The sequence below is a fragment of the Catharus ustulatus genome, chromosome 1 (genome assembly GCF_009819885.2).
Source record: "Catharus ustulatus isolate bCatUst1 chromosome 1, bCatUst1.pri.v2, whole genome shotgun sequence".
Lineage (NCBI taxonomy): Eukaryota > Metazoa > Chordata > Aves > Passeriformes > Turdidae > Catharus > Catharus ustulatus.
In genome coordinates, this window is record NC_046221.1 from 104,038,138 (window position 1) to 104,182,316 (window position 144,179).

Consider the following 144,179-nt stretch of genomic DNA (forward strand, 5'->3'; position numbering starts at 1 on the left):
TATATTTCTTGTATACAGTAATTTCACGAATACAAGCCGCACCAATTTGACCAAAATTTTGGTGGAAACCCGGAAGTGCGGCTAATATTCCGGGGCGGCTAATACATTAACAAAATTCTAAAAGCTGCCAACACGGAAGTGAGAGCCCGCGGCAGCCCCAAGCCAAGCTGGAGCCCGGCCGGCCCCGGCTGAGGTGGGAAAGCCTGGCAGAGGCGGGGCCAGCAGTGTGGGGGCGGGCGGCAGAGCCTGAGCCAGCAGGGCGGGGCAGGGGGGCGGCAGAGCCGGGACAGTAGGGCGGGGGAGCCCGGGAGAACTGGGGCTAGCAGTGCAGGGGAGCATGGCAGAAGCAGGAAGGCCGGCGGGTGGGGCTGCCTGGCAGCGGGGGAAGCCCAGCAGAATCGGGGCCAGCAGCGTGGGGGAGCCCGGCGGTGCGGGGGCCTGCAGTGCCGGCCAGGGCGAGGAAACGCGGCGGCGGTGCAGATGGGAGGGGGCGGCCGGCGAGCCTGCCAGCGGCGGCAACGGCTGACCCGCCGGCAGGGCGAGTACGTGAACGCAGCGGCGACGCGGCCGGCATGCCTGCCAGCGGCGGCAGTGGCTGGCACGACGGCAGGGCTAGGGAACGCGGCGCGGCGCGGCCGCCGAGCCGGGCGGCGGCAGCCCGCCGGCAGGGCTAGGGAACGCGGCGCGGCCAGCGAGCCGGGCGGCGGCGGCGGCAGGCCGCCGGCAGGGCTAGGGAACGCGGCGCGGCCGCCGAGCCAGGCGGCGGCAGCCCGCCGGCAGGGCTAGGGAATGCGGCGCGGCCAGCGAGCCGGGCGGTGGCGGCGGCAGGCCGCCGGCAGGGCTAGGGAACGCGGCGCGGCCGCCAAGCCGGGCGGCGGTAGCCCGCCGGCAGGGCTAGGGAACGCGGCGCGGCCAGCGAGCCGGGCGGCGGCGGCGGCAGGCCGCCGGCAGGGCTAGGGAACGCGGCGCGGCCGGCGAGCCGGGCGGCGGCGGCGGCAGGCTGCCGGCAGGGCTAGGGAACGCGACGCGGCCGGCGAGCCGGGCGGCGGCAGGCCGCCGGCAGGGCTAGGGAACGCGGCGCGGCCAGCGCGCCGGACGGCGGCGGTGGCAGGCTGCCGGCAGGGCTAGGGAACGCGACGCGGCCGGCGAGCCGGGCGGCGGCAGGCCGCCGGCAGGGCTAGGGAACGCGGCGCGGCCAGCGCGCCGGACGGCGGCGGTGGCAGGCCACCGGCGGGGCTAGGGAACGCGGCGCGGCCGCCGAGCCGGGCGGCGGCAGCCCGCCGGCAGGGCTAGGGAACGCGGCGCGGCCGCCGAGCCGGGCGGCGGCAGCCCGCCGGCAGGGCTAGGGAACGTGGCGCGGCCAGCGCGCCGGGCGGCGGCGGCGGCAGGCCACCGGCAGGGCTAGGGAACGCGACGCAGCCGCCGAGCCGGGCGGCGGTGGCGGCAGGCCGCCGGCAGGGCTAGGGAACGCGGTGCGGCGCGGCCGCCGAGCCGGGCGGCAGCAGGCCGCCGGCAGGGCTAGGGAACGCGGCAGCGGGGCGGTGCTGACGGGAGAGGGGGGCCAGCGAGCCCGGCGGCAGCGGCAGCACCACCCGGCCAGCCCCGCCGAGCCGTGGCGCTGATCTGGGCTACCCGGCCCCGTCGGCAACCATGAGCGGGCCGAGCCTTCCTGGCCCCGCCCCGAGCCAGTAAAGCCCGCTATGCTGCGATCCTGTTACTAATTGGCCAATTTGTGAAAGCTGCGCACGGATTCTCGCGACGAACGAAAGTGCGGCTAATATTCGGGGTGCGGCTTATCTATTGACAAAGACAGCAACATTGTCGAGGCACCGGAAGTGCGGCTTATAATCCGTGCGGCTTGTATTCGTGAAACTACTGTATATGAAAATCTTATGGCTTTAAGACAACAGAGTATCATAATTTATGTCTCTGTTCTGTAATGCTGTACACAGTAGACAGGATTTACAGCAAATCTTGGAACTGATCATGCACATAGAAAGCCAAATATAACTGTTACTGCTCTCTGAACATCACCAAATATGTAGCCAAAGATCTGCCTCTAGAAATGCAGCTGTTAGTCATTAATATATTGTTCTCTCTACCTGTTCTAGCGATATAGAGAAATAATTCATAACAACACAAGTTCTGTACTGCATGCAAGTATTTTCACAGAGGCAATTTTTGAAGCATGCGGCGAGTCATACCCCTCCCCATTTCCTACTTCATCATAGGTGGAAACATATCGTTTTAATTTTATAATTTATTCGTAATATTAAAAAAACCCAAATCTCTTCTGGTTTAGGCCTGTTACCCAGTTCCACACAGATTTTCTTAACAGTGTTTTTCATTTTATTTGCACGGGGATAGACAATCTTCAAACAACTTCCAAAAGGGAGAAATTGATTATTTCAGCATTCATCAAAGAGATGTGATTCAAAGATGCTCTTTGGGATTCTTTCAGTAGAAGAGTCTGCCAGGGAGATGTCACAGTATCAGCTAGGACTGGTGGTGTTGTAGTTAGTGTTGGCAGCACCCAGTTATATCCACTGCGATGAAAATCACAAAGGGAATGTGGAAGTTATTTTTACCACCCCTGCTGAGCTCAAGTTTGAGGTTCCCTGCTTTAGAAGCAATTTGTTTTCTCCCCGACTTGATTATCCTTCGAGTACCTGAAAGGAATTTACAGGAAAGATGGGGCAAGACTATTCACAATGGCATGTAGTAACAGTACAAGAGGAAATGGATTTAAATTGAAAGAGATTAGATTTAGATTAGATATTAGGAAAAAATTCTTTATTATGACACCGGTGAGAAACTGGAATGGTTTGCCCAGGGAAATTATGGATACCATCCCTGGATGTTTTTAAGACTGGACTGGATGGACTTTTGAGTGAACTGGTCTAATTGAAGGTCCCCCTGCCCAGAACAGGGATGTTGAAACCGGATAACATTCAAGGTCCCTTCCAACTCAAACCATTGTGCAATTCTATGTGTCCCAATATCTGACTCAATAACTCCAGTGAGAAGGCTTGGAGTGCACAAGAATCTGGGAGGAGACATGACCGAGAGAGCTGGTATGAGATGACCAATGGGAAATACCTTGCTCTCCAATGTGCACAACAGTAAAACCTGTGACAAAAGGAAGAGAAAAGGAGGAATGTTCATGGCCATAGTGTTTATCTTCTCAAGTAATCATTACGCATGATGCAGCCCTGCTTTCTTTGAAGTGCTGATATCTGCCTGCCAATAACAAGCAATGAATTAATTCCTTGCTTCACTTTTCTTGTGTGTGAAGTTTTTGTTTTACCTATTATAATACCTTTATATCAACCCACAAGTTTTTGATTTTTGCTCTTCTGACTCTCTCTCTCTCACCCCACTGAAGAGGAAATGACCCAGCAGCTGGGTAGGCTTAGTAGCTGGTTAAAATCAGTCCACATGTGAGGGCTTTTATTTATTTCTTTTTAATTCATTTGCAGAAGATACTAAATAAAATTTTAATTAATTAGTTTTTTTCTTTCCAATTTCGAGTAATGAAAATACCTTCTAATACTGCACTGCTACAAACTTCTGCTGTAAACATTCAGATAACTGCTGCATAGAACTGAGAGGTTCAGCCATTTTCAGGTATTGATTCATACAATTGACAACATGCTACTCTACAAAAACAACAGAGCAAGCACTGTCAGCAGATCAGCTGAAGTTTGTCAAGGTTCCTGTTACTTCTGGTAATGTTGTTTCATACAACAAACTTTATGAGAAATTTGCAGGTAAAACCTTTGACTTGTTAATAATGGATAAAGTGATTTGTACTGACAGTGTTCCTGAATGTGATTGATATAGGCACAGGAAAGAGTGGTCCTCTATAATAATTTTAAAGAGACTTAATTACTTTACTGTAAACATAATGTGGTGTTTTATTTAGATACTACAGTGGATATCACACACAGCCCAAGAAAAATTTTCTCCATCTGTTTGTGTCCCATTAATGTTGTGCCAATTTCCATAAAAATTGTATTTATTGGTATGCATACCACATATTCTCTAGCTTTATATAGAAATACCTTTTTTGTTTGTTATTTTTCCCCAAGACAGAAAGCATTTTTCCCTAACTGGAAAGCATTCTTCCCTAACTGAAAAGCTACTCAGCTAGTATTTGACAAACTCATACAAAAATGTGCTTATAAAAATCTTTGCTTTATGGTACCCTTACAAATTTTAGTCAACCAAGTGAAGATTGGAAAAAGAAGAAATCAACACATAAAAGGCAAATATACCTATTAAAGTGCAGTCTGACTGCCCTGCTCTGTGAAGCAAGAACTTTGGTTTTCTAACTCTCCACAATGATTTACACCTGCTTTTTCCATAATTGCACATTAAACAAACAAACAAACAAACAAACAAACAAACAAAAAAGAAGCACAAAAAGCCCTGCTCCTTATATCAGAGCACTAAGAAAAAACAATTTATTCTCGTTACTTTGTTCCAGTGATTCAGAGGAGAGGGTTAATCTAGGAAAACTGGTTTTGTATTCATGTTGTGTAATTGTGCTCGAATTAAGAAGTGTTTGTAGCTTGGACTCCTATCTACTCTTTCTCTCCAGGGACTATGCAAAATGCTCAGCATTTTGGCACCTTTGTTTGGCATCTGAATATAACATGAATCCTTTTTGAAACCATTTACTTCCTGAAAATATGTTCCTTTTGTACATCTCCCACTTTTTATCTCCCTCTTCCATCATATCACTTTCAGATTTTAGCTTTCAAAGGAGCACTAGACACAAAGCAGTATTTCATAAGCAATAGATAAGCTGAAATTACTTCAATCAGCCAGGGCAAAAAATCACAGTGGAATCCTGGACTTTACATAGTAAATTCTGAGCTGCCTGTTGATCCCAATTGATCTTTGTAAAATCCGTGATTGGTTTGTGTTCTAGCCAGAAGACTGGTAGATATAATCCTCCTGGATATTCATAGACTTGTTATCAGAACAGTGGTCCCTTTGTTTCTTTAGTACAAAATGCACAGGAGGAATATTATCTATTTTGCTCTCTTACTTGTGTTGGGATATGAACATCTCCTTGGAACAGCTTCTGTTCCATTGCTCACAAAACAAGCCTGGATTGTTACAGCTCAATGATTACCAAGGTTTAACAGTTACCACTTCTGTCTCAGAGGTCCTGAATGTGTATTCTGGTACTGCACTCCTTTGCTGCCCTACTTTGAGCAGTTCTGACTGAGAATTTCTGGATAGAATGCAAGCCATGGAAGGTAATCTATCACTCTATGTGGTGATCAGCAGGAGCAGATACAAGATGTTATGCAAAGTACAAACAAAACCACAAAAAATATCAAAAATTTTTATTTAATTTTAGGAGAATTTGTTGTTATAATTTACTAGAAATTGAATGAACATCTAAATAAATGAGTTTCATATGTGATTTGTACTCTCTGTGGCACAACAAGCTGCCTACTCAATGCGTTACTATAATACTATATAATACTATATAATACTATATAATACTATATCTTAAATCTTCTTCCTGCCCCACAGCATATAATTTCTCTTCAGAGAAATAGTTCCTCACCTTCAAATTCCACTGTTTCCTCACTGCAACTAAAAGTTTGGAAGAGTTAATCAACTTGTGGTTTCAAGCATTGTGTTTTTGGGGTAAATTTCACTTCTCCCCGTTTCAGTGCAGGTCATTCAATGGACATTTCTTGTTGAGTTCATTATTGTGGCATTTCTAGTGCTCTATGCAGCCCCTCGTCCATTTACCTTTATTAAGAGGATTTTAAAGGCAAAATAAAGATACATGCAGTGGACTTCTTAGGTTAAATAACTTCCAGTATTAAAACTTGGTCTGCTTTGGACTTTGATTGAACTTTTAAACTTCACAACTTAAAGACAAATATTCTTACCACCTTGTTGAGTTTTTTAAATGAAAAGAACTGTGAAAAAAGAAGGTTAAAAAATACAGAGTTTGCAGCTACCATATGTATTCTTTTTATAATTTTAAAATATATAATCTACATAAAGTGTGATTTTGGTTGAATTCGCATTTTTATTGTGTCATTTTTAGTGCTGAATCAGTGGCAAAAAAATAAAAAAGGTTTAATTTGAAAAGAAACAGAGATTTTATCAACTTTGAAAACATTGACTTTTACTTTTTGAAGGATATTATTTTAATGCATACTGGTCTTTTTCATTAGAAATACAATCAATATCTTTATTTTCTAATTAAATCTATTGATCTCATTGGGCCTTCAGTAAGGTGATGCCAGAATATCCTGGGAAGGAATTATTATTGACCCCTTAGGCAGGATCTAGGGAGCAAATGTCGAGAATTTGAATAATTCCAATGTAGTTATACTTTGTCTTTTAAAATTTCAAGCCTTTTTCTCTCATTAACATCTTTATACATTAGATAGTTAAGAAGAAAGAAAAGTTAGGAGTCTATTGACTGCTCTTTTCCACTGTTTTGCACTGGCTTTTTCAGCGGATTCTGCACTGAAATACAGGTTTTGTCAGTGTAGACAGTGAGAATACTCTCTAAATTCCTAGTTCAAGTTAAGAAGTGAGGTTTGTGGAAGCAGAAAATCCTACCCATCAGCCTCAAAATTAATCAGATTTTTATTAAAATGAAAACCAAAACACACCTAAAACAGTGGTTAAAGGTGTTGAGTAATTAATAAAGTGATACAAAGTGACATCTCCATTAATTCTACATGTTCATGAAAAGTCCTTTTAACAGATACCTTAATAAACCCTGCAGAATATAAAAATAACAGTTTTATATCTCTCTTAATGGACATTATAATTGAATGATTCTGTCAGAGATATAGAGTTTTTAATACTCCCATAATAACAAATGGTAAAAGACAAACAAGCATAACAGCAGTAAAAACAAAAAATTAATGAACCAATAGCATCACCATATCTATTTGAAAATCATAAGCATAACAATGTTTATTTATGTTTGTTTATGTTTGTTTTGAAAAACTGAGTTTATGGACCTGAGCCATAAAAGTTTTAATGACAGTAAAACATGTAAGTGTATGTTCCACCATCCATTTCTCCTTTTTTATTCTTCTCTTTTGGTATTTTAAAAAAATATAGAGAAAATAGAAACTATTTTGTAACTGATCTTGCCTACAAAGACATGTAATCACTGCAGAAAGTCAATCCCTTTCAACAAACCCAACAAAAGCCAGCACCAAAGCCTCTGTCTCTGAACTGTAAGAAAAGGAGAACATTTCTCCTGAATTTACTTAAAAGGTCTTGATAAAATATATATATATATATATATATATATATATATATATATATACACATACAAATAAATTGACAGCTATGTCTCTCTGGCACATTCAAGTATCTAAGTAGGCTGAATGCACTTAACCTACTTCCTTTCTAAAATTATAGTTCTTATAAAAGGACTAATTGTATATTTCAGCACATAATTTAGACATTTAAATTGAAAATATAGACAAGTTAAGACTTGGCTTCTACAAAAATTGCTTGCTTCTATACACAGATACTGTTGTTATATAAGCAGTTCTTTTCTATAAGATTTATCTCTGATCAAAGAGTTAAAGGAAAGAAATCTAAAAACTTATGAAGTACTAAAATCATCTCTCTCTTGTTCCTTTTTGTCTTAATTTCATTCTGTTTCTTTTCAGAAATGCTGGATTGGCTGATGTCTGGCTTCTATTGCATATTTTTCTTCATTAGAAATTTTTAATTATGATTTATGAAAGCATATTCTGAAGACGGTGGATGCATTCAGTGAGAAGAAAGCCATTTGCTTTAAATGTTGTGTAAATATCAACTTCTGTCAGTTACAATGGTTACTTAATTTAAGCTTAATATGCATCTTTCATTAAATGCTTGAGAAAGAATCTATAAACCAGAGTTAGTACACAGGAGATTAAATACTGAGATTTCTTCTCAATTTGCAAGCTCTTAACTCCATAAGAGTGTTTGTGTTTTGCTCATTACAGTATTACTGAATGAAGTTTAAAACCTACTGAGACACAGATTTAACAGACATTACATGTGATTCATTGCTTGATAAGGCCATATTCAATCAGATAATATGCCTCTTCATAGCTCTGCAAATTAAAGTGTAGTACATTCTGATTTTCATACCATTGACAGGCTAACCAGGCCAGGATGGGAGTATTTCATAGAACTGTTTCTGTCATTCCACTCCCTCCTCGCACTAGAGGAATCTCAGTGCTATTCCTGGTAGAATTCATGATAAGAAGCCGCACCATTTTGACTAAAATTTTGGTCCGAACCCAAAGTGCAGCTTATAATCAGGTGTGGCTTATATATGGACAAAGAATGAAAAGTTGCTGTTTTAGTTTGGAGGACAGGTGTCTGCTGAGAAAGGCAGGAACTTCTCTTTGAAATGGAGAATATAAACCCACTCCCTCAAAATTATTATAATTCTGAAATCAAGGGGCTTTCAGGCAAAGATATGGGAATTAGGAATAACAGTTCTTTTCTAGGGAAATTAAAATAGAAATACAGTACTACAAAGAGACAAACTCTAAACCCTGACAAAGTCAGAGTACAACCTGATCCCCCGTCAGGCAGGGTGTTGGTACCAGTCCCATTAAATGGTGGCTGCATCCTCCTGCAGTGACAGATGTGATTCAGTTGGAGCAGTGCTCCTGCAGAAGGTGCAGTTTCCCTCTGGAGGTCCAGTGGTGATGTGGAGAAATCCAGTTTTCCTCTGGAGTCCAGTGGAGAAAGGGGCTACCTTAGTGTCCCAAAACCTCTGTTTTTATCTTGGTAAGAAATGTTGAGCTCTTCCCTCTGGCTGGAGCAACTTCCAATGGGATGCAGTAATTTTATTAGTCACACAGTGGGACTCAATGGCCATTAGCAGAAAATGACTTGCTGGAGGAAGGATGGGTTGTGAAAAGATAAAGAACAATGCCCCGCCTGGTTTCAATAGATGGCCCATTAGCAGAACATCTGCCGTTGAGATAAGGATCACTGCCCCCACCCTCAGCAGATGGTGATAGAACAGATACCTTTTATCACACTCTGTATTGTAACATGCAGCTTATAATCAGGTGTGGCTTATATATGGACAAAGAACGAAAAGTTGCTGGCACCAGGAGATGCGGCTTATACTCAGTGTGGCTTATAATCGTGAAATTACTGTAATGCCAGTATGGCTGGTTGAATGTCAAAAGTAAAAACCTGGAGTGTTATGTCTGAGAACATAAGGTACTCAGGATTACCGGCAGAAATTCAGCAATGCTCCTGGTCAAAGGGGAAGGGGTTTGAAAGAGCTAGTTGGATGTGGGTGAATCATGAAGTGTTACAGGACTGGTGCCACAGCCAAAGTTTCAGCTACTTAGACAATGGACTCACTTTGAGAAACCTCTGCTGGGAAAAGACAGGGTCTTCTGTCCAAAAAATAAAAGGCGTCTCTAGTCATGCGCCTGTCAAGCAGGTGGATGAGAGCTTTAAACTAAAATTGTCGGGGTAGTGGAACCTCATTTCTACCTCCTCCTAGAAGTCAATCATATCTATTCTTACCAGCTGGGTACCAGTGCCCAGTGAGAAATGTCCATAGCCTGGAGATGGTCTGCAGGTCTGCAGGAGAGCACCTGAAGAGCAGTGCAAAGGAATTGCATCCACTCAATTCAGTAATTTGGTTTCATTAGGAGCCTTAATTAAATGTCCCAATGCAAATACACCCCACATGGGGAATAAACAAGGGATTAGGTATGTACACACACCTGCCGGGCTATAATCTTATTGGTGTCATAAAGACCTGGTGGGATGGCTCCTGTGATTGTAGTTTTGACGTGGAAGAATACAGGCTTTTTAGGAAGGACAGGCAGGGACACATTCTGTGCCAATGACCAACCGGAGTGCATGGAACTTCAAATGGAGATGTATTAAGGGCTTAGGGGTCAGGGTTAAAGGGAGGGCAGGGACAGAGGGAAGGTCTGCTACACCCAATCAGAGCAGGAAGACCAAGCTCATGATACCTTGTACAGATGGATAGGAACAGCCACATTCAAATCCCTGGTCCTTTTGGGGAGCTTCGACCACCCTGATAGCATCTGGTCTAGTTGAATGTGTCCCTGCCCACAGCACAGGGGTTGGAAATAGGTGATCTTCACAGTCTTTTCCAACCCAAACCACTCTATGAATCTGTTTCTGTGCTCCTTTTTGGCAAAGAATGGGTCCTCAGAACAGAATTTTATCCAAATTCCATAAATTAGAAGTAATCTCTAATGGTAATGTATTTATTAGAGTTCATGGTTCATGGACCTACTTGCTCTTTTCCCAGCTTCTTTGTCTCTAAGTGGCTGACACTTTTGTCTCTTTAACTAACTTAGTTTGCAATAAATGTAGAGGATCAGGGAAAGTACATAACCTTTTGTTCCCTACGGATATAAAAAAGCAGAAGGTATTTGTAATCTAACCAATCTGTAACTAGAAACATGTGAAACTTTCTGTTATTCTTGCAAATGTGTTTATTCTTTAAATAGAAGGGTTTTTTTTCTTGTCTTTTCTTTTCTTTTTTTTTTATGCTGGAAGTTTCAAGTTGAGCCAAATATCTTTAGCATTCTGCTAGCAGATATCTTAGAATAGTGCACATATGTTCAATTGTTTTTATAGAAGAGATGGCAGGTAGTAACAGTCAGTTTTTTAAGCATGTAAATTCAGCTTCTGGAGAATGTAAGCCTTTGCACCAGTCTGTTAATTAAATAAGCAAATATTCAATGAAAGTTGATTTAAAAAATACAACACTTTTCTTGCACTGTATCATGCTATGGTGTTGAAATGGGTTTAATGGGTTTTTTGTCCCACTGTTTGGTTGACATTCTGTCATCTCTAGAATTGTCAAAAGTGTAAGTTTTGTGATCAAAATAGTTCATCACTTTCTTCTGAGTTTTGTAGAAACCACACTTGAATGCAAAAGAACAGAATGCTTCAGTAGGTTGTACAAAATATTCTATTAATATATTTTTCCTCACTGCAGGGCTAATGAATGGATTAAAACCACTCTGCTTTTGAAATAATATGTTAGATTTTATATAGGGACCTAAAAGCTTTACATAGCTCTGGTAAAGACTTGTCAATACTTACCTGATGAAACTGGAGCAGTCCTTCAGCTCTGCTTTGACTTCAAGCTGAACAACTAAGAATACATAATTTTATTCTTACACCTGCTTTAAAATAAATGTATAAAGTAGCATACAAAAAAATTTTACTATTTCAGTTGGAATGTCACCCATCCCAGAAAAATACCATATTCCTACATCTTCAGAATTTATTCTGTTTCAGGATGAACTGAATCACTTGTTCAGCTGACTTCCTTTTGGGCAGAGAAAGAACAAATCATGGTCTTTCATACTTTGGACATGAAGTATTTTGTGAAGCAATGCTAAAACCTATCTTCTAAGCTTGAGCAACCTCAGCAGTAGCTGTGGAGATTATCCATTGGAAAAGACAGGACAGGTCTGGTCTAAAATTCTAGGGCAGACAGCCAATCATAGGCAAATAATTGAAAGGCTTTCAATCTTGATAGGAGGAAAACAACAAGTCTTTGGAGAGACAGGTAGCTTTAAAGGTCAATCTTAGAGATCATCAGATGAACACTGGCTTTATTGAATTAACTCGGTTTAGGATTTGATCTTAATTTAGGTGTGTAAATCTCCCATAAATTGTATAAAGGGAGATGACAGTGAAATGGTAACTGATTATTTCTGACTCATTTTATTAGCTCTCATCCTATCTTTTTAAGTGTCATATAAACTCTGTTGAAGTCCACTGGAACTTTAAATTTATGTAAACAAAACTAAGATTTTATTCTTTAGGTAAGCATCTTTTAAAAAATAATTTCTTCAGTTTTATAATATTTAGCTTTTGAATACAGTAATTTCATGAATACAAGCTACACGGACTATAAGCCGCATCCCTGGGTGTTGACAAACATTTCGTTCTTTGTCCATAAATGAGCCGCACCTGAGTATAAGCTGCTCTGTCATTCGCAGCGAGGACCCGCGTGCAACAAAGTTGCCAAATAGTAACAGAATCACGGCAGGGCGGGTTTTACTGGCTCGGCTCGGGCTGTGCAGGCTCGGCCCGCTCGGGGCTGCCGACGGGGCCAGGTGGCCAGCTCGGTGGGGCCACTCGGAGGGGCCGCTCGGGGCCAGCCGCCGCTGCCACTGGGCTCGGTCACCCCGGCCCGGCACTGCCCCATGGTGGCAGGCAGGGACGGAGCACCCTCGCTCCCACGGCAGCGGTGGCAGGCGGGGACGGAGCCTGCCTGCTCCTGCCGTGGCAGCGGCGGGTGGGGACGGAGCACCCCCGTTCCTGCGGCGGCGGGCAGGGAAGGAACCTGCCTGCTCCTGCCGTGGCAGGGGGGGGCAGGAGCCCCCACTTACCCCACGGGCTGCGGGGATGGCAGCACAGGGCCCCCCCATCTCACCCTCAGGCTGCGGGAGAGGAGGGAAGGAGAGAGCTCTCCCGCCTCTCCCCCCGTCCCCCACACTGCCTGCAGGGAGCCAGGCTCCACCCACGGTGCAACAGAGTAGCAATTTGTAACAATTACGAAATGCCAGCTTTTACTGGCAGGTTGCTCAACTCAGCACCTTGGCTTCCACTTCTGAGCTTGGAAATGTCAGAAAATTATTCACATATTAGCCACTCCTGAGTGTTAGCCGCATTTCCGGTGTGGGAGCAAAATTTTAGTCAAAGTGGTGCGGTTTGTATTCGTGAAATTACTGTAGTTTTAGGTGTGATACCTTTCAGCAGAGGAGCCTTTTGCCTTTTGAAGACTTTTGTCTATTTGGCTGATTTAGATGAGAAAAGCTTTTGTGGTAAAAACTGGTGTTTTTTTCCAATTTGCAGTTATATAGACAAATATCTTCCTAATGTTCTTGACTTCTCCAATTTATATCCATTGATTGCCTTGAATAAAAAGCTGCTTCCAATTATATTGTTTACTTCTTTTCTTCAATTTGTCAAAGGAATATTTTGGCCAATTATTTGTTTTACAGACATGCATAAAAAGTATTTAAAAAAAAAAAAGAACTCTGTTAGAATTTCTATTTAACTCTTCTGGTATGAATGAAAATAATTATCTATTTCTATATTTATTTCCCAGTATATACCACCAATAATGTCATTCCAGAATTGTTTTTCATTGAGTAAACACTATCTGAGTTAAAATTAGATTTTCTGTTCTTTGTCTTCAGAAAGCCCTTTATTACCAAGAATTACCTTTCTTCAGGACATGCTTTGTTGCAGTTCAATAGCAAGAAATTTCATAGTCAAGATTATTTTAGCCCACTGTGTAAATTTGACTTTTCAAACTATTTTCACATCTCCAAAGTTGGTAAAAGTCATTATTTCTTGTCCATATGTCTTCAAATACTTATTAGACTATGTATAAATTTAAGGTGTCTCAAGACAGACATCCTCAAAGACATAAAGATTACTATCTGCAATGAAAGTTTCACAGTAAACATAAGTCTTTTTTAAAGTTTGCAGAAATTGCAGCTTTGACTCTCTAGGGACATTTCTGGCGAGGAAAATGATGATTTGGGGTTTTTAGTTGTTTTGGTTTTGGGTTTTGGGCTGTTTTCCCTCCCTTAATCTTGGTTTCTGCTAAAAATCAGTAATATCTGTTCAGCTTGCTCCAAATGAAAGACCAATTCAACTAGTTTCAGACTAAATATCTTGAGAACTGTATTTTCTCCTTCCATCTTAACCATTCATTAAAGATATGTCCCCTCTGTAAATATACTTTCATAGCACAAGGAGGGAAAAATTATTCCCTTCACAGGAAATTAAATGGTATTTGGAAGATGTTACAGACTGTAAGAGGTCCCAGACTGCTGTGAAAATAAACGAACAAACAAACAAAACCCCAACAAATAAAAAGGCAAACAAACAAAACTCCAAACAATGACAACTACAACAACAAACCAAAATGAAAGCAAAAATACCAAACACAGACTTCTCTTGCCCTCCCCATTTATTTTTATTGCAGAAAGATTGTTTGCACTTTGAATGCTATATAACTGCTTCTAAAAAGCTATAGGTAAATTTCCCATGCTTTTCATCACGGTTTGGTTTACTTTAGTCTTCCTTTTTCACTCTTTTCATTAAAGTAATTAATTAATTCTTATGACCAAATTGGTTTTAAATCATTATTTTTTGTTTAAGTGATTAATTTTATTTATTATTTCTTTATTATTTATTATGTATTCTATGGAAAGTGCAAATTGCTCCAAAATGAAGAGAAATTTTATACATCTACAGGCATTACAATTTACTTGTACATATAAGATGAAAAGAATAAATTAAAGGTCCTTTGTAACTGTCAGCTTCTGCTTGTCTCAGGCATTTGTTACACACAACCCAGAAGGTAATCTTTGGAAGCCTCTGTGAAAGTAAGCAGAACTTTGAAAACTGTATTACAAAAACTGCAGAGAATACCAGCACACCCTTAATAGGCCTTCTGGCTGGGGCCTTGAACTGCTTGCTGATGGAGATAAGGTAAAATAACAGCTCAGGGCTCAGAGTAAAGGAGACATTCACACAGGGATCAAGCTTAATACCATTGGGATGCAGACCATAGTCCCAGGGCTACCAGCCACCAGGTTCACACACATCTGGCATCAAAGGATGAAGGGAGAGAGGCTTTGGGCATGTGTTGAGAAGACTTTGGTGAGAGGTAGTGAATGCCTATCCTCTGATGTGCAGACCAGCTCAGCAGTGGGCCCCTTCACCCAGGGAAGAAGCTCATCCACAGCAGAAGGGGGTGTCATGGCCCATCAAAGCCCCCCAAAGGGTCCCCAGGCCCTGCACCAGAGCACTGCAGCATGGTGCAACAGACCCTCAGTGTTGCAAGGAACAGTATCAAGCTGTCCTGCAAGGGAGGCACGTGGGTACTCCCAGCTAGCCCAAAGGTATATTAACCCACGAGATTCCATACTCTTTAGTGTGTGGTGGCAGCAGAGTGGAATCACCACCAAGAAGATCAGATGGAGGGGAACAACAAGATATTGTTGGGACCCTTGGATGGGTGACCTGCTTCCACCTAACCCCCATCACTCGCTCCCTGTCCTCCCACCACACTTTTCTCTTTCTTTCTTTCTTTCTTTCTTTCTTTCTTTCTTTCTTTCTTTCTTTCTTTCTTTCTTTTTCTTTCTTTCTTTCTTTCTTTCTTTCTTTCTTTCTTTCTTTCTTTCTTTCTTTCTTCTTTCTTTCTTTCTTTCTTTCTTTCTTTCTTTTTCTTTCTTTCTTTCTTCTTTCTTTTTCTTTCTTTCTTTCTTCTTTCTTTCTTCCTTCCTTCCTTCCTTCCTTCCTTCCTTCCTTCCTTCCTTCCTTCCTTCCTTCCTTCCTTCCTTCTCTTTGCCTCTTTTACTATTAAATAAAACTTATTAATTTTTCAGCACCAACACCTAACTTCATTTGGTTTTAATCACATATTTTTGAACCTTTGAAGTTCTTTCTGTTTCATATACAGAGGCTTAATTTTCTTTGCTATTCTGGGTTTGAACCAGATTGTAACACCTTGGCAGAGGGGATTTTTATCATGCATATAAGAATAATAAGAATAATGGGAGTTTGTGCATGGAATGATGGATAGACTGACTTCAAGGCATAGTTCTTGGGATACGGAAATCTTGCATCTGATCTCTCTTGTTCTGCGATGTACTGACTGTGACCTGTTTTCTTAGCAAAAAGTGTTTTGAGGCAGTAAAACACAGATGCAAATATAGGAGTACAAAAATACAGGAGTCAAATTGCTATAGGTAATACCAAGATTTTATGACAGACCTAGTGTGTTATGAAGGGTTTGTTCTGTTAGTTCAAAAGTTTGACTTGGTATTCTTACATTTCTGTCACAAGTCCCTCATCAGTTTGTCATCAATGAGAAAAAAAACATTTCTCTAGTTCTCTTGGAGGACTTCTATTTTTGAAAGGGTGCAGTTTTATTTTCTTGCTATAAACATCACTTCTGCTGGATAATTTGTACACAGAGATTGAGGTTATTTACCTCTCTTCGTCTTTCCATAGATCTCTTATAGAATTATCTTATTAAATAGCAGTCCTGCTTTTTGTATGACCTCCAAGGAAAAGTTCTCATAAATCCTAAGAGTCTACAACAGTATAAATTTCAAAGGAGTAATAATTATAATAGAGGGTTGAAAGTGTCATCACTTTAATTCCACATCTTATTGAACTCCAAGTTTTTTTACTTGAAAGTATGATGAAGCATGTATCTTGGTACAATGCTTTGAATCCTTCAAAGAATGAACATTGCTAAGATTATTAATCAGTCTGAAACAACTTTGAGTTTAGAACTTGAAAGTAAAATATAATTTCAAAGTACAGTAATTTCACGACTATAAGGCGCACCCTTTTGACTAAAATTTTCTCCCGAACCCAGAAGTGCGCCTTACAGTCCGGTGCACCTTATCTGATGTACAAAGTTCGGAAATTTGCGAACCCGGAAGTGTGAGTTGCGAGCTGAGCCGGGACCCGCGGGAGCTGCGGCCGTGCTGGGGGAGTCAGGAACCGTGGGAGCCGTGGCCGCCGGGAGGGGGAAACCGGGAACAGGCGAGGCCGCTAGCCGAGGAGAAGCGGGGGGAAGCGGCGCGGCCGCGGGGAAGCGCCAAGAAGTGCCACGGGAAAGCCCTGAGAAGCGGTGAGAAAGCACTGCAGGAAAGCGCTGAGAAGCGGCGAAAAAGCACCACGAAAAAGTGCCGCGGGAAAGTACCGAAAAGCGGCAAAAAAGCTCCCCGGGAAAGCACCAAAAAGTGGCAAAAAGCAGTGAAAAAGCACCACGGGAAAGCATGGAAAAGCGGCGAAAAAGCGCCCTGGGAAAGCACCAAAAAGTGGTGAAAAAGTGCCACAGGAAAGCACCGAAAAGCGGCGGAAAAGCGCCGTGGGAAAGCGCTTGAGAAGCGGCGCTGCCGCTGATCGGGGGGAAGCCGGGTAACAGCGCAGCCGCATGGTGGGAACCGGGAGCTGTGAGCCATGCCAGCTGGCACCGGGGGGGGCGGGAGAGCACGGGGAGGGTGCCTGGGGCTGTGTTTAAAAGCTACACCGATCCTTGAAAAATGTTTGCAAATCGAGCACCTGCCAGTAATTCGTTACTTTGTTGTGCACCATGCGCCTCCTCGCTACAAAAAAATAACGCGCCTTATAGTCTGGTGCACCTTATATGATCTACAAAGTTGCGAAAGTTGCCAACTCCCAGGGGGTGCGCCTTACAGTCCGGTGCACTTTATGGTCGTGAAATTACTGTACTTTTAATTTTTTTTTGTCAAAGCAGCAATTAGATTTCCAGAAAAGAGAGAAAATGAAGAATTATTATAATATTTTACATGTCATAACTAAACCTGACATAAAAATAAAAATATAAATAAATAGATAAATAAATGCCTTCAAAAAGAGCAGCTTAATTTTTGAGGAAATTGACCATATAGACACAGAGCTGAAAGCCTGTTGTGATCATGCAGAATCTTCTGAAATAAAGTGCCTTATGTAGCTTCCTATATAATGATAAAAAAGCCTCTTTTGCTCTCCTGTGTTCAAAGATTTTAGTACATAATTTTCTCAGTGCAGTAGGCTGCATTCTACTCCATGACATGAAAAGGCTTTAGCTGGGCTCAGACTAGGAGAAAATGAACACATTTGCTATATGCAGAAAAAGTTCCAAAAAAGATGGAGACAGTGAGAGAAAAAGAAAGAGGGGGTGGAGAGGGGTGAGAGCATGTGGAGGGAGTCTGCTGAGAGAAATATACAAAAAATGCAAAGAAGCAAAGATAAATACCTAGACAAGGAATTAAGATAAAAAGGAAAAAGAAGAAAGAAGCAGATTTTAATGGAATTTTTAATGAAAGAAACCAAAAGCATATTCTCTCTTAATGTCTTTTATTACTGTTGGCTTTAGTCTGAATGGGTAGGGACTAAGCAATTATTTTGATCTAAATACTTAATGTGCTGTCTTTACCTGTGAAAAATAAACATGCTTGCAAAAATATTGAATTGCCATTGGCAAAAAAAAAAAAAAGAAAAGAAAAAGTAATTGCTCATAAAACCTGAGAAATTGCATTAAGTTTAGTATTTAAGGAAATCCCTGAAGCAGACTGAAATCTGTGCAGTAGCAGCACTACTCTGAGTGCCTTCGCCCATTTCACTGGTTTCAAAAACCTTATAGTTTCATGAAGGTTTTGCTTGATAAGGCCAAAGATTTCTATACGTTATTGTTTTGAACACATTTTCTGGGATTTATAATCCTACTCCACCTTCAAAACTTAATTTTAAAGCCCAGTCTTGTAGCTGCTGAGATTGCTCCCTTTGTTTTCTGTGGGACAACATACCACTCCCTTCCAAGTACATTTACTCTTTCTTAGAGTACAACACAGACATAGATTTTAGACTATTGTTTAGTGCCACAACCACTCATAAACTAAACAAGGAAAATGAACATATGTTGGAGAATTTTGGAGCTAAGTGACAATTCATTATCCAAGCTTAAAAAGAATTGGAGTTGGCTTTTATTTCAGTGTTGCAACATTTTTGGCACTTGGCCAAAAGGCAGGTTATAAGCATGAAGGCAACTCATCAAGCAGATAATGATGTTATAAAAGATCATAGCAACTCTTCAGGTAGAATTTTGCTTCCCCATGGCCTTTCTGTAAAGCCAGTTCTTACTTCGAATTTACTGAGTTCTTCCAATTTAAAATTCAAATTTAATTACCAAAAAAGAAAATAAAAAAGATCAAGCACATCATATCTCTGCAGAGATCAAGGACTATCGTATCCTGAAAAGAGACAACCGATGGCAGCTAAGAAAATCAAGAATTTCTGGTTAAAGTGTGGAAATTATATTTGTAAGCCTTTGTACATACCAGCACACACACCTATAATGTTATCTATACTAATTCTGTTTTAATGAGGGATGTAATAGAAAACTCACCAGTGCTTAAAGCAACATCTTTTTCATTGTTGTCACTAGCTAAGCTTGACTGCCAGTGAAAATGGTGTGGAAATGGATTGGACTAGAAAGATACATGTGCTACTCAAAATAAACTTTAGAGTTATTATAACTGAGGGAGAACAGCCGCAGGCTAAACGGATTAAAACAAACTGAAATCTCATTCTCCAAAAGTGATTATTTCAGCAGAAAACAATGAAATTCTTGTTTACTGTCTAGGAAACATGAATTTATAGTGATGATAGGCATTAAAATCCCTTAGGGAGATGGCTATGAAGTAAACCACACATTTTAATTGCAAAGGAAGGCAAATAGCTTACCTTGAAAAATTGCTGATGTAAAGCTAGTCAAATTTCATTGGAGATGAGATGTAGAGTTTCAGAAAAGAATTTATTACTATTTTCAAGTGATGACATGCAAAACATTGATGTTAGAAGGCCAATGCATTTTCAAAAAACAAGATGAGATGATCAATTTTGATCAATTTTCTTATTCAGTAGCAAGCCCTGTGTCCTGGATGGAAACACTGATTACTAGTGCTAATTAACTTTCATCCCTTCATGACCCAAAATGTTGAATTACATAGTAATAGACAAGAAATAAATGTACTAGTCACCAATTTATTTATCTGATACTACACTGATATTTAATTAGACATTCGTTATAGTGGTCTCCACCCTTTACTCTGATATGTGTGGATATGGACGAAATGTTTATGCAAGAATCATTGAAAACTCATTCACCTCAAAGAGGGTTCACTTACCAAGATGTGAGAGCAAATACACTTTACATCATACTACCTGCATATCAATATCTGGGTTCTAACTTTTGTTTTGACACAGTTCTGCTATCATCTTGGGCAATCACTGGTTTCCAGATTTTCCAAATCAACCTTTAATAATTGGGTGCCTCATCACATATTTCCGAAGAAGGGCACAAGAAAGTTTGGACTATGACTATAGATTCAAAGTATTTATTAAAAAAGTGACTATCAATATTTTCCAACTGTTCCTTATGTTTGAATTGCTATAGCCATACTTATCTGCAGGAAATAGCAAATCCACTAATGAGACACTGTTAAGGTCTACACATCTTTATTCAACAAATGTCAATTACTGGTTAAATTAAACAGTTTCTTTAATAAAGGGTACCTCAAAGTTAAAGGCATCTCAAATTAGGAGAAGCTAAGACAAGAGAAAATCACTTTAGCAGTTTTAGACATAAATGAAAAATGAAAAAACATGACCCCAATGATGAGAGAGGAACAAGGATTTGATTCTTTTCCCTAAAGAAGACAAAGGAGTTATAAAAGGTGTGTTTAAAATGACCCAACTTCAGATGTGTACATTATATGCAGACAGTTGAGTCTATACTGTTTATCCAAGTCTTTTTCATACACAGCAGAAAGAGGCATCTTCCTGAGGAATTTTTTTGACCCAGATCAGACAATCTGATTAGGATGAGTTGACTGAAACTCTATAGACACTACTTTCCCTAAGTGACTACAAAAGAAGGCCAGGTGACTGGTCCTGACTTAGATATTCACCTTTTATCTTTCAGATTTACAAAGTCATATGAGACTACATATCTTGACATACTTTAACCTGGGACTTTTGTCTCCTATGAGATCCTCCACCAGGGCATGGTTTGTAACACATTTCTTTTAAGAGCATTTAAAAATTAGCAAATCTAATGAATTACAAAAGAAGAACTAAGACAAGAGTAGGAAGTGTAAAGGCAAAAATAAAGGAAAGACAAATGGAGAACAATAAATAACAAAGAAACAAATGGATAGAGAGGAAGAGAATCAAAGAAAGAAAAAATTTAAAAAGGAGAAAAGGAAAGAATAAAGGAGAAAGGGAAAAAAGATAAAGAAGATATGGAAAAATGAAAGAAAGTGAAGAGAAAAAAGAAAGTAATAAGAAAGATGAAAGAATAGAAAGGAAAGGTGGAAATATAAAACAAAAAATCTGAACTCTACTTAGTGGAACAATAAAGAGCAAGAAGTGTTTTGCATGCATTTAATGATCCCAAATTGCACAGTTGGCACAAAGACACAATTGTTAATAGGCACTTTGGAAATGACAGTGATAATACGCTAGATTAGGCAATAACCATTTTCTGATCATTACTAGCTCTCTGTTTAAAATAATTACTACAAGTGACCCTAATTCCAGTGAGGACTTGATTTACTGAAATTAAGCTTCCAGCATCAATGGCTAAACTGTCTCATATAGCTGTTAATGTTTATACATTTATTTGTTCAGAAAAGAGAAAAAAACCAAAAATGTCAGATAAATCTTTATCTGATGTAAATTACCACAGCTTGCATGTCCCCTAAGCTGATTTACACAGACCGGTCAATATGCACAGCAGTTCACCAAAAGTCAATATTCACTTTATTTACAAATTGGAAAATACACATGCTTGCTGCAGGGAAGAGTAAAGCATGTCTCTGATTCTTCCTTGAACAAATGAAAAAATGAGCTACATTCTTTCAAACGTAAGGGTACTGAGTCATATCGCAGTGTCATTTGCAAAGGAACCCTGAGGCTGTGGCAGCACCAGCTTATCTTACTGTTGCCAGGTTTATTACTAGCAGAGTTTTGAATGCTTAACATTTTTTGAAGGATTTCAGAATGTCAGACTCTGACTGACAGTTTTACTTGGTGACTTCCTTGCTAGTGAGTATATGACAGTTTGACAGGTATCCTTAGGGTTCATTTAATTATTTTATGCAAGTTTCTTTACTGAATAACACTAACGACCATTTTACATTGTATGCACAGCAGCAGTAAACTTAGGTTGCCACATTGCATTCTATCCTAACCCCCATTTACTAGCTTTGGGCATTCTTGTACTTTTCCCTTTCCTCTGCCTTTACCCAAATTAAAAAAAAATTCACACAAAAAATTAACAGATTGAAGATGAATGTTTACATGGTTTCCTATGAAATTAAAAAATATCATCAAATATTTTAAAAATTGAGAAGATATATATAGATACAAAAGAGTTATTCTGAAAATAGGCTTTTAAAGGAAAATAAAAGCAGCAAAGGAAACACAAGGAGAGAAAGTGAGAAAAGTTTTAAGTTCTGAATAAAAAAATTATATAGAATCATGACTAGTAATACCGTTGTTGTTATTACTATTTTCATTTTTATTAAGACCTATTCTCCAACAGGTTAAAAGCATACATCTATCCCCAGAGATGCTTTAATCAAGGCAAACACCGACATTTTTTTTCTCAATGTGGCAGGTATGGCTCCTTTCTTAATAGTCAGAGTCTTGCAGCAGCTGCCATTGATGTGGAATGGCAGATGTGATCTATAGAGTCATTAAGTAGCTAATCTGCTCTTGAAATGTTCATTAACAATTCTGAGGTTCAGGTTATGGAAACCTTACATTCATTCTGACTGGATAAAACAGTGAGGTTGTCTTTTCCTGTGACTCACCTGTCTTCGGTCTGGAAATTCCTTGTCATTTTTTATTACAGCACTTGAGAAAGAAAGGCAGACTGTAGTTTTATGACTCAAAGACTTAGTCTGCATCACAGATCTATCTAAGATATCACCTACTCTGATGAGAGAGGGAGATGAAATTAGTTAGTATTTTTTTATATTTCTTTCACCATTCTGAAAAAAAAAAAACCTCTTTAAAACATTCAATAAAGCAAAATTTGAAACCAAAAATATTCCTTCCTCATAGGCTATGAACATTACTCATAGTAAAAGTAGCTTTTGAAACTGTCATATCTGCTGCTTACCTGCAGAATATCAAACATACAGAAATGTTAACTCTGGGTGGCCTAATAACAACCTCCTGCTTCTCTTTGTTTAAGAACAAAGTACTTAATCAGGATTAAAGATTCATCAATGAAACTAATAGAAAAAATAAACATATTTTTCTGGCCAAGGAGAGGAACTGACTTTTTCCCCCTTTTATAGATATGATTCAGTTCCTATATACTGGTCCACACAATTTCTGTTGCTGTGATCTATTCAGTGGTCTGGATGCCATGTTGAAAGCCATGGAATGAATCACTATTCAGGAATTGTTGGATGTGCGTAAAGTGATGAATTGGCACTGCTGTTGAAACTTCCTGGAAGAAACTGAGAAAAAAAAAATAGGGTAATTTGCAGTTTTGGTAGCTAGGCATTGACTAGGAGAGTTTAATATTAACTTGGTCTCCATCAAACACTTCCTACATAGGCCCAGATAATTGTGAGAGGCAAAGTGCTGTTTCATGAACTGCATGTTTGTTTCTTTCTAGAAAATCAGTTTCAGATATATATATTTAAAAAATTATTAAGTGTGGAGTAATTATAACTACAAATGAAATTGACAAAAATGCTCGGTGTTTATATGACTGGGGCAATGATCAAGAAAAACAGAAAATTTTTTAATGGAGACACTTATGGCTCTTTCACTTGACATTGAAAAAGCAGTTCTGTGATAATTCAGGACTCACGCACATAATAATAAAGTGATTAATCAATCTAATGTTTGCATGTGTCAAGATCAGTCTTTTACCACTTTGACCTCTGCTTATACTTATTTGAACAGCATGGAAGGCATACATCTTATTCTACAATTCAGGTCCCTTCTCTCTTCTCAAAGAAGCTTAATATTTTTTATAGAAAAATGGACTTGGCTGTGTCATAGGTAAGGCTTTGAGTGGGAAGCCAGTGATAATGTTTCTTGATAAAAAATTGATGGATAGTCTCTGTGGTGAGACTTCATTAGAATGTGGACAAAGTGCAGCAATGATGATTCATTCCATTCTCCATCAGGAAAAATCACCACCAGCTATCATTGTGCTGAACAGCACTATTTTATCAAAAATAGATATAAGGATTTGGGATGAAGAAAAATATTCTTGTGCTACCATTCTTGAAAAGACCTTCTACCCTCTGTTCCATCCCTTTTTGTTTCTCATGGAGAAAATAAATCAATTGTGTGAAAATAGTAGATTATGCAGACTATTAATTATTATCATCATACTTTCAGGGCTTCACTGACAACTCTCATCTTGTGATTATGTTGCGTGGAGGTAAAAACATCTGCTGAATTAATGACAAATCTGTCAGTGCCTTTATCCTCTGCCCTGTTTGAAATGATTAAACTCACCAAGTGTTTGCTTAATCTATTTTTCTTTTTCATATACCATGCTCACTGCCTGGGGCAAACCCATCTAATAATATTCAATTGAATAAAACCATAGCTCATGACCCAATAAATTATTAAAAACCCTGCACTGCATCAGATTCATCATTTATCTTACCACAGTGGCAGAAAGCCTACAATATTCCTTAACAATTCTTGCTGTGATAAATAGTTCTATTAAAATTTATGAATACAGTTGTATATATTAACACATATTTTGTTACAGAATTATCTGTCATAACTTTTTTTTATTTCATGCACCAACATGTTGCATTAATAATTTCATTGGTCTGCAAAACTTACATTCAGCTATCATCATATGTTTTATTGGTTTTTTATTTTTAAATTAACCCTGAGATCCCTTCAAAACGTGATAAGAATGCCGTTTTGCATTACTTTAGCTCATATTTCCAGTCCTAATTTCTTAAGAATTATTAATCTCTATGTCCATATGAAGTGATTAATTACACAACAAAATCAGAACTTTCTTGGCACACAATAGAAAAAGTACATAATGACTAAGTAAGTAACTGCCATAAGGCTGAAAGATAACATAAAATAGGAGATATCAGCCTAGAAGTGAGTGGAGTGAATGCAATTTTTTTCTGCCCCATACTCTATTGATTTCATTAAATCACAGAATCATAGAATTGTTTGGGCTAGAAAGCACGTTAAAGATCATCCAGTTATCCTTCTACCATGGGTGGGGGTGTCACCCACTGGAGGTTGCCAGGGCCTTACTCAAACTGGCCTTAAACAGAGATGGGGCATCCACAGCTTGCCTATGCCAGTGCTTTACCACCCTCTGAGCGAAGCAGTCCATCATAACAAGTGATATCGCCAGTCACAGAGAGTTTTCAGAAAAAATACTTTCATAGCATATTAAAAAGTAAAAAATTTACCATTTTAAAATAATTCCAGATGCCGTGTTCCTCAATCTGCAATAGCAATCTTGTTTCTCCCTAGGGGAAAAAAAAAAGCAGCATTTATATACCTTCCTATTTTCCTTTGCAAGATGAAGCAACTTTGCTTTGGAGGCAGCCATTCTTCCATGGGAAGTTATATGAGAGACATCATCAATCTCATAACCTTTTATTCGATATAGGTTGAGGGATGAAAGTACAGTAATTTCCCAACTATAAGGCGCACTTCCTGGTGTTGGCAATTTTCCAAACTTTGTCCACATATAAGGTACACCGGACTATAAGGCGCACTTTTTTTGCAGCAAGGATCTGCGTTCAACAAAGTAACAAATTAGTAATGGGATCACGCGATTGCAGGGTTTACTGGCAGGTGCTCAATTTGCAAACATTTTTCACAGATTGGCATAGCCTTTAAACGCAGCCGCAGGTGCCCTCCCCACGCCGTGGGCCCTGGAACTCCCACCTGCCCCTGGCACCAGCTGGTGCGACTCGGCTGGCGGTTCGGCTCCCGCGGCTCGCACTTCCGGGTTGGCAAATTTCCGAACTTTGTCCATATATAAGGTGCACCAGATTATAAGGCGCACTTTCGGGTTTCGATCAAAATTTTAGTCAAAAGGGTGTGCCTTACAGTCGTGAAATTACTGTAGTTTACATTGTTAAATTGCATTGTACAGCTCTTTAGCAGCAGAACCTTCAAAATTCCCTAGGGATGGACTCCATGCTCATCAGAATAATGATGGAAAAACTATTCATAGCATAACTAGAATAGAATATTCATAGAATAACTAGCATATACAGAGTTATTCTCTTCCTACTTACTTTTGAATTTATTTCTTCTTGCAATATATTTCACAGAATGATGAAAAGGTATAATCCAGAAATATTATTTGATGATTACATGTACAGAGATATTTTCTGCAGATAATACTAGCCTGTAAGTATTCCCCCCTGCCTGTACACCAGGTTTTGACTTGGTCACAAACCCACATAGATTCTCTTTAAAAACTTTTTTAAATGAACAGTAAAGATATGTTTTAGAAAAGTTTTTAAAACATGACACTTAAATAACTCATAAAACCTTGTCATTCATTAGAAGGCAAATATATAAAAACTGATTTGTGGAATGCACTTTGACCATTCATATTATTGACAGTGTAGAAACACTCTTTTTTGGTTTAAAAACAGCTAAAATGAGTAAATACATTACTGGTTTATAAGGCTTAATAGACTGTGGCTAGGAAAGCAAAGCTATTAAGTGTTTTTTCAAGGAGAGCCTTAATGACAAAGCCACACTTGATAATGGAACGACCACCTGTGAATTCAGCTCTTTGAGATGCCTCTATTTGGATGCTCACTCCAGTCCCCAAAAGTTAATTGCAAGTCCTCATAAAAGCTGCAGCATCTCCCAGGGTCTGAGAGCCAGAGAGCAGTCAGTGTGGGCCCAGGAGCAGTCTTTGCTACTTCAGTCCAGGGTGAGAGGAACCAGTCACTTCTGCTCAGTTTGAGCCCTTACTGTGTTTAATCTACAACTTCTTTTAATCTACATCTTTGTAAAGACCTCCCACTGGTGCTCCACATCCCCCCAGAGGAAATCCTTCTTCTTTGCCTGTGGTCAGGAGGATTCAGTGTCTGCAGCAGCAGCACCATGGCGACATTCAAAATGCACAGTTAATGTATAATGGCACATTTAAGGCAGATACCTTTTTATCTAGGGGTGTAGACAGATAAAAGAAACATGAGAAATAATTGTGTGTTCATGACTTTGTGTTCTTTGAACCCAATTACCTCATCAAAAAGCAACTTTTACCTGCAGTTGCACCACAGCAGGAGTAGCAAATTATAGGAACAGTATGGAGGAGTTCTGATACAAAGTCTTGCCTGTTTGTCCCTCTGCCTTGCCTTTTTCACCTCCTTTCCCTGTGCCACAAGATTACTTACATTTTTCCTCATAAACCATCAGTTATTAACTATCTGCCTCTCTGCTCCAGAAGGGTTTCCTCACCCACAATGCCAGAACAGTGCGTAAGAGAATGTGGCAGATAGTAAATTGATTGTTTTGCTCCACAAAAAGTTTTAATATAATTTAAATACTCAGAAGTGGATATGCTGGCTCTCAGATGGCCTCTGCTGTACAAGGAGGTCCTAGCTCTGCCCTATAAGCCCCAGTCTGAATATTTGCCATTACCTGTTGCCAGAAGGACATCACCAGAAGAAAGAGTCATGCTCATACCTCCAGGGATGATTCTACCTACAAGAGAGTTGTGAGTTCAGACTAGATTACAAATAAGTGATCAGTGAAGAAACTGAAAAACTGTTCCCAAGGAAATCCTCTCTGCTCTGACACCGGATGCAAACAATATGAATAACCAGTTCATTATCTCTGCCACAGAACCTGCAAAATACTTGCTGAAGTAGAAGGATGGCTATATGAGTCTGCTGTTCAGCATGTTTTGTTTAATCATGCTTCACCTTTCTTTTTGCTGCTTAGAAATGAGCACTGCCATACTGGTCTGCCATTCAGCTTCCCTTCAGCTTATGTGGAAGACAGAGCAGTCTTACTCAGAAGTTTGTTTATGCAGTTTCTAGTAGCACAGCAGTTCTTGCTTGGGGAGGATTTTACAGTGCTACTGCTATGGAAATTGGAGAAGATAGGGAGTCTGCAACATCCTCTTCATCCTTAGAGTGACAGTTTAAACAAAAGTGTTGATTCTCTAAGCATGCAGAGTCAGAGGAAGGCCAACACTGTCCAATTTCAGCACCACTGCTGAAATCAAATGATGTTGCCCAATCAAACATATCTGCATAATTTAGGCTTTTAAAAAGGCAAAAAAGTGCCTTCCACCTACAGTTTTCTAGTGTTAACAAGTACAGTAATTTCACGATTATAAGCCGCACTGAGTATAAGCCGCACTTCTGGGTTTCAGCAACTTTTTGTTCTTTGTCCATACATAAGCCGCACCTGATTATAAACCGCATGTTACAATACAGAGTGTGATAAAAGGTATCTATTCTATCACCATCTGTTGAGGGTGGGGGCAGTGATCCTTATCTCAATGGCAGATATTCTGCTAATGGGCCATCCATTGAAACCAGGTGGGGCATTGTTCTTTATCTTTTCACACCCCATCCTTCCTCCAGGGAGTCATTGTCTGCTAATGGCCCATTGAGTCCCACTGTGTGACTGATAAAATTACTGCATCCCATTGAAAGTTGCTCCAGCCAGAGGGAAGAGCTCAACATTTCTTGCCAAGATAAAAACAGAGGCTTTGGGACACTAAGGTAGCCCCTTTCTCCACTGGACTCCAGTGGAAAACCGGATTTCTCCACATCACCACTGGAGCTCCGGAGGGAAACTGCACCTTGTACAGGAGCACTGCACCAACTGAATCACATCTGTCACTGCAGGAGGATGCAGCCACCATGGAATGGGACTGCTGCCAACACCCTACCTGACAGGGTGTCAGGTTGTACTCTGACTTTGTCAGGGTTTGGAGTTTGTTTCTTTGTAGTACTGTATTTCTATTTTGATTTCCCTAGAAAAGAACTGTTATTCCTAATTTCCATATTTTTGCCTGAAAGCCCCTTGATTTCCAAATTATAATAATTTGGAGAGAGGGGGTTTACATTCTCCATTTCAAAGAGAAGTTCCTGCCTTTCTCAGCAGACACCTGTCCTCCAAACTAAAACAGCAACTTTTTGTTCTTTGTCCATATATAAGCCGCACCTGATTATAAGCCGCACTTTGGGTTTGGGCCAAAATTTTAGTCAAGATGGTGCGGCTTATAATCGTGAAATTACTGTAGGTATATTTTGGGACATACATCAACAACACGCAAATTGTGATGAAGCAAATATATTCCCTTTGGCCTCAAAAATCATACCTTAATTTTCTTTATCCTATAATTTTTAGGGAAAAAAAATGCGTGCAGATTGAAAATATTAAGCAGCCTTTATTTGAAGAATAATATGATCCAAATATGATGTCATATGGACCACAAGGTATAACTTCATTCAGGCCAGATTTTAAGATGGTAGAAATTGGCAGATATCCTTGAACTTCAGTATTCATTGATACTTAGACTGTTTTACACCCCAGAATTTGGCTTTAGTATACAGACCGGCAATAGAATAAAATTTGCTTATCTGAGCTGTTGCTTTATCAAAGCATTTTATTGTTTGCAGAAAATTTTATTTACTTTACAGGAAAACAACTGAAAGTCTACAATGTTTTTGTTTTTAAGGTTCTGAAGTACAAGTAAATCTCTCCGTCTCAAGACTGGATTCGTCTGAAGGTGTAATTCCAGCATGAGGTGTGGGATGGGAAAACTCACTTTAAAATAGCAGAGATCTTAAGATCTTCTGGATCTGGATCTGACTGTGTTGTAACTTTCATTTAAGAAATTTATACTAAACTTCATCAATATACAAAAGTATGGGAAATAAACCCCACTAAATAATCAAGAAAAAAAGTAGGCCTGGTTTATTTTCTGAAGTATACTATGGTATGCTTTCTTCTGGAACACTATGTCACTGCTAATGATATCAAAATTATTTTAGTCATGTAATAATCTAAATATATTTATCCCTATAACCCTCTATCAAAGCTACTTAATGTTATTTTGTGTATCTTTCAGGAAGCTGACCTTTAATCCTGTAAAAAAAAAATTGCCCTGATATATTCACCAAAACACAGTGCCTTACAAACTTGCAAGATCCAGTCAAAGCTATCAACTAACCAGACTTCAAACAAAGCATAGCAAAAGAGGGAGGGTGTGGACAGGGAATTTAAGATTTTAGTGGCTTAAGATCTTAGTCACTTGGAAAAGGGAATAGCATCTAAATTATCTCTTCCATCTGTGTCCCAAGACTACAAAATGTTGAAATCTGAATTACAAGCTCTAAATGTCACATCACATATTCAAGGGGGTAACAGATGAATAGGGAAAAAAAAAACAAAAAACCAAAAACCAAAACAAAACCAAACAAAAACCCCTCATAAACCAAAATAAAACTAGCAAAACCAGGAATGAAATAAAGTAGCAATATATATATCCTTTCAGAGAAGAAAGAAGTGAAAGTAGCAGGATTCTATGACATCTAGGTATTAATAAAACCCAAGCACTTAGCATGAATAAAACAAAAGACAGTTTTAAATCTCTTTAGGGAAGAATACCAGAGGAAGTGTGATTGAAAAAAATGTTCTATAAATTCCTATTTGTAACAGAAACTGAAGCATTATGAGAAATACTAATAGCCCTGAGAGCCCCCAAATTATGGTAGACTATAGTTTCTAAAGATGCATATTGCAAGAAGAAATGTTACTAGTAAAAAAAAAAGTGTTGAATGTAATAGGAAGGAAATTATTCTCTTCAAATTTGCATGGATTCAAATAAGAGGTGTCACACAGGGAAGTAAAGCTGGAGAAGCTCTGATTTAGTGGAAGCATTAGAGAAAGGATGGGGAACTGATTATAGAAAAAACCTTCAGTGTTTCTGGGATGTGCTGGAAAAGGAAATAACCAAGAGGCATAAAGATTTATATGCAGTTTTAAAGCAATCTGTGTTTAACTAGAATGTTTTCAATATTTTAAATATTAGTAAGATAGATGCCTAAAATATGTGTGTGGTAACAATGTAATTTGAGATACATATTTTGTGATATTGATAAAGTAGAAATTATTTAAAATATAAAAAGATGGAGTGAAAGTTCAGTAGTACACAATTCAAGGTCATGTATTTTACAACAGTACATAAACCCGTTTATACCTAGGGGTTTATACCTAGAATAGCCTAAATTTGAGTAGATTGTTTCATCACAGAAGTTTACGTTATACAGTTCAGTTCTGGAACAAGAAATACAATCTGACTCAAATGTAGAAGGAGGATATAATACTTATTTTTTAAATCTTCTATTCAGGCAAGAAAACTGAATTTCTTTTACAAGAAATTCTGCTACTTTCTTTTAAATGCAATAAAATTTCCTTCATTTATCGCTTTTCTTCAGGCTGCTGGAAAAGGAATATGTTGGTGTAGCAGTATGTAATTCCCTTTTCCCTAGTTGAATAGTCAAGAATATGTCCTGCTTATACTTCCCCATCATACTGATAAGGTTCACACAGTTTTGCCACTTTTGGTCTTTGTTGATGGATTTTTCTATGTGTGTTTTGCCTTTTTTATTCTTTCCTTTTTCCTTATTTTGTTCTATACAATAAAACATGGTATGTAAGACAACTACAAGATTCAACAGAAACAACAGTCTTCCCAGTGCTACCTATCTCATTATTTCTTTTCTTGGCATTCATTTCAGCCCAATGATCTTATATATTTTACAAGAGCAGCAAATATAGGCACCTTTTGAGTACCATACTGACTCCACTCCTGCACATGTTAACAATTACACACACTCACATACACAGGCATTTCAAATGTAATTTGTGTATTAGTGTATCCAATGGAAATCATCCAGAGTGCAATGTTAGGTGGTAGGAAGTTGACTTTCCACATGGGTTGACCAAGTCCTGGAACTTCCTGCCCTCATTGGGACAACTGTTAAAACAATACAATATGCAAGAGTAACTAATGGAAAGGGAACCATAAGATTTTTTTTCTTCCTTAGCCTGTCACATTTCCAAAGATGTTGCAGGGTATAAATGCTAATAAGAAAAGGAAAGGATGTTTAATTTCAGACAGTATTTGACTCTCACTATTCTTTTTTTTAAATCTGAATAATTAAACTACTATTTCCCCCGTTTTCCTGATCTGTGTTTGTGGCTCAATCTGGTTGCTGGTGATATAAAAAGAATATAGGTACAAAAACTGGAGCTTACAAGGAATAAAGAAAATGGTGCCAGACTCTTTTTGTGTTATGGAATTACGGGATAAGAAACAACAGAGAGGAACTTAAATACGCGAAATTTTGTTTAAACATAAGAAAAAATAAAAGCACCAAACCACCTTTTTGTTGTGATGGTGGTCAAACACTGTACAACCAGAGAGATTGTGGAGTCTCTCTCTTAAGAGATATTCTCAACTCGCTGGACATGACCCTGAGCAGCCTCCTGTGGATGACTGACCTTATTCTGAACAGGGGCTATGGACTAGATGATCTCTGGAGATACTTCCTAGCCTCAGCAGTTCTATGGTTCTGGGAAAGTGTGTAGTTCAGGATTATTTTTCCTGAAAAGGTGATAATTGTCAAGCTCTACTCCTGAATTTTATTCTTCTTTAATTAATGTCTCCTTCCTTTTATTTTTGCTAATGAGGCATAGTAGAACAGTGGCTGGCATTAGGTTCAGAAAACAAATATTTCTCATATGACATATGGTATTATATTTAAAGGGACAAATGATACAATGTAAATAATGTTTAACTTATTAGCTAGTTTCTAGCATTCATCCAAAATTCTGACAAAATGTAAGTTATATGCTTTGTTGGTGGAAATCATAATAAAAAAATTGTCCTACCATAAATACATCTGTAAGTTATTTGTAGCCAATATTTTGTGGGAATTAAATTCCTCTACCGAAGGGAAAAGGGGAAAAAAAAAAACAGAGAAAAAATTGACAATATTTAATAATAATTGTTCTGGTTTAATAAATGTCACAGCCCCAAATTAGATAAAATAAGTTTTTCAGTTTCTTTATGAGATTCCAGATAGGGCAATATTTTGACTGCATTTCATTTACAAGCACAGACAGTCCTGAAGTGTCTCATTTTGCATGTCAACTCAGCTGATTTTCCACCCACACTTCATTACTTCTGGCATATAATGTCACTTTTATGATTTTGCTTAAAGTAATAGTTATGGTTGAATAACAAGAGAAAATGGTGTTTTCCACCTCTGCTAATTATATTTTTTGCTTTGTAAAGAAACCATGAATATTTTACTGCAATATTTATCTCAGTAACTTATATACATCAATATGTATAAATTGCATGCAATATTCTAGATATAAATGGTAAATGCACAATATTTATTTTTATAGTTAACTTATTTTTAAACCAAGGGAGGTGTTCATTTTCAGACTACATTAGTCTCATTTATCTCCATGATGTCCTTAAAGTTATAAGATGTTACAGCCACATTACCAGCTCCTGCAGGCCTGTATCAGCCTTTAGCTACTCAGGCACACTATTAGATTGTCAACATAATTCAGACATCTCATATAAAACAAGCTAACCCACTGGCACCAGTTCTTTGTAAATGTATTTTCCTGATTTAATACTTTTAAATTTATCAGTGTACTTTTTGATCTTGGTTACAGAGACGCTACTTGGAGAATCTTGTTTAAGGCTGCTAAAAATACTGAGAAAGGTAGCACTTGGCACAAACTCTTTCTATTTGCACATACTGTTCGATTCTGGTGCATTGCTACACAATACTTGGATGAAGAAGAAAACTCAGAATATTCTCAAAACAAAAATAGAGAAGTATTTTGAGGTGACTTTGGCTAATTGATATAACTGTTTACAGCCTTCTGATTTTTTCAGGAAAGTTACCTGTTTTTCGTAGGATTTAATGCCATAAAGGTTTTGTTGAACATGCTAGTTTATTTGTGCTTTGAAACAAAGATATTTGAAAGAAAGAAAATTCAGGACAAATTTGGTTGTGAATGAGCAGTCAGAGAAAGGATGGATTCTTTCCAGAGTGTCTTCCCTGATATACTTTTCAAATAAGTCACTTGAACCCCCACTCTGCATAATTAGAACAAGCACCTAGCTATTCTGTTAGTTTGGAGCTTTTATGCATTGAAGTACAGTGAGAATTAATCAACAAAGTCCAAATACAAAAAGATTATCAATAGAACCCCATGTATAATTGCATGAAGCTGAACCATGCCTGTTCTGAGGCAAAGCAAAGTATTTCATTGGAATTCACTCCATTTTCCCTTCTTCACCTTTCTCACTAACCTAAATTAGACAACGCTAAACACAGAATATACAATGCATCAGCAAATTTTAGTAATTCATTCTCCAAAATATTATTCTTGTGCTTTGCTGCGTATCCATATGCACACATACACAACTACGTGTGTTACACATAAGGTATACAAAATACTATAGTTAAATTTTCTCAAACAAAAACATCAGCTTTTTGTGGTCATTGTAACAGTTTTTGGAAGTAAGTTATTAAAAGTGCAGAAACCTCACAGGCATAGCTTAATATTTATTAATTTTGCCTAAAAATATACAAATGTACTGTTTAAAAGGGGAAGATTTATACAAATTAACTATGTTATATATTAGTCAGTACTGTATACAAATTAGTCATGTAAGTAAAATACTTATTCACCTCCCAAACCTCATTTCCAACTACTGTAATGATGAAAAGATTGATCATGGAACAAAACTGAGTAGATACCTTAAATCCATCTAGCTTCAGCATCTAAAACTGAAGCCAGTGAGCTAATAAATGAGCTATTTTCAGGAGAACATGTGTATGCCCAGAATCTTAAAAAACAATGATCAGGTGCTAAGTCTAACCACATAAGACAAAGTATAATCCTCTTCCAAAACCTGATTTCTTTGTGAGTTTTAGTAAAATTCTCTGTATTTTCATAATTTTATTATGCAATCAAGATAGAAAGTGGATACAGAAGAAATCCAAACAAACAACCTGAAACTTTACTAATAAAAAATCAAGTGTTTTGGTTAGGTTTCTATCCTTTGGACACTCTGTCCACATAAAACATTGTAAGTAGCCTTTTATTTGTCAGGATTTTTGGAAAGGTAGTATGACAGCAATCATTCAAAATCTCTGTAACTTAAAAATGTCTTTACTACTGATTCGGCTCTCTCAACCCCTTCCAAGGGCACACCTACTATCCTGACCTCTTTGTCAACATCTATCAAAAACTGGTATTAGGTATGTAAGCATTTGTGGTAGAATTTATGGGTTTGCAAAAATTCTAATTTTACATTAAGTGCATTATTATTCCTTAAAACTCAGAAACCTCTCATTGAGATGGAGGAGAATGAAGGAAAGCAGGAAGAAGGAACAGATGCAATGAAGGAGGGGAGAAGGAAATAGATCATATGCAGAGTCATGTTTATGGTTTGGTAACCTCACATGCATGTCACTGATTTTCAATGAGCTAACTGGTAATTTACTTCCTCTTTTACTGGTAACATTTACTATTAAAGGACAGAACTTAAATTTTTTTTCTAATGATACATTTTTTCCTGAAGTTGAGTGAAGAATTCTCAGATGTTGTGAAGGTCCAGTCTTTCTCATGATGGAATACCTGTTGGTGGGAATAGGACTTCCTGTGTGTGCATTTTCACTTTTCATCTATGTCTTTGATAAGGTTTTATTTTGTTATGCTTCTTTTACAGTGATTTTCTTTTCAAAGCAGGCAGGACAAGAAAATAATTTGCTAATGTTGTCAGTCTCAGGAGCCAAACATACCATTTGATCCAAGCTAATCCAGGGAGTTTATACTGTAGTAATCACTTTTACTTTGCTTGAAATATTAAATTTGTGTGAAACATCACAGTATTTTACCTAAAGTCTATTTTCTCCCTCCCAAAATAAAAAGCTTTTTCATGGTCACCAGTATATTATCATGTTACCTCTGGCAAAAAAAGAGAAAGTTGTTTTCTGTATCTGTTTTGGCATTTAATTTGATCAATTAAATTCATGGATAAATCTAGTAATCTAGACCTAGTTGCAGGCATGCAAAAAAATTTTGATTTTTTTTTTCTTAAGAATATAAGTGAAAATTTCTGTGAAGAAGAATAGTTGTATTTCTAAAGAGGAAGAAATACCAGAGTCAGTTAAAATAAACATCTTTACAGGCTAGAAACAGCATAACAGCTTGAACATGTTCTCAGTAGCAGGTGTTTCAAGAAGAGGTGACATTTATTTGGGAGCCCATGACTCAGGAGAATGATGATGTTAGGAACAATAGACAAAAATTACTTTTTGGAAAGTATGAGATTATTAATATTGCAGATGAAGACAATAAAAGCATATAGATGCCAATTTCCACTTGGCTTTCTACATTATGCACAACGTTACAGGTTCAAAGTTAAGCCCTAAGATAACATTTCCTAATGGATTATCTCAACAAAAACATGGGTCTTTGCCTTTCAAAGACAATTTTAAAATAAGCACATGTCATTGAGTGGGAAGAGAACTGCCTATAAAGGAATGTAAAATGCAGCTAATGAAAAGTAATTAATCTTACCCTGGCCATTCTGCTGGCTGACTTCTCTGCAGGTGCAGAAGAAAATGCCTGTCAGGATTCTGTCTCTGGCTGCTTAAAAGATCTGAAGTGATACAGCTTTACCAAAGGGGACATGCCTATTAAGAAAGAATTGGAAGCTTCCTTTCATGGTAAAACTGCATTACCTAGTGACAAACTATAATTATTTTAATATCATCATTGCAATCTGAGCTTTCATTTCCAATCAGATTTTTTCTCTTACAGATAGTGACATGCAGTGTACTGAAAGTTTAGCAAGTAAATCATAACAAATCTATTTTTTGCATGATATTTTACAGCCTGGAAGATGCAAAGTAGGTTACAGAGCTAAAACTAATACAGTGATAGAAGTATGTGGGATGAAATTTTCTTCTCTAGATAACGCAAAAGGAGGTCCACCTAGCACTCTGCAAGATGCTGCCAATTACATTGACTTTTAAATATCATCTATAAATGAAAGTTTGACCTTCATATTTTTGCAATATTAATTAAGTTTTTCCCAGGGAGAGTAAGAGAAGATCAAATGCACAAAGAGGAGTAGATAACATTCTTGTGATGCTCAATCTCATTGTGAGATAGAAAGCATTTTTTTTAGCAGGGTGAGGGATTGGTCATTATAGCAAATTATGAGAGAAAGCAGAGTATTTTTGGTGCTTTCAAGTCAGTTTGGTTCCTTCCAGAAGGAAGTGTTTTATCCAAGCACATATTAGAAGATTCAATGACAAAATAAGTTGTTCACCTAATATTGTTTATGCTGTGCAAGAGGCATAATAAATTACCTGATATCCTCTCCTAGACCTAGTATCTGAGGGCCTGTTAATGAGAGACATAGAAAGATTTAAAAGTTCAGACAGTAATTAATCATCTACTGATAGATAAACAGGCATGACAATCACTACCATTTTAGTTACTCTAGAAGTAGTGTGACATTTGTCCCTGATTTTCCATTAGAGAAATAAAATATTGGATAAAAGATTGTGCAGCCTTGATTTCAAAATGAATGACATTTTAAAATGAGAAATAATTAGTAACTTCTGAATGGAGCTACAAGTGAGGCTCATAAAACTGACTGGTGAGTTTCTCCTCTCCTATAAACTTCAGCATTCTTTCACATGGGTAGGTATTAATAACTCAGGGCATTCAAAGATGATCAGAATTTAAGTTTCAGTAATTTCATGACTGTAAGGTGCACCCTTTTGACTAAAATATTCCCCCGAAGCAGGAAGCGCACCTTATAGTCCTGTGCGCCTTATATAATGGACAAAGTTGCGAAATTTGCCAACCTGGAAGTGCGAGCCGCAATGGGGGGCGGTGCCACGGGAGCACTGAGTCGCGAGGAGGGGTGAGAGCTGGCAGCCGGCAGGAGCTGAGCGGGGAGGGAGGGAGCCAGCGTTGGCCCCGGCCTGGACACTAGGGGAACAAGAAGCCGAGCTGCGCCAGCCAGTGTCGGGCGGGAGTACCTGGGTCCACGGCAGCTGCGGCCGCTGGGCAGGGGAAGCCAGGAGCTGCAAACCGCACCAGTCGGTGCTGGGGGTGGGCGGGAGTGCTGGGGCCCATGGCACAGGGAGGGCACCAGGGGCTGTGTTTAAAGGCTACACCAATCTGTGAAAAATGTTTGCAAATTGAGCACCGGCCAGCTCCCGGCCAGCAGCAGCCACACGGGGAGAGAGGGAGCGGGCAGTCCCCAGCCAACAGGAGCCGTATGGGGAGAGAGGGAGCGGGCAGCACCGTGCTGCGCCGCCCCGAGCCCTGCCTCGCCAGCTGGCCCCAGGGGTGGACGGGAGTGCCGGGCCCTGCGCACGTGGAGGGTGCTTGGGGCTGCATTTAAAGGCTACACCAATCTGTGAAAAATGTTTGCAAATTGAGCACTTGCCAGCAAACTCCACGATTGCGAGATTCCGTTACTAATTAGTTACTTTGTTGCGCGCGGCATGGATCTTCGTGGCAAAAAAAAAGTGCGCCTTATAGTCCGGTGTGCCTTATATAATGTACAAAGTTGTGAAATTTACCGACTCCTGGAGGTACGCCTTATAGTCCAGGGTGCCTTATGGTCGTGAAATTACTGTAATATACTTGTTCTTGATTTTTTACTTCATCAGTCATTTCTTCTATACTTGAATATCATATTTTTATAGACTGTTCTTAAAGAAACATTATTTATGTGATTCTTTCACAGTATTCTGTCACATGTACAATAATTTTTTAATAAATAATAGATGTATATAAATATTCATATAGAAAAACTACATTTCAGAATAATTAATTGTAACCATTATTATCAATAGCCAGTAGAAACCATAAAATAATGGACTCATAAAAGGTCTTGAGTTGGAAGCGGTCTTAAAGCTCATCTAATTACAATCCTTTGGCCATTTGCATTTTACTAGATTGTGTTTGCTGAGGACTCCATGCAAGCGTGAGAACAGATCTCATTAGAGAGTGTAGGCAGCATTAATAATAGTCTTAACAAAGGTGAGGGAAGAGATGGAATTCTGACTCCTCAGTCTCTTCATATGGTGGAAAAATCTTGGTTCTGATTTTGTTATTAAATTTCTCATTTGGGGACAACAGATTATGGAGCTGCAAGTCAAAGTGGCATAGTATGAGCTGCAGAGTATTCCAGTAATATTTATGGTTTTGCCAGCTGCTAATTATATTTAATGTATACATTTTTTTTTTCTTCATTCAAATTAATAAAATATTTCAAATTTTTAATTTAAATTGAGTTAACACTGGCAGTGTTGACTCTGGTACCAGCCAAGGAAGATTGCTGCTAGTAACTGGCTTCAATTATTCTCATGCACTGTTTTTCCTCTAGCTGTTGTTTTCACCAACTAACTGCATCAAAACTATTAGGTTGTTCAGACACAAGTTCTCCTTGTTAATTTATGCTCATTGTCCACACTTGTTCATGTACTGGATTATGACTTTTCATGTACCTTATAATTTCTACATACCTCTGGCTTCATAGAGGATTTATTTAATAGTCTTTCTGGGAATGGGACTGAAGCTGTCCAGTCTGAAGTTCCCTGTATCATCTTTTTTGACTTGGTTGAAGATAGACATGAGATCTGCAAGCAGTCATCAGGAACCTCCTCTAATTACCATGACCTTTCAAAGTTAATTGAGAGTGGTCTGGCAATTGACATTGATCAGCTTCATCTACACCCTCGGGTATATCCCATCTGATCCTATGCACTTCTTTATGTGAAATTTCATCATATTATTTCTAGCTTTTTCTTTCCCCACTGTGATTAAATGCTTTGCTCTCACGGATTCTATCTCTAGTCCTAAGGGTTTAGGCCTTAGGTAAAAATAAGGGAAAAATTCCATATTGGATGCACCAGGCTTTTTTTATATTTTGTCACTGAGTGTCTGACTCCGATTAGCACTGGGATTGTATTTTCCTTATCTTTCTATTTGCTTACAGTATATTATAGAAACCCTCACTGTCCTTCACATCCTATGTGATTTAAAACTCTGAGACTTGTCTTTCTTCACTCCAGTTCTATATCCTTAAGAACGCTTTCTGTATTACTCCTTGGTAGCTGAGCCCTTCTTCCAGCTTCTGCATACTTTCTTTTTGTATTTCAGCTCAGTCAAGAGATATTTGTTAATCAGTGCTGGCCTTCTGCCATGACTGTAACTCTCTACAAGTTGAAACAGACTGTTCTTGTGTATCAGGAGGTCAGTTTTGGCTATTAATAAGTTCTTCTGGGCCTCTTTGCCCTTCAGGGCAGTCTTCTACAGGATTCTACCAAGCAGATTCTTAACAAGCCAAAATCTATTCTCCTCAGTTCCAGGACACTATTAGTCTTTATCACTTCTCTCTGGGTTTAAAACTTTTATGTCTTGAAGTATTTTCTGCCAATGCTGAATTCAGCCTTCACAGGTCTGAGTGTTCTTTCTAATTCATAGTAACCGCCAGGGAACCGTTGTCTCATTGATCCCATTTCATCAACATACTCCAGAAATCTGAATCACATTACCATATTGCCCTTTCAAACATTAGCAGTGTAGTTAAAGTCCCCCCCCCACCAGTTCCAGTGCTTGTAATTATAAGGTTTCCTCCAGTTATAATGAGGTTTGTCTTCTTCCTTCTCAATCCGTAACACTTATCATGGAGTCTGTTGTTTTCATCTGCTTTTTAATCCTCAGTAGTAAGATCTCAGTTGACTCCCCGCTTGTTTGCACACATTCAAACCCATCCTTTGCCTAGGGTGTAACCTATCTATCCTATGTTCTCTATCTTGCCTAAAGAGTCAGAATCAAACTACAGAAATTTCCATTTATAGAATTATAGAATTATTTAGTTTGGGAAAGACCTTTAAGATCATCAAATCCAACTTTTAACCCAGCACTCTAACATCCACCACTAAACCATGTCCCAAAGTGCCACATTTCCACTTCTGTTATATAACTCTAGGGATGATGACTCAACTGCTTCCGTGAGTAGACTTTTAATGCTTGATAACCCTTTCTGTGAAGATTTTTTTCCCAAAATCTAATCTAAGCCTCTCCTTGTGTAACTTGAGTCCAGGGATTGTGCTGTTCCATCACCTCTTTCTAATCTCAGTAAGATAATAACTCTGCAACAGTGCACAGACTTATAAGTTGTTGTTTGCCAAGGTTTATGACTTTGCATATTGTCATATGTGATAGTCCCTTAGGCATGAAGCTTTAACAGCAGGAGCAGGAGAACTTTTTGTGTTATGCTGAGCCCTGGGGAGTACCTTCTTTCGTCTCCATGGCTCTTGGGTTACCATTACCATCCTCAAACAAATCTAATTTAAAATCTTCGTCACTAGGTTAGCAGGTCTGTTGAAAAAAAAAAAGTCTCTACCCACTTTGCATTGTCCTCATGCCTTTTATGCCTTTTTGTCCCTAGAAGTCCTTACTTTTCAAAAAATTATTTCACACTCCTAAAATATAAACTCCTGCTTCAGCCCCAGCCATGCAACCAGGCTTTTCATGCAGTGTACTTTTAACTAAGCTTTTCCCCTTCAGCAACAAGACCAAGAACACTGCTTACATTCTCATGCCCTTCATTATCAACCCAAGGGCCTTGATATCATTCATGATACACTAAAGGTCTCCCCAATAGCATCATTTGTCACTGTATGGATGAGCAACAAGGGATAATAGCTTGCAGACTGAATGAGCCTCAGCAGTTTGTCTGCAACATTACAGATCCAAGCCACTAGCAAGCAACAAATATGCCAAGACAACAAATTAGTTGTATTTCCATCTCCTGCAGATGCTACTCGCCAACAGCTGGCAGCCACTGCCTACATTTGGGGCCAATTGATTACTTAAAAATGTTACTGCTATGTATAGATATAGGTATGCACTGTTTGCAACTGTGGAAACATTTTTGTAAAGAGAGTAGGAGATCAGGAGACACAGCCCATTATTTAGAAGTTAGACCTTCCAGCTTTCAGAGCTTTTTTTCTTTTGTTTTACTTAAATTTGTTACTTTCCTCTATATTTCTAAGGAGACAAAACACTCAAGAAATGGTATTGAGCTGTGAGAGCTGCATCTTGTTCTCTGAGTTAATTGGCTGCTGTTGGACAGCTGCTCTGCAGCTCTCTCCTCTTAGTGAGCTGAATTGATTGCTGTGTCTTCTAGTAGGTAGGCACAAGACAAGTTTCCACTTCACAGAAAACACTACAATAATTTAACTCTTTTATTGGAAGTCCCTGCAGAGATACTAGAAAATGAAAGAACTTAGAGGAAGGATTATCCTCTCATCCTGCCTTGAATCAAGACCTTAGGTCTGGGAAGTAAGTTGGAAGCAGCATGAGGACTTTTTTATCCTCAGGCATATGCTGTATCTGTTCAGTGAGGGGAATAACTTTTGCATGTTCTTTTCATTCTTCCACAAGGGACTTGACTATTGAAGGCATCATATTTCAATCTTGTCCAGTAAAGCTGTACCAATCAGGAAAAATATTCCTTACCCTTATTTCATTATAGACCTATTCTTTCTTGCACTGGATCGGAATACTTCTGATACAGCTTCAGCCAAAGGGCAATTATTTTCCACTTCAACACTACTTCAATTTCTGGGCTAAACTTTAATCCTGTCTATTGCTGCTTCTGGGCAAAGATTTAACACAGTCCATAGTTGTTTCCATTCGTACCGTTGACCATCCTTACGTAGTTCTTCATTTTCACTAATTCCTGAACCTATCCAAAGAAAGGAAATTTATGAATATCTCAAATGTGGACAAGGGGATCCTTTTACTCTTTCTCTCCCTCACCCCTCTTTAGCCTCCAACCAACTCTTTCTCTTGTCCACCTTCATGCATTATCATGGAATCAATAATAAATCAAAAACAAGCTTCAGAGAAGTGCATAGCATGAGAAAGAAATCTAATAATTATATTTTTAATAAATTTCAAATATTCTAATATTTGAAATTTTCAGAATAAAAAAAATCCAGTTTTTTTTTTCTCTTACTAAAAAAAAAATGCTCAAAAAGACAAAGTATTTAAAAAATGGGGAATAGCTTTCACATGAGATCATAACACTTGAAAGAAGAAATGTTAAGCTGAACCAATAATGACTAATTTAACATACAAAATTCTATGTTTAATCTAGATGTCACCCCCCCAAAAAAAAAAAAAAAAAACCAAAAAAACCTCAGAAACAAACAAACAAACAAACAAAAAAACAACCTCTGCGTTTTGGGGGAAAAAAACAACCCTACATGTTTTTATCATTATCTTATCATTTTATCATCTAAAATCAGTATCCTTAAAATTTACTTTTAGTCGATACAGATATATATAGATATGTGAGATTTGCTACTTCAAAAAGTGAAAATTTAAGTATTTGGCTAAACTAGTCTTCTGTGAAATGTCTGAACAGCAAAGAAAAGATCAGATACATAACCTCTGCAAATCAAAACATCTCTACTTTGTGCATGGAATTTTGCTGCTGCATACAAGGTAGCAATCAGAAATAGTACATGTCTGAAAGAAATAAATAGTCCAACAAACTTCTATTTTGCCTAGGAATTAAATTACCTTAATGCAAGCATTACTAAAATGAAGCAGTGTGGCAAATTCAGCAATGATTTCATTTCAGATTTCATTTCATTTCTTACTAAGAGCAGGGAACACTGGACACTTTTAATATAGGCTTTCCTATCAATGAGGCTTGTTCATCTTTCCTTAGAGGTGCTTTGGAAGACAATTCCAACATATGTCCATAAGAAAAACCTTATTTTTTATTGTTTTATGAGCAATATATGTTGCCTGTTCTACATATTCTGGCAATGATAATCCTGAATAAATTCCTGGAAAGTGTTGTGCTAGAGAGTGAAGATTACAGGTTTGTATTTACTTTTCAAAAATGAATCAGTAAAACAGAGTTGGCTTTTTAGATCAGATAAATGAATGGCAGATTAAATCCTAGCACCCCGTAAATACTGTAATTTACCTATAAGCCTACATAGTCCCTGCATAGGTCTTAAAAAGGAAAAATAGAAGTAGAATGACATCCCCAATATTTCTGTCAAACAGATATAAGAAACAACAATGAACAAAGAAACTATCCAAATACAGAATTAGAGCACTACCAAATTTATGTCAGGAAGTCCCAGAATTATTCCTCTGTGTCAAATCTCTGTGTTAGCTCTTTATTTCTTACCAGTCTGAACTTGAAAAAGACAGGAAAAGCATAAAGTAGAAATATAGCATTTTAATATCTATAACAAAATGTGTGATGAAACTGAATGCACATGCAGAATTTATCTTTGATGCTGTATTTACTGACTCTGGGCTGTTAGTATCAGTGGGAGTTTTGCTGCAGATAGAGAGTTGTGTGCAGCTCATTGTATTAGACTGATAGCTGGAGCAGACAAATGTTATTTAACCACAGGAGGTTTTGCTTGTTAGCTGAGATGGAACAGCAAAACAGCAGCTAAAAGGGGTAGATGAATTAAGTCTATGAATATATTTTGAAAATCATCTGTTTATCACTTTTCTGTCATTCTATATTTTATAAAACCTAGTTTCCACTAGCAGATTATTTTTTTGTGGTGTTGTAGTTATTTCCCCCCATGTCCTTGCTCCCTGACCCAGCCCTCATTTCAATAAATACTTAAAAAACACCAAGACAACAACAAAAAAAAAAACAAAACAAAAAAAAAAAAACCCCACAAAACAAAAAAAAACCCCACCAACCAAACAAAAAAACTTTGAAAAATTGGCTGACTATTGATGCAAATAAGGAGACACCATCTTGTGGTCTATTCTTCTGGTAAGCAGGCTAGAGGAAAGTATGATTCAATAATTCCTATTAATATAATAAATTCCTTGTTATTATTTTGTAATAAGGTGTGAAACATGCATGACAGAAAATTACACCTACATTCTACATTGTTATACAATGTTAGAGGCTTGCAAGAATTTTCCGGAGAAGTTTACCTCAGTTTAGAGTTGAAAAATGGATCCAGTTTAGGTGTTGCATTATTTTGCAGAATCTCAGAATCATTTAGTTAGGAAAAGATCTCTGAGATCATTGAGTCCAGCCTTTAACTGATCACCGCTTTGTCAACCAAACCATAGCACTAAGTGTTGAATCCAGTTATTTCATAAACACCTCCAAGGATGGTGACTTTACCACCTTGCTGAGCATTCCATTGCAATGTTTAACAACCCTTTCTGTGAAAAAGTTCTCCTGATGTCCAGCCATAACCTCCCCTGGTGCAGCTTGAGGCCATTTCCTCATATGTCCTGTCACTAACAACCTGGGAGAAAAGGTTGACCCCCACCTTGCTACAACCTCCTTTCAGGCAGTTGCAGAGTTAAAAGTTCACCTCTGAGATACCTCTACACCAGGCTAAACATGCTCAGCTCCCTGGCTGCCCCTCATAAGACTTACTCTAGACCCTTCACCAGCTTCATTGTCCTTCTCTGGATCCATTCTAACACCTCAAGGTCTTCCTTGAGGTGAGGGGGCCAAAACTGGACATCCTCATACATCAGAATTAATTAAATAAATTAAGGAAAGAAAGTGCCCAACAAATTATCTACAATCTACAGCCATGAATTTGTAAGAATCAGTTCAAAATCGTCTTGTTGCTGGGTTGAGTTGAGAAGTAAGTTAATATAGTTTGCTTGCACAAAGCTTTTAGAAGACAGACCAAGCTGCCTCTTTCACTCTGAGGTTTACTTACTTCTGTAGTGTTAAATTGACAGATTTTAGTTCCCCCGTTTAGTTCCAGCCCCATTATACAAGGATGAAGAATTAGTGGACCTGACAGTAAGTAGTTGACCTTTTCCTTTCCTTGGAATCCCATCTCCAGAAGACCAAGCCAATGAAAATACTCTTATTCTTTCTTTCTCTGCCTGCCTCAAGACAGTACTCTATTTTTTAGAAAGTTTGAAGTATTCTGAAGAATTGCTTCTCAAAAATAAATATAGAGACAGTTATCAGAAATCCACCAGCTGTAGACCCTTGGAAGTGTCCCTATGGTGAAAAGTCTTCTGGTAGAAAAGATTGGACAGCATCCAAAATAAACCAACTGCTGAAAAATATGGATAGTCACAGAGAGAGGAAGAGAGCTTGACCAGGATAGATGTAGGTTACAGTAATTCACTGCCAAGAGCTGAGCCTCACAACTGAAATGTCAAGTATTGCAGACAGTGCTGTTATGGGAAATTGTAATAAACTTTTTAAGAAGACATATGGAAATTAACTAAATGTTAATAGATTCATCTAGCTCAGGGGAAGTTGTGCTTCTTGTTTGTTTTATCATTCTGTCCACCTTTCTTGCAGCTTTCCTCCTTTCACAGTTTCTGCCTCCAGGCCACTGAGTCTATAAACAGGAACAAGGTCATCAGTAAAATACAATTTAGCTCTTCTGAGAGCCTGATAATTAGTGTTTACATTATTGAAATGGAACAGGCTGAATTCATTGTTGGCAGTGTATATTCTGTATTTTCTACAACAAAATCAGCTTCATCTGTCACCTTGCTGAAAATCCATCATCCTGGGCGAGTAAACACTGGTACTCCTGCAATGTAACTAGCAAAGAGAAATCCTTGACTGCTGGTTAAAGCAAATAAACAAACAAAGAAACCAAACAAAACACAACTCCTCTACCGTCATCATGCCTTTCTTTGCTGTCTTCACTGACTGAGAGATTTCTGTTATGAAATTCCCCAATTTCTCATCCCTTTTGCACTGTGCTGCACAGTATGGGGGGGACATATGACTGTGACACTAACTGACAAATGATCTCTCTGTCTTTATCTCAACTCGGAAGCTTTCTCATCTTATTTTTTTTACCTCTGTTCAGTTGAGGAAAAGGAGTTAGAGAGTAACTGGGTGGGCATCTGGCAACCAGCCAAGATCATATACTGTTGTATTGTTATATGTGCAATATACATACTCCCATACGAATTACTAGGTTTAATTGACAATGTTTCCATCCCAAAAGGATCTACAAAGATGTTTGAAAAATTATATGATGGGTTCTGGAGACTGTGCTGAGAATAGTTTTAGGACAGAGAGTGTGAAAAGGGGAAACAAGAGAAGGAAAAAGAAAGATAAATCTGGTAAAAAAAAAAAAAAAAAAGGAATAGACTCCACCACAGCACCAAGTCACCAAGAAAAAAACCAAAGTATGGGACCTGGGGGGAAAATGTTAGCCAAAGCAAGGTAAAGCAAGAAAGTTGCTCTTGCTTCTTTGCTTCCTCCTTAGAAGCCATACTTACCAAGGTCATGAATTCCAGCTTCTAATAAAAACAAACTACAAAGTTCACTATTTTTGGCTAACCACTAACTCACTATTTTTGGCCTAAAGAGGGAAAATTTGCACAATGTCCTTAGCAGTATCACTCTTTGATATTCTTACTTTCCCACACAATTAATATAAAGGTTGATTCTTAGAAAATATTTGCAGAATTCTTGATTCTTTTTTTTAAATTTTTAAACTTTCTTTTTTTCCCCAGGAACTGAATCAGAATGAGGCCAGGGCTTTCAATCCTTGAATTTGGTTTCACATTATTCTCCACACATTCCTGTTCATAACAAGAAATTTTCTTTAAATCCTTCTCTTCCAATAAAAGAGACATTGTTATCACTAGCATTTCTGTTGAATCAGACAAGGACCCATATATAGCAAATTTTTAACTTGCTTTCCATATTGTGTTACCTTACCTTGTCACTTGATCTCTTAAAATATCCCAACCTCATCTTTAGAAATAAGAATTAAAGTGGGAAACCAGCTAAGGCCTTTTTCTGGAAGTTAAATCAGCATCTAGAGAAATTAGCAGAGAAGCTTCCAACTGTAAGTGTAGCAATTCTGAAGGGGAACAATAAAAGCTACTCTCAATTCTTTACTTAAATCTTTAGTATATCCTGTTGTCCAAAACAAGAATTTTGGGTCATCCTTTTATCAGTTCCAAATAATGTGTCTCACAATGAAAAACAAATAGAAAACAAGAAAGATGAATGCAAGTAACCAGAATTTTTGTTTTCATTTGTTTGGTTTTTTTCATAATACTTTTGATCACCTGGAGAATCTTATTAAGACAGAGATAGGCACATAATTTAAAGTAGATGCTGTACTTCAAGTTGAAACAACACTGAACATATTTTAAATTGTCTTCCAGACTTAAAATGAATATGATAAATATAGCATTTTAACATGTAGGGCTAGAAATCTTTTAACAAAATATTTTGTAGCACTAGAAACCCATGGGTACTTGGAAAAGATAAACCTAAGACCTGAGAAAACAGATAAATATATTTCAAAAGAACATTACATATGTGGGTAGAAGATATTCACAGCTAGCCTGATGAAATCCCAATCAAAGCATCCAGTCAGCTAGTCTATACTAGTTGGAAAGATACACTACAGAAATATGACACATCCCTAGTTAAAAATGACAAAATGTTTTTAAATTCTATTCCAGCATATCTATTAAAATACCAAGTCCTCAGTACCCCTCCTGTATGGTTGTAACAAAAATACTTCTCCAAGACTGCTGTTTGCATGTGGATGCTTCTGGAGACCCCAGTTGGTATTTACTTGACTCTAACCAGTGCAAGCATACAAGTAGTGCAGTTTAATAACCTTCAAGCCATTTTGTTTCTACTTTAGGTTCAGATTTGGTTTGTTTTTCATTCATTGGCTTTTATTTCTCTCCTGTGACATCAGTACCACTTTTTGTGAATATTCATTTCTGAGGGAATGATTTTTCCCAGGGGACATAAAATCTCATGGTGAGTTGGTTTTGAGAAACTATATCATCTGGATAACCTGTGCCAGAACAGGTCTGGTAACTTATTTTGTTATTTACTGAAGAAAGGAAGAAATTTAAAGAAATTGAATCTTATACTGCCATATTTATGACTTTTGTTTGTCCTTAGGTTTCCTTATCAGGCTAAATCAAAAGGCATGATGCTGCCAAGGGTTTATCTGATGATAACATCCTCTCCTGTGATAGATCAAAAACTGATGAAGAATTTCATCGCTACCTTGCCTTTCAGCCCTCTGGTGATGTGAAAGAAAATTGGGGTTTCTTGCTGGAGATGTTAGAAAATTTACAAGATGAATCCTGATGTCATTAAAAAAATGAGAACTACATGGAAAGATTCTACCAAAGAATCAATACTGAAATTTGATACACATCTAGGAAGAGATGATGTGTCTCTAACTCAGTGGACTTTTGTTCAAAAGCTGAAGTGTACTCCTGACCATGTCCGTATGGTGGCAGCAACAAATGCTCAAATAACAGACATTTTTAAAAGAATAGACTTATATGGAAAACATTTATGTCCTATCAAGCCCTAAAACTGTTAGAATCTTTATGAAAGTTAGTGAAATAAGAAAGAAGAAAACAGGTAAGTCCTCTTTTAAAACATGATTTTGACCTAGTGAGAGTCTTTCCCAAAAAAAGATTTTCATGTGGATGTCTGTCTTATGATGCTGGCGCTTAAAGAATTCTCTTTCATTGTAAAGGGAAGAGGGCAATTAATATAATAAAACTAAAGTTATAATCAAATAGTTTCATTCTTAAACTTTACAAGGAACTAAAATCAGAAACTTACTGTTTTACATTTTCTTCTGAAGGTTATTTATTTCTAACCTGAACTATATACTGAGACCATTACGCTAACATGTGGCATGTTGTTACGCATTCAGCAATGCTCTTCTACTATAAAGAAGGCGAGGACTTGCTGACATCTAGAGAAGAAACACTAGTGAAGCCTATTGGAACAGACAGGAACTCTAAATAATAATTACTCAAACTCATGACACACTTCTCAGTCTAGACAAAAGGTTTGGAAAACAAACCTTTAGCAACACATTATTAGTAATCTGCTAGTCAGTCTCTTCTTGTCCTCAGTTACTGAACTGGAAGTAGTAAATAGTGATCTGTATTGAAAGCAGGTGAGATATGCTCTCAAGAAGGAAGAAATTATCTCAGATATAAAGCTAATATTAATTATTTCTATGTATTTTAGATGTCAAAAAAGACACCATCCAGAATCACAGAATCAATTAGATTCAAGTTCAATGTCCAGTCTTTCCTTAAACACCTCCAGGGACAAGACCCACCACCTCCTCGGATAGTCCATTCGAAAATATAATCACCTTTTCTGTGAAGAAATAATTTCTAATATCCAATCTCAACCTTCCCTGGTGTATCTTAAGTCTTTTCCTAACCCTAGTTAGCTGGGAGAAGAGACCAATCTCCACTTGGCTACCACCTCATTTCAGATATAGAGAATCCTAAGGTCACCCCCGAACCTCCTTTTTTCCAAGATAAACATTTCCTATCTTCAACATGCTGCTGCAAGCACATGAAGATTCCTGAATCACTTGCAAACAATCATAGAAATAAGTGCTTAAGGAGTTCTATCTGTCTTGGTGTTCACATCTTGGGAATAAATTACATCAACATCAAAACTTCCCAGAATGAATTTCAGTAGATATTTTCTTCCCTAACTATTCTTACAACAGGCAGTGCCAAGGAAAAGCTATTTCAATGTGCTCTTACTTCTCATTCTCCCTCTCAACTTCTATCATTTGGTTTCTCATTGCAGTTCAACTGCCAAGTTTTGAGTCTTGCTTTTATAAAGCCTTTGAAGGTTGTTGTTATTGCACGGTAATGGGGTGCTAATTTTTCAAATGCAGCTACTCTGATGCCATAGTCAAGGGATATAGATTGCTTCAGGGACTCTTTGGATACATATGCCTTTATTGAGTTAATGTCACCATTAGTTCTGAATGGCTCTTAAAGTGTCTTCTTGTGTTCTGTTCGGGGTGTTACAGATTCTTATTGTTGTCTTCTTTTGGGCAATTTTACTTTAATGCTTTGTTTGTTAACAGTCTCCCTGATTTGTACAGGAGCTTTTGCCTCACTTTTCCTTCAAAGTGGATTCCAGTTGTGTTATTAGGTGAAGTACAGAGTGGTTTTCCATCACTTCAGACAGCTTTATGCTCGTTTAATGAGGTTAGAGTTTCTGTTTTGGGCGATGTGACTTGCTTTATTTAGTGGAGGTTTAGTCATGCACAGTATTCAACGACTGTGTTGGTTGAATCTATACTATTGCGTCTGTGTATTTGGTGTTTCTTGCAATATTATTAATTTAAAACCAACTGCAAGGGTGTGATTTCACGGTTGATGTTTGCAGAAAATTTCGTTTATCAATAACTTCTTAAAAGCTGAAGTACTTTACTTTTGCATAGTATTAGGCTACATAATTCACCAAGTCCCCTATAACAAATTTTGCTTTATTGTAATTTACCTATGCATGCATGAATAAATATAATTTTATGGAAATAATATTTCTGACTAGAAAGTCCATGTTTCTCATATTACAACCTATTCCCTGATTAAGAAAGACTTTACAGGTTTTAGTGTCCTCCTAACAATCTTGGATCCATTAGGTAAGACTGTGCTTTAGATCTTTGGGTTTGTTCATCCTTGAATTGATTGAGTTAAAATATTGTAACTCCATCCTTCAAGAAGAAAAATATAACAATTTCAGCAACTGACTACTAAATTTTAGTTCTGAATGCATCAATGGATGGAAGATTAAATTTAGAAGGATAGTAAAAAAAAAATCAAATTACTATTAGCAGCCCCATTTCAGACATTTAAACTATTAAAATTTTGGAAAATGATGTTTTCATAGAGTCCAACACATTACAGAGGAAGATGGCCTAGTTTCACTGTGTGACCTCCTGAAGAAGAAGGTTTGATTCATATCCACAGGGTGGATGCTTCTGACATGGTCACCACCGTTCTTCTGCCATGAAGTTAAGCCAGATCAGGCTCGTCTGTGACAATGGGATTTTGGTGCTCTAAAAGCTGTTTATTTTTTATCTGTTCTATCTTAGCTCAGCTAAATATATTAGTCTTCCAAAGGTAAAAATACAGTGAGGATAAAGTAAGATAGTTTTGCTTTGAGGATAACTTCAAGTACTACGCCAGGTGATATATCGTATCACCTAAGGTAAAAGCACAGCATTTACTGCTTTTTCTTCTTTAAAGTCATGAAACCATGAGACCTGATAGCTGTGTAGATAAATTGTTTCAGTTCTGAAATACTTCAGACAGAAAACCTTCCCATAGCTGCATTTTAGGGATTATTTCCAGGGAGAAAGAAATTTTTCTTGGTTAATGTTTCTTCATGGCTTATAAACAAGTCTGAAGAGTTTTCTTTGCATTAAAGGGATGATTAGTGGACTCCCCAGTATTAGAGACTGACTTAAAAAAATAGAATGTTTAATAAAAAAGCACAATTTTAGTTTTCAGTTTCTCTGTTGCAAGTCTTTGGATGCAATAGGGTCATATTTTAAAGTCTTTCTCAGGGGCTATCAAAACAAGAAATTCCCTGAGGAAAAGAAAGATTGTAAACATGAGATCACTGCTGTGGGGTTTCTTCATGAATGGGATAATTGCATTATGGGAAGAGTTGCTTGGAAGAAGTTTTGGAACTTGTATCTGAAACACAATACAGAATTTCGATATCAGGTGTCCAAAAGCCAGGACATGACATGTTTATTGCTCTGCTAGTTGGTTACTCAGACAAAAGTAGAAAGCACTTCCAGGAGATAGCTCATCTCATGCCAAAAAACATTGTTTAGGATAGGTCAGATGAATCACCCTTCAGCTTGTTTTATCTATTGGCTAATAGGGAAAATTAGATTTATTTTCACCCTTAAAAAACCCATAATAATCTATCCATCTTAATTAATACTATGTGATTAGTCCCTAGAAGATGAATTTGTTTACTATCTCGGTAACAAATCTGTGAACCACACCTTCAAGAGAGGAATTATAAGGTGTATTAATGCATGTATATGGGAATAAAGTGTTCCATGTTTAAATAATCTTTGGTAATTGTCAAAACAAGAAAGTGCAATTGTTATGAAGATTGATCACTGCTCAATTTTTTTGCATATCATTTATGTTCTTGGCATTCAGACTTACAGGCATAAAATTCTGTGATCAGAATGATCAGTCAATGATCTGGAATCAAGTACTGTAACTGAAAATAATTATTCCTGTATCAGAATTCACTAAGTATTAAATTGCCTTGTAGTCTTTGAAAGACTAGTTGAGTTTAGACTGCTTTTTGAATTTTCAGCCTTTCATTCTTGAAAAGTTTGGTGGACGCTTTAGCAACTATTGGAAGATACTTGTTCACTTCTAGCAGTCAAAATAAATGAGAAGTTCAACATTTATGCAGATTTGTTTGAGTTTGGTTTTGAGTTTCATGCTGTCAAAACGCCAAAAATGAATTAACTATAAAATTTGATTGAGTGATGGGTCATACCAATAGCAATATTCCCCTTGATTCAGAAGCTAGTAACTTGTAACTCAAAACCAACATTCTGACATTTCTTTAATAGCTTTTAATAATGCTATTACTCATTTTCTTCACAAAAATCCTTGATTTAGGTCATTCTGGTTTAAGAAATGTTACTAAAAATTAAAAGATGTGTTGGCATAAACTTCCAGTAATGAAAGATGTCATTCTGCAGAGCCTTGAGTTCACTTGAAGAAACACCCACGGAAACCTCACGGCATCATACATAATAGGGTAAAAAATTGAAACAACAGTCTGGATTAAAATGTTAGAGCAATGTTCGAAAATTACGAAAACATTATAAAGACGTGTTTACTATAGAGAACAACAGGTCAATGAGATCAATCAAGTAGAACATTGACTTTGTCTTTCTTTTCATTATTATGCATGTGGATGCCTTACAAATGACTGGTATTTTCCAGCTTTCTTTGAGTGCCAAAGGTGAAAGCAGAAATCCTACTGTGAGAAGTTCAAATCTGTTCAAATTATGTGAATGCCTTTTTTTTTTTACATCAACGTGAATAAAAGCAGGTTATTCAAATGCCAGTATCTCATACCTTTTGGTGAAGTCTGGACAAAGTGAAGGGTTTATTTTCAAGGTTTGTTTGTTCCCAGACCCTCTGCATTCATCTTGGGATGCAAAATGTACATTGGAGATATGAAGACAAACAAGAGGGAATTTCTAGGTTTGTCATTCTTACTGAGGCTGTTGCAAAAAGTAAGACTCTCCTGTAACAGCAGTGGCCATTATTCACAGTCTCTAATCCTTTCCTCAGGATCTATTTTAGGAAAAAAAATGAGCATTTCTATGCTCTGGAGTAAACTGGGTGCCACTTTAAACATTTTGTTACCCTTGGCAGCAAATCTATCCAGGTACCTACTTATCTTTCTTGTGTCAACAGTTGATCTTGGCTGAAAAGTAATTACAATATCTTTGTTGTTGTAGGGGAAGGAAAGAAAGATTCTTTGCAAAAGCAAGGGAGGTGGAAGACAAGAAAGGCTACAGCTGCTGATATGTATATAAATGCATGTGTACATAGTTATTTAGATATTTTGCAAAGAAACAAAGGAGAAAATAGGGAATTAAGTGCAGATGGTAGGGTATAAGATGAGCAGGTTGGGATGATAAAGAACTCCTCAAGAAAAGAGAAGCAGTGTCCTTGGTAAGAAATCAGGTAATGCTACAAGAAGAGAAATCACTGTTTTTATGGAACGATTCTAGATGAGGAAATGGCTTCATTGAATCACAGGAAAGAATATAGTGATGAATATTGACAAAGAAATTGTCCACAGTCCTCACCTATTTCAAAGTTCTCCTGGATAAGTATAAATATAAATACAGTAGTTTCACGAATACAAGCCGCACGGAGTATAAGCCGCACTTCCGGTGCCTCGACAATGTTGCTGTCTTTGTCAATAGATAAGCCGCACCCCGAATATTAGCCGCACTTTCGTTCGTCGCGAGAATCCGTGCGCAGCTTTCACAAATTGGCCAATTAGTAACAGGATCGCGGCATAGCGGGCTTTACTGGCTCGGGGCGGGGCCAGGAAGGCTCGGCCCGCTCATGGTTGCTGACGGGGCCGGGTAGCCCAGCTCAGCGCCACGGCTCGGCGGGGCTGGCCGGGTGGTGCTGCCGCCGCCGCCGGGCTCGCTGGCCCCCCTCTCCCATCAGCACCGCCCCGCTGCCGCGTTCCCTAGCCCTGCCGGCGGCCTGCCGCCGCCGCCGCCCGGCTCGCCGGCCGCGCCGCGCCGCGTTCCCTAGCCCTGCCGGCGGGCTGCCGCCGCCCGGCTCGCCGGTCGCGCCGTGCCGCGTTCCCTAGCCCTGCCGGTGGCCTGCCGCCGCCGCCGCCCGGCTCGCCGGCCGCGCCGCGCCGCGTTCCCTAGCCCTGCCGGCGGGCTGCCGCCGCCCGGAACGTGCCGCGCCGCGTTCCCTAGCCCTGCCGGCGGGCTGCCGCCGCCGCCACCGGGCTCACCGGCCGCCCCCTCCCGTCTGCACCGCCGCCGCGTTTGCTCGCCCTGGCCGGCACTGCAGGCCCCCGCACCGCCGGGCTCCCCCACGCTGCTGACCCCGATTCTGCTGGGCTTCCCCCGCTGCCAGGTAGCCCCACCCGCCGGCCTTCCTGCTTCTGCCATGCTCCCCTGCACTGCTAACCCCAGTTCTCCCAGGCTCCCCCGCCCTACTGTCCCGGCTCTGCCGCCACCCTGCCCCGCCCTGCTGGCTCAGGCTCTGCCGCCCGCCCCCCACACTGCTGGCCCCGCCTCTGCCAGGCTTTCCCACCTCTGCCGGGGCCGGCCGGGCTCCAGCTTGGCTTGGGGCTGCCGCGGGCTCTCACTTCCGTGTTGGCAGCTTTTAGAATTTTGTTAATGCATTAGCCGCCCCGGAATATTGGCTGCACTTCCGGGTTTCCACCAAAATTTTGGTCAAATTGGTGCGGCTTGTATTCGTGAAATTACTGTAACTTATTTTCTAACATATTTTAACATCATAATTATGACTCTCCACAAAAATAAATTAATGTCTTATTATACATCATTTTTATTTCCAATTTATCACTTTCTTCAACATAACAATTCTCAGAATAATTTCTAAATATCTTTTAATGAAAGATTTTAAAATATTCATCCTTTATCTTAGGAGAGCTTTGCATTTGCTCTTCTAAGTAAAGAGAATTTGACAATTTATTTTGTATACACTCCTCATGTAATTTTTTTACATGCTGATTATTATTATTTTCCCTAGATGCATTTCAACCACTTGCATGATTTGAATAAAAAGCATGGGGGGTTTTTGCCACCAGTTTTTCTCCTGGGTACTTCAATCAAAGCTTTAATAGATTTTCATTGTTCATTTGTGTGCTGTCCAAAATAATGTGAGGATAAAAGATTGTTCATCATAACTACATTCCATGTATCTTTACCTTGTTGGAGGACTTCATGTTTGCTTCAGAAATAAATGCTACTTATAAATTATGGAGATTCCTCTTTACTTTTTAGAAAGTTATTATGAGCAAAGTATTGAGCCAAACAGTTTTTCTGATTGTTATTAATAATCCTCATTGATCCATTTTCATTAAGACTGTGTTGCAAAAGTCAGTCATATTTCCATCAAAAGCCTTGCTGATTTCTTTTGATATGACAATGCTATTTGTTTCTTGAAGTGGTGTGTTTGGATGCATACTTTATAAGTAAAACAAACCCTGAAGAAAGGGATATGTCCATAAAGAAGCACTTCATGTATATGTTATTGTCCTTATAATTGATCATCTTCTGATCATGCCACTGCTAACACAGGCAAGTTTAGACTCTACAAAGTTCAATCCATGTTTATCTTTCAACAACAGTGCTGGCAGCACTCCAGAAAACCATATGGTATTTTAGTATCCCAAACTGGTAAAACAGCTCCATGGAATACAGAGCAAAGATTTTGAGAAACTACAGGTGCTATCTGCTGAACTTTTTGGAGAGATGGAGAGATTTTCCTTTTTTTTGACAATGACATACATAAAAAAGTGTGGCAGCCCAGCTTGAAAAAAGCTAGGTCATGCCCTTGCTCTGTATTTATCTCCACACAGCTCTTGAAGCCATTAATAAAGACAGCACTGACAGAATTCCTGCTGAGCAGGCAGCTGGACATTTACATAGGGCTTAAAAGTTTTGGATACGTTTTGGCCATATCGCTGGATACAAAAAGCACAATCACGGCTTTTCCTAGAGGAATGGGAAAACCCTTTGAGCAGTTGAGGAACTACTGAGAAGACTTCTGCCATGATGGTTATCTATTTGCTTTCAAAGGACATTTATCACTATCACAAAAGGGAGCAAGTCAGTGTTAGTACTTCTTTCTTGCCAATGACTCGTGGTATGGGACATTTTTTCAAGACTCATAAATTGATGTGCACTTTAAAGCAGGACACACTGTACACCTCTGAGTGATAATGCATATGTGATGGATCACCCTGTTAATTCATAGAATAGCTCAGCTGAGGAATCAGTAGAGTCAAATTTCACATTAACCTCACTCTGGCTTAGGAATATCAAACAGCCATCAAAACAGCAGAAGCCAGAGGTTGCCTGTTATAAGTAAAGTTGTAGAACATGTTGAGATAAAATCAATGATTTGAGCCCTATTATGCCTTAACCTGTCCTTGCCACATAATTTGTAAAATGTGATTCTTCTTAACATGAGCTCTTGTCACGTTACCTAGCATGAATTTTCAGACAAGGACTAATAGTGAAAGCATCAATAGAGATGACAAGGAGACATTTAATGATGAATATTCCATATCAGGCATGACAAGAAGTTCATCTTGCCGAAATATTTCTAGAAGTATTAAAACTGATATATCCATTGCTCATAATAGATAATGCTAATTTAGAACAAATCTGTCTCTGTCTGAGCCATGGTTTTAAGTATGTCTGAACTATGGTTTTAAGTAATATTAATTAAAATAGGTTGGGAAAGTTGTGCAACCTAAACTCAAAAACGCAAACTGGGATTTAAAAAGTTAGGTACAACAATCATTCAGAGGCTTTAAAACTTTAAAAAAACCCCAAAATTTTATTTTTCATATCCATTGGTGTCGTGGGGTGACAGTTATCAAAAAAACAAAACAAAACAAAAGTCTGGATATTTTGGATACTTTTTTCCATGTACTTCAAAATGTCATCATTAATGAAAGCAAATATAGCATATTTGCAGTGAATAATCCTCAACATTTGACAGAATTGTCCAACAAAGCAATAAAATTTAGAAACAGGATAAAAAATTTATGTCATATTAGCAATAATTTGATAATTGGGAAAAATGTGCATTATTCCCTGAATATAAAGGGACTTGAAAAGTTAAATATAACTGCAACAATAAATTAATTCTTGAAGCTTTGACTGTTAATGTCTTTTTAATTATTAATACCTTTTTGTGGAAAATAGCTTTTACATTATAGTTGACAAGGAAGCATGCAGAGATTGCAAACAAAAGTAAGATTTTTTTACAGTCTTTATTAGAAAATATTCAAAATACTAATGATACAGCTAATTCTAAAAGGTCACAGACAAAAATTGAAATGTGAATGCTGAATTTAAAAAGAGGTTAAACTTTTTTCCTTCATTAAACTGTGATTTTAGACAGTTCAAACAACATAAAGTGTTCACTGGGCTTTCTTTCTTTTACCCTGTTTCTCATTCTTTATGTGTATGTAGTTGCTTTTCATCTTATCACAGAATAAGTTATGTCACCACTAAGCTGGTTCCCACTTAACACAGAATGGACTATTCTGCTTTACTACAATATTGTCCTTCCCATTTGATATTTTTGTTTTGAGCTTTGTAACTTGACTTCTACCAGAGTTGCACTGGTGAGAAGTAAAAGCTAATAGCTATCCTTTTTCAATGTAAAGAAGGAAAAAAAAATAAATTCATTTCTGTTTACCTTTAAAAATTATTAGTATGTCAACTTGATAGAATTTTGCATAATATACTGCTCATTCCTAGGGAGAAAAGACTTTGCTCATGGATTTGGTTTTTTTTTAAATTGTGAACAAAAATGGAATGATTTTCAAGATAAATCCATGATTCAGTTGCCTACTCTAAAAAAAGGTAGCAAATCAGTAGGAAATGTCTAAGTTTTTTCATAGAATGAGATTTTTGTATAATAAAATGATTGGACCTATTAAAGTCTATTTAATTACACATGAAAAAATAAACTCTCAGAGCCAATATTAAATAAAGTCAATATTGTAATGACAAAAAATATTTCCTCCAAAATGCACCAGCTTTGTTATAGCTGCTGACAACAGCTTTGTTGCATTCTTGGTTGAACTTTTTCTCTTAAAAATATTTAATTAAAGCCATGGATATACACATAATATATATGGGGGACAAATCTCTAATGGTACACAAGGACTATGATATAACTTTTTCCTAGTGTACTTTTAAAAGTCAAAATAGAATAGATGACTATTGACACAGGATTATAGAAAGGTCAATGATCAAAAATCTATGCCAAAATGAAGAAACTGTAGGTAAAATAGTTAAAAGTAACAAAAAAAATCACCAAACAAATAGGTAAAAAACTTTTGAAAAATTCAAATGAAGAAACAGGAGAGCTAATTCAGAAAAAAGTATGCTAGGGAAAAGTAAAAACAGGGAAAAAAACCCCAAAATTTTAAATTTGAAATGTTGAATTAAAAATCATGGTAGCAATTGAATATTAAATTTAATAGGTGCTGAATCTCAATATTTGCACAATAAATCTTTCATTCAAACAAATATCAGAAAAAATTTTGAAAATTTGTTGATGTTCTCTGATTAGAAGAAATTTTGAATTTCAGTGATCATATTCTCACAGGTATGTATGTTTTGTATATAATGTTGGAAGGTCTTTACATGTTTCAGAAAAATCTGTTATTTAATTATACCATATGCCAAAGAAAAATTTAATTCCAGATGTATGAATTTTCATTGAAAAAATCTTTAAAAAAAATGGTGAATATTTTAAAAGACGGAATCATTTTAATCTTATATTAAAATATAAGAAATCACACACAAGGAAAACTATAATTGTTAAAGCAAGTATTAGAGGTATTTTCCATAGACTGGTATGAGCCACAATGCAATCTTGTCAAATGATTTATACTGAAAAAACTACTTGTCATTGTAAAATCTATGTGTATTTAAACACTAAAACATTTTTCTTTAGTATAAAGGTAAAATGCAGGTGAAACTACACTGCTAGATTTCATACAAGGTGGTGTGATTTTTTACAACTACTTTTAGAGCAGCACAATGTCTGGGATTTGCAAATTCACAGTTCACTAAGTAAAAAATATAACACAGACATTTAGTGAAAAGGTGTAATATTCAAAAAGAATGTTAGAACAATTTTTACTTTATTTTTAAACCTCATTGTCTGCTATTGAAACTGTAGTAGAAAGAAAAGGTGCTATTCTGGAAGACAGCACTTAATGAGTGACAGTGGTGCTGACCTTGTTGTTCTGATTCCTTATGTTCAAATGATCTCGTGTTTTACTTTAACCAAAAGCTGTTCTTCTGAGATTGAATTTCCTAACACAGAGCTTACATCTGAAAACTGAGGAAGCGTATCTGTTTTCAGAACTGTTTTGAAGGGTGTTCTTTGAGGACCTCAAAGGTGCTGCAGTCTGCATTCATTCAACAGATAGGAACACTGGTGAGATGAACATTTCAGCAACTCATCCCTCACATAGAAAGAGGACAAGAATGCTTTCACAAAGAAAATCTATTTTAAACCATGGCAATGAGCAAGCTACCTGGGAAACAATTACTCCAAAACCTTCTTCTTCATCAATATTTTTTTCCAGAGGTAAAAAAGTTCTCAATACCTGTAGATTAAAGCAAATAGTTCTTGACATTCAATGTGTCAGTGGCAGTATGGTCTTGAGCGGAGGGGAAGTTAATTCCAGATTTATCAGAGTCAGACTAGTTTCTTTAAACTCAGAGGTACATATGTAAAAGAAGATGCAATGTTTCAACACAGCAGGAGAAAGAATGTCCTCATGACATTTTTAAAGTGTTATTGCCAGAAAACTGATATAGGGGGAGACATGCAACATTATTTAACAGATCTTGACCTGGAAATATTCAATATACAGTCTGGGAGTTTTGCTCAATCCATGCAAATTCCCTCCTTTGAGAACACATGTAAATCCTTTTTTCCTAGAGATCATTCAAAAATCAGAAGATATTATTTACTTATCTCCTCTTATAAACTGTAGATGACTGGTTCCTCTTTCTTTGAGAGAGCACCTGTTTAGTTGAAACAAACCTAAAGAGATTGGCAAAGACTAAAATCCCAAAATAATTGTTCAAATTAACATTAATTCTTCAACTTAACATCTTTACAGAGGTAAACAAAATAAGCTTGAAGCCTACTGAGTTGTAGAAGGTTTCAAGCAATGTAAATTTCTAAGTGCTAATAAAGAATCCCCAGAGATAATTGAGAATCAAGTAATTTTAAGGATTAATCTAATTCTTCACACAAATTTTTCCATAAATTCAGGTATATGTTGCATAATCTGTCAAAAGAACTCACAAATAATTACTTTGTGTCAAGTTTTTGTATTATCTGCTTACCACACTGGAGTCAATGAGATCATGTCAGGGACAAATCACGTTTTGAGAATATATCCAATTTGTAATTGCTAGGGTGAATTCCTGGTTTAGAGTATTTTTATTATGCTAGAATGTATTCCATCACTCATAAACCAGTCTTGAACACATACCCAATTTATAAGTGCTAGGGCAAGTTCTAGGATTATAGCACTTACCTTAAACCTAAAATGTGCCTCATCACTCAGACTAGACATATTCTCAAGGTAGAATTCATCCCTCATAGAACTTTATCAACATTACTGGGTTTACTGACCATGAATGAATTTGCCCAATGGTCTTATTAATGCAAATTTTAGGAATCAATTTTCTTGTAACAGGTAAAGCTGAGAAAGTCACCTGTCGTTTGGTCAAACTGATGTTGAATGATATCAGTTAAGTAGAATGAAGTGTTGTGCTTATCCAAAATCAGAGTAACATAATTGATTTAAAATAACTCCAGTTAATAGCTTAATTTAAATAACTCAAATAGCCTTTCAGAATATTTTCCATTATGAACTCCACCCTAGACATGAAAAATTAAATTTATTATAATTTTTAATTCCAATTAAATGTAAATATTTATTTTATTAATATGCTTGTAAGAAAGTAACAGTAACAATGAAAACCTAAGAACAATTCAGGCTATGCTCAAATATCTATTTTCTTTGCAAAAAGCAAGGCAAGCAAACTAATGAATTAATTAGCCCTTAAATAACGGGATTTTCTCAGATTAATCAGCATAGTAATTCTCTAAATTTAGAAACACTTGAAAGTCACCTTCTTGATATGCTTTATTTAGCAGAACCAAGGTTAACATGGAAGCGCCTTCCTTTTGATTTGGGTATGTTTGCTTTTTCAGTGTTTTTATCAGAACTGTGTCAGTGTGACCTAGTAGTCAATCTCCCAGACAGATGAAACATGCAAAACACCCTGTTACATGGGTTTAGTTACATTTCCGTCATGGGTGGGAAGTGTTGTTCTGTGAGAAAATGCCTCCCAGTATAGCAACCACCAGCCTCCACTCACTGAAGAACAGGTCAGATCCTTCCTTCCTTCCTTCCTTCCTTCCTTCCTTCCTTCCTTCCTTCCTTCCTTCCTTCCTTCCTTCCTTCCTTCCTTCCTTCCTTCCTTCCTTCCTTCCTTCCTTCCTTCCTTCCTTCCTTCCTTCCTTCCTTCCTTCCTTCCTTCCTTCCTTCCTTCCTTCCTTCCTTCCTTCCTTCCTTCCTTCCTTCCTTCTTTCCTTCCTTCCCAGTTCAGTAGGTGTGAAAAAAAATATGTGAAAGGAAGCAAGTTTTACATGTTAAACATTTAGAGGCATAGCTCATGGATATTTTTTTTTCCTTATAAAATATAATTATGTTTATTTAATTTTTCATTTATATTGGAAATACATGTGTTATAATAGATAAGCATATTTCAAGAATGCAAGCTTTGAGATAATTAAAGGTACATCTTGAAGCCACAAACATCAGAAATTGACTTCCCGTGGATTTCTCCAAAAGTAAAATTGGAGAAGCATAACAAACAAGTCTTGATTGCAGTGAATAAACAAATAGTTGTAATTAAAGTTTGAGACACTGTAATTGTTTTGAGCTATAAAAAGAGGGAGTAAAACAATGTAAGAATTAAAATATGGCTCAGAAGATTTAATGAGAGGTTTCTCAGTCATCTAAGAAACTATTATGCAAAGCAGGAATAAGTCAGTAAAGAATCACTCATTCATAGATTGTTTTTAAGAAATTCAGCCTGGAACAAAAGGAAAAGGAAAAAGCTAGGACCATTTAAAAAAAATATAATGTTAATTAGGGAGAGTCAAAGTGTGTAGACATAGAGGTTATATTGCAATTAGCAGATTATTTACCTTTTTCTTTTACATATCTGTGCATTCCCAAGGCTAAAGATGAAATTAAGGAATAAACTAAAACTTGGAAAAATCTTTCAGGTTTTAACTGTGTTAATCAATTCTGCAGTGTAAGTGGGTTACTTGGATAACCTAGCAACATTATAATTTAAAAAAAAACACACTGTGTCTTTCCATAAGACTTATTTCTCACATCCCAGACCCTGATAACCAGGATAACTAGTTATTGTTTCGAATTACCTGAAACCTCTAGGCTGCCTCAATGAGTTGTTTCCTCAAAATGAAATCATGAAAATAAAATATATCAACATTAATGTAATTAGTTTGGGTTCCCCCAAAAATATTCATAATCAGCATATTTTCCTCTATATTTTAAAAAGCAATCAAGATGATGATACTTGCTAATTTCTACAGCAAAATGAAAATCACTTGTAAAAAAGATGAGACATTTCTGATGAAAAGCCCATGAGATTCAGTGTTTGCGAATTAACATAGAAGCCAGAAGCTAACATTTTATGAGGCTGGAAAACCCCAGGGGAAAAAAGAATATAGTAATTCTTCTTCATTTTAAGTTAAATATATAACCTGAGGGTAACAAGCAGTGATTACTGACTGCCTGAGGTTAAAAAAAACCAAAAAACAACCAAACAACCAACATGTTAAATGTTGTCTCGCCAATCACAAGGCAGTATTGAAAATATCACTGCAAGCTGGAGAAGATGTGACTCTTTCTGTGGAATTTCTTGTCCTATTCTGTTTAAGTGCATCAGGGAAAAGTAGATAGAAAGCCTCAGAATTGCATGCTAGGACATACAAGGAATTTCATTTCCCCAGAAAGATAGGTGAAGTTGAGACTGAAAAAATCTTAGTGGAAAGTCGAAAGAGGAAAATCTGTCTTGTCAAAGAATTCCAAGAATTATTAAGTATAACTGATTTTTTCTTTATGTCTTTACAGTGCCTGATGAAAATCACTAAAAGAAGGAAAGGTTAAAAAAAAAGAGTCCATCAACGTTAATAAAATGTTTGCATTCAAACTACTTTGCAGTTAGAGGAAGCCTAAAACTTTCTCTGTTGCCATTATGGTAATATGTAAATATACATGCTGAAATTTAGTCAGGTTTTCTCAGTATAGTAATTTGCATGAAATAACTTGGAAAGCAGTTTGCTCAGAAGTCTTCTCAATAAGATAGAAGGAAATTTTTGCCATGAAATGGAAGTATTACAAGTGTATAAAAGGATTGTGATTTCTCATCTGTGTCACCTTCATCCACAAAATGGAGCATGTATGTCTACTAAGAATCTTTATGCAAACATGTATTTATATAGAACCACCTCTGGGAGGTTTTCAGTCATATTCAACTTTTTTTCTGGATATATAAATTTAACAGTGGATTTTGGCTTTGTTTTGTTTTGTTTTGGTTTGGTTTTTTTGTACTTGGAATTTTGCTTTTCATGGAAAACCTTTCCTCCCTGATTTACAATTGGTTAAGTAGTTATTAAGGGAACCATCAACTCAAACCCTTTGCAGTGTTACAGCGCACCCAATTAGATAATACAATTAATTTGTCTGAAAACTCCAATACAATCCTATTTGAAAACTCCACTGGATTTCTGATTTGTTACTCTGAGTCTAGCAAACCATTAAACACAAGTTAGTCAACATCGCTGCCATTATCAATATCACCAATCAAAAGTATTTATGTTAAAAGAATATTTCATGATTCTTAAAAATAACATGCAAGTGTAAGTGCATCAGGTTTTAGGTAAACAAATACTACATTAAAAGAGCATTGGTTTTATTACATATAAATATCATATAAGGTATTATACCCTCTATATTACATATTACATTCTATATCCTTTCTAATGTTTTCCCATAACCGGAAACATGTACTGTCAATAAAAAAAGGAAACATTTTAGCAGAGATCCAAAGGTTAATTTGTTATAAGGTTTAGTAACAGAGGTAATGAAATATTTTTAAAAGTAAAACACTCTTTCTTGTTGAAGCAAATTTTTTGTACTAAGGTGTTTCTTCAAGGTCACAGAAGTAAAAGCTTGCTTTTTTTGAGCCTTCATTTATTTAAAGAGAAAATTCTAAGAAATTCCCTAAAGGAAATAATTACTTTGATAAACAACCTTTATTGAATATAGTTGGAGGAGTATTTCTTGAGGGTATATTGCATTTGAGGTATTTTTCAATAGAATTAATTAAAGCCCTGTTCCAACCACATTTCTTTATTTTCTAAGCAAGTCATTTGCTGTTCAGCACAAAATCAAATTGAGTGTACAACTGAATCAATTTGTCTGACAGTGAAATCATGAAAACTCGTAATTAATTGGGAAGCTTTAGTTTCATTTATCTTAAGTAACGAACACTATGGCCATGCTGTACTAAATTGGCTAGGTAGCACATTTCCAGAAACCTTGGCTTATAGTTGAGCTGAATCATAATGAAAGAAAATTTTTTAATATCTCTGGACATCGTTTGGAAATATTTGTGCTCTTGTCATGCATTCAGGGACACAGCAAACAGCTTTAATAGGCGTGGTTTGGAGGGTCAGATTGTTGTGCCCAAATTAGGTGCAGCTTATGTACAAAAATGTGAAGGCCATCATCATGCCAGGCAAGAAAATTCACGTAATTCTGTGAAGAACTTGTCTCTAAATAGTAGAGATTTTCCAGCCTGAGAAGCTTTTGACTTCATTGCAAATGTAGCTCACTCTGTGTGTGTGTTTCTGTACTTGTTTATACATATGACCAAATGTATGTGTATGTACAAATATATGGCTTTTAATTAATATAAAAATAATTTAAATTCACATGTACAGATGTCAAAAAAAGTATTAAGCATTATTTAAATACATGCATTTCCAATTATTTTCAATTTAAATATAGGCAAACCAAGGGAGACATAGTAATTGATACAAAAGATCAAACATTTTAAAATTTAGAGATAGCAATTTAAAAATAAAGAAAGTCTATGACGTCTCTAAACATTGGGAAACATTCAAATATTTTAGCATCCGGTGTAGTTTGTGTGTACCTAAATTGTAAGTAAATACAGAAAACATATTAAAAAAAAAAAATCTTACAAATTCTCTCCTGAAAACTAGATATTAACAGCTGTGGACCAAATGTGGCTTCATCATAGCAGTCTTACTGTGATTTGGTTTGTTTTAACATGACATCTATGAAACATCATTGTCATGCAATTTGAGATTTTTTTTTATTTGTATCAAAAAGCAGCAAAGTTGACTTAGAAGTTTTTTTTGTTTACTGTCTAAAACACAGGAGATACACAAGTGTTTACAGTTAAGTAGAAAAGATAAGTAAATACTAAAAATCAGGGTCATAAGAGAGAAATGAAAAAGTAGTTTAAAAGAAATTTTAAAAATCCTTAATAAAAACATTCAGTGCAAATTGTTACAAGCTAAGTAAATATGAAGATTCATTTTGCTAAAGTAAGAAGAAATAAATCTTGATCACTTTTGTTGGATCATGCAAAAATGTTCTAATCTCATATTCTAATTTTTTTTTTAATATATATAGACATAATTTCTTCTTCTATCGTGAAAACATTTGACATATAATTTTGAAAAACTTTTCTAGTCTGAATTTCAGCACTTTGATCAGGACTAGAAGTAAACTGATGAGGAGGGAATATTGGTGTGGCCAGTCATGAAAAAAAACCTGCATTGCTTTTCTGGTAATTGCATCTAATTTGCATATATAAGAACAAAAACTTGAGCCAAAAATGGGACAAAGAAGAAATTTTCCCTAGTTTAAGTTATAAAGACCCCCATTTTTTTTCTGGGCCATGATATTGATCTTTCTTGCAAGAGAATTCATATTTCCCTAAGTGTCTTCTAGCAAGGACATGAAGGCATTTTCCACAATATGTAAATATATAACAAGTATTAAAATTTAGACCTAAAATTTAAATTATAGAAAAAATGTCCTTGTGACAATAGAGCATTTTGTCTTTTTTTTTTTTTTTTTAATATGTATCGAGTAATTCTGCCAAAATTTAGCTAATTTAAATGCCTTTGAAAAATCCCTACTCTTCAGAAGGTGCTGCAAATGTTATGCATTGACATTTTACACTTCAGCAATTGTAACCTCTTAAGAGTTATGTATTTATCTTATGATTTCAGAGAATGGGAACTATTCAGTTCAGAGCTTCTGGGGCTATTTGAAACATAAATTTTAAACAAGGAGCTGAGGCTGCGGAGGGAGAGAGCTGCTGAAGGAATGAACCTATTTCATTGTCTTAGGATAAGGATATCAGGTAGTATATAGAAGACAAATAGAAAAAGGAGCCTCTAAAGAGTGTAGGAATTGCAAGGTGATATTGAAAAACTTTACTGGGCAAAAGGAGTAAGAGGAACAGGTAAGTACAGTATAAACTTTGGGAAAAGAAACGGTCTTGAAAGAGAAAATCCTGCTTGACAGAGAACACAGGCTGGGTATGTGAATTCCATTCAGGCATTGCAAAATGGTGTTTTCAAGCAATCCTGGGATGAACAATTTGAAGTTGCAAGTGTTCAAATTCAGGTTGAATGGGGTTTTGAGAAACCTGAAGATGTCCCTGCCCATGGAAGCAGGGGGTTGGAGTAGGTGGCCTCTAAAAGTCCTTCCAACATGAAACCATTCTGTGGTTCTGTGGTGTCTGGAAATGTTGAGGTGGAAAGAATAGAGAGTGTGAGAGAGATTAAAAGGAAATGCAGTCAGGCAGCATCAGCCTGAAAAAGACTGAGAGAAAGAAAAAATGTCAATAAAGGAAAGTTGGGTTCTAAATTTTAAAGTAAATTTCATATTTTAAAATCCTGATTCTGGCCTTTTTCAACAGGAAACTCAAGTAACATGAGCCTCAGGAATGTGCTGTATGTTATTAATCCTTATGATATCATTCATTGGATGTGGTGTGGAGTTGTGTGATATTATTTAATCCATTAGTTCAGTGATCTAGAAGATCTAGAGATCCTGGTGATAGCTTAAGAACTTCAATGATGGAATTTCAGTATTTTATTTTTTAAAAATATTTCCTTGTCTAGGGAGCCACAGAAGCATGTACAACTGTATTTTCATTTGTTCACGATATTTGTAAATAAAAACATTTTTGTGGTTATAACTTTAGGCACTTGAAAGTTAGAAAATGTCTGAACATGAGTTTCCTATGCTTTGTATGACCTGGCCTCCCTTACGCCTTTTTGGGAGCATGGTTTCCAATTAACCATAGTGACAGCTTAGGCTGTTGAGCTTTCAAAGCAAGCTTTGAAGATATAAAAAATGAAAGCAACTATGACCTCAGTTTTATGGCATGTACACTGTATAGCTAAAGCATTAAAGTTAGCACTATAGTGAACAATAAAAAATACTACAGGTGAAAGAAGGAAGAATAATTACAGATGTAGAAAATGCAGTTCTTTAATTAACAACACAAAGCAGCCAGTAACTCTCTCCTCTACAATGCTGCTACTAGCTTTGCATACATGACTACAGTATGAGAATAGCTGCCACAGTTTGGAGGGCAAGGAAAGCGGCTGCGCTGGTAATGACAGAGATTGCATTCAATCCTCAGCACTAATTGAGGACTGTGCTCTGTAATGGATTTGCTGTATTACCATACCCACAGCCTTTGTTTCATTAAGACAGCTGAACTTCAACCCTTTCGCAATCTGATGAGAGAAAAAACGTTGCCTCTTGTTTCAAGGAAATGCTTAATTTGAGTATGTTTTGAAGTTCTCTGAATTTAAATACCTGCTGTGTGGAAATGTGTCTTAATAAAAGAACAGATGAGAATGAACGTGCTTTTTCAAGGACAATCAGACAATACACACAAGTCATGTACTGACAAGTAGGACAATTATTCAAATTACTAACAAATTAAATGACAAATTAATAACAAATGCCAATATTTTCATAGAAAATATTTTACCATTCTTACTTGTGGTGGAATTAGCCTTCTTTCATTGTAGGTTTATAATCTCAGCATTTAGTGGATATGATTCAAAAATACCTTTGTAGTCAGCAGAGAAAAACAGCTCCAGGGAGAAATTAGTCTGAAAAAAAATGGTGCATAAGAGAGCCCTGATTTTTGGCCTTGATAAGACCTTGACCACAGATGGCTAAAATGTGGTGACATAGACCCCACATTTGTTGTCCAAAAAGAAACAGTCACCAAGGAGAAATCTATGCTCTAGATACAGACCATTTAAGTTGACATCTAATTGTCAAGTCTAGACCTGTAAATATTGATCCTTTAACTGTATGGGAAAACTTTAGTTCAGCTCATTATTATAAACTGACTATGAAGAATCACACAAGCCTGACTTCTAACCTATTGAACAGTATCTGTGTGAGTCGACGACTTGCTGTCTGGCTGATAGTCAAATAGAGATAATCCCAATTGCTGTCAGAGTTTCTGACTTTGGTCAAGACATGCAGTGTGCTACTGCTGTACCTTGAGTTATATATTTGAAAGAACCTCATATTACTGCTCTGACTGCATGAATCAGATATCTACAGATATCACTGTAGAAACTGTGAAAATGTCTTCCTAATTAGTTCTCAAAGGGGGCAGAGGAAGAAAGGAGGTATTTACAGGTAAAAATTGCTAGTACGAAAATGTATGTGTGGTATCTTTGTTGTTGTTGTTATGAACCTAGGAGGTAAAAAACCCAAAAAATATTTTATGCTTATGATATTGTTGTGGGTTGGCGAGGTTTAGAAATTTTTTCCCATTATTATGTTAAGCTAGCCGGGATGGCTCTCCTATTAGCCGTTAAGAGCTGGAGACCAAGGACTACTTGAAGCAATGATGGCCCATTAGGGAAAGGTGGAGTCCTGCTTTTGTCTTCGGCAAGTAAGAGGACACTGGGGGTAGGAGAACTACACAGCTCGCCGGCCGAACTGGAGGAGAGAGGTTCCGTTTCTCCTGTTGGGATCAGGCTTCTTGGATTTGGACTGCTAAAGTTTTCTGCTTCCTCTGAACAACTGGGAACTGGGACGCCCACGGTGAGCAGAGTTTCCTTCCTCTCACCCTTTTCTTCCACCTGGGGTGGTGAGGCCACCTGGCCCCCTCCCCTGCCCCTGCAGCAGCCGCGACTAAGAAGCCGCCCGCCCTGGTCCATCGGAGAGTCATCGGTGACTGACAAAGGGACTGGGACTGAATTCCATTCTGTTCTGTCACTGTTTTTTTTCTTTCGTATAGCTGATGCTGTTTTTGTTTGTCTTATAAATATTTCAGTAAAGAACTGTTATTCCCAACCTATACCTTTTTAGTGCCTGCGAGTTCCTGAATTCCCTTTTCCTGGCAATACTGTCCCTTTAAACCGGGACAGATTTTGGCGCCCGAACGTGTGGCAGGAGGTTAAGGAATAACAGTTCTTCGGTTGCCTGAGACTGGTTTTTTTTTTGTGTGTGCTAGCAACATGTGGTCCAGTTTAATCTGGTTTGGGCTGCACGTGTTCATACATGTATATCTCCCATTTGCAAACCCTTACATAAGCATGGGCCCTGTAACTAAGGCTACTGTAACTGTTATCGAACTTGCTTTATGGGTTGATAAGGTGAGGAATTCATGGATTTTTAACTTCCTTTGGACGGCGGGTACATGGATTCAGGGATACCACACACTAAATGCATGTTTTTGGGATTACTTTAATAATGGCACCTACTGTGAGGGAATAACACCAGGGGAAATTTTCTCCCAACCCCTCACCCAAATTTTTGGGTCTACCCCACCAGTTTTTGAAGGGTTCAGATTTCCTCTGAATGCTAATGATATCGTACAGTGGCTGGTGTTACTGATAGGCTTGTCCTATTTAACATTAAGAGATAACGGGGGATTGAGCTGGATAACAACTCTGATACCTACTCCAGGAAATAGGGGTGCTGCCCCAGAGCCTGACTCTGCCCCAGAGACTAGGGATGCGGCCACAGAGACTGACCCTGCCCCAGAGACTAGGGATGCTGCCACAGAGCCTGACCCTGTCCCAGAGACTAGGGATGCTGCCACAGAGCCTGACCCTGCCCCAGAGACCAGGGATGCTGCCACAGAGCCTGACCCTGCCCCAAAGACTAGGGATGCTGCCCCAGAGCCTGACCCTGCCCCAAAGACTAGGGATGCTGCCCCAGAGCCTGACCCTGCCCCACAGCCCATCTCAGAAAGAAACCACCCGGAGTGGGTGGGGCTTCTAGTGAAGCAGATGAGTGAGATGGGCCAGATGATGAAGGAGTACCTCTCCCCAGCTGGTGACAAGCCCTGCCATAAAGGGGGAGAATCCAGTGATGCTGTAGTGGAACCCCTAGGTGTTACATCTGCCCAGGGTCCAGCTGAATTGCAAGGGCACTCACAGCCAGCAGCAGTCGCCCCTGTAGAAACTAGGAAGTCTAAAATGAAAGCAAGGCACCTAGACAAAGAGGACCAGAGAGGAGGGCCCTCACAACCAGCAGGGGAGCCAGAGGTTGAAATCATCACTGAGTCCCTGTCTTATGAAAATCTCCGCAATCTGCGGAAAGATATTGCACGACGGGGCCGGGAGGCTTTGACAACTTGGTTACTTCGGGTCTGGGACCTTATGGGTACAGGTGTGCACTTGGATGGTACAGAGGCAAGGAATTTGGGATCCTTGTCCCAGGACTCAGGTGTGGACCAAATATTCGTAAGGGAGCCAGGCCCACTTCCCCTCTGGGAGCGGCTTTTAATGAGTGTAAGAGAGAGGTTTGTCAACAAAGAAAGAATGCAGGAGTACCATAATAGAGTGCATTGGAAAACCGTTGAGGAAGGGATTCAACAGCTGAGAGAGGTGGCGGTACTGGAGGTACTCTTTGGGAGGGATGGACAGCATGACAATGACCCTGACAAGGTCAGGTGCACAGGTCACATGCTGTGGAACCTGGCAAACCGAGGGCCATCTCAATACACCACCTTCATTGCAATGATTAATGCTGATGAGCACCGAGAAACAGTGAGCTCTGTTGCTAACAAGCTTAGGGATTTTCACAGTATGATGAATGGCGTAGTGCAGGCCCAGGTTTCTTCCGTGGTCCAGGAGATGAGGGGGATGAGGGAGGAGATCAGGGAGGTGAGGGGCATGAGAGGTGACATAAGTGAGATGAGGGAGGAGATCAGGAAGATCAAGGCAGCACCAGTGCGAGCCTCGTACCCCAAGGTTACAGCCCCACGCCCCTCAGCTAGTGGAAAAGGGTACACCCCACGAGCTGACCTATGGTTTTTCCTGCGTGACCATGGGGAAGACATGGGAAAATGGGACGGGAAACCCACTTCTGTCTTGGCAGCACGGGTGCGTCAACTCAGGGAGGGAAATGCTAACCGAGGGAGCTACACTAAAGTGAAGGTAGCCTCAACCTCCCATGACCAAGGTGCTGGGCATTACAGAAGGGAAGATGATCTGTCAGACCCACTTGAAGGAACCTCCACTATGTATGTTCAGGAAAGGAATAATAGCCAGGGCTAGAGGGGCCCTGCCTCTAGCCAGGGAGAGGCACGGGATAACAGAGTCTATTGGATGGTGTGGGTCCGATGGCCTGGCACATCAGAACCACAAGAATACAGGGTATTAGTTGATACTGGTTCACAATGCACCCTAATACCATCAGAACATGTGGGGGAAGAGCGTGTTTCCATTGTTGGGGTGACGGGGGGATCACAGGAATTGTCTTTGCTGGAAGCTGAGGTGAGCCTGACAGGAGAGGGGTGGCAGAAACATCCGATTGTAACTGGCCCAGAGGCACCGCCCATTCTAGGCATAGATTTTCTCAGGAGTGGCTACTACAAAGACCCAAAGGGATACAGATGGGCTTTTGGAATAGCTGCTGTAGTGGCAGAGGGCATTAAGCAGTTGAACACCTTGCCTGGACTGTCAGAAAACCCATCTGCAGTGGGACTCCTGAAGGTGGAAGAGCAACAAGTGCCAATTGCCACCTCAACAGTGCACCGCCGGCAGTACCGGACGAATCGAGATGCTGTGATCCCCATCCACAAGATGATCCGTGAGCTGGAGAGCCAAGGGGTGGTCAGCAAAACCCACTCACCCTTCAACAGCCCCATCTGGCCCGTGCGCAAGTCTGATGGAGAATGGAGATTGACTGTGGACTATCGTGCGTTGAACGAAGTGACTCCACCACTGAGCGCTGCCGTGCCGGACATGCTGGAGCTCCAGTACGAGCTGGAGTCCAAGGCAGCAAGGTGGTATGCCACCATTGACATTGCCAACGCATTTTTCTCCATTCCCCTGGCAGCAGAGTGCAGGCCTCAGTTTGCCTTTACATGGAGGGGCGTGCAGTACACCTGGAATCGTCTGCCCCAGGGGTGGAAACACAGCCCCACCATCTGTCATGGACTGATCCAGGCTGCACTGGAAAAGGGTGAGGCTCCAGAACACCTGCAATACATAGATGACATCATTGTGTGGGGGAACACGGCAGTGGAGGTATTTGAGAAAGGAGAAAAGATCATACAGATTCTGCTGAGAGCCGGCTTTGCCATTAAAAAGAGCAAAGTCAAAGGACCTGCCCGAGAGATCCAGTTCCTGGGAGTAAAGTGGCAAGATGGACGGCGCCAGATCCCCACTGAGGTCATCAATAAGATCACCGCAATGTCCCCACCAACCAGCAAGAAGGAAACACAAGCTTTCCTAGGTGCCATAGGCTTTTGGAGAATGCACATTCCTGAGTACAGCCAGATTGTGAGCCCTCTCTACCTGGTCACCCGTAAGAAGAACGATTTCCACTGGGGTGCTGAGCAACAGCAAGCCTTTGCCCAGATCAAGCAGGAGATCGCTCATGCAGTGGCCCTTGGCCCAGTCAGGACGGGACCAGAGGTAAAGAATGTGCTTTATTCTGCAGCCGGGAACCATGGCTTGTCCTGGAGCCTTTGGCAGAAGGTGCCTGGGGAGACTCGAGGCCGACCTCTGGGATTCTGGAGCCGGAGCTACAGAGGGTCTGAAGCCAACTACACTCCCACAGAGAAGGAGATCTTGGCTGCCTATGAGGGAGTCCAAGCTGCCTCAGAGGTGATTGGGACGGAAGCACAACTCCTCCTGGCACCCCGACTACCAGTGCTGGGGTGGATGTTCAAAGGAAAGGTTCCCTCTACCCACCACGCCACCGACGCCACATGGAGCAAGTGGATTGCCCTCATCACGCAACGCGCCCGCATCGGAAACCCAAATCGCCCTGGGATTTTGGAGATAATTACGAACTGGCCAGAAGGTGAAAATTTTGGTCTCGCCGATGATGAGGAGCAAGAACAAGTGAGCCGCGCTGAGGAAGCCCCACCGTATAACCAACTGCCAGCAGATGAAACATGCTACGCTCTTTTCACCGACGGCTCCTGCCGCGTCGTGGGGATGAACCGGAAGTGGAAAGCCGCCGTATGGAGCCCCACACGACAGGTTGCACAAGCTACTGAAGGAGAAGGTGGATCAAGTCAATTTGCTGAACTCAAAGCTGTTCAGCTGGCCCTGGACATTGCTGAAAGAGAGAAGTGGCCAAAGCTCTACCTTTATACTGACTCGTGGATGGTAGCCAATGCTCTGTGGGGTTGGCTGGAAAGGTGGAAAAAGGCAAACTGGCAACGTAGGGGAAAACCAATCTGGGCTGCCGACGAGTGGAAAGACATTGCCACCCGGGTAGAGAAGCTACCTGTGAAAGTTCGTCACGTGGATGCCCATGTCCCCAAGAGTCGGGCTAATGAGGAACACCAACACAACGAGCAGGTTGATCAGGCCTCAAAGATAGAGGTGTCACAAATAGACCTGGATTGGCAACACAAGGGAGAATTGTTCCTGGCTCGATGGGCCCATGACGCCTCAGGTCATCAGGGCAGAGATGCCACATATAAGTGGGCACGAGACCGAGGGGTGGATCTAACCATGGACAGTATCTCTCAAGTCATCCATGACTGTGATACGTGCGCTGCCATCAAACAGGCCAAGCGAGTGAAGCCCCTCTGGTATGGTGGGCGTTGGTCCAAATATAAGTACGGGGAGGCCTGGCAGATTGACTATATCACACTGCCTCAGACCCGCCAAGGCAAGCGCTACGTGCTGACCATGGTGGAAGCCACCACCGGATGGTTGGAGACCTACCCTGTGCCTCATGCCACTGCTCGGAACACATCCTGGGCCTTGAGAAACAGGTCCTTTGGAGGCATGGTACCCCTGAGAGAATTGAGTCAGACAACGGGACTCATTTCAAGAACAGCCTCATAAACAGCTGGGCTAGGGAACACGGCATTGAGTGGGGTGTACCATATCCCCTACCATGCACCTGCAGCTGGGAAGGTCGAACGGTGCAATGGCCTGCTTAAAACCACCTTGAAGGCACTTGGTGGGGGGACTTTCAAGAACTGGGAAAGTAATCTACCAAAGGCCACGTGGTTAGTGAATACCCGAGGTTCCACTAACCGAGCAGGCCCTGCCCAATCTGAGCTCTTGGGAACACCAGATGGGGATAAGGTTCCAGTGGTACACATGAGAGGTATGCTAGGGAAAACTGTTTGGGTAAACTCTGCCTCCAGCAAAGACAATCCTGTCCGTGGGGTGGTTTTTGCTCAAGGACCAGGTTGTACCTGGTGGGTGATGCAAAAGGATGGAGAAACCCGATGCATACCCCAAGGAGACCTTGTTCTGGGGTGAACTACCTATGATACTGTGTCTGTAACTGCATGTATGTATGTAATTTAAAGGTTCTAATTTAATGTAGTATGTTAGCATGGAAAAAATTTGGGGTGGATAATGTTGTGGGTTGGCGAGGTTTAGAAATTTTTCCCATTATTATGTTAAGCTAGCCGGGATGACTCTCCTATTAGCCGTTAAGAGCTGGAGACCAAGGACTACTTGAAGCAATGATGGCCCATTAGGGAAAGGTGGAGTCCTGCTTTTGTCTTCGGCAAGTAAGAGGACACTGGGGGTAGGAGAACTACACAGCTCGCCGGCCGAACTGGAGGAGAGAGGTTCCGTTTCTCCTGTTGGGATCAGGCTTCTTGGATTTGGACTGCTAAAGTTTTCTGCTTCCTCTGAACAACTGGGAACTGGGACGCCCACGGTGAGCAGAGTTTCCTTCCTCTCACCCTTTTCTTCCACCTGGGGTGGTGAGGCCACCTGGCCCCCTCCCCTGCCCCTGCAGCAGCCGCGACTAAGAAGCCGCCCGCCCTGGTCCATCGGAGAGTCATCGGTGACTGACAAAGGGACTGGGACTGAATTCCATTCTGTTCTGTCACTGTTTTTTTTCTTTCGTATAGCTGATGCTGTTTTTGTTTGTCTTATAAATATTTCAGTAAAGAACTGTTATTCCCAACCTATACCTTTTTAGTGCCTGCGAGTTCCTGAATTCCCTTTTCCTGGCAATACTGTCCCTTTAAACCGGGACAGATATACATTAGTGACTCCAGGAAGACAATTGCTCATAGATGGCCTGAAAGACCCAGATGCTCAAATTAGCCCTGTGTGCCTGTTCTATTTCTTGTCATAACAGCTTGAATTCATCACTCAGAATTAAATTTCAGGTTCTATTATGAGACATGAAACACACAGAGAGGGAAAACAATTCAATTCAACAGGTATGTTTTAATACAGCTTTTAGATTTATTGCACTTATTCTCTCACGTTACCATTACAATAATTTCACGACTATAAGGTGCACCCTTTTGACTAAAATTTTCCCCCAAACCCAGAAGTGCGCCTTATAGTCCGGTGGGCCTTATCATATGGACAAAGTTCAGAAATTTGCAAAACCGGAAGTGAGAGCTGCAAGCCGCGGGGGGAGCCGGCAGGGCCATGGTTGCTGGGTGGAGGTGGGGCTGGGGGCTGCAGCTGCTGGGTGGAGGTGGGGTCATGGGGCCAGGACTGCCAGCTGCCTGCAGGGCCGGGGCTTCCGGGTGCCCGCAGGGCCACGGGACCAGAGCTTCCAAGCACCTGCACGGCCGCGGGACCGGGGCTGCTGGGTGCCTGCAGGACCGGGGCTTCCAGGTGCCCACAGGACCGGGGCTTCCAGGTGCCCACGGGACCAGGTCTGCTGGGTGCCCGTGGGGCTGCGGTTGCTGGGTGCCTGCGGGACTGGGGCCGCTGGGTGCCTGCAGGGCTGCGGGACCGGGTCTCCTGGCTGGAGGAGGGGTCAGGGCTGCCGGGTGGAGACGGGGCCACGGTACCGCAGCAGCCGGATGGCGGCGGGGCCTCGGCCAGCAAACGCGCGGGGGCCACTGGGGGCGGATCCTCGCTGCAAAAAAAAGTGCGCCTTATAGACCAGTGTGCCTTATATGATCTACAAAGCTGCAAAATTTGCCGACTCCCAGGGGTGTACCTTATAGTCTGATGTGCCTTATGGTCGTGAAATTACTGTAAATGTCTATTAGAAAGAGTATAGAAACCTCTATTCATAGAAAAGCAGACAAAAGACCAAATGTGTATCTGTGTGGATATAAATAAATAATCATATTTATAACCCATAGTTAGTGACAGTATTGAAAAAACTTGCTGCATGAAATGTTTTGTATTATTGTATTATTAATTATTTTTTGTAAGTCAGGACTTGGGCATATGGAACACTATGGGGAATCTGTGAAGGCATGACAACTTCTGTTTAAAACACTCAATGATTTCAGTTCAATATGAGAGATAGCAGCCAATAAAAACAAGGAAGAAAGTAGAATGGGATAATTGTATTAATAGCCACATATAGGGTGATTATTAGCTAAAATTGCCCAGAAAGCATTCCCAAAAGTCTTCATTCTTTAAAAAACTTAGTTCAATAATGCCAGTCATGGGACACAGAAAGCATTAGTTTTGCAGGGTACACTACCAAGTGTCAAAATCTTAAGAATGTACACATACACCTGGTTGTATTTCTGAATCACTTGCTTTTTGAGTATCTGAAAGAAATGTTGCAAGTCCAAAGCAATTTCCCCTAAAATACTCATATTAATGGATTGACTGCACCATCATCAAATTTGTAATGACACTAAGCTGGGTTGTGTGGTTGATATATCTGAAGGATGGGATGCTATGCAGAGGGACCTGGACAAGCTTGAGAAGTGGGCCCATGGAAATCTCATGACGTTTAACAAGGCTAAGTGGGAAGTGCTGCATCTGGGTCAGGACAACCCCTGGGATCAACACAGGCTGTGCAATGAACAGACTGAGAGCAGCCCTGCTGAGAAGGACTTGGGGGTGCAGGGGGGTGAGAGGTTGGGCATGGGCCAGAAGTGTGCTCTCCCAGCTCAGAGAGCCAAATGTGTCCTGGGCTGCACCCAAAGCAGCATGCCCAGTACAGCAAAGGGAGGGGATTCTGCCCCTCTGCTCTGCTCTGCTCTGCTCTGCTCTGCTCTGCTCTGCTCTGCTCTACTCTGGTGAGACCTCATCTGAAATGCTGCATCCAGCTCTGGAGTCCCAGCACAGGAAGGACATAGACTTCTTGGAATGATTAGAGGGATAATTAGAGGGACATAGCATGTCTTCCAAGAAGAAAGGCAAAGAGAAGTGGATTTTTGCAGACTAGAAAGGAGAAGATGAACCAATAAGTTGAACTCATTGTGGCCTTCCAGCATCTTGAGGGAGCCTTCATAAAGGATGGAGACTATTGACATGAGCATGCAGTGACAGGAGGGAATGGCTTCACACTGAGAAAGAGTAAGCTTACTTTAGATATTAGGAAATAAATCTTTATTGTGAGATTGATGAGATACTGGAACAGGTTGCCCAGAGAAGTTGTGGATGCCCCACCCCTGGAAAATGTTCAAGGCTGGCTGGATGGAGCTCTGAGCATCCTGGTCTGGTGAGGTGTCCATGGCAGGGCCGAGCAGGAACTAGCTGATCTTTTAAAAGTTCTGTTCTATCCAACATTATGTAAGTTTCTAATTAATTTCTTCTGTGTTTTTTATTAATATTATTCACCTGAGTTCACCTCTTCTCAAAACAATTAATTAAATTTCTTTTGATATGAAACTCAAAAAATTAGTTGCAGAATCTGGAAGTCATTTACCGATGGTTTTCTGAAGAAAAAAATATTTTCTGGAAATTTCTGTGAAGACAGTTTACATTTATTGTCTGATTTATATGTAGTTTTACATTGAAAGATTATAGAATATCTTCAGTTGGAAAGACTCACAAGGCTCATCAAAGTCCAGCTCCCTGCACAGGACAGCCCCAAGAGTCATATGATATGCCTGAGAGCATTTTCCAAATTCTTCTTGAACTCTGTCAGGCTTGGTGCACACCACTTCCCTGGGGGCGTGTTCCCGTCCCCAGCAACCCTCTGGATGAAAAACCTCTTCCTAATACCTAATATCACAGAATCACAGAATCACCAGGTTGGAAGAGACCTTCAAGACCACTGTGTCCAACACATGGCCTAACACCTCAACTAAACCATGGCACTGAGTGCCACATCTAGTCCTTTTTAAACACATCCAGGGATGGTGACTCCACCACCTTCCTAGGCAGACCATTCCAGTACTTATCACTCTTTCCATTAAAATATTTTTCCTAATATCCAACTATACTTCCCTTGTTAAAACTTAAGACTGTGTCCTCTCATTCTCAGTTGCTGCCTGGAGAAAGAGACCAACCTCCACCTGGCTACTAGCACCTTTCAGGAAGTTGTAGAGAGTGATAGGTCATCCCTGAGCCTCCTTTTCTCCAGGCCGAACAAGCCCAGCTCCCTCAGCTGTTCCTCACAGGGTTTGTGTTCCAAATCCCTCACCAGTCTCGTAGCCTCCTCTGGACATGCTCCAGCATCTCAATGTCCTCCCTAAACTGAGCTCAATGTCCTCCCTAAACTGAGGGGACAGAACTGCACACAACACTCAAGGTGTGACCTCACCAGCACTGGGTAGAGGGGAAGAATGACCTCCCTACTCCTGCTGGCCACACCATTCCTGATACAGGCCAGGATGTCCTGACCTTCTTGGCCACCAGGGCACACTGCTGGCTCATGTTCAACTGGCTACTGACCAGCACCCCAGGTCCCTTTCTGCCTGGGCACTGTCCAGCCCCACCATCCCCAGCCTATAACTCTGGCAGGGGTTATTGTGGCCAAAATGCAAGACTTGGCACTTGGACTTGTTAAACTTCATCCCATTGGACTCTGCCCATCCATCCAACAGTAACCCAAACCTCCCCTGGCACAACTTCATACAATTCCCTTGGGTCAGGTCACCAGAGAGATGTTCTTGGATCTGCTTAGACTTTACAACTCTCAAAAAAAATTGGAGTTTATAATCACAATTCTCTGAAATCCGGAAGTTTGGGACAGAGCACCAAAGGATGATATTTTCATGTTGATATAGAAAATGAAATAATACTTGAATGGATAGATTTCTAATAGTATATAGGCAATTAGTGCATCTAATCTAATTCATTAAGTAATACTTAGCCTTTGGTTCAAGCAAATAAGTTTATATTGTTGTATTTATTTCACTTAATAAATGTCAAGTCTATTAAGCCAGGTTTAATTAGTAGAATTAGTAGAGTTTGTACATGTCTGAAAGTCAGAGGCAAATAAGAAGACATTATCTGTATCAGTTTTTTTTTCTTATACTGTTTTCTTTTAATACCATCAATTCTTCATAGTTCATTGTTAACAGATTATTATTCTTAGCAATTATACAGTTGTCACCTGAGCTGCACACTTTTGACAGGTCTCCTAACTTGATTCTTTTTGACAAATGGATTTAAAATTTGCATTTAGTTTGTTTGATGTTTGAGTATTCTCCCAGGGAAAGGAATGTTTTAAACCTGTGTATACGAACAAAAACTTTAGGGAGTCTTTAGAAAACTCATATATGAATTTATGAAATTTGAAGAGAAAATAATATCTAAGTATATAATTGATAAAAGAGGACAGAGACTAGATAAGTTGTGATAACAGTCACTTACTTCTAAGTAATAAAAATATTATCAGTCAGGACTGTATTGCTTTGTATTGCTCTATTTTGTTAAAATAAATTCTGATAAAGTAGCTGAAAGGATTAAAAAAAACCCAAAACAAAAAACCCAGCCAACAAAGAAAAGTTTGACACGAGCACTTAAGAATGAAAAGACAACTAAATGCTCCTTATTAATTCCTACATTAATTCAGACTTCTATTGAATTTTTAAGAAGCATCCCCAGTGGGATAAACATTCAATGTAAGTAATTAAAAACAAATTTTGAGCTAGAGGACTTTTCTTGGGAAGGTTTAGGAGGCACAGGACTCCTTGTGATATGCTTGGGAGTATGCTGCTGTCCAAGCCTTGAAACGTTCAGGTGGCAATTTTTCCTTGAATACTCAGACATATGATCTTCTACAATTTTTATATCAGATCTGTCTTAGAATTTATTAAAGGAATAATCACAGGAATAATCATAAGATTCATAGAAAGGCATAGGGTCTCTATCAATATCAGTTTTTTACTTTCTATTTTCTTCCTGAAAATACTTAAAGGCAAGATGATTAAATTATGGATTCACAGAGTCACTTGATTGTATCACCAGCTGAAGAGCTCAAAACACAGTCTGCCTGGTTTATATTGCTTAAAAAGGATTGAGATGAATATAGATAACAATGGGAAGTTGGTCTGTAAATATACAAATAAATTTGGAGGAAATTTTAACACTCTAAATGTATGTCAGGAAATAAGTTTCTACTAATCTCATAAAAAAGTGCATTCAAGCAAAGTAGTGCTGAAGTGCTTCTTGTTGGTGAGATGGTTAGACAGTCAAATAGTCAGAAAACAGAAAAAAAAAGTGATTAATTAAAAAATAAAACCTTCACCCATAATTCATAATATCTGCAAAATAACTGGTTTTTTTTTTCAGTTGAGCAGAATGAAATTCCTTGAAAATCTGTACAAAGGAGATTTCTTCTCTTCTTTTTCCAAGACTGTGAGACCATTTATTTTTTCTTTTCAATAAAATCTCTGTAACATTTATTCCATCAGAATTCAAAATTATATTCCCTTGACATTCTATAATTTATAATATTATAATTTTCTGTGGAAATCTTTGAATTTGCACTTCAATTCGAAATTTTAGAAAATCAATTTTGAAATTTTTTTCCAAGTGGAATATTTTTTGTTTCTTTTAATTTTTAAATGAGCAGCTACTTCTCATTAAATTAAATTGAGAAAAAAAAGGAAATTTCCTTTTTGAAAAAAATATACATTGCAAACAAAATTAAAACATAAGCATACAAAGGCAATTCTGACATTAAAGTGATTAATAAAATTCATTATTTAAAAAAATAGCTTGATAGAAGTAAAATGGGGATTTATTGTCTACATGCTAATTTTTATCTTTAATAATGTAGCTTTTTGAAATCAGAAGAACCAAGATCAGATGAACAGTCTTCCAAAGAAATAGTACACGTCTGTATGGAATTTATTTGAATGAAATTACTACCAAGCATCCTAAAAAGAATTTCTCCACGTACATTACTTCTTTTCTTGTCCAGCGAGGACTAATCATTTAGCATTTAAGTGAAGAAAACAATAAGTGCATAACTTACCACATCCCATGTAACTCTTTTTGAAAGGCATCATAGTATTATTTAACAGCCCTTTAAATAGTGGGATTTAATGTGTAGGTAGTAGAATTTTTAAGGAAGGTAATCTTTTTGGTCAAGAAAATAATATTCAAAATAAAACAAATTGATAAAAAAATAAGAGGAAAAATCATTAGAGAAAGTGAAACGTTGAAATAAAAAGCGGTGAAGTACAGCTTCCTCTGGTCAGGAAGCGCATAGCAAGTGTGCATTCAGGTTGGATTTTGTAAGTCATATAGAAGGTTATTACTGCAGCTAAATTTTTGACTACTGAGCTCAACATCCAGCAGAAGCTCAGAAGTGGGGTCAAGGAGCAGGGGAGGTGGTGTGAGGGGATATTGAGAGGACCTAAAGACCCTCAAAGGCCCCCAACCCATTTCGGGAAAGCTGCAGAAGAATAGACTGTGCATGCTAACTCATTTTCATGAAGAGACAGAGACATTATTTTCTTCTTCTTCTTCTTCTTCTTCTTCTTCTTCTTCTTCTTCTTCTTCTTCTTCTTCTTCTTCTTCTTCTCTTCTTCTCCTTCTTCCTCTTCTTCCTCTTCTTCTTCTTCTTCTTCCTCTTCTTCATCATCATGATGCCAGGTGTGTAGCATGTTGATAAACTCATTGAGGTTTTTCTTTTTTAAAACTATTTTGACTTTTGCTGCTCTTTTTCAAACCTGGACTTTTGCAAATTTTGGATGCTCCCTGCTATGTAGAGTAGGACACTACGTACATGCAACACATTTTTTCTGCCTGTATTGTGGTTTTGGCTATCTTAATTGAGTTTTTCCAAACTAACTGGACTGTTTTCATTGCAGGGATCAGAAATGTAACAGAAATTAAATGTATAGAGGTGCAGATTGACAGGTTTAGCATGAACTGTTTTCCCCAGGATCTAACAAGAGCCCCCTTGTACTTTGAAATGTAACTGGTGGAGCAATTTTGCATCCAAAGATTGGTTTTATTTGGCAGATATTCTGAAACAGCCTAAAGGTCTAGAAAAGGAATGAGATATAAGTTCACATATTCTATCTCCTTAGAAACCCTTTTTCCCTCTGTCTATAAGAAAGTAAAGAGTATCAGTACATGTAAATAACCTAGAGTTCTGGGAGCAAGGACTACACTCCAGTTCCTGTTACACTGAGATGTTACTGATTCAGTTTGGTAATAGGTACCTGAGTAAGTGGAAAAAGATAAGGAAAGGATTACATCATAAGGATTCAAATCACACAGCTGCCATCAGCCTAGGATTTGGAGGTGATGCTTACAGTAATATGGAGGCTGAACACATTAGGAAAAAAACACATTTGGAAGAAAAAGATTCAGTGCATTCTTGGCAGTAGGGTCCACTGCTGGCTACAGTAACATGATGATTTGGATGCAGGTTCTGGAAATCCTAAGTGGCTGAATGAAAAAAACTACATGTCACAGAGAAAGTCTCATTTCTTGTTTCACTAATATCTGTTATTGGCTAATATTGTCTCCTGACCTGCATAGACAGAGTCAGGCTGATGAGCAAGTGGGGAAGAATTTGTTTTATTTTCATGTGTAGCTTTTGTCTAATGTAAATCATCCTTAGACTTTCTGACCCAGGTATGCAGGAGACGCTTGTTAACTCTCCTCTATGGAGCAGGATTGGGCAGCATGAAGTAGGCAATGAGTAATGGAAGCAGATAACCTGGAATCTTCCCCATAGTAAATGCATTAAATTGGTCTTATCTAATATAATTTAAAAAAAAACCATAAACCCAGGAAAACAATCAGACCAACCTCTTATCCAACTCCTCCTGAAATTAAAAGGACATTTACTTTAGAAAAACAAAAATCTGGGCGACTAAAATTTTTTATAAAACAAGATTTTCAGGTTTTGCTATTTTTACACATAGGTTCTTTTGCATAAATCTTGTATTCTTAAAGCATCTTGTGCCAAATATAGCAGGACTGTGAAGAAAAATGGCTAGTAAATTTTAATGCATTATCATAATATTAGTCATTTGATATTGGTATTAACATTAATGAACCTGGCCAGTTACGGAAATCTGTGCATATGTCTGTTTGGTTTGAGATAAATGTTAGTATTATAGCACTCTTCACTCCATTTTATATTTACTTTTTTATTTATATTTAAATTTATATTTAATTTTTAAGTCCATAGCTAAACAGAGACAATCTGGCTAATAATTTTCTTCTGTTTACTTTCTTTTTTTAATCCTCTCCTCCCATGTTTTAATGAGAAATACTCCAAATTAGCTCAGAAGAGTCTAACTGAAGTTTATTTCGCTATGGGAAGGTTAATGTTAGGAGGACATTCTGTCTCGCTCAGTTAAGAAAATGTCACTTGGCATGAGAGATTAGAAAATTTTCATCAACACAGTCTAAAGAAAAGGGCTGTTGTATGTCAGTGATGGATTACCCTTCTGAAGCCAGGCAGAGTTCATTAGTTCTTGTGCCTTCAGGGCCCCGTTCCAGGTTTTAGCTCTCACGTGACACTACAAATTAGGCGTACACAGTATGCCATATTGTAATGACATATTTAGTCCTTGCTGTGCACAACAGCCATGCATCTGCAGCAAGTGGCAGGACGTTTGTCAGTTTGAGGAGGCTTTGTGACGCACTGAAGGCATCCTGTAGCGAAGTCATTTGGCTGAACTGACAGCTACTGGTGACTGTATTGCTCTAATGCATGTTTGATCTATCCAAACACAGTCTCCCATTAAGATATAAGGCAGTTTTAATTTTTCATTGAAGTGTTTACTAAGTATGCTTGTCCAAGTTCACTGATTTACCTGTGACTTTGCTGCAGCAGTTTGTTTCTTTGTTGTTGTTTTTTTTTTTCTCTTGGGGTGAAATTTTTTAGAGGGGGTTGTTTATTTTTCTTTTTGGATTGATTATGCTTTAAGAGAGTTCAGCTCTTTATGCAGTTTTATTTAAGGAAAAGTAAGAGGTTTAATGGTGTGTAATTTGCCTACCTTTGCTTGGCTTTTTGAGGTTTATGTACATATTTACTTTTAAGAATTGATTGTAGAGTCACTTTTAACATAACCTTTTCATAGGTTATAGCAAGACAACCTTATAAAAGTAATGCTATTGATCCCATTAATTCTTCAAATCCAGGTTGAATATATCACTGTGGTCACTATCTTTGTGATACAGATCTTAAATCACAATTTTTTTTCACGTTTTTTTCAGATATGCTAATTTAATAGTTTTATCTCATTTGTAAAAAAATGCAATTTTTTGTTGTCCAACAATGATTCTTTTGAGTTATGTTCATATTTACCCATTCACATTTTTTAAAAAAGAAACAAACCTTAAAAAATAATAAAATCATATTCCAGGGCCACTTGCTTTTCAACAATAAAATTTTTAAGAGTATAAAAATGTGGTTGATGGAGTTAGCTCTTATATAAACTATTTCTTAAACCTTCAATGCAAGCACATTGATTTTGAGGTTAATTGGCACCTATATGAGCTTATGCAAGGAAAGTTATTTGGCTCAGAAGCATTTAATCAACTAAATTTACTGTTGCAAAAGTCCAACTAAACCAAATACAAAAGTTAGTTGTGGGAACTAGGAAGTAAAAATTATGCTTTTCTTCCACTGCTGTCATCTATCTTGAAAATAACCAAAACAACTTTAAAAGACTCTTCCTAACTTATATTCCTTGCTTTTAGTCTTGGAGTAAAATTATATTCTTATGGACTCTTTTAATATGGTGGAAACTAAAAATATTTCCAAATGAAAAATTATGTTTGAAGTCCCAGGCACTGAGAAATACATATTCTAGCTGAAAATTTTAAGATCATATAACATGAAGGGTAAAATTTCTAACATAAAGAGCACTGTGCTAAAATTATTTCATAGAAGCTAGTAGTAAAATAGGAAACAAATAAAACAGAGAAACTATGAAAAGGTGTTATTTTAAAAGAAATTGCACACTATATGCATATATTATTATTTCTGTCAGAGTATAAAGCATTCAGTTGCTTTAAATGTCACTTTCGTAATGTTAACAATTGGTGTCTGAGTTTATTTGTTGTTTAAACAGTTAATTATTTTTTCTGCATCCTGCTCATTATTTTGTGTAAAAGTACGATTTTTTAAAATCTAAATAATTTCTGTGCTCCAAGGACAATCCATACATCTCTAAGCAAACTTTTGATGTCAACAAATACTATATCTTCTGTTGTGAGAAGCAAAATAATAATCCAAAGCAAATATCAATGCTTTATAATTTATTATTTTATTTTTTAAATCAGGAACAGTCCTTCCCTAAGATCTTCGTAGATAATTCTCGCTGTGTTCCTAGCCTTTCTCCTTGAAACACTACATTTTACACAGATATCCTTGTATAAGTTTTCTTCCAGCTCTCCATCAAGCAAAAACTATCTACAACTTGGAAGTATTGAGTTTCCAAACTTAGCCCTCCAAATTCCATTTCTCACAGTAAATATTTCAATTTCTTTGTAAATCAACCTCTCAGAGTCTCTGAATAAAGTACTGAAAACGGATATATAAAACTGCAGTTAATGTTTTAGCTGCAACCCATATAACAATTCTGAAACTTTAGCCACATTAAAATGATTCACAGAAAGAAAAGTATGCAGGAAAATTTCCCAGCTACTTAATTTGATTCTCAATTCTGTTTTCAATCGCCCAACATCTTTGATACTGATACAGTTGTAATGAAAAATAAATAAAACAAATACAGTAATTTCATGACTATAAGCTGCACCATTTTCACTAAAATTTTGGTCTGAACCCGAAGTGCGACTTATAATCAGGCAACTTATGTCAGGCAGGGTGTTGGTAGCAGTCCCATTAAATGGTGGCTGCATCCTCCTGCAGTGACAGATGTGATTCAGTTGGAGCAGTGCTCCTGCAGAAGGTGCAGTTTCCCTCTGGAGGTCCAGTGGTGATGTGGAGAAATCCGGTTTTCCTCTGGAGTCCAGTGGAGAAAGGGGCTCCCTCAGTGTCCCAAAACCTCTGTTTTTATCTTGGTAAGAAGTGTTGGGCTCTTCCCCCTGGCTGGAGCAACTTTCAATGGGATGCAGTAATTTTATCAGTCACACAGTGGGACTCAATGGGCCATTAGCAGACAATGACTCCCTGGAGGAAGGATGGGTGTGAAAAGATAAAGAACAATGCCCTGCCTGGTTTCAGTGGATGGTCCATTAGCAGAATATCTGCTGTTGAGATAAGGATCACTGCCCCCACCCTCAACAGATGGTGATAGAATAGATACCTTTTATCACACGCTGTATTGTAATGTGCAGCTTATAATCAGGTGCGGCTTATGTATGGACAAAGAACAAAAAGTTGCTGGCACTCGGAAGTGCGGCTTATACTCAGTGCGGCTTATAGTCGTGAAATTACTGTAATCATATCTGCATTGTTTACTTTTATTTTTCCTACTTTTGTCAGTGTAAAATCGAAATCCAAACTTCAAAAGAAAGAAAGATAGAAAGATAGAAAGAGAAGAAAATATAAAAAAGAAAAAAGAAAAAAGAAAAAGGAAAAGAAAAGAAAAGAAAAGAAAAGAAAAGAAAAGAAAAGAAAAGAAAAGAAAGAAAAGAAAAGAAAAGAAAAGAAAAGAAAAGAAAAGAAAAGAAAAGAAAAGAAAAAAAAGAAAAGAAAAGAAACAATTTAGTTTAACAAAGCCTACTCAGAGCTAATTTGGCAGGCTGTGAATACGAGGGAACATTAGTAACTTCTCAGTGGTGCTCATCTGTGCTACCTGTCACTGACATGTTTTTATTGAGTGACAAAAGATTATTAGCCAGATTGCAATCATTGTTTTTTTCTTATGCTTTATCTTTTTTTTACCTCGAATCTTACATTGTTCTGAGTTTGCTTGCCCATATTTGCTTGAATACAGCACCTGGGACATTCTTATTTCTCACATGAAATATACTTTCCTTCATGTTTGGTGCCTCTGGTGTCTTTTTAACATTTAGCTTTACATGAATAAAGTGGTGGTGAGGACAGTTAAGAACTTTATTTAATATTTCTCAAATAAATTTAGTTTCTGCTCAGTTGTAATTAACTAAAATATTGATTTTTTTTTTCTTTTTTCTCTTTTTTTCCCTGAAATGAAATGGAGGAGCTGATTAAAATTCTCATGATCAGATATTCATCCAGATGAAAATTATAATTACTTGTAATTGTATCTTTTTTATGCAAAACCAGTGCAGTGAAAACTCGCTCTTGTTTTAAAATCAGGAATATGCCATGATTTCTGCTGCAACTGATGAAATAAGCAAAATTTCTTAGATATATGTTCTATATATGAAAATTATAATTGCATATACTTTAAAATAAATTAAAGTGTCTCATTCACATTTCAATCTATTAATGTTTTCTCTTAGCCTATTATCACTGGCTAACATGACAGCATTTCCACCTGGAATGTGTGGCTGTACAAAGGCTTGTCCTGTCATGTTCCCTAGTTACTGCTGGGAAGGACAAAACAGTTTTGAGTTTGTGTGGCTCCATCAGCAATACCAATGCACATATTACATAGTAAACCATTCTCTAGTGGAATAACTGTGCTTCTGAAATAGTGGCATTTAGTTCATTGTTTAGCTCCTGGTTTAGCAGATCTCTGAACTCTATGGCTTCTGGAATTGTCTTGCCAGTGGGAACAGGCAGGAAACTTAATAGACAACCTAAAATTAAGAGTAGGGACATCATTAAAGAATTATCTAGGACCCTTGATTTCACAGAACCAGAGGTTTCCTTCAGATATTTGCACTTCAAATTTTTCTAGACAGAATCTAACAAAAAGCAAAAGAAGATTTTCAATGGTTATGAGTGCTGAGCAAGACTTAAGAACCTGATGTTTTTGGGGGTACCTAATGTCACATTTAGCCTTATTCCCTTTTGTGCCTTTTCACATTCAGTAAATTCATTGTTAACATGGAGAAGAATCTAGATTTCTATGTTCAGCTTGCAAGTTTATGATAATTTCGTAAAAAATCAGGCACCAATTTCTTCATAGCCTTAAAGAGTTTTATTTTTCTTTTAAAAAGGCATTATGTGTTTAAGGTAGCACTTTGTAGTAGTAGTAGTAGTAGTAGTATTTTTTTCAAGTGATGGAAAAGATTATTCATCTTGCAGAGAATAGCAATATTTTCTCCCATATAAACTCCTGCAATCATAGTGATGCCATGGTGACCCAGCTGCATTAGTATTTCTGTAGGATGGGATTTTCACAGATTTTTCCTTCTTGCCAGGTGTTATGAGGTATGGAAGATGCAGAGGTATCATGCACTGAAGAACACCACTCTAAAGTACATGCACATAAATATATATGTATGTATTAAGGAAAAACAAGCGCAGAGTATGACTTTTGACCAAGGAACTAAAATATGCATTGCTCCAGGGAAAAAAGGGAAAATAACATCTTGTGCAAAACATATGCTTAGAATCCAGAATATGCATGCGTGTATACTGGAGGGGAAAAAAATAGTCTTAGAGTAAATACAAACTCTTTTGTCCTAACAATATACTTACAACTTTAAAATATTTTACTGTTTGATTTGGGGATAAACTAAGGATTTTAATTTCTTTTTTCTTAAATTCAATGAATAATGTGATAAAGAAGTATTTCTGCCACTGCAAAATACAGGACTGATTAACTCATAAAGGTCTTTTCAAAAAGCCCTACTGTAATAGAAATTGCACTTTTCTCCATGATAGCCCAAGTGAGTAACCAACAATCATGTATTATGAACATACAGCATTGCATCGCTGGAACTTTCACAATTAGTAACAAATTATTAAACTATACATAGGACTAGATAATCAATACAAGGGGCATACTTTAGTCTTGCAGTTCTTATATTCAAGAGAATAAAAGAAACTGACTGTTGAGTTGCTTATCAGACTGCAAGATTAAGACATAGACACTCTTGAAAAATGTTGTCATTATGGTCAAGAATAAAGGATTCCACTTTAAATTTTTATTTCAAATTTAGTTTCAAAGACAATTTTAAAAGATATGCATTTTTCTTTTTGGGTGAAATTGTGAAAATCTAATGGATATTTGAACAGAATATTTTCACAGAAGTTCACCTTGACCCTATATGCTAAGGAAAATGTTTTTCAGTCATAGAGTTCCTGACTGTCTTTGTTTGTTGTTAGATGTATATATGTACAGAAAACCAGTCCAGGAGTGAGATATTGTCCTTAAGAAAGCAGAAAAAGGGCTGTCAGAATAATACAGTATGAAAATATATGAAGGTTCATACATATTTTCTCTAGAGTGTTTTTTCTTCCGATGCTGCAAACCCGAGGACATCACACTTGCCCCTTACAATAAAATAGGGCATGACTCCACCTTCCTTTTTTTTTTTTTCCTGAGAAAAAAATAACAGGAAATATTCTGATGGTTTTTTGTCATTTCAGTGTTCCCCTTTGACTGAGGAAAAAAAAATCTCACAGTCAAAGAAAACTTTTATATAAGCATTGTTTCAATAGATAAGCACAGCACTCCACAAATGTGAGGTCTGGGACACTATATTATCTATTGTTACTCTTTTGAAATGGTTAAAAATTATACCATATTTACAGTTCTGAAATTGTGTCAAAGAATTCCTAAGGAATTTTGTGGATTTCTTTGTGTAGAGTCATTAATAATTATGAGGATTTTTACTTTTATGGTAAGAAAATAAAGGAGAATAACTTTTAACTACTACTTTTTTTTCCTTTCTTTTGATTTTCCTGGCAGGTATTAAAAAAGGAAAATTAAGTTCTGACTGTAGGATAAATTTTTAAAATTAACATTCTAAACAAAATAATAATAATAATAATCATCATCATCACATAATGTTAATTTATATTAGAATCATTATTATTGCTACTGTTGAGGAGAGGAAAAAGGTTGTCATTTTCTACCTGTTTATCCCACTATAAATCAAACCCTTGGTTTTTAACCAAAATTATTAGCCTTTTGGTATTTGTATTCACAGCACACATACTTCCAAGTGACTGTAAAGCCATCGTTAGCTGTATGATTTAAAATATAATAACAGGAAAGCACTGGAACTCAGAGTGTTTTGTGCATGTGTTACAGAGAAGCAAATGACATCGGATATAGCCCTCATAGTATCACCCCCACAATAATGGAATTGACTGATTGCTTATTGTCATGCTCTCGACTGCACACAGAATGTAATTATCTGCACAAAGCTTCTGGGATTTGAAGGTGCAAGCAGAATAAACAGTATTTTTTATAGGAACAAGCCATTGAACTGTCTGACAAAAAATTTTAGCACCCAGGCTTAACATTCACTTTCTAAATGAAATGAGACCAAACAGCTGTACCTTGCTCTCTCATCTAAATAAGAGGATAAGAGGCAAGGAAAAGTTTCTGTAACAGAACCCACCAGATGTCTGCTGGCAATACATTACAACAGAGAGGAAAATGTCTAGGAGTTTCTTGAGGTGTGTGGACAATAACTTCATGCCACAGCTGGTGAAGAAGCCAACTAGGAATAACTCCCCTCAGGACCTACTGTTTGTGACCAGAGAAGGACTGATAATATGAATGGTTAGAAGCCATCTTGGGCACAGCAATCATGAAATAATAGTTTCTGATTCTTGTAGCAGCAAGTAGGGACGTCAGCAGAACTGTCATCTTGGACTTCCAGAAGGCAGACCTTTCCTGAAAGGGAAAGGAAAACTGGAAGGCTGGGTGTGTCGTAAGGAGGAAAACTCAGTTACAGGGACAGGCCATCCCCATATGCCTGAAGAAAAGCCTGTGGAGAAGAAGGCCAGCCTGGCTAAACAGTTGCTGTGCAGATTATTTTGAAATTATCTCTACCATGGTACAATTTAATTCAAATAAACAATCTATTTTTTTAAATAAAATCTTCAAATTTGACAATGTATCTTGGAGAAATGTCTAAATAGTGAAAACACACGTTCAAGGTGCATCTTAAAATTCTCAAATATTGTGGTATTCTGAATACTCTTTGAGAAAGTAAACCATGGCACTTGTTTAGTATTCTACAATAACTTCTGCTTTTGTTGAGAGATGACTGATCACTTTTGGGTTTATAACTGAGCAACTTGATGTCCAAGACATATGTTGAACCACCCATTTTTAACTGTTTTTAATAAGATAGTTCAAGTAATCAGTAGCTCAATATAATAGGTATATATTCTTTGTCATGTACAAAGTGTGGCTGAGATCGCTTGCTCAGTTCTGTAAGTTTTGAAAACCATTTTAAAAGCAAAATTTAATCAAAAAATAATTGTGTCACACAGACATAATTAAAATATTCATTTCTGCCAATTATCATGATGGAATTACAGAACAGTTTAGATGGGAGAGTATCCTAAAAATCACTTAGTTCCAATCCCCTGCCATGGGCACAAACATCTTCCATTAGACCACATTGCTCAATTCCCCATCCATGCTGGTCTTGAACACTTCCAGGGCATCCACAACTTTTCTGGGTAACCTATTTCAGTGCTTCATCACCCTCAAAAAAGAGAATTCCTAATACCTAATCTAAATCCACTCTGTTTTAGTTTGAAGCCATTTCCTTTTGTCCTATTACTATATGGTCTTACAAAAATTCGCTCTCCAGCCCTCGTTATACACTGGAAAGTTCCTCTAAGGTCTTCTGGAGCCTTCTCTCCTCCACATTGAACAACCCCTTCTCTATCAGCCTGTGTTTGTAGGAGCAGAGCTCCAGCCCTCTGATCATCTTTGTGGTCCTCATCTGGACTCACTCCAGAAGGTCTGTGTCCTACTGTGTTCTACTGCTGGGGCCTCCAGAGATGGATGCTTCACTCCAGGTGGGGTCTGATGAGGATTGCAAAGAGGGGCAGAATCCCCTGAAACTGCTGGTCTTGCTGCTTTTGATGCAGCCCAAGATACAGTTGGCTTTCTGGCCTGCACTACTAGTAGCATGCACTACTAATCTCCATGCAAAGGAAAAAAAAACCTCCTGCATTTTTTTTTTTTAATACTTTCAAAAAAATATGGGCTTTGCAAAATGTCCTAAAGATGAAAAAATTGAGGAGGCTAATGACCAAGAAGAAGCAGCTCTGGAAAGAAAATTATATGAAACAAGCAATGTACCAAAAATTGTGATAATGTTAATGCTATATCTTATGAAAGGTAATTTCTTTTTAAAAAATCGTGTTCAATTATTGAGGAAGAGATTTCTAAAGGGTCAAGGAACAGACACCTATTTTCTGTTGAAAGGTGACAGGCTCTCTAACTCATTTTCATGAATTCAAAAATCTACACTTCTGGGAGAATTGGGTCAAAACCAATTAACTTGTTAAAACTCTGTAGAAACTAAGTTAAATAAGTGTGGATGAAAGATCACAAGTATAATCCCCTTAATAAATTACAACAGCTAATAACTAACCTTTCTGAATTTGAAGAGCAATATTTTCTAACAAAGCATTGAAATCCATCCTGCGTAGATCATTATTCCAGAAATAAGGTAGGCAAACATGACTGTAGCAATATCTGTATCATAGAGTGATTTTCATTTCAGATAGGTAAATGCAGGGAAGAATAAAAGGAAAATAAAAGGGAAGAACACTTGTCCAGTACCTCTATAAAATTTCTCAAAAACTAGATGGAAATGTAACCAGTTTCTGCATTTAATTTTTAAGCAGATTTGCACACCCTGATTCAGCTACGAGGTCAAAGCATTGCTTCCCTTAGCATCTTTTCCCTTCTACCATGTGTTAGACAGCTCTCAAAGAGTTCTAAATACCAGGCACTATCAACTCATACTAGACAATGGGTCAACAATGCCAAACAAACCTGATGGAAGAGAGAGGCAGCCAATGTGAAGGAACTTCTCTTCGAAAGCGTAACAAAGATGTGGCCCAGAACCCAGTGAAAGAGGGAAAAAGACCAGAAGGATTGTTATGGGTGGCCATGCAGGATGTTCCTGAGTGAAGAAAACCAGAGAACAATTTACATGTCATGAAAACATTAAAATTAATGAATGCACAACTTCTGACTAGCACTTTATACAGAAATTAAATAAACAAAACCTATTTCCACTGCAATAGACATATCTGAATCATCTTGATTGTCAGTTGTTATCTACATGAAAAATAAAAGGATTTTTCTCCATTGGCCCAAATTTCTGACTTTTGAGGAGTCATCTGCCATGAATTGTAGCAATTACTGGTGTCAAAGGACCAAAATTCAAATGATCATTTAATGTTGTTTGACATGAAAGAAAACATAATTGAATTCTGAACAAGTAATGTCACATTCTGTGAAATGATTGCTGTCTGGATGACAGCAATAACCCCCAAAGAGTTACTGTATTTCACACAGAAAAAAGAGTTAGCAAACAAACGAAATGTATTTTTGGTTAAATACTACAATAAAAGAACCCAAAAAAAACAATTTAACAAAACATTCTTTCTTTCTTTCTTTCTTTCTTTTTCTTTCTTTCTTTTTTCTTTCTTTCTTTCTTTCATTCTTTCTTTCTTTCTTTCCTTTCTTTCTTTTTCTTTTTTTCTTTTTTTTCTTTTCTTTCTTTTTTTTCTTTTTTTTTCTTTTCTTTCTTTTTTCTTTTCTTTTTATTTTTTCTTTTTCTTTTCTTTTTCTTTTTTTTTTCTTTTTCTTTTTCTTTTCTTTTTCTTTTTCTTTTCTTTTTTTTTCTTTTTTCTTTTCCACAAACCACCCCCCCCAAAAAAAACAACAACAAAAAACCCAAACACATGGACTGAAAAAGAGGCAGTTAAATATCTGTACTTACTACCAATTTCCTTGTTTAGTTAAACCTTGCTGCTCCTTCCATATCTCTCCTTGATACTGTTTTTGTTATTATGGACAAGAGGGGAATATTATTAACAATAAATGTGATGGAATAATTTAGAAAGTGTGATGGAATAATTTAGAAAGTTACATTTTTAGACAGATTCTGTTGTAAAGTCTTGCATGGTAAGTTATCTTAAAAACCAGAAATTTTAGTATCCTCATCATGACTTTTTGACCATTGTAGTTGTGTATCAGGATTTCAGCTCAATACATCTTAGTCATTACTTCAATTAAAATTAATGTGTCCTCATTATGCTTAGAACAGAACTGTCAGAGACAGTTCCTGTTGTATCAAGATTAAATTCACTTAAGAATTTAGCTTGACCTCAAAACTACTATCTATGGGGGGGGGAACAAAAGGGATTTTGAACCAAAGATCATACATTTAAATGGATCACCTTTCTCAGAACATAAAATTATTATGTTGTGGCCCTGGAAAGAACCTGGAAAACACATAATTCATGTGCACTCAAATCAGTTGCAGGAATAAAGAAGTCAAATGTTAAATAAATATTTCACACCCTGTGTCTTCTGAGATGCCCAATCCAAAAGACCATTTGCAGAGCATTATTGCTAAATATGGATTCATGCTGCATTGCATAAGAAGGAAATGTACCTATTATAAAGTGGTCTATTGATTGAAAAATGGTGGTGTGGTTTCCACAAAAAAAAAGGAAATATGATGGTCTATGCTCCACTCTCCTGGGTCTCCTGGGTAAGCAAGGGCAAAACTTCCTTTTGGGAAATTTATCTACTTATCAAATTATACATATAAAAATTCAATGATAATAGTTTAACTTAGGAAAATAAGTAAACAGTAAAAAATCCAAAACAAAACCACAAACTACACCACTTTCACTACATCTTTAAAACAAGGTGGTTGGGACACATTCAACAAATTATTCGGGGTTATAGATAAGTCTTCCTCAGTCTAGAGAACTCATGTATTGATCCACACAGAGTACCCAGTATTTTGCACATATGCTGCTACAAATTCTCCTCTGGGGCTGGGTTCAAATTTTCCTGAGTTTGACAAAGTCATGGAGTTTGCTCCAGGATGAAGCTATGTGGACTAATTCTGAAACATTAATATTTCATTGACTAATATTAGGTTGATATTTTTGCCCTGTGTTGAATCCAGATGCTTTTCTAAACCAGGACAATATTAATATATTAAGATTAATATATTAGGGAATATTGACTTGCTAATGTTGTAAGAAACCGGTAAGGAAAGAAAATACTATGATCTTGAATACTATAGCAATTTTCATTGACTTAGGCACAAATATTCACTTGTATAAAATTAATCACATTTATAAATATCTTCGGAGTTTAACACAGAAATGATCATACTCTTTCTAAACAAATTATTCGTGAATATGCCATGGAATGTATAACTCAAAGAAGAGCATCTTTGCACTTCACACTTTCCTGCCTTGAAATATCTGTCCTCAGATTTTAATAATATATCTTAGGATTCATTTCTTTGGAAGTTAATTTTTCATATATATATATCCCAACATATTTTACTCAAAATCTCAGTGTGATATGCAAAAAGACTCTCTCCTGTCAAATTCTCTGTAAATCAAAAACCAAATATACATTTTTATGGAAATTATTTATGCAAAACAGCTATTTGATCCATAATAATAGTCACATGAGAAAGGAACAATGGAGAAAGAGGCCTGAGAATACATGGAAGGAACACAAATGTAATTACAATCAGCTCTTATTTGTCAGACTTAGAAATAGAAAATGTGCATTCACTAAAATAATCATAAACCAAAATGTCCCAGGGTTCCACTCAATTTTATCCCATTTGTTTCTGAGGAACACATAGATATCAAGAAAAAACTAATTCAAACCCAGGGAGAAAAAAAGTGAAAAATTGTGTAAAATATAATTCATGTATTTGAAACATTCAATTGCTGACCCAGTCAGATTTATTTAAAGCAAAACACCACCTCCTGCATAGCCAATTAATGGTTGCCATGGCAAATAAGAGTTCCCACTGCACTGTCTTATTGCAATATGCATGACAATTGCAAGTATATCACTCGGAAATTTCCATAATGATATTAGCTGATCTATCCAGCATCAGACAATTAATTTTGTACAACATCAGGTGTTCAATATTTATCCTCATAAAAATTAAATGCAAACATTCACGTATCATATGGAAATGGATTTCTTTATAATCACTGCCATGCTTTCGCTCATTAAATATTTTTCTTAACATTTAGATTAGGATGGGAGACAGGTTTTTGGCAAGTTTTCTGTATTAAATGGCCATGGTCAGTACAGTATTTTAAGCTTCGAATAATAGCTAGTTTTAAAATGAGTTCAGATAAAGAAGCATTTTGTAAAATCTATTTTGTCAATGAGACTCTACTGGCTTGTGAACATGTTTCTCAGTGAAATACAAGTTCATTCTATGTGTTTTTGTAAAGATTTTCTTGGATGATAAGGGCTGGATGAGACCGATCCAGCACTTAGCACAGCCAGATCTGTAAGGCCATCTTCACACTGCCAGATTTTGTAAGAAATTAGAAGAAAGAGTTTGCTGTCCCCCAAAATTACATGTTTATAAGGAATACATGAAATAGAAAAGTAAGGACAAGCCTGAGTTTCCTCTACTTTGACTATGGGTATCTTTAAACTGTTGTGACCCAGCACACAGAGCTACCCTTTCAGAAATTTTGTAACGGTTTTATTTTAAGCAACTCATTGTGATGTTTTATATAATCACCATCTGACACATTGTGAAGTCCAGCCTGGAGAGATAGCTGCTTCCAGGACATTGCTTTCTTCTCTAGGCTATAATTCCATCTTTTAGTGGGACTCATTTTCTACCCCTGTGAAGGTAAGTTTTGTGCTGAAATAAATGCCAGAAGTAATCTACCCCGAAGAGACCAAAAAAATAAGAGCAGTCAAGAAACCCTCTGGTTCAGAGGATTTGGGACAAGGGAGTTCTGGGTTATGTACTTAGCAGTGTTTCTAGGTATCTACACAGCCATAGCTGAATCTCTCAGTAATTCTGAGAGAAGGTACTAAGTATTAAGGCAATTTATTCTCTTTGAAGAGAGGAGATTTCCTATAACATTATGCTTAATAACATGTAACATAGTGATGCTCCTTCATCTTAATATTTTACTAAAAATGCCTCTTCACAAAAACCCTTGGTCTTTGAATTTTCAGCCTCCAGGGGAATAAGGAAAGGGGGAAAAAAGTAGTGCTGGTAAAGAGCTAAACATAGGAATGAATTCTTGTTAAAGGACCAATAATGACAGGGAAGGACTGGTAAAGCTAGTGTTGACCAAATGATTATTATTATTAATAGAACTACTTGTAGTAATAACAATTCTGCTATTTTGGCAGTTTGCTTTTGACAGATTTCAAGGAAGAGTTGTATGTTGCAAACAAATCATGTGGTCTGTGAAAACAAACTTCAGAACTCCTCATTTTTGCTCCTCTGAGAATATAATTTTTTGTCTAGATTCTGGTTTGGCTTGATTGTTTTGGTTTTTTCCTAGTGTGTTGTTGTTGTTTGGGTTTTTTTTGTATTTTTCCCCCTCCTCATCCACAGGAACACTTTAGTAGACAGCTTGAAGTGCAGTTTTACATGAGAAAATATGTCCAGAATCTTATTGGCATATTTAAGGCCATCCTATGAAAATTAAGACAGAATCTTTGAAACAGTTCCCTTTGGTATGAAATTATTATTAATAGTGCAACAAACTCTTCAAATAATCATGATCTCTTTGCAGGGAACAAACAAATTGCCAATTAAAGACAGAATATAAAGTTTGATTTTAGATAGGTTTGAGGGTTTTTTTACTATATTTGTCATCTGTAAAAAAAACCCCAAAAACAAGCCGAAGAGCAAAACTAAGGTTCATTCCACATATTCAGATTCATAGCACTGACCCCAACCTACCAAAGTCTGAAGTGGCTATAGGCAGCAGAACTATCTGGAAAACCTGGAGTACGTCTTAGTATTTTTAATACAGAATTTTGCAATGCTTTAGGTTTTTGTCTTTGGCACATAGTGTAACCAATAGCTTCATTTAGCGATATTCAGCAGTTGGATCATATTACTTTTGAAATGAATGAAGCTAATTTTGCTTGCAGTAACTTCTACTGCACCAGCTGTTACTGTTATCTCTGCTGCCATCGTCATCATCATCATCAACAGCAGCAGCATAACTATGATTACTTTTAGAAAGATAAATCAATGAGATGCATCAGTGGACATACAAAATGCCAGGACATAGAATTTTCTTTTGTCTGTGAGTCTTAGCAGTATTACCTTATTGCAGTCTGCATTGTGGCAAATTAACTGCAGCTGATTATTTACTGTCTTTTGATTGGATTTGTTAGAATTAATGGTGATTTCTTCTGTTTCTCTTCTGAAAGACATAAATAAAAGAAATAATATTATCCCTTGTCATTTTCTACAAAAGTAGAAAATCGGTTTTGACTATATGATAAGTAGTCTAATTGAATTTGCTTCTTTCATTGAAAAGGGAACACCTTCAACTCAGCTGACCCTCCTGTTGTTTCCATCTAATTTATCTAGGCAAATAGGTATAAAACCAAGAATAGAAATAGAAAGAGATACTATATTCCAATGAATATTAATTAGGTAACTCTGAATTAATGATATGGTCAGTTGTCCATTAGAGTTCAGGTATCAGTATAATATGACCAAATTACACTGGCTTGGGGTGAAACTATAGAAAGGGAAAGGAAGGAAAAATGTAGTCCGTACCATATTCTGCTGTTTATCTCACATTCAGTAATTCTGTGTATATAATCAGCTGTCTATTTATAGCTTCATATATTCATTTGTCTGAATTCCTAGCTTAAATGTTATTACAATGTGAATTTAACAGTATTTAAAGTCTGACTCCCTTATTCTTAGTATCTCCACAGGTAACTCAAACATGAAAAGGATTTTTTGCCACTGAAAAGGAAAGAACACAGGAATAAAATCTGTATTTTGTTTACTTCACATCTGCCTGCCATTTTATTAATTAAAAATATTCCACTAATATTTAATAAACACAATGGTCATAGTAGTGTCCAGTGAAACCATCCAAACACTATGGAAGTACACGTTTGTCTGGAGACAGGACTAAATTTCTGTTTTATGACACATCAAGATTTAGTGTGCAGTCTTTCATGAGTCTGAAGACCTACGTAATCACCTATTCACACACATGTTGTTTAGACCTCAGGGATAAGAAGGTTGTAAAGAGGTATTGTATAATCTAACACTAATCTTCCTAGATTCAGAAAGTTAAGACAACAGTTTAGAGTGAGTTGTTTTGAGCCTAGAACAATTGATAGTTTTCTTAATGATCTTCTAGTGTAAGACTTCAAGATTAACTTTTTTTATGATAAGTGGAGGTATTCTTGAGTCCAAAGGTCCCTCATTACTCTCATTAGGCTTCTCTTCATGTCATAATTTTGAGACCAAATACTTTCCTTACCTAGCACTCTACAGTTCTATAAAGTGAAACTTGGATGCAAAATTTTCAAGTTTTTTCCTCTTACATTGCTGTTTAATACTCACTCACATTTCCCTTAAAAATAGTACGATAAAATACTAACATTTCACTTCATTTAAAATGCAAAATTAATTTCTCTGGGAACAGAATTTCATGGTAACACTGACAGTTATAAATATGCAGAAAGGTGGCCAAAATTATACCAAAGAACATTAATTAGAAACTGAATAGCTTTTAATCTGGTGAAGTCTTTGTTTCTACAGATTGAAAAAGTTGCTGTCTGAATGTTAAACAGTACAATTTCATATAAAGAAAACATGCACATCTGATCTTTGTTTGGGAAACAAAAAATGTTTCAAAATTAATACCAAGGCTTTTATTCAGTAATGAATTTAATATAAATTTAACATATAAACTCCTCAAGCACTGAGGAGTTTGGATTATATGTTTACACATCTGGTCCAAAAGGGATTAATTTTTGTAAGCAGCCTTTCTTAACTATTTTTTGTTGGTCCTAGTATTCCAGAAAAGATAGATAACAAATTACCTGGTACACTTGTGCTTTTTTCTCACTTGTTTATAAAGAAACAGCACTTATTGAATACAGTGCATGAGCTACTGCAGTATGAAAGTAGCAAACAAGAACCATCTGTAATAATAAAGCAATAAATGAAAAATGCACAAGGTTTCCCTAATTGACTGGAAGTCCATCTTCTATTCTTTTACATTTTTTACTTGCCCTTTTTTTGATTGTCCCTTTATAGTCCTTAGGGCTTTTCTCACCATCAAAAATTAAAATATACCATTATTTATAGCATGGGAAGGGGAGAAAATGTGAAAGCAACCCCTGGACGTACTAATGTATTTTTTTATTTTTCATTTGAGCTTTTACAGGCCATTCCCTAAAATCAAATTTAACCACATGAGTTAATACCTCACTAATATGAGGAATGTCTTCTACATCAGTACCATGTTTTCACTTTGTGAATTTTCTGGTCTTCAGAGAACTGTTCTGAAGATTCCTTTTTACTCTGTTAATACACAGTCAAGAATAATTTAAAAATGAATTTAAAATAAAGCTAGTAAACTTACTGAAAAGAATCAAAAGGTTTTCTGTAAAAATTTAAAAAATAAAATTGATAGGAAGGTGACAGGTCTGAGTGGATCATCCATCTATTATCATCTGGATAATACTCCAAATGGGTCCACAAATTGATTTGCCAGCACTGACTTCCCAAAGTAATCTGATGGAATTCAAAGAGGGAAAAATTAAAATGAATGAAGGAAGAAGCGAACTATCTGTGTTTAATCTTCAGTTTCATCAGAAATCGATTAACTAGCTGACTTTGGGTCCAAAAGAATTAATTATGCTCAGTCTCCAGTATAATTAACAACACTATGGCCATGTCCCAAAATATTCATTAAACAGTCAGGAACAATATGAAATTCAAATTAAAATTGGAAAAGAGATTAAATAGAAGTAGTCATCTCTAAAAGGAATCATACTACATCTGAGATGAAATCATTTAAGCAATACAAAATATGGAAATACATTTTGTGTTACATTCGATTATCATTAATTCCAGCACTGCAAGCTGGCAGCTATTTTAGGCTCATTACAAAGACTAAAATGGGCTGGAATTTTAATAGAAATCAATCCTCATTGGAATAATGGCAATGTGATTCAAACTTACAGGAAGTTAAGTTCTGAAATTCAAGTTTTCTTTTTAATTCTAAGTTCAGCTGAGGAAATTTACATCCTGATGTACATCTACCATTAATTTGAAACACTAAGGAATATGCACATAGTTGGGAATGCAAGGAGAGAGAGGAGGCAAGAGAAAAGATGAAGCTTAAAGATATGTTTTAGAATCCCTATTTTTCAAGTTTTGCAAACTTAGTGTCAGTCGCCTCTTGATCTGAATAATGCTGCCTTGTGCAATATGGGATTTACTTTCTGTTTTCTACACGTGATTTTTTTTTCAGTCCCTGTAATTTTTCACTGCTGTATTAGGTACATTAATTCTTTTAAATTTCAATACTTTTTAGCCATAAAAGTCTGGATTTTTTTTTTAATTTGAGTTTTATCTTTTTGAATTTGAGTAGCACAAATCCCTCCATTTTAACAATTTCTGTAGAAAGTAATTGCATCAGAGCAAAAGTAGCTTCATTTAAAGTAAGCCATGTTTGGGGGGTGTTATGTTTTTCACCAGAGGTTCTTAGAGGAAAATATTCATGAGCAAATCAGAAACCAGAAAATCTTGTATGCTTTTCATTACTTATTAAATTAAATCTTCTATTATTTTATAATTTTATTTTTAGGGTTTTTTTTAATCAGAGGCAGAGAAAACATCCATCTTTAATTATTGATTGCTTATGCAGATCTCAATTTTGCTTATGACTGGCACCTTTACTAAAGCTGTTTAATAAGATTGTAACAAAAAATTGCATTTAGAATGAAAAAAAATTTAAAATATAATAGTTTGGTATAATTTCATCATTGTGCATGTCAGTTTTTCTCTTCTTCATTCCTCTAGCTGGCTTTACTGACAACTAATCCACTGACAGAATTTTGACATTGCATACAGCTTTGTTTCTGTGGTGTGTTGATGCTGGTTAGACATCATACACCACCAAAGCTGCTTCATCACTCCCTTCCTCAACTGGACAGGGAGAGAAAGCATAATGAAAGGCTTGTGAGTCAACATCAGGATAGGGAGAGATCAGTCTGCAATCACAGATAAAACAGACTTGACTTGAGGAAAAATAATATATTACCAATCAAATGAGTGTAGGATGTAAAATAGAACTGAATCTTAAATAAATACCTTCCCCCACGCTTCCCTTCTTCCTAGGCTTGGCTTCATTCCTGATTTAATTCTTAACCTTCTTCCTTCCAGCAGTGCAGGGGAATGGGAGTTGCAGTCACACTGACTCTGCTGCTCCTTCCTCCTCAGTGGGAGTCACACTCTTCCCCTGCCCCAGCATGGGGTTCCTCCCATGAAAGACAGTCCTTCAGCAACTTCTCCAGCACAAATCCTTCCCATGGGCTGCAGTTTTTGACAAGCTTCTTCAGCATGGTCCCTTTCAAGGGCTGCAGTTCTTCAGGAAACAACAGCTCCACCTAACAGGTTATTTCAACCAACTGCTGGAGAAGCAATACAGCTGTTTGGATTGAAAAGCAATCCAGAAGGTCCCTGGAATGCATCAAGGGTAGTTTTCTGGTCCAGTTATTACACAAACCAACAGAAGAAGAAGCGTTAGCAGACTTGGTGCTTATTAGCTCACCTGAGTTCATTAAAGATTTTAAGATTGGTGGCAGTCTGGGCTGTAGAAATTGTGCCCTGGTTGAGTTCCTCATGATTTTGCAGAACAGGGCCTGGCAAATAGTAAAGTCAGAACTCAGAACTTTAAACCACTTCTCTTGGAGCACAGGAGCTCTTCTTCTCCATGTTTAGAAAGTAAGACAAGGTAGGCCAGAACTCGATCTGGCTGAACAAGGGTCTACTTCTCACACAGAGAAGCAAGAAGGAAATGCACAGCCAGCGAAAGTAGGGATATGTGACTCAGGAAAATAGCAGGGATGCAGTTTGAAAGTGTTGGTATGGGATCAGGAAAGTTAAGGCACCATTGGAAAAAGAGTTGTTAAGGGATATGAAGAATAGTAACGTATTTAGAGAATACACAGGTCAGAAACAAAGAGCCCCAAAAAATCCAAGTAGAATGAAGGAGTGAACCTGTGGGATGAATGAGAAACGAGAACTAGTAATTACAGATATGGAGTTCTTTGCCTCAGTCTTCTCTAGCAGTCAGGTTTCCTATGTCTCTCAAGTACCTGAACCTCTAGGTGGGAGCTGGACGGGCAAAGTTCCTCTCACTGTAAGCTAACAGGTTTGGGACCCCTTGATGAAAGCAAATGTCGCAAATCTATTGGATCCGATGAGATCCATCCCAGGGTTCTGAGAGAACAGGCTGATGTTGTTGCCATGAAAAGTCATGGTAGTCAGGAAAAGTCCCTGGTGACTGGAAAAAGCAAAACATCAGTCTGATTTTTAAAAAGGGGATAAAGGAAAACATGGGGAACTACATATCAGTAAGCCTCACTTTTTTTCCTGGGAAGTTCATGGGGCAGATAGATCCTCATAGAAGAAATTTTAAGCCTCACACAAGCCAAGGAGGTGATCTGAGGCAGCCAGCATGGCTGCAATAAGGGCAAATTGTGCCTGACTAAACTGGTGGCCTTCTATGACTGACTGCAACAGTGAAAAAGTGAAAACTACTGATGTCATCTATCTGCATTTCTGTAAGGCCTTTGATGCAATCTCTCATGACCTTAAGGTGGAAGGAGCAGCACAGACAATGTGTGACAAACAGCCCCCATTTCTGTCCCTGTTGTCACTGAGAGGGAGTAGATAGAGAAATTGGGAATGAAGTTGAGCCCTGGAAGAAGGGAGGGGTGGAGGGATGGTGTTTATTTAAGATTCTGTTTTATTACCATTACCTACCTCTAATTTAATTGGTATTATACTAAATTATTTTTCCACAAGTTGAGTCTTTTTGCCCATGGCTGTAACTGATGAGTGATCTCTTCCTGCTTTTATCTCAACCCATGAGACTGTCCTTATATTTTCTCTCTTCTCTTCCAGATGAGGAGGGAAAGAAAAGAATGACTTAGATAGGCACCTGGTATCCAGGCAGGGTCAACTCATCACAAAGCATCAGGAAATTATATCAACAAGTCTGCTCTCAAAAGGAATGTATTCACTGCTATGCAATTGCAGTGGTTTTGTGCAAGGATTTTCTATTCAAATCTAATGCATTATTCATTGTGATATTTGAGAAACCTTCCCTGATTAAAGACGGAGCTTGCAACACTAAACAATAAGACAAACTTATAAGACCTCTGGAAATCTTTTAAAAATGCTTATTTCACAGAAATTTAATTAGATTGATTAGGATTATTGAGCTGTGCATGTGATATTCCCCTAGAGGCCATTCCTTCTCATGAGGTTTCCACAATAATTAAACTGTAGTAGGACACTCAATTGTTACTTTTAATGGTTGTCTTGCCAAGTAACTACTAGGAAGGGAAAGTGGAAGATATACTTTCTGAAAGCCATACAAGCAGAGAAACACATTCTTTGAAACAAAAAAAATTACCTAGGAAAAGATAAAGGATGCACTGATATTTAAATATTGGAATATTCTGTACCAAATAAGTATGCTCGACAGATACTAATTAATTATCCAGTCTGTCCTCAAGGAACACTTATTTGAATTTTTAAATAAATTAGCAAAAAACCTCCCCAAATAAACAAAGAATGAATCCTTTCCTTATTATGTTTCTTCATTTAAATAACTTCAAAAAATTCAGATTCAAAATCAAATAAAATCATGCACAGATCCAGAGATCTAAAAATGTATCAAGAAATATTTCTGGGACATCTCAAGGCAACTTCAGACCACACATTTTTAAAAGTTATTTCTGGTTTAGGATTTACAAAGACAGTTGTCTTTTTCATTCAACATTCAGCTATGCTCGGGTCTGTATGACTCGAAGAATACACAGTTCTCTTCAGATATGATGTTACGTCCACTACTATGCAGCCTTTGTCTAACAGTTCTTTTCTAAGGGTAATCTAGATATGCATGTGCTGTATAAAGAGTAATTAAAATGACATAGCTATCAGATAATTAGTACATTCCATTATTACTTGTCCATATCAGAACTTGTTGCATGGTTTAGGTAGTAGCTCCTTCTGATTTCCAAAGAGCATCTTTTCAATGGAAGTCTAAATGGTGAAAACCTGGCCCCATTTAGTGCATTAGTAAAACTGACAATGTAGTTTGTCAGCCTGCAGTTAGAATTCCTAAATTGGAAGTGCTATTAACCATAGCACTGGACTTTTTTGCTTGTGTATTACAAAAAGCAAGAAGTATTATTCAAGAATACTTACACTGAGATATACAGATTTCAATTAAATATTCTTAGCCTATTCCTTTGCTTTGATCCATATAGATTTCCCTTTATTTTGTAAGAATATTTTAACATTAACACATTATCTCATTATTGTATTTTTTCTTTATTATTATTGAAAGAATTGAATAGAATGTAAGAATTATTTTAATTACTTTGTTATTAATCACATGAAATAAATCTATCAATAGAATAAGAAAACTCCTTGTCAACAGTCTAAAACAGTAAGGCAGTAACTTCACAGTGTTTTACATCCTACATATAGGTGCTTCAGCAGTGTACATTCCTTTTAACAGAGTGCAGTTAATATGTGACACTTAACCTTTCCCATTTCAGGCTTCTTTCAGCATTAGATAAAAGTAGTCATGTTTTCATAGACATGATTCTGGATGAAGAGAAAATCAAGACATCTCAGATTTTTATTGTGGGGCAGATAGTCAAATATAAGCCCACATGGTCCAGAAAATTCTTTTCTAACATTAGATTCAATACTTCCCAAATCTTATTTAACCACAGAATGACTACATTGAAATGAATTGAAGGCAACATAACAGAATTTTCAGTGGACTTACAAATATAGTATGCAGCTCTGAGGTCTGAAATAATCACAGCAAAAATGCTTTCTTGGCTTATTTTCTGTTAATCTTGAACAGAAAAGAAGAGTTATGAAATACAATTCAAATCTTTCCTTTTTTTCACCTCTAGTATAATATTTGAGTGGTCATGTTAAGAAGTAAATTATCAGGTAGATTGAATTTAAAGAATTGTCAGCTTTGTAAATTTCAAAGTATATAAGTCAATCAGTTAAGAAGCAGGTAGAAAATAATTTCATTGTACCAGCTTTCTTTCTTTTGAGGAGATAGGTGAATGCTCATGTCAATATAGTGGCCATAATCTGTAACTAAACCAGCCACATTTACTACAAGCAGAGTTAGAAGCCCAGGAAAATTTTAAGCAGCCTAGATGCCAGGAGCCCAGTAGAGTTTTTCACAGCCCTATAGGTAGGCTGCTTATCTAATGCCATCTAATTTTTAAAGTTATTTTTGCTACTTGTTGGTCTTGTGTGGACAAGTACGAACAGACTTGTTGTGTTCACATACTTCAAAGACTTTAAAATAGGGTTCTCTCTGCACCACACCCACATGTAGTTGGGAAAATTTTTGGGTGATATTCCTGCCCAGCCAGGTAATTCTATGCACCATGAAAAATTAACTGTCAGAATATATGGTGCTTTGAAATAATATGGTTGTCTTAAAGGGTAAGAAACAGGGAAAGATTGACAAGGAGCCCAGTTAGATATGAATCTTGGAATTCAATACATCCCTGGTAATAGCACAGCAACCTTGACGAACCCAGGTACACCAATACCTCCAGAGTAGAGCAAGACATTGACTTCTGGATGTGCCATGTTAAGTGCATCCTATTTATGTATATTCTGAAATCCTATTATGCTATTATACTTTGAAAAATACACATTGGTAAATTCTACTTTGTGTGGGAGCCAGGGGTATTTTCCCTCAATTAATAGGCAGTGGGCCCTTCATTCCAAAGGCAGTTTACCTTTTAATGACCAGGGGACCATTATAAAGGTATAAGGTATAAGGTAACTTCCAAAATTGAGCTTCATATAAATTGATTGACTGATTTGTGGATGTTGCAAAAAATCTTGGGCCCTGTTCTGCTGGTAGAGGCAAACTCACACAAATCCCCCAGTTTGTCTGATTCCAAAGATGTGTAAACCTTGCAATTAATTCCCCTGAAAGGTTTGTGAAATTACGGCTTGCATTCCCTGAAGCTGGCTTCCTGGTTTTAGCAGTGAGCACACATAGCTGCATATATAAAAAAGGACAACACACATGTACCAAAGTTATAATTGTTCCTACAAATAAAACAACAAAATAACACGTCATATAAGTTATGTGAAAAGTTTCCTCTTATTCCTTTCAGTTTTAGATTTCCATCTTTACTGACTAGCAAATAGTCAACAGTTTGTTCAATTCAAATGACTCAACAACCCTTGTCTTCTTCATGAATACAAGGTATACTCTGCCTAGGTTATTTGGTTTGCCATGCTTATATACAATATACTCACATTAACAAAGATTTCTGGTATTCTTGCTATTCTCAGTGGTTGTCTTAATCCCACAAAGTGACAGTTCCTTCTGTAGTTTGAGAGTAACTTTCTCTACCTTACTGCTGGATTCTGATGTTTGAAAGGCCAGTCTCCTCCCCCATCACTCAGGGGACAGTGGAATCTGTCTCTTTCTCCACAAGTTCAACTTGATCTACTCACTATCTTTTCAAACTTTGGTCTTTTGCCAAAAAATTTAAAAAAAAAGGCAAAGTTGGCATCCACTGGATCCTGTAGCAATGATTTTCAAATTTAATTAAACAAAAATCCCTTCTGCTTTTCTGAACCCATGATCTAACTTTATTAGATATCTCTGAATTTATTATAAGTAAAAGAATAAAGTGGTTGTTTCTTAATAATTTTCATTAAGCTCATCAAGATCTTGGACCTCTCTCATATCCCTCTTAAAGTCATATAATTTCTATCATATACAGAAACTATTCTGGGTCATTATTATCTACGTTGTCCTTGTCTGTGCTTTGATATTAAAGGGAATGATGTAAAAGGGAAAGAGTTGAGAACTGCATTCATATTTGAGGTGTGAAGGCATGGATAAAACACAGATGAAGGAGAAATAAATTACAATGGTTGATGATTAGGCATACAGTATGAAAAAAAATTACACGGGGAAAAGTGTTAAGGAGCATCTATGTTGTGGACTAGCCAAGCATTAAATGTTCTATCTTTAATGCTAGGAAAATTCAAATATGGAAACATTTGGAAAATTTATGGCATTTCTAATTACTTAAGAATCAGTTCTGGTTTTGAGGTATCATCCCTTATCTTATTTAGATTGCATAGTTTCTTACCTGCTGATTGTCTTAACTCTTTTCTTCTTTCTTTCTTTCCTCTTCTTCTTATAGACTGGAAATACCCATAAAATTAAATACAAAAATAACATAACAAAAAGTCTATACTTTTAACCAGAAACATCCCAGAATTAGCACTTAGTATTGTAATGCTTTAGATCAACATCTGGTTAATATAAAAAAGATTACCTCAGGGATTTATTTTTCCCTTCAGGTTATGTCTGAGATGAATTATATGGTTAATGCTTCCTTATATCCAGAATGATATTCAGTTTTTTGAATGAAAGCAGAGCCAGGTGCTATTACCATGTATTGGTGATGTAGATTTTGTTATTCTACAGGGCTCACGACCAAAAATTTTCATTCAATTGTTCTGCACCAACAGCATTTCAATAGAGCTCAGCATATTGTCACTCCCACTGCAATGCTTATGGCTAAACTTAGAAAAAAACCCACAACAGATACTGAAGTGAGATCTTTCAAAAATCTGGCAAATAGTGACATCCTGAAAAGCTGAAAATTACAGTTGATGACTTTGCAGTTGTTTTATTTTAGATTTTTTTTGTTTGTGATGAAATGAAAAATATTTTCTCCTGTATTCTCTTTTTGTTTAACAAAAGAGGCACTTCTCGTATTGCCTCTCTGTTTCTAAAAGGAAGTTATAATTAGGAGCATACATATGTATAATATGAAGGTTGTAATCAAATCTGAAATTGCTTAACCTGAAAATTGAGTTTAATAAAGTTTAAATGTTCAGATGTATTGTGTGTAGAGCTGTTCATATACATTGAATGCTTCCAAGTGCTCCTTTCTCTATCCACACTACTGCAGGAAAAACAGAGGTATCAGTACTTGGGTTTATAGACCAAGCATGTGATATCTTTAGCAGAAGTGTTCACAATCAGAAATTCTCTGATTCCTCTTTGCAGACACAGGATATTAATACCTCCATATCTAAAAGTATGATGATGTGGAAGGGTGTATTAAAGATGTCATGATGCTCAGATACAGGGTAAATCACTGTCAGAGTTCTTCCATTTCAGGTGGCCACATACTAGCTTCTTTTTTATATGTAGGTGTGTATTGGTTTGATTATTTACACCTATATAGAAAATAAATTAAATATATTCAAGCTCAATAACAAGTATTAATGAGCACAGAATAGCCCACATCTCTTCCAGCAAATTGTCTTGGGTTACAATTTCAGGCAGCTGAAGGAATACAGACTATCAGGAATGGTCAATGGACTGCTTCTTAGTACTATCTAAACACAAGCTATAAAGTTAAAAATTTTTAAAAAATTAAAAGATATATCAGAGAATTCTACAGTCCTTATAAATTAAAGTTATTTAATAACAACATAGTTGTTTAAGTGTTAAAGGGTTCACTTACAACTGAAGAGCTCTCGCATTATATATGTTCCTGATTTGATGGAAAGGAACAAGTAAAATGGCCTGATCTAGGAATACTTTGTTTGAAAAAAGGAAGATTTATAGAAGGCTTGAAGCCATAATACAAAATGAGATGAGTTCTTATTTATGTCTTGAATTCTCAGCTGCCACTTAGAACATAAGAAAATTAAAATAATTTTTTAAAAATTATGTATTATTCAGACATTTCTTTCATTTTGCCTTCTGTCAGATAGAAAAATCAATTGATTTTCTTGTACTTCATCTCTGGCTCTTCCCAGATTCGTACAGGTACTGTGATACATATTTCTTATTTCCAATGAGAGCATTTAGAATGCATAGCATTAAGGAAGGAGATGTTAATATACACAAGGAAATGAAAGTTTAGCTAAAAAATGGAATGTGAATTTACTTTTCCATTATATACATGGCATTTTTGCTTTACATGCTTTTCTTTCTTTCATATGTATTTTTCTTTCTTTTCTTTCTTTTAAATAAAAATAGATTCTCAATTTAAAAAACCCACACAGAACAAACATGACTTTTAATCTACGTTCTTCAGGATAAAAATGTAGTATTATATATTCACAAAAAGTTGAAACAAATTTTCCAGTCTATAAATTTTCCACTATTTCTCAGGATAATGCTGGAACGTTTCTAAAGCTGGTTTTGATACCTACCTATAGATGATTAAAATATCTGATTCTCCCATACTTTATAGTACTAATATAAACCATATTATTTTAAAAATATTTTCAGAACTTTCCACAACAAAAATAATATAATTGTCTTGTGGGCAACTAAAGATTTGTTCCTCTTTCACATACACTTTTTTTTCCAAATAAAGAATAATAAATAATTTATCTATTCTGCATATCAGAGGCCAATAATTACTTCTAGCTGTGTATTGGTCTCTTGTTTATTGATACAATTTAAAAAAATAGTTTTTATAGACATATTTATTTCTTTAAAAAATATTTGTTCTTGCTTTCCTGTTTGTCCCTTTTCACCACTGAGCAAACACAGCTGCAAGCATTGCAACCCTTTCTGATTTGCATAGTTAAATATTTAGGGAAGTGTACAGAAAACACTTTTTTGTGAGACAATTCCCTCCCCCATTCCCCATACTTTCCTCTTCCAGCATTCATTAAAGCTTTTTAGCCTGCTACACATCACTGAACCTCCAATGATCAAGAAATGGTTTGAATCATCAGATGTTACAAGCATGAAATATTCTTTTCTTTATTAGGAAAAAAGGTATCTTGAAACTTACCACAAAAACTTAGAAAAACCCACGTTCTCATGGGTGTTTTTGTTTCCTGAATTGTGGGAGATCAGACTCCAAATTATTTTTTCAATATTTTTCAACAAAATCCAGCAGCAACCTCAGGAGAAAAGCTAATTTCATGAACCTGAAATAAGACAAAGCAAAAGAGCAGCTCTGGCTCTGGCTCTCTGTGCCTTGCTTACTGCTCCCCGGCCCCTACCCCTTATTAATGGGAGACCGACAATTTCTTTTTCCCAATCACAAGTAGTTCTCACTATCTTTATTTATTCAACACAGTTATCATCTTTGTGATTTCTTTTTTAGCTTTTCCAGTGCTAATGCAGTACTCTGATATATGCATTGGGGGCACTGATTTGCTCTCTTTTTATTTAATCTTTCTCACTATATTCCAAAAAACTTTCTTGTAAAACAGAAATATTGAAGAAAATACTTTTGAAGATTCATATCTCATGTGAATGGTTATTTTTCTAACAAATATCTTCTGCCAAGACTTAAAACTTTTTCAGCAGAGAAATACTCCTAAAACTATAATTAGATTATATTTTTTGAGTGGGTAAGAGAATTCAGAAAGCACCAACTATTTGAGCTAGACTTTTGTCATCTGTGTTGCTTCTAAATTGAAAAACAAACATGAATATATTTTGATTTTGATGCACCAAGTATTTATCTGTGCTGACAGCCATTGTTACATTCAATCCATAAACCAATGGAATTTACCTTATGTGGGCTGAGATGTTTAATATAAATACAAAAAACCCTCAGAGTGTTCACAGCAGAAAGCTTGACTGATTTTTAAATACAGAGATTATCAGGCATCACCATGAAGGAATGGTTCCTATTTTAAAGTCTCAGGATGCATTTCCTTACATTTAATAGATTTATTCATTGTCATTTTGGAGCATCTTGAAAATGATTCCATCAACATGATTTTCATGCAGTTATGATCAAAAAAAAAAGGTACATCAAGCCATGAAATTGCTTCTGACAAAGAAACTTCCATCATCTCATAACATAATACAAGTTCAGTATTTGGCAAATAAAAGAAGATTGAAAGAACAGCTGTGTTTGAAAATCCAGGTTTCTTTCCTCCCTTCTGCTTGTACAGTAAAATACTACAGAATTAAAATTTTGAAAAAAACTGTACCTTTCTCTTCATTAACTCTAGTAATTCAAAACAAATGAGTAAGGTACCACTGTGCAGAGCCAAATTTAAATCAAAGGCCTAAGATATTTGGCAAGGTATCTCTCGGAAAAAGAAGCTACTGATATGCTAATTTGTAATGAACTATACAAAAGACCTTTGTCACTCAGGACACTAACATTAACACTTGCTGAGTAAATGATTTTTAGCAACTGCAATTTACTTTTATTTGTTTTTCTTACTAAATTTGGAGTGCAAAAGAAGAGTTCATTATTATGTTTCCTTCTGGCAAGTAAAGAAAAAATTTGCATTATCCCAAGTGGACTCCCTATTACTTTAAATTGTTTACTAAAGCAAAAATTGAACTTGTGTTGCAGAAACTAAGTAGAAGAAATATAACTCTTTTCTGAATCTTGTTTACTACTCCTCAGTTTATCTGATTATAATGAAATTATATTGTATCAATAGACACTGGAAGTAGCATAATTAAAATAGCCAGTACACTCTCCTATAACAATACTGCTTATACATCACTGCATTTTTCTTTTATTAGTTATGGTATGTTTATAAACAAACTATTTTCCCCTGATTTGAGTCTCAATATGGTATGACAATTCCTAGTGCAAAAATCTGCTGAGATTGTGTCTGCTGAGATTGTGTCAGCTGACTGCTCCATAAGGGGGCAAAAGTGGTAGGAAGGACAGATTACTGTCACAGCCTGATAACAGAGAATTCCAGAGGCAAACTGCCACTTGCCTCCCAGAAAAATGATGTTGCACATCCAAAATACAACTGTCCCATACCGTGTCAAGAGGAGGCAGAAGATAGAAGAATCAAATGTGACTGGAGTAGGCAGCTATTCCAGCAAACGTCAGAATTGATGGAGTGACAGTGACAAGGAAAATTTATGTAGGATATCATCCTACTTCTAATCAGAATCAAACTTGAGCCCAACTCTAGTCTAACATGGTAACTTCTACACATCTAAGATGTGAGCACAGCCAGATGATCTCTAGGAACTGGTTGCAAACATAGTTTGGCAACTAATTTTTTTCTTTTGTTTATTCCAGCCCTTATCTGCATGTATCAACTCTCATTGTACTGAATCCTAAATCACCTCTGGTTAGAGTCAGAGTGTTAATACCAGCTCCTTCCTAGGAAGCGCTTCTTAAACCAATCTAAACATGGGTCATGTTGTGTGCTGACTCCAAACGTGTAGTTAGGGAAATATCATCTTTTGGAACCTAAAATTGGCTTGCATCACAGTATTTCCATAGTAAAGATTTTCAATTATGCAGAGCTTCCCGATTTGTATAATCTTTAGTGTAATCAAGACCTATTAATAAATCAAATATGCAGTTCTCATTTTATTAAGGTAAGAACCTGATTATTCGCATATTCTGGAACCATTAAGTTCTAATTGTCCTAATCTAGAAAGATAAGTATGAAAGCCTACATCCCCAGGTATAACAGTAAAGATTGTTGTAATCTGCTTTATCTGACTGTCATATCAGCATAAAGCAGTACAATTTCTAATACGCTCACAGAAAACAAAAACTTTTAAAACTATTTTCAAAATATTCTCTTTTTACAAGTTCACCCATAGAAGATGTACAAAGAAAAACATATTTTAAGTATATCTTCCAAAGAAAAGAAACATTTAATCCATGAAATAGATAGCAGCTAACAGGCAAACTGCAAGTGATGTCGACCTCAAATTAAAGGTTAGGGTTTGATGTGCTTCAGTGACCTCAGAGCTGGGGAGGAAGTTAATATACCTTGGGAAAAAGGATGTGCTGCTGATAAAGGCAGAATTTATGGCCCACAAGGACATCTGGCAGGACTCCCAGGACAAGGAAGAAATTAATAAAACCAACTCAGAAATTGTGGTGAAATCAGCTCCAGGTGGGTAAAAGGTATTTCTGACAGGGGGATCTCTGACCACTGATCCACAGACCACCGACCCAAGAAACCCACTGAGCCAAAAAGAAGAGGTATGCTGAGCATGGAGAGTAATTAGGATAAGAAGTGAGAAAATCATCAACGACCAGAAGATAGAATACAGATTAAGAAGAGAACTATGTCATTTGTAGCCAATGAACATTAATCGCTTTTATTGCTAAAATATATAAATAGTTAAAAGCTTTATAATTGGTGTACACAATAGGTGAAAAGTTCTGCCATGCACATCAGTGCTGAATAAAGTAATGCTGTCTTTCTAACCTAATGTACTTGGATAGTATATTTCCTGGGTTTTTAGTGCCAGACCTTGGGGAAGGAAGGAAGAACTGCAGCACACCAGGGTGGGCACTGCTGGCATCACATCACCACCTCTGCCTGCCTGGGACAGGCAGCCTGCACACCTCTCCTGGGCATCTGGCATGGGAAGACCTGCCCCAGGGGCATGGATGTGATCTTACAGGGTCACAGGGAGCAGGATGGGTCCAGGCAGAGCCACAGCACCACATATCCTACAGGACGGTCTGCAGACAGCTGTCCAAGCACTCCCCAGTGAGAATGTGCACATTTGTAACACAGATCTGGGTATGTGTAGGAGGACTGCACAAAACTGTGCAGCATTATACCTTTAGGAATTAGTTATAAAAGACTGTTTAGAAATGTGTAGGCATTTATTAACATTTCATAATGTCTGGTCTTGTGATTTATCCATTCTGCTAGTGATATTGATCCTGGATGAATCATTCAATGTTTGCAAGTTAATTGTGTGTCATTAGCAAACCAATAAACCATTTCAGATATGATTTGGTTAAAACTGTATGAACTGAGCAGTTTTGCTTTGTGATAGCAGCTGTCTTCATTACCATAAGGCATTCTGAGATAATATCAGAAAAAATTATCTCTCTAAAATACTGAAGTGTTTTCTGCTGAAGCATAGGAAATTCTAAAGAGAGAAATGAAGTTTGCAGCAAAATGACCTATGGATATCTGGATAGATCTGTAGACACAGTACACAGGACAGCGCTCACACTGTCTTGCAGAACTTAATCAACCAGCATTTTATTCCTGAGGAAAATGTTTATTAAATGTTTTGTTAAAAAAATAAACCCACAAATATTCTGTGCCATCCTTCATTTTATTTCTACAGAACTGCTACTACTTAGGTTACATTAGTGCCAAATGAATATGTGACAGTACTTTAAATGGATTCCTTCTTGATTGCAAGATTATCCATTATTTACCATAGGGTCTCTGCAGTTCTGGACTCCAAACTGCACCATCTAATGACCTATCTGGTTTAGCATTAAATGTTTTTGCACTACAGGTTGGGTTTTAGTTTGGATTTGCTTGTTTTTTAAATGGCAGTGGGAGAGAGACCTTATTAAATTCATTGCAAACAAGGACCCCGGAGCTGTATCCTTTTCCCCCAGGAGGTAGTTGTCATTTTATTGCAACAAATAGTTAAAGATATCTTCTATAATATGCATGAATTACATATAGATTTGTATTTCACATTTTGTAAATCCAACTAGGCTTTAAAATTGCTTTACAGGAGTAATTTTCTTTTGGTTGGACCCAAAAAACCTCTTGATAACTTCCTTTGAGTGCTGAGGGCAGAGTAGGACACAGCTATGTTAAGTTAGTTATATTCAGAGTAATTCTTCCATGTAAGTAGAAATGTTCCACACAAAAAAAACCCACAGCAATGTAAAATAAAGGATTAGTCTACCACTGACTCTGAACCTGTCAGTTTTTCTTCATAATTCACAACTTATTTCATTTTTTTTTGTACTTTATGTGCCATGGAAAGAATTTTAAAAATAAGACTTTTTCTAATAACCCCAGAGAGAAAAGAAAGAAATAACCCCCAACTTACTAGCCTTATAATAATCAGTGTCTCTCTTGGCATGATATTTCCTTAATTTTCCTTAATTTTAACTGAAAAGATGTCATCTGAAAACTACTACAGGTGGAAAAGAATCTTGCAGCAAGCATTAGAGAAATAAAATGGAAGTTAATAGCTGAGTTAGTTTCTAATTTATTTTTTTCTAATAACGAGAGTTAAGATCGAAGATAATACAACTAACCCATTTTTATCACACATTATCACACGACTAGTACCTTTGGCCAACCAGTGGAAATAACCAATTTTTCAACAAACAAAAAAATATTTAATGCTGTTTTAAATCAGATAGTTGTTTTTCACCTACCAAAAAAAAAAAAAAAAAAAAAAAAAAAAGGAAAAAAAAAGAATATCTCATCTGAGGGGAGCTAATCAATTAGATTTAAATTAGATTTTACCAATCAGGCAATTCAGAAGGCTGAACAATTTTTAGCTATAAAAGTTGTAAAAGTTCATGCTGAAACAAAGTGCTAAGAAAAAAGCAGCAGTATTTTTAGTCATCTCTTATCTAACTTGACTCAGGAGGTGTTTTGTTAGCAAAACACCCTATTTAACTAGACAGCATTAGAACAGTTTCACATTATCCGTACTAAAAATCTACCAAAGACAGCACCCTGTCTTCAGCAATAGCTACAGAGAGATACAGGAAGAAGATGCAAGGTAAGAAAGAAATGGAAGAGAGAGATTACTTTGTTCTTGAGAACTTGCCTATCTTCTAAGATTTTTAGTTTTGAAAATTCTTAAGCCTGTCATAATTTCTATGCAACCTTCAGTGGATTCTATCTAATAAATTCATTCCATCTTATTTTTTCAGAACATGAGTTCTAGCACCATGCTCTCTGTGGGCAAAAGATTGAAAAAAAGTGACTACAGTTTCTTTTTTTGACAGATTGTGGTTACTAAAACTTACAATGAAATTTTTAGCATTAAATTCAAATCAGATTAATATCATTTTTCAAAACCAAAAGGATAAAGAGTATGGGTACAAATTGAAAGAGGGAAAATTTAGACAATATTACAAAGAGTTTGTTTACCGTGGATGACACTAGAACAGGTCGCCCAGGGAGGTTGTGGATTTCCCATCCCTGATAGTGTTCAAAACCAGGCTGGGTGAGGCATTGAGCACCCTGATCTAATGAGAGGTATCCCTGCCCACAGGTAGATTGGGACTAAATAATCTTTAAGGTCCATTCCAACCTCTAAACATTCCATAATTCAATGATAATTCACATTCATTTACACCCACTGATATATAAGCTATCATGGACAATCCTGTGAATACAATTATGTGATTTTGCTTTGTATTAAATTGATCTCCTGTTAATACAACCCTACACCTGTTTCTGTGGTCAGATTTTATTACTGAATAATCCTACAAATTAGGAAAATGCAAATAGTGATTCAAGCACAAGAAATACTGTGATTTGTCCAAATCCTCATAGCAAGGTTTGGTTACAATTAGTGATGGCTTTCCTGGGGCTCATCTAATGTTCTTGTTATTGGAATACTTTTCTGTAAAAGGAAAATAAGAACTTCCATTTTTAAAATTTTGTTCCAGTCTTTTTTAGGTTCCTATTGTGATGTAAAAAACATTTGTTTTTTCTTCACTTCAAAAGAGCTATTAGACTTTTGTTGTCCTTATAGGTTTTCTGGTTGAGATCAGGACAGGTTGATGCCTTGAGAATGTTTGTCTATCTGCTTGAAGAGATATATTCACTCATGTCCTCCTAATTTCTTTTCATAAAAGTATCTTCTCTCAGACATTTAATCCCTTTTCCTGTTTCTAATATTTTCCAAAGCATTTTAAACAAGACAGCATCTGTTCAACCTTTCACCAAAGTCCTCACAATCTTTCTTCATATTTTTCAAGTCTCCTCTTGCAGACAGACTTAGAACAAGCCGTTTGTCTCCTTTGACTCTGATATTTTTTTAAATAAACCCCCCGCCATGGCTGCAGTATGAAAAACAAAAATTATTTGTATGAATGAATAGCCTCCAAGAAACAATTTTACAGCTAAATAAGACATCACTAACTATGATTTCTGTGGTTATGCCTTTCTTTTTACACAGCTCTATTTCTAACTATCAGAGCTAAAAGGTACCAGTAGAGCCAGTCTCTCTCTATCTCTTACATGAATGGTTTGATGTCTGAGCCCCAGTTCAGCAGATATTTCTCAAGAATGGAGTCCACTGACACAGTAATAGGCTTCCCTTACTCTGCTATTCCTTTACACAGCACATGCCCAGCTGCACTTAACACAGAGACCTGCAGGGCCTGGCAGACTGCAGATACAGATCCAGTAACCATTCCAGTACACACCCTTCCCTGCAGTTCACTAACATGGTCTACCTTCCAGGTGTAGGTGCCTGCCCGAGAGAAGCTCTAGCACTATTTTGAAAGAGGCATTTAAAATACTCATGATGGATGCTACCATGGTGACTCAAAGAATGTAAGATAACTGGAAAAAAAGAGTTTCATGGAACACATTGAATCCCTGATCTTAAAGAGAAAGAAAGATTAAAATGAGTCATTGCTTTCTCCTGTTGCTGAAGAAGATGTCAAGAAAAGATCTCTAAATATCAATTAAAAAAATAGATTTTTTATTTTTGGCTGTAAAGAGTTCCAAAAACAGCACACTGTTTTAATAAAGAATTTTAGGGTAAACTCAGTTGAAGCGGTCACGGCACCAAAATTGGCAGCGTCCCAGAAGGGTTTGAACAACACTCAGGCACATGATGTAATTCTTGGGGTTATCCTGTGCAGAGCAAAGGTTAGACTTTGATGATCCTTGTGGTTTCCTTCCAATTCAACATATTTTGTGAATCTTTGACTTTCAAAGTGAATTATACAACCAGTTATAGCTAGGATGTAAAATTTCTGAATTAATGTACAATACACAGATGTTTTCAAGACTTTAGGAAAGTCAAAATTTTGATAAGGCTTGAGAATACTAAAGGTATTAAGCCTACTGAATTTGAGTATTGCATAACGATTCATGTGAGATGATTATATACTTAATATCAGAATTGATTAAAGTCAGTGTCTTCATATATGCAGTTGCAAAGATAAATTCCTTGCCCCTTCCACTTTCTGGCATCCAATCATATTCTAAAAAGTGTTGATGGTTTTGTTCTTTCCTTTATTTTAAAACTTGACAAAGCAGTCAACTGAATACATGTTGTTCACCCACAGTTTTTCAAAGCACAGGAGTTAACTCATGGGTTTTCCTCTTAAAACAAATACATCATATAGACTTTCACAAATCAGCTTGATTCACTCTAGACTTAGCACAAAATCACTTGATTCTTGTAAGAATAACTAAATGAAATTGTAACTTTAAAATAGATTTTATCGTGATGGTTTTCTACTTTTAAAAAAAAGTTATTTATCATTATTCAAATTGTAAATTTTTGAGGTCAACATTAAGATGTTGGAGGTAATCTAATTAAAAATCATCTTGCATAGCCTTCTTTTCAAACTGGCAGCACTTTCCCTACTGTAAGGTCTGTTATTCTCTTATTGATTTAATAAAGTAGCATGCTTTATTTATGCAACTTACTTCCTGAATTTGTGCTCATCTGTAATGGTAATTTGAGGTTAATAGAACCTGTATGCTAGTATTGGTTCAACTCAGCCAATCACTATTACTTTTTTGAGGTAATAATTTATTCAGACAAGCAATACTCAGCTCTCCCACCTGAGGAACTAAAGTACCTTTTCACACATTGATCCGGAGAATTTTCAAATTCAACCACCCTAATTTAGAGGGCAGAAAGAACAAATTAGAATTTGAAAGTCTGTCATTGCAAATTTTAATAAGAGTATAATTTTGGCTGAAAAGAACCCCAGGTCTTGTTACAGAAGACACAATCAGATGCGTGGCATATGCTTGTGAGGACCAGAAGGGCAAAGCAAACTTCGAGATGTCACTTGTAAAGTACAAAAGAAAAAAACAATTTGCTCTGCAAGTTCAATCACTTAACAAGAGACTGAGGAAAAGATAACTCTGCTGCACAACACAGTTGAAGAATGACAAAGGAATGGCATCAGGAAGTATAGTCTTTACTGCCTTTTCTGTTTCAGTCCTAAGGAGTAGATAACTGAGATGAAATGACTGCTAGAAATCTTGTAATTTCAAGTGCTGAGGAAGCAAAAAATGCTTCCTTGTGACCTTAATTTTAGATAAAAATTGCAGAGTCAACAAATGGCTTACCTTGGCTTTCCTAAAGACTACAATAGAAATTCATGACAATCTGATAAACACGAATCAGAGAAAACTACAACAGTGTGGCTGGAAAACTGGTTAGAAAAAATAATCCCAAAGAGTAATTATCAATAACTTCTGGTTATAATGGATGGATTTATTGGTTTCTGTCCTGCATAGAGGATGAAAGAGAATGTATATTAAATACACTGTGGAAGGTCAGGAACATGCATGCGGAAGATATCGGGCTGTACGGTTAAGAGGGTGCCTTTCCCTCTGCAGTCGAAGCTGGGTGTCCCCTGCTGGGCATCCGGCCGTGCCTAGCCGGACGCGAGCAGAAGGAAACGACGCTGACTGCCCAAGTTATAAAAAACCCTGTAACCCTTTAATAAACGCCATTTACTGTCCACCACATTGGTGTCTAGGAACATATGGACCGAGTGGCCCGGGGGTAGGGCCGCTGTGCCTTCTCTCGACCAGGTCACCATGGCGAGAAGGTAACAATACACTAATAAAAAGGAAAATCTGGGATGGACTACAGGACCACTAGAGGCCAGGATCCAAGTTCTCAATAAACCCAGATTATGAAATATTTGATAAAGAAAATAAGTAAGAGGAAAAAAGAGTGCTGTGCCTGTGCAGGAACAACTAACTATATAAATACAAGAGAAGCATGGGCAGCAAAGTAGAACAAGAATAATGGTTCCTAATGGATCAACAACTGAAGAAGCAGCAAGAAACTCACTTACTTACTAAAGAAGGCAAGTGCCATATTGGGATATATTAATACCAATTCATACAGCTTTTCAGTCTTGGCCATTGTACTTCAGAAAATGTGTAAATCAGTGAGAGAAAGTCTAGAAGAGAGCAGTAATATTAATCATAAGGTTTAAAAATATGATTGACCTAAGAAGAAAAGTTGAAATTATTAGGTCTGGCTTGTCCTTTGTTTAGACTTAGAAATACCTGGCAATTCATTGAAGAATGTCTGTTCTAATCAAGTGATGATAAATGGGCTTATACTGCATAGTAGATGCCAGTTGCATTTTAAATATTTTTATGGCAAGGAGCCTGAAACACTTTTTATACCTCCCTTGTGCATTACTTATTCATCAAGGCTTTGTTGTAGTTGAATTTGATTTCTTTTATTCTGGAAAAGAAATTTTGTTTTTAAAACCCCTTCCAGATTATATTTAGCTTTAGTGTAGCCCTAGAAATGTAGCTTGTTATCAAGAAGCTGGAGTGAGCAACAAAGAAGAGAGGCATAACTGCTTGTATCAGGCCAAGATACCTTGTCTGGGTGGTTGTCACATGAGATGATGAGTGGGAAAAAAAGGGAGGAAAATGTAAGACTTACAGTTTTAGTGGTAAAGTGGTATGCAACAATCAAAGAGCTTGGAGGGGTATCAGGAAAAGAGTCAGTGTAATTTGTTTGCTACTCACAGCTCCTCGAGCTTGGTACTACTGACATGTAAATTATAGAAATACCAAGTACACTTACAGGATACAAGACCAAAATACTGAATTTACTCCTCACACAAATGAGATGGAAGTATGTAAGTGCATCAACTTCATACTGTCATGCACAAACAGAAGGGAGGCAGGAGAATAGGGCAATAATTAATATGCTGTATAATTTTGTGTTAGTCCAAATGTGGGATTATCCTGGAAACTTTTAGATTATAGTGTAAAACTGGATGTTCAACATTGTTGGTTTACATTTGCATCAGACAAAATAGTGTAAAGAAATCCTAACACTATTTTCAGACTTTGCTTACTAGACCTCAGTTTTGGGATTTTTTTACATCTAAATGTCCAAGCATCTAAGCAATTTAGAAAGGCCTGCATTTTTTCTAAAACCCACAATGATACTTCTCTTAGGTTTCAACTAGAGCAGCGTTCGTAACATCTTCAGAACAATATGCATTTCAGCCTTGCCTAAAAAGACATGGATTTTATTCATTATAGCTAGAGTACCTCTTGGAAGGAAATGCCATTTAGTAAAACAAAAGAAAAAGAAAAAAAAAGGTGAGGGTTTTTACATGTCAGAAAAAGATGGTTTTACTTCCCTTTACCTCTCCCCTTCTTTATGCTAAGGGCTGGACAACTACATTTGATGAACGTGCCTGAAGGATAATTCTAAGGGTGAACCTCAAACCACAGTACAATTCTAACTGGGGAACATTGCATTGGTGCTCTCAGGCATGGCTACATTGTGAGATGTGCATTTAAGTGAAAAAATAGTCTTGTTCTCTACAGTCTTGATCTATTGATCTCAATGGGATTTATTCTTAATAAATATTTCTCTTTTTTTAGAGTAACACTGCACACAAAAAGAGGCAATGGGAAAGAAAGAAATTTGTTCCACTTACAGTCACCCAAATTCCTGAGATATTATTCCACCTTGGGAAATTAATTTTCAACATTTAAGTGAGTGCCTGCAGTACAGGACACAACACTAGAAGGTTAGTTTTATATGTTTTTCATAGCCTCATATTTTGAAAAAATATTTTTAAATCATGACAGAGAGTTGTAGAAAAAAAAAAGTTGAGGGCATAACATTGAACAGCTGGTGGGAGAATAGCGGTCTTTATAAAATCAAACAAACAGACAGTGTATCACTATAAAACAGTACTGAATGTACTCTTTTTCCTCTGAAGAATAGGAGGCCAGTTTTACTTTAAAAATGAAAAGTAGAAAATTTCAAAATCTTGTTTCCTTTTAAGAGTCTTTTTCTTTCATGTATATCTAATAAACACAGCTAGTACAAAGACAAGAGTCATATATCCATTGTATTGAAATTTCCTTGTATGTGGGGGTTAGCCTCTGCTCCTGGACCTGATTAGAGTGGCTGAGATATTTTTGTCTTTGACTTGGATGATACATCTCTCCCTGTCAGATTTCGTTTTTGGAAATGAAGTTCCTGTTGCAATTGCATTTATTTTACATTCATCAATAAAGATAATTGCAGCTTCTATTACTAAATCAGCCGCCAAGGAGATCAAGTTGTCCTTATTCAGCTTCTCAGAGTTAAGAAAATATTATTTGTTATTAACTCTTTCTTCAATCCTTCTATCTTATCCTTCACTATGGGCAAACTGAAACAGCTTTTATCATGGAACATTTTATGATACAAGCCATTAAATGAAAATATGGCCTTTTTGCTTTATAAATCTGTTAGAGCAAGCACAGTATCATGATTCATGGACAATATTTTCTGATTTTACATGTGGAAAATATGCAGTATCCCAATTTATCTGCCTATGAGATTAGTTTCTTTCTTCCCTGAGTTCCTCAGACTTGTCTTATCACCTAGATTAAATTTAGGAGGCATTATGCAGTAAATAAATAAACTCTTATAAAAACTTAGATCTATCTTACATGTAAAATCTCTAGTATTTTGTTCTGACAGTTTGAATACATTAATTTATCAATATGTTTTAATTTTAGTCTACTCTTATTTAACATCTGTCATTGACTATTTCTCACAAAATTGAACACTAAAACCACAGGTATAGATTTTGCTGGTATAAGTTTGATGTAAACTCTGGGAAAAAATATACATACAGAGAACATCAGAAGGAGTTTAACATTTAGGAGAAAAGCAGGGTATAATTATGGAATCAATTTTCAAAAACTGTCTCCACATATACAATATTGCATTTTACTTATTTTGGAATTAGAGAAATTGGAATTCACATCTGTTTATTTCCTACCATGGTTGTGAAACTGGGTGGGTTTTGGTAGAAAGAAGATTTGAATGATATTTTACGCATATGCACAGCAATCAAGGAAATTCCCCATCTCAAGTTCAAGAAATGAATGTTAAACAAAAACTATTTGGAAAGTGAGAGAATTTCCTGCTCTTTGTAGACAGAACATGAAATGTACTCTGCAAACCTTCCCTTCAGGTTAGTATATAATTTTTCCATCAAAAAGTTCAAATATTGAGCCAGATATGTTTTGTTCCAGACATCTTTGTTTCAGTTAGCATTCACTGAAGCTTAAAAGAACTCCAAGACCATATGGACAGATCCATTTCCTTATTTTCAAAAAGGAAAAAGAAAACCCCATGCTGACTTGCAACATGTCCCGCCTCAGGCTTTTAAATCCAGAGCCTCTGTCCTCTGCTCCTCATTTTCTCAGTGCTGTGTGGTTCTTCATATAAGCTGTGTCATTCTGCTTGTTTTTCCATTTCTTACTGTTTGATCTTTGACAATTACTGGATCACAGCCTTTCCTTCTCTGCATTCTATTTTCATGGAAACACAAAAAGAGTGAGTACAAAGGCATGGGAAAAAGACTCCTGCTTTTTGTCCTCATTTTCCCGTGAAACCTTTTAATGTCATAACACTGTGGAAGAAAAGGAAATTTCATCCCTAGAAACCCACAAATTATCAGGATATCTGAAAGTAAAGGAAGCAAAAATGAAGAGGGAAGGACCTCTGTTCCCCTTCCTCACTATTAAGATACCTGAAGAAATGAACATGTCAATAACATTTCTATGTTTATTTGAGTTTTGTGCCACAAAGTCTGATCAAAGAGGTGACTCTGTGGACAGAAGATATTATACATTCACCTTTTTAATTTCTGGGTATAAAATGAGAGGTCAGGAAAACATATTTGTAGAAAAATGGCTACTAGACAGTTCTTTTGACTTCCCAAGCAAAAGAGGAGAAGATTGCTATCCTCAGGTACAGAAAATAGCAAAACTCTTCTTTCCAGGACCCAGGAATCATCTGGTTCATTATCAGCACATCAAAAATAATGTTCAAATTATTGTGCGAAAGAAGATATAAAGTCATTGCCCTTTACAGAAAACTGAAGGGATGTTTGCTCATTGGAGCAACATAATTGCTTTAAAAAGATGTAGTACTTTGGGGAAATATTGAAACCCTCTTAGAAAGGATGACACATAGTGTACATTCCTTCCAATTAACACTAAACTAGCCGAAAGCACACCAGAGGTCAGTCTAAGAAGGTGGCGAAATACAAGGAAAAGCAGTAAGGAAGGAAGAGACAAAACCTGAAAACTAAGGAACTAAGAGATAAAAATGCAAGGCAAATTAAAAAATCCAAACCATTGCCAAAATCCCAAACAATAAAAACCAAAAAAAATCCCAAAGAAAACCACAATGCAGATAAAAAATATCAAAAAGATTAATTTCATCCTGCCAACTAAAGATTTTTTTTTCTTTAAATGTGAAAGAAGGAAGGTTCAGGAGTACTTGATACTTTGATACAAGGAAAGGAAACATAAATGAAAAGGCAACTTCTGTATTGTGATGTAATCTGAAGGCTTGCAATGCGGTATTGTGCTTTAGGAAAGAATTCTCTAATATAAGTACCAAACAATCTGAAATTTAGCTGAAAACCCCTTGTTGAACATCTATACTACCATGTCTGTGGTCTTTTCAATAAATTTCTTGGTATTCTGACAAGTTTCTGTGATATCTTGGATTACAACACTGAGCAGTTGAATCCATTACCATGTGCATCACTTTTTGTATTTCAGACATGAAGGCCTCCCCTCTCTCTTGAGAAATGGGTTAACTGCTTTTAGGTACAATTTTATAATAAGTAAAAGAACTTATCTCACACCCCAGTTTGGAAAAGCATCATCCCTCCATCAGAATGAGCTTCCTACAAATCAGCAGGGGTTAGAAAGCCTCATTCGGCAAACAGAAGACCAATTATTTAAAAACATAAAAAAAAATTTTTCTTGTCTGTCTCATGTAGGTTGCCCTTCTATGTATTTTGATCTTCTGCCTTTGCTGAAGCACAGTTCTGTAGAGCTGTAGAGTTGCTATGAAATTTCCCAGTCTGACCATTCAGAGAACTTCACTGCTGGGACTGAAGCTCTTCCCAGAGGGCAGGTCCAGTGCTCCCCTTGACTCCCCACACACCCCATTCGCACAGGGTCAGGCCAGGTTGCCTTACCAGGTCGACCCCATATTTCCCAGGTCGGAGTCTCAAATATCTTGCTCCATAAAGCAATTTATTAATGGTGCAGTAAGACAGAAAGAGACACAGCTGGTGTCTCTGAGGAGGGATGCCCAACAAAGGAACCCCACGGCTATTATAGTCTCAGTCTAACCACTCTCCTTCTTTCTGTGAGTTTTTGTTCCTGCTGTGTCCCTCGATGTCCATTCATCTTGTTGGCACCCTCCTCTTTGTGACCTTTGTTAACAAAAGGGTTGGCAGGGTTGGGTGCCTCTTATCTCTCTAGGTTTCCACCCAGAACTCAGCCTGCATCTCAATCTGCATCTCAGTCTGCAGTTTGGAAACCTGGCCACCTGCTCAAGACACATTCCTCAGCAGTGTTTTCTTGAATAAGAATCTCCCATACTAGCCAACGGAAGGAATCAAGTATCAGAATAAAGTTAAAATGTATATAATGACAGAATGGCAATATCACTTCTTAATAAATAACTTCATTATGACATTTGAATCCCAAGTAAAATTTGGACAGGACAATAGTTTCCTCATACCTACAAACCTCAACACTGAAACTGTTCCTGAAATCAAGTAGTAGCAAATTCAGGTGGCTAGAAAATAAGTTTCCATGACCACCAAGGAAGTAGGGTGACCTGTAAGAGAAAAACAAACAAAAAAATGATCAGGGTCTGTCCTGAGACTTTGGCTAGAACAAAGCATGTTACACAGAAGACAAACATCTTGCACAAGGCAAAGATATCAAGATATTCCATCAGAAATTGTTCGCTGGAGGTGACTGGGTCCATGTTCCTAATATTTAAGAAGCAATAATCATTGAATTTCACAAAAAAATATTCCAAAATATCTCCAATACAGAAAGTAACAATTTTATATCAAAATCTGGATAGAAATTAGAGGGAGTTTTAACAGGAAAGGGATAAGTAAGGTATGTTTCACCAATTCAAGTATCACCAAAAATATGTTGTTTCCTTCTTGATTTAGGATGAGGTGAATTATGGCAGCATTCCTCACTCCTTTAGTGAATCCACTTTTATATTAAGGAAGTCAGTCATTACAGTTTCAGTCAAAAATATTTCTCAATGTTTCTGTTTTTCAGAATAAAACCAATGACTGTGAAAATCAGCTTCCCCTTGTATCATTTTCATATGTTTACTTAAGCTCCTTGAAAGACCTGAACTAAAGCTAATTGCTTTTTAACTGTGTGATATGTGTTTTAATAGCAGATAAATTAAATTGTCCTAACCAAAAATAGCAACACAATTTTTGTCCAACATAGTCAATAATTTTTGTGATTTTTTTTTTTTCACCAACATATGACATCATTTTTTATAACAAAAATACAAAAGAAAGGAAAAGTGGCAGAGAGAGCTGCTATGGATTGGCCAGGGACCTTCATTCCCCTTACCTCTGCACTGCTCAGGGATTGGAAGAGACACAAGAGTCAGAAATGGAGGAGTGAGGTTGAGCCTCAGAAGAAGAGAGTTAGAGGGAAGCATTTCGTAAGTTGTCATTTCTCATAATCCTACTCTGTTTTTAATTAACAATAAACTACCTTAACAATCTTCTCCAAATCAAGTCTGCTATTTTAGTGATGGTGGTTGGTGACTGGTCTCACTGTCTCTATCTACACCTGCATGTTTTCTCACTTATCTTGCACTCTGTCCAGTTGAGGAGAGAGTGAATGAGCATCTGGGTGGGAATTTCGCAGTGAGCCATCCTGAACCAACCACATATGCTTATGTGTTCTGTCTGGATAAAGAAACAAAATTCACTCCCTATCTTTTGTGTAGATTTGGAAGCAGAAGCTGTCCTTTCACACAGATCCTCCAAGAATACAAGGAGAGATCTCTATAAATTTTATCTTGCATTCAGCAAAAAAACCAGTTGGTATATTTTGCATTTTAAATATTTTAACTGTTAAACATTGTGTTTTATCCCTGCTACTAATCTATTAAAACTGTATATATTTTGTCTAACATGCACAAGTCATATTTGATGGAATATTTGATATTTGATGGAATTAAGAGGTGTATGAGTCTTACACATGAACTTTACAAGACAGAAGAAAGAAAATAGCAACATAAGAAGATTGAGGAGGGAGCATCTAGTTAAAGAGATGAAAAAAAACAATGTGACTGTGCCTCCATAAACAAACAATACATACAGAAGCTCAGAAGGAGCTGAAAACTTCTCTACTGCACCATGGATATCTCAGAACAACAGAAAAATTCCATCTCAAAAGAAAACATTAAGCAAATGACTGTATGATCTTATTTACTTCACAATATTTAATATAATATTCTGGACAATATACATGATGAATAACATAATAGATTCAAGTTAATGTTGCATTGTGAATCATCTTCCATGGCACTGAGGCAGAAGGTGTATTTCTGTTAACAACAGAAATGGATATGAACTGAAGATGGATAAAGGGAAGGATTCATTTGAAACCAAAATGATAAACCAAAATCAATAGTGAAATGTATTCACATATTTTTCTCATTGTGTATTGATTATAAAATCTAAGCTGTTGCTGCTCAGTAAAAATTAAACTTCATTTAGAAATGTAAAATAAATACAGCTAATAAGGGTAATGAAAATTTTCAGTGATATGTGGTTCCTATATAGTGTTTTAAAAAGAGCTTGTTAGACCAGCTGCACGTCGAATTACAAAATCTGAAATGAAAGCTGAGCAAATAATATGCAGCTATACAAGAGTATGGAAACTGAAGAAAACCTGTGACAGAGTAACTGCATATTTAAGGATACAGTTTGAATCCCTGCAGGACATTGAAGATAGGTATGTAACCAATGGATTTATCTCCTCTGTCTAAATCATCATAACTAATTTTTGTCAATTCACTCTCAGAAATGCTGAGATACAGACCATTTTCTAGACTTTTTCAGTCTTTCAGTTAACTGATACTATTAAGCGTGGTTTAAATTTAAGATGTATTTTTGGTGATGTTTGACCCAATGGAACTATAGAGATTTCACAGAACTCTAATAAAAGCACTGAACTGTATAAAGCATAGAACTGATTTATAAATCACTTGTGTGGTGAAATGTTTCATGTTTTTTATTATTGTAATTACACAGATTGTTAAAACAAATATGGGCTAACATAAGATGTCTAGAATGAAATCCAAGACCATTATTCATATCATCTATGTTTTAATGGATAGAGAATAAATATCTAAGGTAGCTATCTAAGATACCTTCCCAGTAAACAGAAAGGAATACAAGCATGCATAAAGCCAGCTTTAAGTATCTTGTTCACATTTAACTGCTTACCCAAATTTTAGATGCCTAAGTTAGATGAGATAAAACCTATAAAAATTAATTTAAAGAATATACTCTAAAAATGGAGAATTCAGAATAAGACAGAACTTAAAATAATTCAAAATGAGGTGGGAAAGAATATTAAACAAATGGTGCTAAACAGTAGAAACCCGTTGCTAGGAAGAAGTGATGCACATAGACTGAATCAGTGATGGGATTACAGTACAGAAATTCTTTCATCAAAAGGCAATAACAGCACTCACAGTGGGATAATGATGCTCAAAACTGGAAATTAAACACTAATGGCCTGCATACCTAATCTTTGACCTCTCCTGCCACCCAAGTCAAAGCTCATATTTATGTACTCTATTACCATGTATATTCTGTGGTCAGAGAGACACTGCTTTGATGTTGTACAGTGCAGAATAAGCTTTCATCTGTTCTGTATAATCACAGAGTTCTCCCTAATGATGTATTTACATAAAACATATTTCTAGCCTAATTTCAATAGTGAAGTCAAGGAAAACTCTCAGATAACCCATGCAAAACCTTAGAAGTTATTTTTGCTGATGATGGTAATGAATGTTTCATAATACAAATCTTGGATATTTTTGATTGTCTAGCTTTCTAAAATTGAAATGAATATGTATGTGTATCTCTATTTCAAGCTGTGTTCTTAGCCTAATTGCATTTCTACTTTGACTTGACTTGTGTTTCTGAAGCACTTAATAAAAAGGAGCGTGTATATATATATATATGTACATTTTTTTATGCCAAAAGTTTTAGAATAACTGAGTTTTTAAGAGGAAAACAAGCTTGATCCTTTACTAAGCAAAATTAAAAAAAAAAAGCAACAAAACAATCACACAAACCAACAAATGTTAGTGGCCTATGTCAAACAAAATATGAGCATTCAATCCTGTGTAATATAAAAATAAATATACGGTTGATTTTGCAGAATTTTATGGTTGATTTCTAATTTTGCTGTCTATTTGAAAGGATTAAGTTGTTTCATTTCCATAAGACAGTTCATGAGCAAAATAGGAAATTTAGAGTTTGATAAGAAATCAAGAAGCCTCAGACCTGTTAGTGAAAAAATTAAAGAGAGAGAAATAGTATGAATTTCATAGTTCAATAGTTCTGAAGAACTCTATTCCTTAAGAGAAGATACTAGAAAGACAAAACTGAATTAAAGAAGAAAAAAGGAAAAAATTCAAAACATTTTTAATTAATGCTGTTTCTCTTACCCTGTTGTTAGAATATTTCAAAATGAAACAATATCTTATTGGTTTAGAGGGAAAAAAGTAAAAAATCAGTTGTATTTTTAAAAATCATCTGTTTTTTAAATAGTTTTAACTGTTTATCTTCTCTCAGTTAATGACACAGTAATTTCATGATTATAAGCCACACCATTTTGACTAAAATTTTGGTCGAACCCAAAGTGCAACTTATAGTCAGGTGCGGCTTATATATGGACAAAGAACAAAAAGTTGCTGTTTTAGTTTGAAGGGCAGGTGTCTGCTGAGAAAGGCAGGAGCTTCTCTTTGAAATGGAGAACGTAAACCCCCTCCCTCCAAATTATTATAATTTTGAAATCAAGAGGTTTTCAGGTAAAAATATGGGAATTAGGAATAAACAGTTCTTTATTAGGGAAATTAAAATAGAAATACAGTACTACAAGAGACAAACTCCAAACCCTGACAAAGTCAGAGTACAACCTGACCCCCTGTCAGGCAGGGTGTTGGTAACAGTCCCATTAAATGGTGGCTGCATCCTCCTGCAGTGACAGATGTGATTCAGTTGAAGCAGTGGTTCTGTAGAAGGTGCAGTTCCCTCTGGAGGTCCAGTGGTGATGTGGAGAATCCGGTTTTCCTCTGGAGTCCAGTGGAGAAAGGGGTCCCTTAGTGTCCCAAACCTCTGTTTTTATCTTGGTAAGAAATGTTGGGCTCTTCCCCCTGGCTGGAGCAACTTTCAATGGGATGCAGTAATTTTATCAGTCCCACAGTGGGACTCAATGGGCCATTAGCAGAAAATTACTCTCTGGAGGAAGGATGGGTTGTGAAAAGATAAAGAACAATGCCCCACCTGGTTTCAATGGATAGCCCATTATCAGAATATCTGCCGTTGAGATAAGGATCACTGCCCTCATCCTCAACAGATGGTGATAGAATAGATACCTTTTATCACACTCTGTATTGTAACACAATAATCAGGTGCGGCTTATAATCGTGAAATTACACAAATATCCTATTGGAATTTTCAAATTCACTGTTTCCTCCTTAGTCTTCTAGAATCACGAGCTGAAAATAGGACATTTCAATATCTGTGCAAATCCATCTATTTTAAAAATAATTTCTGCAATACTTTACAGAATTGTTTGCTTATCATTCAAAAGATGAAGCAGCTTTAACTTTATGTGAAATCCTATGGAGTACCATTTATAGCTCCTTAAATTTATAATTGCTCTAGACCATCAATAAACCAGACTCTATGCAGCAAGTGTTCTTTGACTGTAAAATAGCAATTATTTTAAAACATTTGTCATTTCAGAGGAAAAATGTAATAGTGCTAATGAAGCAAACAGTTCTGTTTCTTTTCTACCCTCTTATTTTTCTTCTCACTTGAATGTCAAAGAAGTGGAAGTAGGTCATCTGGAAAAATTAATAAAATTTTAAATGTTGAGCACTGAGTTTTTAATCATTTCACTAAAAAAGGAGCAGAACAATTTTAGTCATGGAGATGCAACACTCATTACTCTGTCCATCATAAAACTTTAAAAGTTCATTGAAGTTAAAAAAAATATATATATAATGTGGTTAAAAGAGAATGAAAGAAATTTTCTGTGTCTTCAGTACATACCTTCTATTAGATTTTACAATTTTGGGGTTTTTTTGACAGTGACACAAAGAAGGCTAGTCATAAATATACACGCACACACGTGTGCACATATGTACACTTATATCCTATATATCTAATATTAGGTGTTTTTTGGTATAATATTCAGGTAGATGTATATTAATTTTATGGTACAAAAATAAACCCTCTTTAACACACAAATTAAACATCAGATGTCAAGAGTCTACTGTTTCCTTATATAAATTACCAGGAAAAACATATTTTTGAGATGACTAATTTCTGAGATGGCTATAGGTAACACTGATACATCAAAACAGAGAAGGACAAGAGAGAAAAAGTGTTGCCATTTTTTCTTTCAAGGAATAATAAAATTCAAAATGTAAAATAATTTTACTTAATTTAATAAAGCAGTTTTCATTTGAGACACAGAGTACAGTCAGTGGTGTTTATCAAAACAGATTAAATCACTTTTCAGATTTAGAGGGTAGTTAGCCTAGAGAAACAGTCAATACTATTGGGGTTAAAACATCTTTCTTATTAAAAACACAACTCATTACTAATTTTTAGATAGATAATTTCACCTCCTCTGAAGCTCCCAGTTTCCTCAGTGAGCTGAGGCTTTTGTGCCTATTTTCACAACTCTTTATAAAGCTTCTGTTGCCTGCTACTCATATTCACTTTTCATGATTTGAAATTGGCATTATTAAAAATATTGACACATTCATAGTAGGAAAGACTGTTGCATCAAACTTATTTCAAAGAAACAGCCCAAAGAAATTTTATTTGTTATCACTTGGCAAATATGCAAAAAATCTTTTTTTTCCCATATGTGTATTCAGTGATTCAAACCCATGAATTGTGAATTAGTAGATACATTATATAACTAAACTGTATCTTTAGTCATATCATTCAGTAAGGATTCATAATTAAGAAATATTTTAACTGATATCACATTAGTGAAGGTTTTATAAACCTCAATCATGATCAGCCCTCCTTAATACTGCTTTTAATCATGAGTTCTTCTCTCTTGTCCTTAGACATCTATAAGTATGCTAAAAACAACTTTAAAAGTAGGTCTTCCTTTCCTTTTCCATCATTTCAGACTAGATATTTAGATGTCTAAATATTGATGAGTGAGTCCTACCTGAAAATGCACTCTGTTTTCAAGAGAATTTATATGTAAGTAAATAATATAACTAAATTTCTACTATAGAATGGCCCCAGTAGGCACTATGCCTTATTTTGATGACAGTATTATAGTAGTTACACATATTATAGTAGTCACAGCTAGGGGAAGTAATAACTTGAGAGAGCTCCCAGAGCTTCTCCTCCAGAGATGTCTCCAAATTAGAGGGGCATTTTGAGTAAATGTTGGAAAAGGAGTCCTGTGCTAGTGTAATGTTTTCAGTCCAGCTGCATCTGTATTGTTGGACCCTCAAAGAAAAGGAACTTCACATATCATCACCTTGCAATAGCTGGTTTGCCAGAAACTTAGATAATAGAAACATTACTGTGCTCTGTTTGTACCTCCAGCTCTAAATTTAGTTACAAATATATTTGATCCAACACTTAAATGACTTACATTGTTTAGTCGCACCTGTTTTAAACCTCTAGGATTCTTCTCTAAAGAAACATCTGAATAATTTGATTTGGTTGTATAAAATGTCTAGTACTTTAGGAGCTAAATTTGAAAAGTAGACTTTAATGTGCGGCTACATAACATAAATATATCGATACAGGAAATCTGCATCTGCTCATGTGCACAAACAATGAAGTTATACTACAGAGTTAATGTTTGAGCTACTAAAACTTGTACAAAACAGATTCAGTTCACAAATCATTACCGTAGCACTATACAATAAATAAACAAAAATTCATTTCATGGTATTTCAATTTTTATGGTATTGTACCATACAGACACAGTCTGTAGATTGATATTACTTCTACTATAAAAAATGTAATATTACAGTGGTGACTGGTAACATGGATCTAGTTAAAGGTCTGCCAGATTTTCCATTATAAGCCTCTGCTTTAAAGCGCTTGGAACTCCACTATAAAATCTTCTTCAGATGAACATATTGTAAACAGCTTATACACACAGGGAAACACAGGCACACTTAATGCACATATCTCTGATTTTAAAAGTAAATCTAAAAAAAAATAAATAAAAGTTAGACACAAGAACGCCCTGGAAGCACTAGGAAACACATCTTCTTGAAGCAAAATTAAAATCCTGGAAATACGTAGTTAAACTAATGATACCAAAAAAATAGCAAATGAAAATGTGTTTCTTTTTGTCTCTGTAGGATAGTCAGAACAAGCTGGTAGTAACAGCACCAGTTATCTAACAAATCTTTAGGGAGGCATACATAGATAAAGATCATCCCAAAATATTTCTCATGTCTTATACCTACTTGATTGGAAAAGAGAAGTTGTGTTGATTTTTGAACAGTATTTTTGACTTATCATAACTTTTACAGTATAGCCCTCCCACACTCATTGCTCTCATGCATACATAGCAAGATAGAGAATAAAAAGAAATGTTAGAACAATAGATCTAGCATTAATGAAATCAGAGATCAAAATTCCTTAGGGAATTCTGAAACTGTTTCTTAAAAAATTGAATTCTGTGCACTATTCTGTTTACACCATTTTGAAGCAGAAAATCTAATTTTTTTCGCTGAGATACAAAAAACCATAAAGTAATAATTTAGTATTCTTCCTGACACAAATTGGTGTAAAACTAAAGAAAGTATGACAAGTATTTTTTCCAGCTATGGTGTTAACACATTGTCAGATTTTGCAATATACAAGCACATGGAGGCTTTTATCCACTAAATTTCTTTAATTTATTGCAGATTACCACAAATACTTAAAAAACTTGCCACTTACAAATATATTTCCATAAATATAATTCTGATCACCAAGTATATCTATGATTAATTATATATAAAATATACATGGTATTACAAATTGCTTTCAGCAACCAATAAAATACTATCAATAAGGAGTATGGCAGTGAAAAATCATAACAACCAAGAACCAATGACAGCAACAACCAAATAGGATCACACCATGACACATTACTATGAACTTACATTGATGAAGCAAATTATTAACAATTAAAACAGTAGATGTATTTATTATGGACAAGGATAAGGATATATAATACCTCTATCAAGCATATTAGACAGATTTCAGAAGGGTTCTATCCATGCCAGAGAATAAACCAATTCCAAAGCGGGGCCCAACCATCCCAAAGGGGACAGGACAAAATGAATCAGCCATGATCCATGCCAATCTAGAATCAACCAGGCATCTCCAGAAACAGTCCACGATCCCTTAGAATGTCTGTGGGAAATTCAGTCTTTTTATATAAGAAAAAGTATGGTCAATATGGAAAGTTCTCAGAGAGAAAAGCTCTATTTTGGAGGAAAATGGAATAGTTTTCATGTCATAGAGACATAAGGTGACACTCTCACTTCAGGCAGTCAATAGGCACAGTTAAGTTCTATTTCTCATTTGTGGATCCAAAAGCCAATTTTCTTTTGTACTATATTACTCAATATCAACTATGTGCTTGGTATTTTCAAAGATACCAAGGAAGGTCATTTAGAAATTGAGACCACTTCCTTATATTTGTATAGTTTCAATTTTTTCTTGCCAACATATATTATTTTATTTCTAAGGTTTTTATAAATGGAAGGTTATGATTTGTTATTGATTTTAGCTTCTTCATAATCACTTTCCTATCTTTTCTTGCACTATTTATATCACCATTGGTGGCAGTCATCTGTATTGAACAAATATAAAATATAAATCTGAAAGAATTACTCTCTACTGTGAAACAAATCATGAATCAGGTACACTGATTTATGAAGAAAAAAATATTTGGCTTTTTAAAGCCAGTGGCGTTACTTAGTAAACTGAATATATTTGAAACCATATTCAAGATTTTATGAAAACACCACTTAAAAAGGAAATATTTCAAACATGAATGACAACAAACTTCCTATTAATCAAAACCAATACATAACATTTTAGCACAGACAATGTTCCTATGGACCTATCACAAAGACCTTGAGTCCTTCTTTGAGAGCCTGTTCTAACCAAGATTATTTTGAAACACAAGAGAAAAAACATTGATTTGGTCACAGAGGTATTTGCTTAATAATCTTACTCATAACTGTAATGCTAGTAACGTTAGGATTTTTCAAAAAGTCAATTTTTCCCTTTTCTCAATTTGAGGGAGCTGAGCAGTCATACAGGAGGTGTATGCAATTTTCTATTAAGAAATGTTGTAAGAGTCCATATCCACTTTGGATGGAATTTGCAAATTGTGATTCTTCTCAGGGATTTCTCATGTGACTGTTTTTTTTTTGGGGGGGGGGGGGGGGGGGTTTCCATTGAATCAGGCAATATTAATGGACATGGCTATAGATTTCATTTGATGCAGGTGTGTGTTTGCACAGTGTATGTCCATAAAACTATCCACCTGTTCATTAGAGATGATTTAAATATTTTGATATTTGTTTTCTGGTAAATGATGTAATTGGAAAATAGTTCTAATACTGTACCAAGGTGGTCTGAATGAAATACTGAACACAGTATTTTTCTTCCCAACTATGTCAACAGAGTTTATTCATAATCTAGTGATAGTTGTGCCACCTGGGCAACTATTATAAACTGTTATAGATTTCTTACATAGCTGTGATTGGTACCCTGCTTCAACCATTCTTCTGGAGCTGCACAACTCTGAAAAACTTCTGAAGTTTTTTTCTGCATATTTTTTATGGTGCTGTTTGGTTTGGTTTTTCCAATCAGTTCTTTATATATATATATAAATACATTTAAAACCTTAATTTGCAAATAATACATCTTTTATTTACCGTTAAGCCAATTTCCACGTATCATCTCTTCACATTGCAATTGATAGCAATTGGCAATGGTTTGTTTCATGCATATTTCAGTGTTTCTCCTTATGGTTTTCAAGGGAAAAATTACCCTTTTTAACTCAAACTGAAAAGAAGTATGGTCCATGCAAAGTTCTTTACTACTCCTTTTAACTATGTACAGCTGTAGTACTGGGTGGACGACAGATCTGCATTGGTCTGTTTAAGCTAAAATTCTTCACTGGGAGAAGTTCCACTCATATTCACATTTTCAAGCTGTTCTCTGAACTGGAGGACTGTAGAAAATGTTTGGTTTTCATCTGCAATTTGAGTGTCCTCAAATTGTACTTAGATGTTTTTCTATAGGAGGCTTTGTATAAATTGACTCCTGAAGGTTGTGTCAGAGGAAGGACAGGTTAAAAGGCAATGACTTAAAAAAATGTAAGAGAGTGCTAAATCATAACTCTGCAATTTGTCTTAGCACAGGTCAGAAGAGTGAAAGAAAATTAAATGCAGTTTAACATACTGTTATGTACATAAAGTAACTTTAATAATATTTTTTTCTTTCAAAAAAGAATTTCTCAAAGCCATGAGATGATAATGTTCTAAGGCAAGCTCTACATTTAATTCTAACTTTTCCTCCCCCTTTGGAAGCTGTCACTTACATGTGCCTTACTGTGCCATTTCTCCTAACATTTTCCTCCTAAAGGCACTGTTCAGCAGTGACTTTAAAATGAATAAAAGACATTCCATAGTCAAATGCAGCATTTGTAATTTACAGACAGGTCTTCTGACCTGTTACTTGGACATCAAACAGTGAGAGCAGTAACCACTCAGAAAAGATCTCAAACCATGGTCAGTTGTTGTGGTATCCTGTGGCTGGTGGTCAGAACTTGATACCTTGGAATATGAAAGTGTATAGTTTATTTTACTTGTTGCCTATAAAGAACCTTGATATTGAATGAAGGAAAAATGAGACCATATTTATTGACAATTTTACAGTAAAAGCCTGTAAATGTACACCTTCCAAAAACATTTTTGTCATCAAAATTGTTATTTGATTTTTCTGGAGAGAGAGAGAAAGAAACTTCAGCTTTTTGAACATATTGGTAAAATATATCCAGCACCCAGTGAAGTGCCAGATAACTCTACCTTAGCACTGAGTGATTCCATTGTGTGAAGGCAGGTATCTGTTTACAGGCACAATTTCTGTGGTCCTTGCCTCTTGTCCTGCCATTGGTCATTACACAGAAAAGTCTATCTCTGTCTTCTTACTTATTCCCTCCAGTCAGGTATTTATGAAAATTGACAAGTTTTGCCCTTAGCCTTCTATTCTCCAGGAGAGAAAACTCTCTTTTAGCTCTTCATGTGAGAAAAACTTCAAGCACTCAGTCGTCTGTGTGGTTCTTTGCTAGACTCGCTTCAACAGGAAGGAAGGATTACTTCCATCAGACATCTGGTAATACTTGTCCAAAACAGCACAAACTATTGATGGCTGCCTTTGCCTGAAGGGTATATTGCTGGCTCACAGCTTTTTGCCTGCCAAGATGCTGAAGACCTTTTCTCCAAAGTGAAAAATCCCTTGGAAGCAGTCAAAGAATGATTCAGAGAGACTCTGCTCTAACCAACTCTTCATGGCAGTTTGACTCCTAACTACATGCTATTGCTTATTTTAGGATGATCTTACTTGTGTAAAGTAATTACCAATTTCTTTTCATCCTAGAAAACTAGTTAAAAACTAGTTAATAATTGAATTACCAATTCTTTCTCTGCATTTTGTCATTGCTGACCAGTGATGTCAGGTAAATTATGTCATATTGAAATTTCAAACTTCTGCTTCCTGTTTCCACACTGGAAAGGAACTCGTATTATCCACTATCCTGAAATTCCTTCAGGGCCAACAGTGTAGCTCCATTATCTTTTGAATCCATTACTTACCCAGAAATTTCCTCAATTCCTTTTGGAAATATATATTTACATATAGCCTTTAATTAGTAGTGTGGTCTGTTTGCAATGCAGAATATCCAGCAGATTATGCAGATTTGGAATATCCAGTACTATTATGAGCTATTCCACTGATGAAGATAGTGACCCTGATGGGTTTAATGACTTCCCAACATTATGCCAGTTTGAAGGTATGCTAAATCCTGTGCCAGTTACAATGGAGAAAGGACGTGATAAATATTATAGCTGAATTGTGCATATGCCATGTGTCATTTCTCGCTTATATTCTCTCTGGGAGACAATTATACACTTGTGTAAGAGACATGTGAGATCTTTTTTTGCAACATACCTATCACATAGATACGAGAAAGAAGAAGAAGATATGCCTTTTGCAACAATCCTAAGGTGTCATGTTTCTAAATGCTCTGCATTTCCTACAGAAGTTAATGGCACAGAATCTGTCTCCTCCTAGGAAGTTCTTCCTCTACAAACTGTTTAATATTTTTCAATTATAAATTCAAGTAGAGAAACTCTGTCATCTTCTTCTGCATTTGGTATCATCTGTCCTGAGACACACAGTGTTAATTTAGTCCTTCATGTTGTATTTAAGGAATTTTTCTTAAGTGTGTGTCCATCATATCTCAAAGCCAAACATGCATTATTTCCTGTTGAGCAGACATTGACATTTTGAAGGAGAAAAAAAGTCTTTTTGGAAAAAGAAATTAATTTTTTTTATTTTGTTCATGCTGAAAGTTAAAGAAAATGCCTCATATATTGCATCTGTGTATCTGTACCTGGCACCAACTGTTTTAATGTTAACAATAGCTAAATTGAAGGATAAAGAATGGCCAGAGAAATAGTAGTAAAAGACAAATGGCTTTTTAAACATTTTCATAAGAAACTGTTGTAAGCAAAGTAAAAGAATGGACAAAAATTATAAACAACATCTTAATTATTCTGGCTTTCTGCTGTATTAAATATTTTGTCTTCTAGTATGCCTAACCTCAACATTGCTTTATATTTGGAATTCAGAAACATTCCAAGACTGCTATCCAATTAATGACTTTCATAAAACTCAGAAAGTGTGTGGATTAGACTGTTCTTGAAAGTACTACTCCTATCATCTTTTAAATAAATCCCAAGGAATATATAAGCCACTATCATAAATTCTAGTAAAATATACATTTCTTACACACATATGCAAAGGGACAAAACCACAAAAGCCATCAGATAGTCAACATAGTGAAAAACACATTTCACTATGAATTATCCACAGAAAGTAGAGAAGCAAAAAAAGTATGTGAAATATCCAAGAATGTTTGTTTCTTATAAACTATTAAATTCTAAAATTAGATGACTGATGCACTGATGACCGATGTTGAAAATGTTATTTTTGGATCTTCCTTCTTGCTACTCTCAGGTAGATGGTTTATAAGAATAAAAAGCTGGTTTATAAGACTAAAAAGATAAAATGTTTTTCTTTATCAGAACTAGTTTTAGACGTGTTTTCTTAGTAGGGAGATTAATTTCCTAAGTGGGAATATTGTGTTATATTTTACCTCTTTTAATTCTTAGTCATATTGAAGTTCATTGGGTGAATTTGTTCGGTTTCTATGATAGTGCATGCTGTGAACATGAGTAGCTTTATAAGAACAAATTATGTGTAGTCATAATTTAACATTCACTCTGGTTAAGAAAAGCAGTGGCCTTTTTTTAAAAAAAACAAACCAAAAGGTAAAGCAAGCTCATTTTCATAAAATCAATTTGAGATGAGCAACCTGAAAACTGTGACATGACTGGCTGCATATAAGCAAGTCATCAGAAAAATGGTGGATGATGCCATCATCCTTTTAGGTCTTTCTCCATTTAAGACATTATAAATATTGAAGATTGCAAATTATGAACCATTATTTAAGGTATTGTGTCAGTTAACAACATGCATGGTCAGAAACCAAAATTATAAGATACTGTCGTGATCCAAGCATGTTGTGTGATGTCTATCACAGCATTGGAATACATTGATCAACACACACTTGAAAGACATTTTCATTTGTTACTTCACATTACACAATTTCCTACACTGCAGAGGGTTTAGTAGTAAATGCATCCCAAATTTCTGACCATTTCACTTAATTTATCACAGGAAAGGGAAAGGAAGGGAAGGGAAGGGAAGTTCCGGGAAGGGAAGGGAAGTTCCGGGAAGGGAAGTTCCGGGAAGTTCCGGGAAGTTCCGGGAAGGGAAGGGAAGGGAAGGGAAGGGAAGGGAAGGGAAGGGAAGGGAAGTTCCGGGAAGGGAAGGGAAGTTCTGGGAAGGGAAGGGAAGTTCCGGGAAGGGAAGTTCCGGGAAGGGAAGTTCCGGGAAGGGAAGGGAAGGGAAGGGAAGGGAAGGGAAGGGAAGGGAAGGGAAGGGAAGGGAAGGGAAGGGAAGGGAAGGGAAGGGAAGGGAAGGGAAGGGAAGGGAAGGGAAGGGAAGGGAAGGGAAGGGAAGGGAAGGGAAGGGAAGGGAAGGGAAGGGAAGGGGAAGGGAAGGGAAGGGAAGGGAAGGCGAACACAACTTTGATATTATATCACTACAAAACTTATATCAGCCTTAAATTTTCTTCACCTAAAAAAACTCCCACAAAGCAGGTAATTAATGAAACATAAACTGAACTGAGTAAATCTTTTACAATTAGTGATTTTGCTGTAGCTTCAAATAGATATTGTTGTCGTTTTTCTCAGAATGTAGAGAAGCCTGATAAGATGCAAAGAAACCTATATACTTCTGTATTATTATAAGCAGGTTTTTAGGTTCATATTTTTTTAGAAATTTACATATGTGCAAATATCCAGGAAGACGTCCCACTTTATAAGTCAGCATTATCTATGTGTTAGTTTTAATTCTTCAGTGGTAAACAAATGAAAAAAAAGATGAGAGAAAGGACCACTCTTTAATATTAAAAAGGAGATAATTTGCATTCTTTAAATAATTGTTTTGAAGTTGTCTAAAGTAAAAAGCAGATACACATAATGGTGTCTTTCTAAAGAAGTCTGTGTGATGTTCCTGAAAAATTATGAGGTTATTTCTTCCTATCGCAGAATGACTGTGATCAAGAAGATTAAAAGAAATAGATGATTAAAAGAAATATATACATACATACAGTTCAATGTTGATCTCGAAAAATTGTGACCTGCCAGCAAGCTACAGCTTTTCATATTCATAATAAGACATGCCTTTCAAATACCTTTGGGAAACAACAGACTTAATCTATGGTACATGAAGGAGGCATACCTCAGATATTAAATATTTGCTCTTCCGTTGATTGCTACCAACTATTCTTTGTGTATATGTAGCGATTAATTACTGGAACTTCCCAGTTTCACTCAATGTAAATTAATCTTCCCAGTATTTAATAACATCATAAGTATAGATCATCACCTTTGAATGAAT

The 144,179-nt window shown here is 37.1% G+C and overlaps 1 long non-coding RNA gene across 2 annotated transcripts; it reads right to left on the minus strand.

The window, feature by feature from the left end:
• Window positions 1–22,138: 22,138 nt before the first annotated feature.
• On the minus strand, window positions 22,139–103,933 carry LOC117000959. 2 transcript variants are annotated; one of them, XR_004418878.1, is made up of 6 exons: window positions 103,822–103,933; window positions 99,790–99,889; window positions 94,464–94,593; window positions 69,081–69,195; window positions 25,071–25,130; window positions 22,139–23,114 (listed from the first exon to the last, which is right to left on the minus strand). It is a non-coding gene; the product is annotated as an uncharacterized LOC117000959 (long non-coding RNA). The 2 variants fall into 2 exon arrangements; XR_004418877.1 differs by lacking the exon at window positions 69,081–69,195.
• Between the last annotated feature and the right edge of the window lie 40,246 nt (window positions 103,934–144,179).